The sequence below is a fragment of the Miniopterus natalensis genome, chromosome 6 (assembly GCF_054644295.1).
Source record: "Miniopterus natalensis isolate mMinNat1 chromosome 6, mMinNat1.hap1, whole genome shotgun sequence".
NCBI lineage: Eukaryota > Metazoa > Chordata > Mammalia > Chiroptera > Miniopteridae > Miniopterus > Miniopterus natalensis.
The window spans coordinates 80619660-80749172 of NC_142086.1; the positions used below are offsets into that span (position 1 = coordinate 80619660).

General features: G+C 40.7%; 1 protein-coding gene, 1 long non-coding RNA gene and 1 pseudogene across 2 annotated transcripts; 1 reads left to right on the plus strand and 2 right to left on the minus strand.

Annotated features, from left to right (window-relative positions):
• Positions 1-21134: 21134 nt before the first annotated feature.
• Positions 21135-27778, minus strand: LOC107525468 (uncharacterized). Its single transcript, XR_001602057.2, has 3 exons — positions 27737-27778; positions 22049-22157; positions 21135-21286 (listed from the first exon to the last, which is right to left on the minus strand). It is a non-coding gene; the product is annotated as an uncharacterized LOC107525468 (long non-coding RNA).
• Positions 27779-42518: 14740 nt separating this feature from the next.
• On the plus strand, positions 42519-59023 carry LOC107525476 (ADP/ATP translocase 2 pseudogene; annotated as a pseudogene).
• A 23989-nt stretch (positions 59024-83012) lies between these two features.
• On the minus strand, positions 83013-102416 carry MRPL39 (mitochondrial ribosomal protein L39). Its single transcript, XM_087818378.1, has 9 exons — positions 102346-102416; positions 101417-101623; positions 99357-99496; positions 97265-97364; positions 96274-96341; positions 94056-94168; positions 91919-91984; positions 90917-91070; positions 83013-87538 (listed from the first exon to the last, which is right to left on the minus strand). The coding sequence occupies exons 1-9, from the start codon at positions 102407-102409 to the stop codon at positions 87470-87472; spliced, it is 981 nt and encodes a 326-aa protein (XP_087674504.1). The 5' UTR covers positions 102410-102416; the 3' UTR covers positions 83013-87469.
• Between the last annotated feature and the right edge of the window lie 27097 nt (positions 102417-129513).

The window sequence follows — 129513 nt, forward strand, 5'->3', positions numbered from 1 at the left end:
ACTGGAATTTTGCCCAACCCTAACATCCCTCCCCTCTGGCAGCCACCAATCTGGTCTCTGTATCTATGAGTTTTATTTTTTCCTGGGTTTTTTGTTTGTTTGTTTTGTTTTTCATATTCCACATATAAGTAAAACATATGCCATTTGTCTTTCTCTGTCTGACTGATTTCCCTCCAAGTTCATCCATGTTGCCACAAATAGCAAGATTTCATTGTTTTTTGTGTCTATGTAGTATTCCATCATATATATATGTGTGTGTGTATATTCATATCTTCTTTATCCATTCATCCATTTGTTATTGGTGGGGAGCTCTCCTTGCCCCCATGTCCCCACCTGTTTCTGGTGGGAGTGGGCTTCTTACAATATCTTCAGGAAAAGAATTTTCTAAAACTCTCACAAGAGGATGAGATATTGTAGAAAGCTTTACTTCTGTGGAATCAAGCCCCTGAGTTTCCAAGATCCCATTTCCCTTCATCCTGACAAGGAAAAAGCCTCATTTCATTTTTAGCAGGGCTAAGGTCAAAGCCAGTGTCCAGAGTTTCCACTCCATATTTGCACATCCCAGTCCAGCATCAAGCTAGCTTAGTTTGTGATCCCAGTTGCAGCCCATCAGTCCATTGCATGTGGAGGGCCACATGGCTATGGAGGGAACACAGGCAGGAGCAAAGCCAGAGGAACAAAAGAGCCAAGAACCAAGAGTGGGAACTCCTTTGTCCAAGGATTTTAATCTTCTAAGATTTTGTGCATTTGCAGTGACTCTGTGCCCCTAGCCAATGATCTTTGTTTCCAGGTTAGACTGGCAGGCTCGTTCCCTATGTCACCCCAACTTCACTGCACATGCACCCATCTCCCCTTTGTTGGACCCCTTCCCCCAGTGATCTTCAGGGAATGGACTCGGTGGTTCCCTGGGGAATGTAAAGTTGCAGCTTCCTGGTGAAGTTGCCCAGATGGCCATGCTTATCCTGCCTGGCCTCCCTGTAGCTCCTTTCCTATCATTAATAATAAAGATTGTTTCTATATCTTGACTATTGTAAATAATTCTGCAATCTTAAATGGTTATAAACATGTGATAAAATCCAGCACTAAAAAGGGTGTGACAAGTTTATGGGGCAAGGAGTATGAAGGAATTTAGAATAAAAAGAAACAAAAAACTAACAATTAGCAATGGTTTACTTTGGTTGAGCAAAACTGTAAATCATTTTGTTTTCTTTTTACTTTTCCAACTTTCCCATAATGAGAAGTTATCCCCTTTATTACATGAGTGTGGCAGCAAGTCCTCCAAACCCATGTAATTTTCAAAATAATATTTAAAATATAAAATAAAGAAGCTGGGTGGGAGAGTAAACCTTGGGTAGCTAAGACACACACTTCTCTGAGCTGAAAGAAGGAAATAAACAGCTGGCCTGGCCTTAGGCCTCCCTGTGATTCAAGTTGCAGTAGGAGGCAGCACAGTTCTCCAAGACCAAGAGTAAACAACAATAATTGGGAGGAGGGGGAAGGCTCCAGTACAGTGACTAGTTAGATAGTCTTTCAGGGATCCTCAGGGTTTTTGAAAATGGAAGTGCCTTTCTATACAGGAGCACTTTTGAAAGAGACAACATTGACCTATCTTTCTTCCATGTGGGGGGCTTTCCAAGCCTTTCATATGAAAATTATAGCAAGTGGCATCTGATTGAGAGTCCTATTAACGCCCCCTCCCCCCGTGAGTCATTCAGGCATTCATCACCCACAGCCCTGCCTCACACCATCATCTCCCACCACAAGTGGTTTGCGAACGTGTGACTGGAGGTCTGCTGGATTCTCTCCTTGTCCACTGAGATGAGGTGTCTCAGAAACCACACTCTCAAATCCAAGCAGAGCCTGCACTGCAGCGTTTGGCCCCAAGGACTGGAAGCCTGTTCTTGATGATCACAGAATTAGTTAACAGGAACTTGACTGTGTTGGGGGAGTTTTCCAGGCCACATCTTATCTCTCAATTCCTGAGAGGTAAGATGAGAAATAAACTGAGCCTACACAAGTATTGCTGTAAAATTGAAAGGGAAATTATCAATGTTGTAGAAAGAACAAGCCCAGTGCCATTTCAAATGTCAAGAATATTAAACCTTTCCTGTCAATGCAATTACTTGGTTAAAGTCTATCTCATTCGAATCAAGTAGTCCCCCTAAAGAGATCATCTGGATATGAATACGTTCTACATTGTAATACACAAGTGACAGATTAAATGACTTCTTTTTAGAATTTTAGAAACCTGCAACTATACCTCTAGAATATGCACCTATTTCAGAAAATGATTATGCCAGAGACTCTCCAGTGGAAGAACTTCCCATCTGTATTGTTACTTATATTTGAAATTTCTGATTGTTCATGCAATGTAATCTTTTATTAGTCTTACTTAGAATGTGTTATATTTAAAAAAAAAAACACTTTCAGTTTCTGAATTTAAGCTTAATCATCTTATAATTATATAAAAAGTTCTAAAATGCATTTTAATGTAATATCTGATTTCGTAGAGTTAATTTTTTATTCTAAACCAATGGAGTCTTAACTAATTTCAGGAAGAATGCTCTATCACTCAGCCCTCAAATAAAATTCCACTAGCTATGATGCCATTAGATGCCTGTCTTGTAAGGAGATGGAATTTATTTATGAAGGAAGCTTACTGGTCAAGTGCTAGAGACCTATAATGAGGGCACAAGATTTCTAATAATTTAAAGAAAAAATTTATTAATTAACATGTTAATTGGACTAAGTCATACCGGAAAGGAAGTACTCTCTGATGAGATTTGGGAAGACTTGTTCTAGAATATATGATTTTCCAGAATAGATGTGTGTGTTCTGGTGGGGTTTTGAATGATAGATACTGTACCAGGGAAAAGAGTTCATTGGAGGAAGGATAACAAAAGCTTCCCCCCCAAAGAGAAGAGGGCAAGGGCGGTGTGGGTGGACTGTTTCAGAGCTTCCTGGAAGAGGGGAGATGGAGAGAAGAGCTTGACACGTGGTAAATACCACATGAGTTTTAGTAACAAGTCAAAATGTAGGAAGAAAGTATTAGGTAGTACATGGGTTTTACATCACTCTAAGTGATGCTATGTGTATAATAGATAACTATTCCAGCTATATTTACAGTCAGCCTGGGAGCAAAGGATTTTTTTTTAAGTTATTCATTTGGGTATGGTTCATGGCCTATCTAAACAAATAAACAAAAAACCCATTTAATTCTTAACAATCTTTTTTCCCCTAATTTAAATGGGTCCCTGTTAATTGGGTGAAGGCCATTCAGAGCATAAGTGAAAGAACATACGAATTAACACAAATTCTCACGTAAGGCATGGTTCAGTTGAAGTCGCACTTGTTTTATCTAATTCTGAGGTGTATTCTAAGGATGAGTGGTGCCAAACCCCAGACCCACAGACCCCTAGCTTGAAGGAAGAGGCTCCCTGGGAGCCTAGAATTTAGCAGTAAGAACAGAAGACAAGGGTCGTGGGGGTTGGAGACAGAGAGTTGGAAAGAACATGGAGGTTTGGCCAAGATTTTCTTTTAAAGGTCACCTCTGAGGAAATCTGATTACATGGGATGTAACCATAAAAGAGTGAAAATAGTACATGATTAGAATCAGGATGCATGAGTTTACTTTATGTTTGCACTTCTGTGCATGATAGTAACAATATTTCTTGTTCTTTCTCTCTAAAACAGAGCAAGGGGCCTCTTTTTTATGAACTTGCTTAAAATATATATAAACATCCAAACGCAGCTTTCTTAGGGTGGGAGTTGCTTTATGGCCATTGACTTGGTGAAAATTCTGCACATGGGCAAATGGGAAATGTCTATGGGGGACATACATGATCTTAAACAAATGTCCTCTTATATAGTATAGTCCTCAAAAATGTTGATAAATTTAAGAAAATTGAAATATTTGTTCTTTCTTAGGACTGAATTGATATTTTAATATTTTAATATCTATTAAATAGACACACCTTAGAAGGATTCTAAAGCAGGATGCTGGTCAATAACATTTAGGAGTACTTGGAATTTTAAGGAAAACTTAAAATAAATCCCAGAGCCATGAGGGAATGACAGGTTCTCCAAAGAGGAATTGTCAAGCTCCAGAAAATAAAAGTTCTAAAGACAAGTTTTAAGATTTGTCACTGAGTTCAGTGTTTTATTATCTCAACAATAAAAATGGTATGGTGGTCAGTTTTATGTCTCAACTTGATTGGGCCAGCAGGGTGCCCAGATATTTGGTCAAACATTATTCTGGGTGTGTCTGTGAGGGTGTGTCTCAATGATATTAACACTCAGTTCAGTAAACTAAGTAAAGAAAAGTGCCCTCCCTGATGTGGATGGGCCTCATCCAATCAGTTGAAGGTCTGAACGGAACAAAAAGGCTGGCAGTCCCATGAGTGAGAGAGAACTCCTGCCTGTCTGCCTTGAGCCAGGACATCCGTCTTTTCCTGCCTTCAGATTCCAACTGAAACATCAGCTCTTCTTGGATCTCGAGCCTGCCAACTGCAGATCTTGGGAGTTCTCAGCCTCTATAATTGCATGAGCCAATTCTTTATAATGAACAAGCAAGCAACATATTGGTTCTGTTTCTCTGGAGAAGCTTCATACAAATTAGGACTCCCACCATTTTGATGGGCATATTGAGTGTTTATTTGCCCAGGTGAATTGCCTAGACCAGGTGATCTAGCCCAGTGCCCTACCTGTGCCAGCATTTAACCTATTTCTTGAATGCCGGGAAATACAAGTGAGTGAGTAAATAAATATTTGAATGCATGAATAAATGAATGATTGAATGTTAAAATAATAAAGTAGTTTCTAAGAATAAAAATTTGTGAATCTTCAATCAAAACTAAGAGTTTTTCAAAAGCAAGTTCACAGATGGCTAGCTTCTTTTCTGCACAAAGTAGAGCAATGTCAAATGACCCAGAGAGGTTTCTGGAAACAGACGGCTGACTGTGCCCATATGGACTAAATATCCAGCTGAAAACTGACCAGTGCAAACTATCCTCCAGGTTGGCCATGTCAGGTGAGAGTGGCCGGTCTCTTCCCACAAATGAATGAGTTTGAAGAGCAACATTATTCAAAACCTGCTTCTCGGTAGGCAACTCACATTCTCTCTACTTAGCTGAGAGCAGGGCAGACTCATTAGTTTTCTTGCAGCCTCTCCTATAAAAGACATCTCTTAAAATCCAAGAGGCAGAGACAAGAAATGGAAAACACATGCACAAATCGGAGAGCTTTTCCTATCCATCATACTAGAAACCTGGAAAAAATGACATTCATTGTTTGAAAAATAAAATTAAAAATCAGGTAGAAAGGCATATCCTTTACTTTAAACTATCAGAGTCTATATAAGTTAAAGAGTATTAGAAATGGGGATTTTTAAGTAATTCACTTAAGAGTTACTAAGTCCTAAGTCTATGTCAGGTGATTTCATACTTCTGTCCTCAACTAATCTTTAAGAAAGTTATTATTATCTTCATAATGAAACTGATATTCAAGTAGATTTAGTAATTTGCCCCCATTCACACTTATTGGCTGTGAGGGTCCAAAACCATTCTGGTCTCTGAGTCCTGAAATGTCAACAGCATCCTTCTGGCTTTAAACGTAATAGTCTGGTAATACCTGTAGTCAGCCATTCTGTGAAGTCCTGACCCAAACGTAGTAGTCATTTTAGTCATTACAGATGCTACCGCAGAAATTTAATCAACCAACATCTGTTGACAGCCATTCTAGGTTACACAGTTTGGAAAGGCTGGGCCTCCTGGAATTTTCTGACACTGATGAAAGCCCTGGTGACACTCCTAGGTGAGTCCTAGTTGCAGGACTGATCGAGGACACACTCAGAAACAGAGTTGAAGAGGCCTCCCTCATTTTTATACAGCACGTGCCCAAGTCAGGAAGGAAACAAAACAAAAGCCTAACTTTTGAAAATACTTGCCTGCTTAAATTACTTGACTCAGTTCAAACAGTGGTGTGCTGGCAGCCCCACCGCTCCGTAGGTTAGCTGCCCCAGCAACAAAACCAAACCTTCACATGTCCCTGGGGCGGCTCCATGCGCCGTGTGCGAGCGCACACAAACACACACACATCCGTTGCCCAATTGTTTCATTATTTCTTTGTCCAAGGGTGGGCTCTGCAACTTGAGGACATTTTCAGGCATGGCAAACAGTCGCTGGCTTCTGAGTGTTTGTGAGCAAAGCAGTGAAATTAACCACAGTTTCCTGCCCTCGCCCTTCACCGGAGGGCGCTGGGGCAACCAAATGCCAGATGGCCCCAACACATCAAGTGTTCAAGAACGATATCGTGCACAGTTTGAGAAAAAGTATGTTTTGGCCACGTCACTGCTGCTACCATGGTGCCGAGAAGCCTTACAGCTGCCTTCACACCTGAGCTTTTATGGCCAGTATGGATCACAAGCTCCTTTTAGAAAGTCTCACAAAGGGTTGTGCTACTCTCAACTGTGAATTCCTATTCGTAGCACTACATGCTCATGGCCAAAGCTAGAACCAAATATTTATTTGGACATTTAGAAAAGCAATACTGAATACTCATGCCAGGAGTCACCACCTTCCAGTTCCCAATTATAGGGCGCTGTGTCACTGCAAATGTTGAGGCCCAAACATCAAATCCCACAGGTATCTCCTGGGGATGCTAAACTATCTGAACCTCGGGGTGGAGAGGATACCTAGCAGAGAGACTAACTAGGGAATAAAAGCAATCACAAAACCATATAACACTCCTTGGGTTAGAAAACCTGCTCTTAAGTGGAACTCATGCTGATATTTTGTCGATTTTGCATAGCACAGGTCAGGGATTTATCCCCAGAAGGCACGGACTAAAAGTGAAAATCTACCAACCTGTGCATTGATTTTTATATTAAATAAAAATTTAAGTGGAAATAGTATATGCTCTACTACTTACGACAAAACTGGGAAAAGTAATTTTATGCCCTTGGGAAGTGACCAAGAAAACTTGGACAAAAAAATCAGTATTGACTTTTCAGGACTCTCCCAAGAAAAGAAAGTCTGGAGTGTCATAAGCTCCTTTGTAAAATGAGGATGAGTCCCATACAACTGTCTTAAAATGTTGCCACTACAATCTCAGAATTGTGATTGCCAGACACTCACATTTATGCCAATTAATCTGAATTTTCATCAGTTGAGCTAAAGGAATTGGTACAGAATATTTTTTCCAAATAATGTGGATGAAGAATACAGATGGATAAAAATGTGCTGAAGGGCATGGCTAGAGGACACTGGCCAAGTTGAAATAACCAGTGTAGGGTCTTTATCAATTTCCAATTTGTGTAGCAAACTGTACGGTAATGCGATGAACTGTCATTATCACAGGATGCTGAAATATAAATGAATTTTTCCCTAAAGTTCCCACTTTCCCTTTCCCACCTGCTCACCCAATTTAGGCAAATAGTGTACTCTGAGTTATTTCCTGAGGATGTGGGTGCGACAGGGTGGGGTGGAAGACAGAAACTTCCTATAAGACACTGGTTTATATTTTCCAAAATCCTAAACCCATAAAAGGGCTGTTTTAAGGGCAAACATGAATCTGGGGGAAACCATCAAGATTTATACAGGGAGGGATTTCCCCTACAGACTAGGGAAATAATCTGCTAGGCTGGGGAAAAGCAAAAGAAAGGCAAGGCAGGGTGGTTTAGAGAAAAACAGCATGGGCTCTGCTTTCTGCATTAGAACTTCAATGAGGGGGCAAGGCCCAGGCATCGTTTAGAAAACCCGAGAACAAGTGTGGATATCTGCCCGTCTTCTTAGATCATAAACCAGTAGAAGTGATGAAGTCACAGGTTAGACATCAAGGCACATAAAGTCCTAGATGTGCACTAGGGGAAGTCCCTTGCCAGAGAATAGCATGGAAGCAATAGAATGATGCCTCAGTTCTCAAGCCTGGTGTGCAAGTAGCAGAGACCCACTGAGCCTGAAGCTTAGGTGGGCAAGAGTGAGAGTCGTCTGGCCGGTTTACTGCGTGGATCAGTGAGCAAGGACCACACAGAACCATGGACTGGTCAGCAAATATCTGTGTGGACAGATGACTGAAGGACAAGATGGGTCCTAGAGCACCTTGAAATTACATGAATCTCTCTGACACTTAGACACAAGCCATGGAAGAATGATACTCTTTTCATGTCTGATGTCCTGGGGGAATGAAAGATTTTTTAAAATTCAGTTGTGCTTCTTACACTTCTGGTTTATTTTGGACTAAGATTTGCACCTGTTGTGACACAGAATGTAATTAATGCTTATTTCATGAATTATAGTTTATGAGTTAGCTTCCAAATACCTGAACTCCTAGATGTTCCTAGTATCATGAACACGATGAAACGCTGCCGATCTCATCTGCCTTCACGGGTGTTCTTAGAGCTTCATATATTTGCTCGTAATGTGCATTTCACTTCCTTCTCCCCATATTTTAGGGAACACCTACTATGTGAAAAGCACGACAGAGTAATAGTTTCTCTTTCATTCAAGTCCCATGTTCTATTAAATTTTATATGAACTATCATTTATTGTACATTAACCATAGTAGGAGTTTTACAAGGGCTATCTCTTCTTTACAAACACACACACACAAAACATTGAGTTCAGCGTCATGATCCCCTTTTTCCAGACAGAAAACAGAGGTTTGGAAAGGCTACATAACCTGCCCAAAGTCAAAGTGCTTGAAAATAAAGGAGGCAAGCTTTAAAATCTTTTCAATTTCTAAACCTCCAGCCCAAGTTGGCATGCTACCACCTCTTGAACGTATTGTCACTTCAACAAATACTACATATCTTTTCTTTTGTTTCTTTCTCATCATACAACTAGATTGTTTATTACAGAATGTATTATCTTCATCATTACTTATGCGTAGAATTTGCCTTCCAAACCAAACTGGAAACAAAGGCCATAGAGGAGGCCTTTTGAGGAACCTATTTTTCCTGTATTTCCCATTTTCCCTAAAAGTAGTGCCCTTCCAGCAGCATTTAATCTTGCCATCGTCAAGACTGAAGGCAAATTGATACTCCTTTCCTCCTCCCTCCCTATGGACACTTACCCCATGGCTCTCCTTCCTCTGCAGCTAAGGCTCTTTAGAGCGTCTGCATGCTCTGTATTCACTGGCTCGCCTACTGTTTGCTCCCCAGCCCACTGCAATGTGGCTTCCTCTCCCACTAAGCCATGAAGGGCTCTTTGCAGTGCCACCAGTGAACAGCTCCTTTTGCAAAATTCATTAAACACTTTTTGTTCTTTATCTAATTGTCCACTGTGGCACAAGATTGTATATAAATAGGAAGAAAAGAGATTGCCTGCTTGAGTGTCTTCCAAAAGCAAAACCTTAAAAGCATTTATTTTCAAGGTAATATGTTCCCATAACCAGGGCAGTTATTAAAACTACAAAGTCAATGAGTAGAGGAAACAGTGTGAAAAGCTAGGTAGCAAGACACAGAAAGAAGAGAGTCAATAGTTTGCTCCTTTCTGAACTGCTGAGTTCCCCATTACCGATGGTGGCAGCCACTCAGGATCCCCTCCACTTGGAATCCTCTTCTGAAACATGCTCTTCCCTTGGACTTTGGGACACCTCTCCACCTCAAGTGCTCCCCATGTACCACTTCCACTGTCTGGACCTCTGTTATTGAGGCTAATTTCTATTCATGCTTCAGTCTTTGCTTAAACATCTCTTCATCTGGGAGGCCTTTCATGATTTTCCAGGATAAATTAAATTCCCCTTGCTCTAGACAACTTTATAGTGTCTTCTATAACACTCCTCACAGTTGTAATGACTCATTGGATGTCTGTCTCTCCAAACAGTGATATTCAGGAGGACAGATGGTCGCATTCACTGACATAGCCCCGGGGGGCTCCACAGTGTCCAGCACACTCTAAGTGCTTGATAACTCTTCCCTGAATTAAAATTTTCTCAAATCACATTTCCCATCACAATTTAGTAGTGTATTTGTAATATAGGGAGCATTAAAGAAGGGAGTAATTACGAAGATAAAGTGTCTAGAAGGGCTGCCAAAATGGATCTGGAAAGAACCTGGGAATATGTAACCTACAGAAGAAGAAAGCATCTGCCGCCCGTCATATGGCAGAGGTCTCGAACCCCTCCCTAGGAACAAACTAAAGGATGGAGGGAAAACGCGGCTCAGTGGGAGGAAAGGCTTGCCAGCAACTGAGCCTAGCAAAAAGAGTGGCATGTGCCACCGTGGGAGCAGTTCTGTGCCCCTGCTCTAGTTTACACAGATAGGACCTCGGAAAGGATGTCCTCACTCAACAGGATCTTTCCACACTCTCAGGTGTCCTTCCAAAGAGAAGAAAAACTGATATATCATCCCTCTTCCCCTTGGGCCATCCAAGTTTAAAGAGGAAAAGTTACATAAAGAAGAGAGAAGGTAAGCCTAAACTTTTAGAAAAGAACTGTGTTTCACACACACCATTGTTATGATTTTTTTCCCCCCCTCCATGCATATTGGACTTGTTCTAATGTTATTTTCATGCTCAATTTGTTTTTTGTTGAGGCTTGTTTGGGTGATTGGTTGGCTGGTTGATTTGTTTTTTAGTATCTACAAATGTGTTTTCCATGCAAACAACTTACTGCACTTTTGCTCTTTCTTCTGAATTTGTAGCCCAAGTTTGTGGTTCATCTGGGAGCAATTGCTCAACAAACATGAAAATAAGGATTGCTTATTGTTCGTGTTTAATCTAATTTTTCAAAAATTCAATAAACACTTTTATAGATGCTCAAAATTTCCAGTCAGTACACATCCCTGGAGACATAGCTGGTAGCAAGAAGTAGCCAGTCAGACGGTTTAGAGAAGGAAAATTATTTTTGAAAGAAAACCGGGAAGCCATAATATTAGTTTAATTGATATTAAGGTTCTGGGGTTAAACACACTTTCTTCATTAGTAACCATTCCATTTCACATTCTTTCTGTCTGGCCTTCCTTGACTCCTAATGCCAGGAAAGAAGCAGTAATGATGGTGAATATTGAGGCACTTGGAATTAAAAACAATTACACAAGCAGTTCTCTAACAAAACAGAGAGAGTTTTTATGATGATTTTTTTTTTTTTTCATTTATTCTACTGTTCCCAACACTTTTTAGTTTTTCTCTACTATTCAGCAATATAGCACATACACAATGTGGTGGTATATTTTTACAAAGAGAATCAAAACCTTTTCTTTTGAGAAAAGATTGTTTTATAAAATTCAAATAAACCCATTCATAAATGCAATCACCACTCGATAATTTTGACTTGAACAAATATTAGAGCATGCCAAATTAGAGCATAATTGAGATTGTTTTAATCCCTTTTGTAACCCATTCTCCAGACTACAGCAAATTTTTATTCAGTTTTTCAACAGAGTGCAGAGATAGACTAGATGCTGAGAAGGACCTAAAAGAAGGGCATGAAAAGATACACACACCGTGGCAAAAGGGGGGGGGGATGGGTTTAGAACGTGGTAGTAGCCTGAGCAGGAGGAGGCACAGCTCTTATGCAGCCAGACAGTCCTCTGAGTGGTTCAGTACTAAGGCTAAAGCAGGCAACCGGACCATGAGAGAGTCTGGTGAAAGCCCACTGAGCCTCTAGAGCCCCCAAGGTTGGCTGGATAGGGTGGTGTTGGGCAAGGCCTCAAAGCTGCTCTTTCTTAAAAGACATCGAAGAGATTTCTACTTTTGGAAAAATGGGGTAGACATACTTTTCCCTATTCCTCCGGCTAACAACACTGGAAAAAAACCTGGAGATACACACACACACACACACACACACACACACACACACACACACAAAGAAGACTCTGTGAGGAGAAGAGAAGCAAGAAGATGAATTGGAGACTTCTGGACCCAGGGAAAGACACAGCAGTGAGTTCTCTAGAATTTTGGTTCTGGAGTCATGGAAATTTGAGCTTTGGAGTTTTACCTCACATACTGCAGACTACTTTCTGGAGAAACCAGCAACCTAGAAACACCAACGCACACCCCCCACAACCACCACTGCCACCTAAAAAAAGCTCCAAGTAAAGCCTGCTCCCATTATCTAAAAGGAGCATCCCAGCAAGACAGAAAACTTTTAGAAAATATCCAGTCTACTCTAGCGAAATATCACAGGAAAAAAGTGCCCATGGGAACCCTACTTCTAGCAAAGGCCAATTGGGGTACCTAGACTTGCACCCTTGCCGGGCTGTAATGAGGAACCTCAACCCTGCCTCCAGAATGGTATCAGAGAAGGCCCAGACCGAAGGAAAGATTTTAATTATGCCAACAGAAGATGAGTCTGAACTTCCAGGGAATGTCCACCAAAGCCTTGACTGAAATCAGAGGCGGGCTAAGAGGAAGAGATGCAGGAGCAAAAAAGCATCTGCCACAACTCAGTGCCCAAAGCAGCTGCCCAGTTCATGTCATGTCCTTTTCAGTTCCCACAACAAACTTGTACTTGGCAGCCTAAGAGTAGAGTTCTGTCTTTCTGCTCTCCCCTGCAAGCATTTCCTCTCCAACATGCCTCCTCCCCCACATTCAATCTTCAGCAAATCAATTAACCTACTTATTGAAGTAAATTGTTCGTGATTGAGGTTGAAAGATGAATGATATCTGTCATTGCCCTCATGAAGAGCATGATTCACCGATAGAAACAGACATGATGACAATGAAAGAAGACAATGAAAGAAGAAACATGTACACAAAATGCTAGAAGAGGGCAGAGATGGGGCCCTTAGCCCAGACTGGGGAGTGGACCTCTGCTCAGTGATGTCCCCCTGAAGGGGGCATTCGAGGTACATGGAGGGCCTTTAAAATTACATAAGGAAAACCAGCAAGCTCTGTACTTATTTTCCTTATTGGTTCCTATCCAACATTTACAACCAATGATAGTACCTTAAGCTTTTCCTTCGTAACAATTTTTTATGTATAAGAACTTTTCACATCCCACGAAGACAGGCTATTTCTGTCTTTGTTACTTCTCTACCCTTAGTACAAACCTATTGAGACTCTCAATATCTGGTGAGTGATTTAAAGAATGAATGAATGAGTGATATTAAAGATCCCTTTAAATTCTATAATCACAAGATTTGGAGCATTACATAGTAGATAAGACAGAGACTCATCAATTAAGGGCAAATAAGGAACCCTAGAGGTCTAATACTGCATCTGTAAGACATTTGTTTATTTACCTTCCTTGAGACAGTAGGTAATTTATGTTCCTGGAAAAGTTTATTTTCATAATCTAGACAGTATAAATTTTAAATGGTTTGCTGAAATTATTTGGAAATTTATGAATACTAAGGCTTTTTTATCACAAACTTCATCCCTATATAGGGATAGTGAGGACCATGGGGGTCCAGTGCTCTTCTCCAAGTTATTAGCTTCTTCTCTAATACATGTCCGGGGCTCCTAGCACCTACAAGTGTTTAGTGGGGTGGGTGGTGGGTATGTCCATCCAATCAGCAAGCACTCTAGGAGCACTGCTCATGGAGTTGGCTGTTAATTGAACCTGTCCTTGGCAAGTAGGTCAACACCATAGAAGCTTGTCTATGTTCCCAATCCAACAACAATCATGTGTAATAAGATTAGGTGTTTTATTTTCATTTTTAATTTTGTATACTTTGATAAAGTTTCATTTTTATGTGTGAATTACTATTTAATTTGAAGACCAACTAATACATGATAAACTTATCCGAAGAAATAATCCTTGGACAATTTTTAAATCATTTTTGTAGAGCTGGTGATGGATGGGTTCAGGTATATCTATAATTGCTAGGCCTGAGTTTAGTTATGACTTATAGCAGAAAGTGGCAAAATAGCATACAAGTTTAAGAAAGAAGTCTATTTTCATGGAGCAAATTAAAGCTAACCAATCCATCTAGAATAGCCAATTTGAAAATTTCATTATTTCCACAAACATTTATGGAGTATTTACTATGGGCCAAACATTTGCTGAATGTTAATCCCAAATATCAAGGGATTTGCAATTAAACTTGCTATTTATATTAAATTACATTGGAAAAGATTTCAAAGCCTGAAAACACATGCTAGGTCTATAAATATGCTTGGATTGATAATCACTCAGTCAGTATGAAACAAATTTTTTATTCAAGAGTTGAACCAGGAAGGAAGAAAAGTTTATTAATATTATACATATCTGTGGTCATCAGAAATGAGGACAGTTTCATGCCCTTATAGCTAACATTTTAAAATTATAAAAAGATTCCTTTGGGGGAAAGTGATTTTTCCTGTATGAAAACAAAAGCATAAATAGATATTTCACTATGAAGAGAATAGTTTCAAATTTTAAATATATTTATCTTAGCACTTTCCCTTTGGTCACTCTATTTATCATTATTTTATGGCAAAATGTTTGACTATATTTAATTTACACTACTTTAAAATTTTTTAGAGGATTACTCTGGTCTAATTCATTAATCTAATATCATTACAAATAATTATATTAATATTACTGAATCATTTTTAGCTATGGTGTGATCATCTTGACAACTAGATGAAGGAAAACACCAGTCAAATCTAAGTAATAAATTGAGTTAAAAGTCATAAGTTGCTTATTCGTAACTCTTGAAAGTCTTTTTAAATTTTTTATAAGAAAAAGGAATACATCTTTGAAAGTACAGAACCTATTTATGTACCTTAGGAAATAAAAACATAGCCATAGAATTTTTCAATTAGTGGGAAATATCCTATCCCACCAATCCCTTTCTCCTTAGTATTTCCTTACACTTCACATTATTTCTACTTTGCATTATTTTAAGCAAAGCTTATGTTTTACGTATAGATATGCACTTTGTATTTACCAAACATTTTATTTCCCCTTCCCTCAGCCACCTCTCTTCTCCCCTTCTCCTGGCCTTTTTCCCTCCCTCCTCCCCTTTCATTCATTCTCACACACCCACATACTACACACAACCTTCTCGAGTCCTATAGTCACTGACCCATGAAACATTTGTTCTTTCTCACTTCCCTTTTTCACTTTTTAGAAAAGAAATATGATGGCATCTGTTTCTACGTAAGAGAGTCAATGGAAATTTGAAGTAAATTTTTGGATGACTGTCCATAGTATACATTTTTTTAAGTGTTAAGAAAATTGAAGGCCATGTCAATTTTATACTCTGACTCGACTTTTGCCTTCATTATACTCAAACAAAGGGACACACAAATAACAAGCAGCATGTGTAGCCTTTCTCCTCAGTAATACTGAACACACACTTTATTGTGGAGCTCTCAGAGAAGAAAAGGGGTATGCTCCAGTTGTTGACTCAAAATCAAATTCTTTTCTTTTTTTTCCCCAGAAATTTGTTTCATATTTGTTCCTAAAGCAATAGAGTTCCTTATGCCCAAATGATGTGTAGTGGGGGACATGTAATTGCCAGGAAGGACTAAAATTTTTTTCGAAATTTTGTGGGTTCTCCCATTTCTATTTAGAATGTCACTGAAGTGACAAGACTTCAAAAAAGGAAATTCCCTTCTGATCATAAGTTATATGGGGTCAGAGAAGCCTAGAAGATAGGCATGGCCTGAGGACATGCCCTAGGAGGTTACCAGTTACAGCAGCATTAAATTTCCTCCCTATGTAGAAAATATCGTTTAGGATGGATAAGTCCTTAGGGGAATAACTTGGACTGTATGTGTCATATGAAAACGCCATTCAAACGTAACACTAAAAGGGAGAGAGAAGGGAGACAGAATATAGAGAAAAGTACAACTGGAATTAAATTCTCTTCTGGAAAACAATGGACCTATCTATAAGCCCACTTCTTCTGTAATTATTTATCCCATGGATTAAAAGGGACAACCCCAGGCGATGCATTAAAGTTGGGAAAAATATTAAAACAGGGTTATGCCTATGTTCTTTTGTCTCCCACCTTCAAAATCTCAGCTACCACCGAAACATATACCACTGAAGCACTAAGCAGAGCCTTAGCAGTAGTCCCCGTACCCACACAACTGGAACTCACAGGGGTCATCTTGCCCTTATCCAGAGCTTGAGCTATTTACAAATAGGTTTCAGGCTTTCCAAGTTCTACCTCTTAGTCTTGAATTTCTTGCGGTTTCGAGTAGAAGCAACAAAAGAAATATGATGGGTTCAAGGGCCAGAAGTACATTTTCCCAATACTGCAATCTCCAGAGCATAAAACTCACATCTTGTAATTCTTGCGAATGGTTCGTGTTTTGGAATAGGGCTTGGGCAAGGATAAGTGAGAAGAACTTACCAAGAGTAAGGGCTGTAACTTCATCACATGCTTTACCTGTGTCGCCAGTCGGTAGAACTTTACCACGTAGATGTATTTAACACATAGCTGTTTGATAAAGAAGCCAAAGACCTTATATGCATATATGCGTTGCCCATGGACACAGACAATAGGGTGGTGAAGGCCTGGGGCAGGGCCAGAACCAAGCAGAGGGGAGCAATGTGGGGGGAAGGGGGACATCTATGATACTCTCAACAAGATAAAATTTATTAATTAATTTAAAAGAAGTGACTAAATGAAAGCACAGAAGCAAAACATCAAATAATGCTGATATCTAGGACCAGAAATATACCATCTTGGAGACATATTTCTTTGGGGTAAATAAAATAAAATCCTGATGCTGTCCGATGGTCTCAGTTGTAATTCACCCACATTTGGCCCTTGTCTTTCAACTGGCAAAATTACTGCAAGAATTTATTAGTTTGGGGTTTTTTCCCCTCTTTTTCTGAATTCAAATTTTTCACATTATTAAATAATGTCTTGTTTGTTCTGATCAAAATTCCCCTTTGAATTGTAATAGAAAAATTGAGGTGCTAAAATAAAAGTAATTTACAGGGGCACTGCAGTGACTCAGCTGCTGAAAAGAATTCAAATTGAGCTTTCAGTATTCCTACATACAGGCCCCAATAGTATCATAATTATGTGGCCACCACCCAGAGGCCTTCCAAGTGACCCTGTCCAGAATAGAATTTTAGTCATTTCTCAACCAGACAGTACATGAACGAGTCTACGTACTTTCTAAGAGTAACCCAGTATATAAGTAGGAATAAAGGAAATGGTATTTTTGTTCAACTCAGTGAAAATTTGCTTTTTTTATGGTGAGGCTTTGAATCAAAAAGGTTGTTTTCTTATTTTTTAATTGTATCTACAATTTATTTGAGATTTAGTTTATGTCTTTTCAAATAGAAAACATGAAAGTTTAGGAAAGCTTTGCTCAATACCACACAAATTATTTCTTCAACATAGAATTTTCCACTCATAGATTTTTTTTTTCTAATTAACTGCACAAATCAGATTGTTGTGGATTATAATGAAAGTAATTATAGTCAGAATTAATTGCATTCTTCAAACTGTGAGTCATAAAATGTTTGCTAAACATCCCATTTTAATGTTCCAGAAAAAAAAATTTCTACTCATTTCTTAACCAGGGTTATGGGGAAACATATTAATCAGATTAAGTTTCAGTGTCAAATAATTAACAGAACAAAAAAGGAGGAAAAAACATTTGTTTAGTATGTTTGTTTTATATGACCCTTAATCCTTAATACACTTAAATCTCATATTCTAATTGTCTCTCAATATTATTAAATAAACTTGACAATAAACACAAATCCCCAAATAAGTATTACATCACTTTAGGGTTTAAAACTATTTCCACTCTGATGTTTACCTATGTTTCATTTTTCATCTACAACACTGACATTTTCAAAAAGTGAGCATGGTAATGAATTATCAAGAATTTAAGTTTCACACAAGAAATAGCAATCTGAGTGCTATCCTCAAAGTGCACATAAGCTACTAGAGAAAAGATTTTTCACACAGTTGAAGACAGATACTAACCTGGATGGTATAATCTAAGAGAAACAGAGAAAGGGGAGAGGTCTTTATCGGTTAGAAAACTAAAACCTGAGGAAGGGATGAAAGTTGAGCTTACCTGCTGATGAATGAGAAGAGAGCAGGGTTCTCTGTAGAACTTAGAGCTGTTTCCCACCTTATCCCTTTTGGGAGTTCTCACCTCCCTTTGTTTACTTGACTATATAGTCAGCCCTGGATCACTTTCAACCTACTTGGGTTTTCCTTCTTTTTTACCTTTGACAGACTCCTCTTCATCTGCCCATCCTGCAAATGCTGGAGCTTCATCTGCCCATCCTGCAAATGCTGGAGCTTCATCTGCCCATCCTGAAAATGCTGGAGCTTCATCTGCCCATCCTGAAAATGCTGGAGCTTCATCTGCCCATCCTGAAAATGCTGGAGCTTCATCTGCCCATCCTGAAAATGCTGGAGCTTCATCTGCCCATCCTAAAAATGCTGGAGCTTCATCTGCCCATCCTGAAAATGCTGGAGCTTCATCTGCCCATCCTGAAAATGCTGGAGCTTCATCTACACATCCTTGCCTGACCTCACACTGTCACTAAAAGATTTCACCCTCTCCAATGAACTGAATTGCCACCTTTATGCCAGTGAGTTCCAGGAGCATGTCTTTAGTTTAGACCTCTCTGCTCATCTCCAAATCCATTTGTACAGCTCTAATTCTCCCCCCCCCGAGTGTCCTGTAGGGGGTACCCTATTATTTTCCCAGTGACCTGCTTCTCCTGTGGAGCCACTCCTTCGATGAAACAGTCATCCAAGACAAAAGACTAGCAATCATCTTCAAGATATTTTTCTTTTTTATTCATCTCCTATTTACATTCAATCCAATCACTAAATTTAGTAAATTCAACTCCCAAACATCCCTGAAATCTTCTCTTCACCTTCATCCACATTATCACTATCATACTTGGGGACTCACCTTCTCTTGCACAAATTACTTGTTAGCAAAATCTGGTTTCTCTGCCTCTAATCTTGAGCACTTCAAGCCCAACCTACATTCAGCCTCCAAAGTGATATTCTTAGCATTCAAATCCAGTCATGTTACCCTTATTCATGAAATCTTCAAGGTCTTCCTATTGATATGGATAAAGTCCAGTCCTTTAAGGGTGCTATACAATGGTTCCATATGAGGTCCCTACCCACTTCTGTACTCCTATCCAAGATGATGCCTCAATTTTCCACTCTTGTCCCAACTTCACAAAAATAATGTCATTTCTGGTATGCACACATGCCCTCCCCAATGCCCTAAATATGGTATTTTCCCATCACTATTGACTAACTCTTACTCATCCAGCACAATCACCTTCTCCAGGATGCCACGACTCATCCCATCAGTCAAGTTTAGGTGCTCCCCCATATTCTCTTAGTGTCTATACTTTCCTCCACCATAACCTGCTTGATTTCTTAGTGTCTATACTTTCCTCCACCATCACCTGCTTGATTGATTACTAATAAGTTTACCAATATGACTAGAATTTTCTGTCCCTCAAAGACAAAAAAAAAAAAAAAAAAAGGTACTTTGAAGCAGAAAACTATATTCTTTAAGAATACCAAATTGGGAATGAAATAAACTTAGATTTGAATCTTGAAACTTCCACTTACTTAATAATTTTGTGTGTGGAGGGGGGCTGTCAGGTTCACCTTTTCAAACTCCAAACTCTGTATTTGTAAAATATATTCAATAATATCTTCTTTTTAGGGTTTTTTAAAAATTAAAATAAAATAGTACATAGTGAGGCTTGGATATAGTGCCTGAAATATGATAAAATGACATCATTTTATTCATTTTGACCCAAATGGTAACTGGCACATAGTAGATATTTAAAGGGTATAGACATTCGTTACTAGTGCCCCTTATTGATAGCAGTGCTTAAGGAAGACTTGAAGAAATGGCGAGTAATCAGAGAACCAGTGGGGCCTTCGGGATATGAATAAACTTTATTGATTCTACAATGTCTGAGTGACTGCAGCCTTTGGTGAGAGGTTATGCAAAGTCTCAAGTTCGGCTTAGGGAATATACATTCATGAAGGTTTGTGCTTTTATCCCATAATAATCAGTTCCATCCTAGCTCAGTCTCTCTCTAATCAACAGAAAAAAACCTACATCCAGTAATGTGCGTTATATGCAGCACATTACTTGTCTGGGATAAGAAACATAATCCCTTAAAAACAATCTTTTCTCCAATTAAGAGATATTGTTCTTGAGGTTCCAAACCAGAGACACTGTCTTCTTATAGACTCTTGATATGATCTCTACACTCATCATTTACCCTCAGAAGAGTTCCAAAATGGCTCTGTACCCTATTGACATCTGGTACCAAGGATAACACATGAAAAAGATGGAGATACCTGCTGTGGAAGTGAACAAACATCACTATAGGAAATGTAGGTCTACCCCAAATTTCCTTATCCATAGGCGAGGAAAAGCAAGATATTACAGAGCTTTGAAAATTGCTGCTCAGAAACAAAGGAAGATGATCCTTCTGATTTCAGATCTTTACCCTTTAAGTTCAGCTCCATCTTTGCTTAATAATTCTCTCTGCAGGCCTATGAAAAGGTTTGCAAAGTAAACAAAATAAATGCACTTGTAGTATTCTCTAACATGATTTCTATGCCTTAGAAAAAATTCTAGAAAACACTTGTTCCGAGGGACAAAACCTTTTCATAACGAATGATACTTAACTAAGGCCTAGGCCAACTGATTTTATAGCTGTACAAGGAAGTTTTCAAGTGTGGCCAGAGGTGATCTCTTTGGTTGTCCATAAACAACAGGAGCTCAGACTAATCCCTTCTGAAAGGAAAAGGGAAAATCCAACTGAACAACTTACAAGAGACTCTGGGTTGCAAATGAATAATGTTTGTTTGTGCATTTGTGTTGACTAAGATAAAACCCATCCAAAAATATGCATTTCCTACTAGAGTGGTAGTTAGGGTCCAGAAATTAGAGCCTTGTCTTTGATTTTCTAAGACAATGATTTTTTAACTTTATCCAATGAACAGGGGAAACTATTGAATATTTTGAGAAGAGTAACAATACAATGAGATTTTAAATTAAAAAATCCAACCTGGCTACCATGTGGAAAGGAAATTAGAAAGCAGTCAAAAAGGACACAGATCCAATTCCATGATCTAGGTGAGAAATGATGGCAGCCTTGGGTTAACTAGAGTAGAACTGATAAATCTTGATAGTGGGATGGATGTGAAGAATAAAGGAGAGGGGTAAAGAATAACTCATATGCTTCTGGCTTTGTAAGAGACAAGTTTGAACTCTGTCATGGAGACTCAGTGAATGCTAGCTATAATTTAATAATTCCTACTCTCCTAACGAGAGGGCCTCCCTGAACATAGGTGTCCTCATAAATGAGGGATCAGAGTACCCACCTTGGAGAGTTGTTGTGAAGATCCATTGCAAAGCCCTCAACAGCGTGCCTGGTAAAGAAGAGAGACTCAGTAAACATCAGGCACTTTCCTTTCCTTCTTAGCCTTCATGTCTGTTTCCTTATGCTGCCTCTTTAAGAAAAAGGTCTGTATTTATTTCATCATTGCTTCTCCAGTCTGGTACATTGGTAGGTGCTCAATAAATGCTTGTGGAATCAGTGAGTGGTCTGATGTTACTGGGATGGGGTGTAACCACTTATTCATTTATATTTTCCTTTAATAAATTATTCTTAAAAGCACTCTGGCAGGACTTGCAAGTGGTAGAGCTGTTGACTTTGTAGTGGGTGGTTTAGTGGAGAGTCAGGTTTGAGTTTGGGGATTTGAGGGAAGAGCCTGTGAAGCTGAAGGAAATGTGGGAGCATCACAAATAAAACCAACCAGGCAAAATGTACCACAGACATTTCTGACATAAAAGTACACCATATTTTTAAGTTCATTACTGTGTATAATTTTCCATTACTGAGGATAAGTTTGACAAGTGTTCATGAGATGGGATATATCCTCATTAAAGAAAAAAATAGAAAACACATTCACACTGAGCCACAGAAAATCTAGTTTACATGAAAATATTTTACCCCTGCCAATGAATACACTAAAGACCTAATCTGTTTGCAAAAGTAAAACTGACTGGCAACATGCCATTTCTTGAAAATACCTGATGTATTAGTCAGGGTTCTCCAGAGAAATAAAACAAATAGGGTATATAAACATAGAGAAAGAGTTTTTGTTTTGTTTTTTAAGGAAATGGCTCACATGATTATGAAGGCTGGCAAGATTCAAGATCTTCAGTTGGCAAGCAAGAGACCCAGTCAGAATGCTGGCAGGCTTGAGACACAGGAAAAGCTGATGTTTCAGTTAGAGTCTGAAAGCAAGAAAAAATTGATGCCTCAGCTCAAAAGCAGTCAGGCAGAAGGAGTTCCCTCTTGTGCCAGTGGATCAGCCTATTGTTTTATCCAGGCCTTCAACTGATTGGATGAGGCCCATCCACCTAGGGGAGGGCAATCTGCTGTACTCTGCCTACCAATTCAAATGTTAATAGACACACCCAGAATAATGCTTGACCAAGTGTCTGGGCTCTCCATGGCCCAGTTAAGTTGGCACATAAAATTAACTACCACACCTGATAAGGTGCAATATGCCATCACAAGGGAGATTTCTGTCAGAAGTTAATATGTCAAGAAAGCATTTCTTCAGCCGACTTGCTCTCTCTTTCCTCTCTGCTCTGCTTCTTCTCAGTACATGAGTTCCTTTTCTCTTTATGCAAACTTGGGGGGAAACACTTTGGGATGGAAACTAACTTTTATGGTGTATCACTTTACACCATGCATTTAACCAGGTACTCTTTCGCACTGTCCCCACAAGGAGTAGGAAGGCCAGGAGGACTCATCAAAGTGGTAACAGCCCTGGGAGAGCCATTGCAGCACAAAATCTGTTGCTCTGCCTTGTCTCTATAAAAACTCAATCTTGACAGTGCCCCAACTTAGTCAAACTTGGGAATTATAGCTCACACAAACTAGATGGAGGAGATTTCTATACAAACCAGGGGGAAAATTCATTAATTGCAATGAGAGATACAACTGCCAAGGGATCCTCTAGCCAATTCCTTCCTTCCTTGTAAAGTTATATCAGAAGTGAAATTACAATCAAAATATCATTTAGTGAATATGAATTCAGAGTACGTAGGGGTTGATTCAAATAAGATGTTCCATGGCATCAAGCAAGGAATAACTAATGCTATAATTTCAACAATCAGCACCAAAGAGCCAACTCTCTTGGGAACAAATTTCTCTAGAATTCTCTGCCAAAGTGTACTTCATGGATTCTTTCTTTTCTTCTCTCATTTGCCAGGCTGACCAACTCCCTTTCTGTTTAACACATTATTTCTTTTAAAAATATTTAACAGGTTACAAGTCAAATCTTATAGGTTTATAAGCTATTCTGTTTCAGTAAGATTATTTCCATATTTCTGCTATTAACTGCCTTCATTTTTCAAAGAGAATCTCACTGTTTGACTTTATTTTCATTAATAACCATTTAATCTTTATAGCAATTCCTCTCTGGTAATCTATTGCTGATTCTCACAAAATGTAGTGGCTTAAAACAAGAACAATTTTATTAATATTCCCAGCACATTCCCAATGTCATTTTCAGCTCAAGTTTTTGGTATAACTGACATCGGATGTGGCTCCCCTGACAATTTTTGGAAGGAGTAACTTTTATATTTCCTATTAAATAGCTTTCACAAATGTACTGCCCTTTAGACATTTTTTACTCCTTACCACTTATACAATCATATCCCTCCTATGTTCCAACCTCTCAGAAATCCAAAGAGTGATTGACTAACTCATATGTTAGACTAACCCATCTGAAGGTATTAATGCAGGTTAAAACCAGAAGGTGATGTCTTCTCCTAGATAAGATCATTCTTCAATGCCTTAAGCTAAAGGAGTCAGTACCTTTGAAATTCAAGCCGCAAACAGTGTAGATAGAAAGAAAAGAAGAAAAAAAATCGAGCCTGGGAAGGGGACATTTGAAGGTAAAGAATTAATTTACTTATAGGAAAACACATACTGACCCACTAGACAATTCTTTGGTAGAAACTGCCATTTGGTGACAGCCCAGGAAAGTAAATATAAACTTAATAAAAAGATATTTTAAGTCACTTTCTAAAGGGTTTATAATCTCTGGCAAAATTCCCATTCTAACAAGTAATATTAATAAAGAATCACAAGGCATTGGACCTCATGCCTCGTGAGACTAAGCATGACTTACTATAAGGATCTCATAAGAAAAACTCATTAGATTCCTGATACTTCATGGTTACCAAAATGTTGAGACCTCAGAAGACATTTTACTCTTGTGGTTTTCCACAGAAAACCATGAGGTACAGAAATTGTTTTTGAGCTACTATGTTCATTTACTCAACAAATATTTGTTGAGCGTTGCTATGTGACAGAAACTGACAAAGGTATAAGCAACACAGCAAAGAAATCATGTGAGAACTTTCCACATTTCCCTCCCTCCTTCCCTCTCCTTCCCTCCTCCCTTCCTTCTATCCTTCCTTCCTTCCTTTATTTTCCTTCCAAATCTTTAGCTACCATCATCTTTCTACCATAGTTTATTTAAAGGAAGAAATTCTAGAGGCATAAGGCTGGACTTTACAAGGAAAAACAGTTTTTGGACAGACGTTGATTCCAGAAGAAATATTCCTATGTAAAGCACAATTCCAATAGTCACTGTTAATCCCCAGAGTAACTCTCTGAGAGCAATTTTTTTTTTTCTCACAACTACATTGTTTTTCCTTAAGAAACAGTTTTCACAATATTTTCAGAAATACCTTGAAATATTTGAAATACAATCCTGAAATATTTGAAATGAAATACAATCCTGAAATCATTTGTGAATCATCACACCCCACCTTACTTTTCCTCTCCCTTCTGAACTGCCGGCCAATGAAGCAGTTTCATTTTCACTTTTTCAAAATGATAGTATAAAAAAACAGAAGTGAAAGTATGAATCATAGTAAAATCAGGCATACATAGTGAGATATCCATTTATAACTCAGAAAACCACGGGGTATTTCCAAGCTGATGTCATTCATAGAAAGAATCCCATGTGTTGCAGAAGAATATGAAAAATTTCGTGGGCCAGCTGGGGGATTTGGAATACACGTGGGACATTCCCAGCTAATCATTTTTATTTAAAAAATTTTTATTACACAGATTGATCTATATTTCAAATGTTTAATTTGATACTGACCTCAGAAATTACACACTGGGTTCTGGGTTATACTCTTCTGTTCTGATAACTGAGATGATGTACACTGAGATTTTACATTAGAAAGTATAATACCGAACAGCCCAAGTGCCCATCAGTAGGTGAGTGGATAAAAAAGCTGTGGGACATTCACACCATGGAATACTACGCAGCTGTAAAGAAGAAGGACCGCGTACCCTTTGGGTCAGTATGGAAGGACCTGGAGAATATTATGCTAAGCAAAATAAGGCAGTCAGAGAAAGACAAACATCACATGATCTCACTCATATGTGGAATCTAAAGAACTGAATAAACTGATGAGCAGAAATGATTTAGTGACATGGAAGCATGGATCAGACTGACGAATCTCAGAGGGAAGGAGTGGGGTGGGTGGGTGGGTGGGTGGGTGGGGTAGAGGATAACGAAAGTATTTATACGCATATATGCACAAGCCAAGGACATGGACAATGGTGTGGTGAGGGGCTGAGGAGGGGGGTGGAAGGGGTGGGACGGGTCAGTGGGGAAAAAAGGGGACATTGGTAATATTTTGAATAATAAAAAAATAAATAAAATAAATAAAAATAAAAATTTTTAAAAAGTACAATACCTATACAAGTGGTTTATATAACTCAATGTTTTCTTATTTTTTTAAAAGCTATATAAATACAAAAATTACCATGAAATTCTGTGTAGTTGTTTTTCTTATGGAAAATAAATTTTAAAAGAAAAAATAATAATATCTGCTTAAATTATTGAAGTTGATTCTATTTTATTCTTATGGGGGGAGAGAAATAAATATAACCTTATTTTTTCCAACTAAACAACTAAAAGAGGATCTTTCTCTTCTCTTCACTAGGTTCAGCTTTTTTTAAAATTTATCTTGATTGTTGAAAGTTTTACAGATTTCCCCTTCACTCTCCGCCCCCCCCCCCCCCCAGGCTTTCACCTTGGGTCCATGGGTTATGAGGTTCAGTTTTTTCAAGAACTTAAAGAAGCTGATAGTATAGGTTCAATATACTATGTTTAACATATACTATATATGTTAAATATGTTGAATAAATTAATGATATTACACAGATTAAAGATTACCCAGTAAATACTTTCTTCTTGATTGTCTCCATTTGCTCGGAAAATGCTTTGGCTGTATTAGTTCTGCCGTCTTTGCTGCTACATTTGCTGGTTGGTATTGATCTGGGAGGCCAGGCCGGTTGTATCATTTTTCAATCAGTTAATTTCCCTAGTTCCCCATTAGCCCATGTCCTCAATATGGGTCACTCCTCAGTGGTCACCCCACTCACTGCTCCAGGTAACACCACTGGTTTTCTCTTTGGTTTCTGAGCCTTCTCATGAGCCCAGTGGCTTACGCACAATGTCTAATCCTGATGCCTGCTGTGAACTGCTTCGCTATCCTGAATCTTTCAGTGGGGCTGCAGGGGAATTCTGCCAATAGGGTGGTCTGACCCCATGTAATTGGGCAACAAACTTTTAAATGTATCGGAAAATTAAATTTCTCCTCACTCGATACACAAAAAGGATGCCCACATGGATTAAAGACATAAAGGCTCAAACCATCCCTTAAAAGTTTTAGAAAAAAATGTAAGAGATTATTTCATAACATTAAAGTAAGAAAAGATCTCTTAACATATACCTCTTAAAAAGGTTCATCAGTTGTAGTGATGAACCTTTCTGGGGGGGCTGATTATAATGGAAGAGGCTATGCCTGTGTGGAAGTAGAGGGTATGTGGGAAATCTGGGTACCTTCTGCTCAGTTTTTCTATGAACCTGAAACTGCTGCAAAAAAGTAAAGTCTATTAAGAAAAAAAACCATTGAGTACAAACTAAAAGCTGAATACATTTCATGACATTAACATTTTAGATTCTTATACATTGAACACCATAAAGTTAAAAGGTAAGCTAGAAACATAGGAAATATTTACAAGACATTTGAGAAATAACTGCAATCTAGAATATGTAAAAAGTTCCTGTAGGTAAGAAAAAGACAAATTCCAGTAAAGAAATAAATATAAAGCTTCAGTTCACAGAAGAGAAGCTCTGTGTAACCAATAAAAATATGGGGGGGGGGGGAGCTATAACTGGCTAGTAATAGAAACATGCAAATTAAAACAAGATACCCTTTTATGTCTGTCTGACTGGAAAAAATTCAAAAACCTGACAATGACAAGTGTGGTGAGGAAGTAGGGGAAATAGACACTTTCAGATTCTTAATGTTAATTACATGATGAACTTTAGTTGATGAACACTAAAGTTTTACTATAGGGAATGTAGTTTACATTTGAGAAGAAAAGTATAAGAGGTTGAAGGAGCAAATCAGTATAATTTGAGAGCATTTTGGCAATACCCAGCAAAATTTGAAGCTTAACTCCCACAGTAAGCCAACTTCTAAAGTATAAATCCCAGAAAAACTCTTGCACAGGGATACAAGAATTATTTTTTATATATAATTCCAAAATGCCTGTCATTGGGTAAATGGATCCTCTTAGTTTCAATCGTGTCTGTACCAAGCATGCATTTCCTCTCCCTTCTTTATGTAGTTAAAAATTGGGCAATGATCCTATCTTTTTGCTCCCACACACTCTTCCCTTCCTCCCTACACCCCCTTATTCCCATGGGAATCTCTCTTTAGCTTGGAAAAGTCGCCTCCTATCATGTCTCTGGCCAAGATACCTGGTCGATGCCCACGAATCTTCCTTCCTCCTGCCTTTTCTGGAAATCTTGCCTGACTTCTGCAGACTTGGGTTACTGGTCATTAACAGCGGGAAACATCCTACCACGCTTCCTCAGAGCCAACTGTCTGCTCGAGTGAGGAGGAACAGAGGGAGGAAAAAACACAGAGTAATAACTTCAAATATTATCCTGCGAGTTCTTCCCCTAGCAAGTCCTTGGGCAGTGTCACCCACCTGCAAACTGGTGCCTCGGTCTGGGGGTGGGCTGAGGAGGGGACCATGAATAGCTGGTGAATTTCTTGGCTCGTCTGCAAGTTCGGACTCGTCTCGATAGGAGCGACACCCTCCCCCATCAATCACCTCCTGCTGCCTTCATTCTTACCGCCCTAGGAAGGTGAGCTTGGCATAGGTGTGTAACCAATAAAAATATGGGGGGGGCTATAACTGGCTAGTACTAGAAACATGCAAATTAAAACAAGATACCCTTTTATGTCTGTCTGACTGGAAAAAATTCAAAAACCTGACAATGACAAGTGTGGGGACAAGAGCAGGCTACGACGGCACGTTGCATGTAACCGGGCCGAGAGTGGCCATGGGCACCCTGAAGGCCCCTGCAGAGGGGAGAGCGCCCGTCGGGGACCGCAGGCAACTGGGGTGGCCCAGCCCTTCTCTCCCTCCTCAATCGATATCTTTCTCCACATCTCTCAGAGGCAGCCCCCTGCTCACATTTAGGGGGTGATAGTGAGGCTGGCTGCCACACTGGTAGTCCAGCTTTTTCTCTCCCAGGATCCATCCTTATGGCTTCCCTTTTATGACATAACAAATGAATAAATGAATGAAAATTAAATACCCCCCCATACCTCCTTTGGGTAATTAATGTGAAGAATTGGGTGTGTATTTGTCCCATTTTCTCTTTGGTCAGTCACATAACCTGTTTTCTCTGAGGCGAGGGGGGTGGTGTTTTTGTATGGTTTTACATTTCAATTTGAAAGAAGCCGCTGTTCATTAACTGACCAGCTTACAAAAATAATTTCGGTAGACACTTTAGCTCATCTTTCCCATAAGCCTGTTGATCTCGGCTTTCCTATTGCCAGCATCTCTGCCTCCTGCAAAATGCATGGTCTCTTTTCCAGGCCACCTCGAGGAGATGATTGGAAGGGCCAGCTGAAGCCGTTTGCTTCTGTGAAGCAATTTCCCAGAGGACAGATCTCAGGAGTGAGCCCCCCATGCAGAGGACGCCATATTTACCAAGCCACCCAGCCATGACCCTGTTACCCGTCAGGGCACTTTGCTTCCAACTGATTTCGCCATAACCACGCCTGTGGCTCAATTACTAACTTCAGGTTCGGGTATCGCGGTGAAATAAATGGCTCCCCGGGCCGCAGCGTGTTAGCTGAGGCCCTGCTGAGCGTCACAAGGGCACCAGGAGAAATCTGGGATGCTGGAGAAGCTATAGCCCCTTTGGGAACTTGCGCTCACGCCGCCAATAGGGACCCTGATGACGAAGGCCAGCCTGGGTGGCGCGGGCACACAGAAGTCGCAGCTTTCTGCCACCCGGCCGTTCTCGCCGGGCTCTGCACAGCTGCCGGTATCCCTGGGGCGGCGCTTACCTTCCGCAGAGACACGCCTCTTCCTCGCCTTTCTAAACATCCTTTGAATAAACTTCTTTCTCAGGCCCTTGATCTTCAACTATGAAAAATTCCTTCATTTTTTCTTAAGAATTTCTGGCCCGGCAGGAACTGTCTTTTTGTCTCTTCTGTAACCTCCATGGTTCTGGCAGGAAAGAAGACCACATAACACGTTTTTAGGTTTGGTTTTGTTGGTTTTTTAACAGGATATGTTCATTCACTTTACTCTGAATTTGCTTCCACTTTTCTCACAGTATATTATGAACATCTCTCCCATTTGGAACATTTAAATAACCTGTATATCATTTTCCATTGTGAATGGCAGTGTGTGTGTGTGTGCGTGCGTGCGTGCACTTGCCAAAATGTATTCAATCCCCTGGTCTTGGGCATTCAGATTGTTTATAGTTTATTGACATGAAAAACAATGCTAGAAATAGCATTTATGTGTATACGTGTTCTCTACCAAATGTGATTTTTTAACGTAAGTTAGAATTCTAGAACTGGAATTCCCGTATGACATACAATTTTAACTCAAATAGTTGCTGCCACATTTATTTGCAAAAGTGGTTGAGGAATTCACACCCCTACCACCAAAGTCAGGGAATGTTTCTATCCCCGAGTGTTTGTCAGCAACGATTGTTATTGCTTGTTCAAAATATTTGGCAATCGAATGGGTGGGAGGAAAAAAATGGTGCCTCATTATTGATCTAACTCAGCATCTCAGGGTAGGAGCGAAAATATGAATCCCAAGCAAAAAGAAGTGTGCCCGAGAGCCTGGAGTTCTTAGTTGCACACACTGGAATCTCTCTCTCCACCTGACCCTGGTTTGAGACCCACACTCTTCCTCGCAGGGGTCTGAGAAAGCTGGAAATGGCCAGTGTTTCCTTAACAGTGTTTTCTTTCAGCTCAGCCAAATTATGTCAACTGTTATTACAAGGAAAGGCCATCAACATGCCAGTTTAAAAAGGAAAAGGTGTGTCCACCAGCTAAAATAAATAAAAGGGCAAAACACATAGAAATGGTTTTAGGACCTAACGGTTACAATAGCACTGAGGAAGCCGGTAGGACAAAGCCAGGCTCCGAGCTCAGAAACTCAGGGTGTCTCCTGGACTTGTTCAGCCTGATTTTGGAAATTAAACATACGGCTGCCTTGAAAAGGTATCATTCTGAGAGTGGAATGATATTCAAGGTGCTTTCGGAAGTATATTAATCGTGGTCCTTCTTTTGGTCCCACTTGATACTGATCATTTCAGAACCGCCCATGACTAACGAAAGTGTGGCCAAGCATGAATTACGTAACACACTAATATATAGACGCACCTAATTTCATTTTACATCGAAACAAAAATTGATGCAACTGTAAAACTTGAATGCAGTTTAGTTTTCAGTCAAAGTCTGTGGGAAAATAGTCTTCATTAGCGGCAAGCGATTCAACCAATTAAAAACAGTCCTATTAGGCCCGGCCGGCATGGCTCAGCGGCTGAACATCAACCTGGGGTCCAGGAGATCGAGGCTCGATTCCCAGTCAGGGCACAGCCCGACCCCAGTCGGGGCGTGCAGGAGGCAGCCGGTCAATGACTCTCTCACCATTGATGTTTCTCTCTCTCTCCCTCTCCCTTCCTCTCTCTGAAATCAATAAAGATATTTAAAAAAAACAACAACAACAAACAAACAAAAAAACAGTCCTATTAATTTATAGGAGCAATGCATTTACTCTTAGAGGATTTTAAAGTCATCAAGATGTTCCAAATCCTATCAATCGTGTATTGAGGGAGGGGAAAGACTGAAGAGAAATGATGCCACAAGGACAGCCTTTGCCACTGAAGACAACTCAGGAATAAAATGTGCTACCTACAACATAACACAGTTTTCGGTGGCTCACTAGACAGTACCTGCCGTCATAGATCAGAGCAGAAAATGATGGACTCCTACTATGCAAAACAGAAAAAAAAAATCACTAAGATATACTGGTGGGAAATACAGTGTAGAGAAATATTTTTTCTGGAATAGCATGTGCACATTTCTCTCTCTTTTTTTTTTTTTTCTTGTTATTACTTTTATGAACCAAAATATTGTGACAAAATTACTCATTTTAATAACATGTAAAAATAGCCTCTACCTAATGTAGACATTTGATAATAATTAGAAGATAAAATTGGAAGCAGGGAACATTAACACAAAATAAATGCTTAGTAAAAATAATTTTTAAAATTTGAAAGATAATGTTGCAAAAGTTTAATATTTATAATTATCTTTAAAGTGTAATTATATATGACACAAGCATGTATTTCATTGTTCAATAGTTTTTTGCTTCTCACGGGGTATTGTGATGTTTGTGGGTATATTCCTCAATCTCACCTGTTAAACTATATAAGATTACAGACAGGGGACTCTTTCAGTCATCTTCATAGTAATGTCCAAATCCAGCACAGGGTCAGGTGCCGAGTACAGGCTCCATAGATGTTGACGGTAAAAACTGAAACATTGTGTAGGATGCTAAACCACTGGAAATATTGATGTAGTTAAATCTGTTGTCCCCCAAATCATCTGCTGGAGTCTTAACTGCCCTGTGATTTTATTTGGAGATGGGGATTTTAGGAGGTAACTAAGGTTAAAGGAGGTCATGAAAGTGGAACCCTGATTCAATAGGATTGATGACCTTATAAGAGGAAGAGAGATTTCTCCACACAAACTCACCAAGGAAAGTTATAGGAGCGCCCGTGGAGAAGCAGCCATCTACGAGCCAGGAAAAGAGCCCTCTCACCCGGACAGAGTTGGTTGGCACTTTGATCTTGGTCTTCTAGTCTCCAAGCTGTGAGAAAATAAATTTCTGTTGCCTAAGCCACAGTCTATTGTATTTTGTTGTGAGAACCCAAACAAAGACAATCACTAACCCAGTACAATTTCTGATGCTTTTCACTAGTTTCATAACAATGAACAAAACCAAAGAAAAATGACTTTTCTTAAGTCATAATGATCATTCAAGAATGAATTTTAGTAAAATATTTGACATGTATGAATTTAAAAGTAACCAAAAGCTTGAGGATGGAAAATAATAAAGTAGAGAAGAGGGGAGGAAATGAAAATACAAGTTGTAAATTACTTTTAACACACAAAGAAATTGTTTTATTCAGCCTGCGCCTCCTTTGACAAAGGACTCTTTGATTAAGTTTTATTATCTTTGATAAAGCTTGAAACCATATCAACCCATTCTCTTCTTAGATGTCATCAAAAATTGAGAACAAATTGTATAAGTGTTACTTTTAAACAACAGCAGGTCCTAGAATTAGGTGGTTTAGTTCAACATCATTTTGCTTTAACATTATGAGATGCTATAGGAACCTACTGTTGTTTATATCAATTGGCTTGTGGTAAAACTGGTTTCTTTATACATCATTTCACTTAAAGTCAAAGAACTTATCAAGGACATTGAGGGCTTACTATATAGTAGTCCCCCCTTATCCACAGTTTTGCTTTCCTCAGTTTCAGCTGCCCACAGTCAACTGCTATCCGAAAATATTAAATAAAAAATTCCAGAAATAAACCATCCATAAAATTACATTTTGAACTTTTCTGAGTATCAAGGTGAAATTTCGAGCCATTCCGCTTTGTCCCACCCAGGATATGAATCATCCCTTTGTCCAGTGTATCCACTCTATCTAGGCTCCCCGCCCACGAGTCACTTAGCAGCTCACTGGGTTATCAGATCAGTTACCAGATATTGTGAGGGAGAGAGAGACAAACACATAACTTTTATTACATTATATTGTTATAACTGTCCTGTTGTACTATTAGTTATTGTTGTTAATCTCTTACTGTGCCTAATTTATAACTTAAACTTTATCATAGATATAAATGTATAGGAAGAAACAGTGTGTACAGGGTTTCAGTACTATCCACAGTTTCAGGCATCCACTGGGAGCCTTGGAATGTATCCCCTGAGGATAAGGGGGACTACTGGATAGCCCCAGTGCAATTTCTAAACTAGAGAACAGAACCCCTTCCAGTGTTTTTTATGAAGCACAGGAGCCAACAGAAAAAGAAATGTCATGTATTTCTCCTGTGTCTCATAATATGACATAGTTTTACATATAGTTGGTCATCAGAAATTTGCAAATCAAAATTAGCACGATAAGAGTCTGCAACTCAATCCTCACTACAGATTTCTTGAATGAAATTTGCCTTTATGAAGCTCAGAGGGATTAACTGACGTGACACATGTACCATTATGGTGCCCAAAATGAACACACTAGTGTAGATTTGGAAATCCGGATCTAAGTTCCTTTCTCACACTTACCAGCTTTTAAAGCAGGAAACAGAAGGAAGTTCCAAGCACAAGGATGCTTGACATTTTTATAACGTGAGCAACTTAAGGACAGTGGTTTTGTTCTTCTGAAGGTAATGACTTTTTTCCTTTTATATTTTTTTTCTTTTTTTTCCTTTAAAATTTGGATTTACCTCACTCAGTTGCTGGCCTGAAGATCCCAGTAATTTCTAGGGCATTCTGACATATCTGTCATCATCTCTCCAACAACCTTAAGAACTGTCACAGTAATACATGAACATTTAACACCTACAACTCTAAAATATATTCCCTTACACTTTCTGTGCCTTTTTATTGATAATTCTGAGCCTCCCACATTGAATGTGTTACTTTTTCCCATGGTAAAAATTTTGAAAGTAAAATCGTTTATTATATTATTTTACCCTAAAACATGTTTGAATAGATTTTCCATACTGTGTAGGACTGTGTCCTATAGAAAATGTTTGTAAGAAAATGTTTGTAAGCATGCACTGTCTCAAGCCACCACCAAGGAAACAATTGTGTTATACCCACATTAGAATATTACTGGAGTAACAGGACTGAATGATCATTCTTGGGTGCTAAGTTGAGGGCTCAGAAGACCGATGCAGTTATGAAAGCCTCTTTGAGAGGTCAGAAGTGACTCTCTTCCAAAACACAGAGCATCACGAAGGAGAATGTGTTTGACCAAGAGAAAAGAAAATATGGAAAGCACAGAGGAAAGAGTGAGGCCCTCCTGCTCTCTGAGAATGCACATGCAGGCTACGGTCACCCACGGGTCTTAGGAACAAAAGGAGGCTGGTCCACATGACAATACCTTGTCCTGCATGACCCGGCGGATAAAAGAATAACCAATGCTGCCCGACAGGATGGAGCCACCAGTGTGAGAATGACAGGAGCACATTTGAAAGAGACACCTGGATCTGAAAAGGAAGAACTTGTACATCTTCAGCCATCGTGTCTGAGAAAAAGGACTTTCCTAAAGATCAAGAATTTGGTGGCATGGAAAAGAGGGACTCCCCGTTTCACATACAAGCTCCCGATGCAGTGTCCTATATTGCTTTACTCAGTCAGTACCTGTTATTGCCTCTTGTGAGTGAGACACCAGAGCAGCACACAACACCAAACAAACACACGATTCTTGTCCTCGCACAGCCTACCTAATGACCAGACAGATGCCCCACTCACCTGCCTTCTCTCCCTTTCTGCCTTCCTTGCTGCCTCCTGGCCTCTGGATTCTGGGGTGCTCCAGAGCTCAGCCCCTGGGCTGCTTCTCTCTCTTATCTACACACTCTCTCCAGTTGACCTCATCGGGCCTCATGGCTGTAAGTACTATCCACACACTGGTGACTACTAAATTTACGTCTCCAATTGAAACCTCTCCTCCGAATTTCAAACGCCTGCCCAACAAATGCACTTGGAAGGCATTGCAAGCAAGATGACTGAAAGTGAACCCCTGATAACCACCGACCTGCCCCTCGCCAGTCTTCCCCAGCAAATAGGAAAACTCCCTTCTCTCAGGTATCGATCAAAACTTTGGGCACCCTCCTGCATGTGTTTCCTTCTCTCACACTCTACAAAAATTTGCCAGCAAATTCTATTTCTCTGTCTTCCGAATCTGTCCACAAAGTGGCTGTTTATCACACATCAGCCCAGGTGGAGAGAGGCAAAGGAAGTGATGCTTACAGGAGCGTGGTTCCAGAGGAGATGGGGGAGCTTGGAATTAAATGCACAGTGTTCAATCTTGTAGAAGAAAGTATCATTCTCTAAAACTGGGTGATAAGAGATAACACAGTGTGATAATAAATTATAAATTTGAGGATGATTCTGTAAACCAATTATTTTATATGGAATTTTAATTTTAAAATGTTTACATAGAGAAGAGCTCTTTCAACTGAAAGAGTTTAACAGGATTTTCCTACTAGTGGGAACATTGGAAAGAGGCACATTTTCACCAGTCTCCAAGCCAGAGGTGGGCAGACTAAAGCCAGATTTATGTGGTGTACTTTATTATTCTGTTCAGACTAAGTCCCCAGAACATCAGCACATGTTCAGTTAAATGCAAGATGAAAACCCGCCACAAATACAGAAATGTTACTTTTGGATTATCCATGGATTTTGGTCTATTTATACCTTTATACTGCCCAGTGACAGCAAGTGATCATATTATTATAGTAAAATATATTCTTTCTATTGATTGATTTTTAGAGATGGAGGAATGGAGAAAGAGAAAGAGAGAGAGAGAGAGAGAGAGATCAATTTGTTGTTCCACTTATTTATACATTCATTGGTTGACTCATGTATGTGCCCTGACCCAGGAACAAACCCTCAACCTTGACATATTGGGATGACACTCTAACCAAATGAGGTAGTTGGCCAGGGCTTAAAATATCTTAAGTAAGTTCTATTGTAACTTACCCTGCAAATAGCCAAGATTTGGCATCAAGAGAAAATGGGAAAATAAGCAGAAATATTGTGCAACTTGAGTTTCATTTCTGAACTTCTCTGAGAAAAGCTGACTGCTTCTCTCAATCCCTTTCATTCAGTTTTCCCTTATATATCAGCACAGACTGAAATAAGAGAATGTTATATTGTGAGGCAATTAATACAAAATGTCTATGAATCATAATGGCAATTATGAAAGTTGGGCAAGATTTTAATACCCCAAATGTTATTTTCCACCCAGTAGATGAGAGGAAAGCACTAGTAATCCTCTTGTTTTGTTAAATTATTGTCCTTTTGTTCTTTAATTTGTATTATATAAAATGATTACAATTCCCAATAAAATATGCTTAAATTGGTCTTCACAAATAAAGATATCTTCATCCATCTAAAGATAAATCAAAATGAAAAAGCATTGTGTGAACAAACAGATATCTTGAGACTGGCAAAATATTGACAATGGTTGAGCTTGGGTGATGTGTACATGGGCTTCTTTGTGCTGTTCACTCTACTTTTGAGTATATTTGAATATCCTCATTTATAAATAAATAAGTAAATAATTCTTATTATAGGTGTTTGTAAACATTTTCTCCCAATTCTGAAAGACAAAAACCTTGTATGGTATGGTAGCCAGAATGGTCCCCCAAAGTCAACCACATCCTAAACCTGGAACAAATACCTTGTGAGATAGTTATTAATTTTATATGTTACCTAGTTTTATCACATCAAAAATATATCTACCATCCCTCTACCATCATTATGTCCTTTCGTTCTGCTTAAATTAAGCACCAAATTTCATTGGTCTTCTGACTGACTCATTTGTCTGAACCTAAATAATGCATAACTTGAGCGCTTTCATTGAACTGAAAATAAAACAAGAAATGTTCCCATGTTCTACAACCCCATCTCTTCCTGCACGACCACAGAAACTATCTGAAAGTTCTGTGTCCAAACACTGGCTGGAGAACAAAACATGATTCTATTGATTCTGAATGTATCAAAGATTGTGGTAAAATCGAGCTTCAAGGGAGGAAGGAAGTGAAAAACTAGTTTTTGAAAATAAGTACCTATCTGAGACAAATCTGAAATACACATTTAAAGAATTTTTTCTCAATTTCAACCTTCAGTTCTTGTATTGAGTGGCATAGCATGGCATTTTAACTAAAATCAAAGATTATATTTGAACTGTGGTGTATTTAGTTGTTGCTAAGTCCCTGGTTGCTATTAAAGCATAGCAAGCAAAAACTGGGGTTGATTCTTAAAAAATATACATATATATATCATTTCCATTTAGCCCAGTACTATGCTGGAGGGTTGATTTTACACATTTTGAAGTTGATGGCCTAAAATCAGCAAATACTACAAATCAGGACTTTTTTCTTGGAGATCCTGGTTAAGGCACCTCACTGCTTCAACCCCTCCCAACCCATTAGGAAGACTTGAGGTCATTCTACAAGCATCACAGTTTATGGATCACATGGACCCTTGCTTTTGGTCTCTGTAGCAACCTCGGTCAGCTGAGAATCGTTGGATGGCAGCAGCAGCCATTGCATCCCATTGAATCTGTAGTGCCAAGAAGGCTGCCAAGCCAAGTACCCCTTGGCTAGTATTTCTTTCATCCTGTAGACACTGCTTAGGATGCAAAGATAAATCAGGTGGATGGAGTAGCACATAACCATAAAAACTAGTGGTGCAGAACACGTATACAGGAGTATACTTGACGACTTGTATAAAAAGATAAAAATGCTATTTGGATACACCAGGATCTATCTTTATAGCTAATGAGACCAACTTCTTAATATTACCTTATTAAATAACACTAGAAGCAGTGTATGAATGAACTGGAAAGTGGGCAAAAAGGAGGCAAATAAACAGTAATAGAGTGCTGGCTGGGTAGCTTAGGTAGGTGGAGCTTCATCCTGATACAGCCAGGGTGGTGGGTTTGGTCCCCAATCAGGGCACATCTACAGGAATCAACCAATGAATGCATGTATGGGTGGAACAAGGAATCGATGTTTCTCTCTCTCTCTGTCTTCCTCTATCTCTCTAAACTAACTAACTAAATAAATATTTTTAAAAGTAATAGCATTGGTGATGAATGCACAATACAATATACAGATGATGTATTATGGAAGTGTACACCTGAAACCTGTATAATTTTATTAACAAATGTCACCCCAATAAATCCAATAAAAATTAAATTAAATTGAAAAGCTGTCATGAGCATTAAAAAAAAAAAAAGTAATAGCATTGTCAGGGATATCTTTATTTAGTTGACTTTAAACTACTAAACATGTAGCCAATGCTCAATAATTCCAAAAATGATTACCTATTTCTTAGATTTCCTGATTGTCTTCTGTATCCCTCCCCTAACGGTTGGCATTTTAAACTGATATGTATTATTCTTCAATAAAATATCACATTTAGAAGTTATCTATGGATTTCATTGTAAATGAGATGCTCCTCTCCCTTGGGAGCTAGCAATAGTTCAAAATAAATATATACCAAAATGAAACGAGACAGAGGTGTTGGTTTCTTTTAATAATTAGAAATTAATCTGGAGTGGAATTTCAAGCATAAGGATACAAGTAAAGTTTTTCTGTAAATAGAAACCTACTCATGAATCCAACAAATGTTTATTGAGCAAATAATGTACATAAGACACTGCTGGTTGCTCTCATAGAAACTGTAATACTATTATAAAGCTTACTCTTTCCTTATTCATAAATACATGCTTATACCCTCTCCTCTAATGAGCAAAATCAGCCCCCGATCACAATCAGCAGAAATTGATTTCATGTGTTGAAATCAACCCACAGACAATATCCCATATGCTTCATTCTCTAAATGTCATAATTCCCTTTGTCCTTTGGAACAAATATGGTGGCTCCATTGTTTGTTTTGTTTTGTAAGTAAACCTGAATATCTTCTCACGAGTATATTTTGCATTATTTACAACAACTCCCTTTTCTTTATTTTTATTGATTTTTTTAAGAGAGAGAGAGGAAGGGAGAGGGGAAGAGAGAGCGAAACATTGACTTGGGTCTGTGCCCTGACCTGGAATTGAACCGGCGATCCTTCGGTGCATGGGACCATGCTCAGCCAACTGGTCTACACTCCCCTTGTCTTTAAAACGTAAATTTCAATCTCTTCATACGTATGTTTGACCCCCATTACACTTGCTCTACCCTTTTCTCTAAACACATACTTGAATCTCTTTTTAAATATATATGTTAAATTTATTTATTTGTGACTGGAAGGGTCTCCTTCACCTTTGGGTCCAAAAACAATGCCCAGAAAAATCAGGGGAATCTTGAGTTTAATTCACGTATAAAAAGAGAACTGGAACCCTGTGGCAATGATTGGTGGTGTTGCTCTTCATATCAGTCGGGGGCGAAGCCGACATACAGTCCTTCGTTCATCCCAGTTTGATGTCTGTGTTGGTGGCCAGAGCTGTTTCATGCCTGGGACCCATTAAAAAAGAGAGAGAAAGAGTGAACTAAAGCATAATAGCCCTTGGCTCTGGCTTGTGGTCAGGCCTCATTTCTCAGTGTGCCAGATTTTTAAGTAAATGTTGAGTTTGTGGGCTTATTTTCGCAACAATCCTGCGTAGCTGACAGGATCTGGAGCAAACAGGCCCTGATCTGCAGGGTGAGAAGCCAGTGCTCTCTCCTCCTGCTGCCCCGGTTCCATGGTCCCGTCCTCGGCTTCCCCCCCACTGCTGGGGATCGCAGCCAGAGCCCTATCCCCGAGCTGTCCTTAGCTCGGGATGGCTTTCCTCCTTGCCGGGCGGGGGGGGGGAGGGGGGGAGGATTCTAGACCAAGCCCATCTATTTGTCTAGGCTCTGTGGCACTCCCTTTCATCTCTTAAAAAAAAAGTGAAAGAAAACAGAAAGGAAAGAAAAACAAGGGAAGAGAGTAAAAAAATTAGGATTTTTTTTTTTTTTTAATATTTGCAAGTCTTGAGAAATTTATAAGTATATTAACAGAGAAGCTCCAACAGCAAGAGGGTATTTACAGAAACAGCCAAGAGAGGAAATTGGCCATGTGCACTTGGACAATCTGCAAAGCCAGGGAATTCAGAAACAACCCCCCCCCCTCTACCCCCACTTTCATATCTGCATATGACTGACTCCATAAGAGCAGGGGTTTGCTTGGTCTTGCTAATCATGCTACCAGTCCTTACGCAGTGGGAGCACATAGTAGACCACTCAAAGGAGAGAAGGGAGGGAGGAAGAGAGAACAAGGGGAGCAAGGACAGAGGGAGGAAGGGAATGAAGCACTATTTTGTCTTCATTCTATACTCAAGCACTATTTTCCTTTTGAGTAACAATCACAATCTACCCTACATCAAGAGATTGGTCTTAGAAAACCATTACAGAGGCGTATAAACTTATTTTCATATCATAAGTCCCATGTTTATATTGGCATTACCCATCCTCAGTACAGTTGCCCTTCCTTTTGATTTCCTATTTTCCCTCAGATAATCTTTACTTCTTACATTTTGATTCTCACTCAAGGATGTTTATTGATTTTAGAGAGAGATGAAAGAGAGATACAGAGAGAGAGAAAGAGAGAGAAACGTCAATCAATTGCCTCCCGTGTGCCCCGGACAGGGGGCCGAACATGCAACCTAGGTCTGTGTCCTGTCCGGGAATCGAGCCTGCAACCTTCTGGTGTACAGGACGACACTCCAACCAACAGAGCCACCCGCCCAAGGCAATCTTTACTTCTTTGAACCTTTCAACGTGCCTGGTTATATTTATTGATAGTATTTCTAGAGGCACTTCAATATATTACAGGGCTTTTCATATACTCTCTTAAAAGGTCTTCCCTTCTCACGGTAAATTAATGGGAAAAGGTAAAGAGTGTTCACAAATTCTGCCACTATGTGTAGACTCTCCTTTAGTAGTTCTCAGATTGAACAGAAAAACTTAGTTTTCTATATCTCTTGGGGGACACTTATGGCATGGGAACACATGTATTTAGAAAATACAACTTAAAAAGCTATTTATTGAAAAAATTCTTTGAGGCACAAAAATTACATCAATCATCTGGAATATAATTACTATTGCTACATTATTATCTTGAGGGCAAAATAATGTTGTCTTGAGGGGAAAAAAATGCTTCTTCCTTGCCTGTAATTTTAAATTTAGTAAATGCCAGAGATAAATATCTTTATGTGTCCAGTCTTCATGCAATGTAAAATTAACATTTTAAACCATTTAAAAAGAAAGAGGTGTGGAACTCAGCGAGGCAATTTATTTGAAACAATTTAAACTTTAATGTCAGTTTTTCGCAGCTCAACCATGTCAACTCATGAATTTGTTTTCAATGCGGTCTTAAGTCAGCACAGGAAGATTCTGAATAACAACGTGGACCGAGACTTATCCTGAAGCACATAAATCACTTTTGACATATATGTTCATAACAACAGGCTTCAGAAGAAAAGGGAACAGTGAAAGTTCTAAGAAAAGGGGCAGGAATATTTCCTAACGTTCAGTGGTTTAGATGAGTTGCTAAATTCTAAGGTGCAAACGTATATGTAGTTGGCATGAAAAAATAATTTTATTTACTATGCAAACAAAAAGTCCCTTTGAACTTGCTCTATTTGGGGGTAATTTTGTGACTCAAAGAATTCTTCATATTACCCCAGGGATGTTTTAATCAATTTTCCCTTTAGCCCTTCAGAGACCTCAAAAAATCCAGTTGTGTGTCATATGTATACCAGAGACATTCAGAACATATATTTCTTGCTAATTAGTTAGGGTACAAGGGCAGGTTTGTGAATAAATGATAGCTCTCCCATAGGCTTGAGGATAAGTCCCTTAAAACTCAATGACTCACAATAATTCCTTAATATTCATTAAGGGATCGATGTCCAAACCAAAGTATGGTGATTCTGAGAAATGTTCATTTCACAGTTCAGCCAAAGGGCAACGTTTAGAGCAATATTTGAGAACTAGGAGAACTTAATGGATACTATATACTTATGTATTTAAAAATAAACAAAGTCCAAATCTTCATAACTAAGCCAAGCCACGTGTGAGATGCGGGGAGCAGGCCGCGGGGATTAAGATGACCACAAACACTGCCACTGCTTCCTGGCATCCTCACTGCTTGCCCAAGAGTCTTCAGTCCCCTGGGATCCGGGACTTGCTTTGGCCCACGGAATGTGATCGAAGCGATGCTGTGTATCTTCCAAGGCTGAGCCTGAAGAGACCTGCAGAGGCCCCTCACACACTCCACTCTCAGCGCCCGGCTGCCACGCTGTGAGAAGCCCAAGCCTCACAGAGTGGCCGGAGGGACAGGCCGGAGACATTCTGACCGACAGTCTCAGCTGGGCCCTCGGTGGGCAGCCAGCACCACTGCCAAACGTGTGAATGAGCCATCTTGGGTGTCCCGCCCAAATGAGCTTCCAGGTGACTAGCACCAGCCAACGCAACTACCGCCCAGCTGATCTCACCAACTCGGTCATCGCTGTTAAGCCACCAGACTTGGAGATGGTATGCAATAATCGAGCAAAATACAGAGAAAGACAAGTTTTAAGACCTTTAACTGGACATCATGGATCTATTCCCTCTGTGTTCTCAAGAGACTGCATTAAAAAGAATTAATTTGCTTTTCAGTTATTCCCAGATGTCAACTTAGTGCAGAAATGCAGCCATAAGGATATATGCCTTAAACATACACCACCAACCAGGAGCTCTGAATAATCAGTACAAAAATCATGGTTTTCACACCCATGCAAAAAGTACTGGACATGCATGCTACCAGCTCGAAAAAATTAAAAATGCAACAAGATTTAAAAAAAAAAAAACTTGGAAAAAATTTCCAATGACCCTTAAAATTTGTGGTAAGTACAAATAGTCAAAATTCCATGGTTATCTCCATATCCCTCTCCAAAGAACAGTACCTGCCAACCATCTCACTGTAAAGGGTGTAGAAACTAAAAACCCAACTGGTCTGTCCTTAACAAAACACCCAGCCCTCAGCATCTAGACACATGCTGATATTATGGACTGTTAACAAAACCTGGAGTATCCAGCATAAGAGTCTCTATGTGCCACAGAGCCTCAGTGTCTCAAAGGACCACACGTCAGTATGAGAGGTTTAAAGCACCATACCATTTGGAATTAAGTGACCATCACAAACTGAGATTCCTGTCCCTCCATCCAACCCTTTTGGCTGCTTGGAAATGACCCCAGCTGCTAGGACTCAGTGCTATTTCGTAAGGGCATGCAACGCTGTCGAGTTCGGATCAGTGGAGTTATCTGCGTTTATTTGCACCCTGGACTGCCACACCCACATGTTTAAAGACATTTAACTTGAGTCATAGCAGAGCCACACAGGCACTTAGCCATGTCTGCTTTCAAGTAGGAATTATGAGCTCATGACTGACTCAATGCATTTGCCTCCCCAACAGATAACTACTTGGTGATGTCATTGAAAACACAGTCTCTCTTCTCGATGAGCAGAAGCCCAGTAGTTCTGTATCATGTAAACCAGAGCTGCAGCCTTCTGCTTCCTCAGCCAACCTCGGAGGCCCACAGGAATCAGCTGGAGTCCTGGAAGATCCAGAAACTGCCCATGTGCTGATTTCTGCAAAAATGAACCGAATCGCTGCCTTACTCAACTCCAGGAAAGCACCAGCAATAGCTGAATCATATGTCATCCAACCACAAGCCCAAACTGCCTCTTCAGATGTTAGAAACACCTCAGTCCATAAAGTAGGAATTAGCTAGAAACTTAGACCCAGTGTCAGAACAAGGGAGACCTGTAATTTGGTTCCCCTTCAAATCAATATTATTTAAATATTTGTTCAACATTTTCTGGCAGGGGCACAGAGATAGAATTTTCCCATTCTCAAACATCATGTCCAACTCTTTTATTTATAGCTTTTATTTGCATTATTCCAATGAGAAACTTTATTGAGAAACAGATGAAACCATTTATTATGTAAATATTAAGTAAATCATGGCAATCCAGTGTGTTCCTGGAAAACTGGTTCTTAAGCCTCATATCCACTTTCTTCACATGCCACAGCTACTCTCAGATCTCTTTTATACACAGTCCCTAAAAAAATGGAAAGAGGAAACTTGCTCCTGACCCACCTCCAAGACTATTGTCCTCTCTGTCATCATTTTGACCTTCTGATTCTGAACCATAATCGCCCAAAAGAATCTTTTTGTCCAAGCAGCCCCCCTCCATGGGTACAGACAGGGATGCATTGGACCTAAATAAACCAGAATCCTCTACACAGGAAGAGGGATGTTAAAGCCTAGAGACACTCATATGTGTACAATGTGTGTACCATCAGATTTCGCTTCAGAATTTGAGCTGCTGAGAACTGCCAGCTTCAGGTGACTATCAACTGGGTGGTCTTAGAGCTAGTGACCCTACCTGTAGGTACACTGTATAATTTTTACTTGCACAATTTTAACTTGCACAAACCAAAATTCTAAACGGAGCAACTGCATATATAATATTTTTCTCTCAAATTAAAAATGGCTACTTCTCTGAATTCTAGTGAGAATCATTCACTATACTCTTGGTTCCGCCACAGGATTGATGAGTGCATAAAAAACAGAGAAAAATAACAAATTCCTATTTCATAGACAAAGTGGCTGTGAAACTTACAGCACACATGCTAGCTGCCAAATACTCCCCAACCATGGCCAAGTCCTCAGCTGTGACATTCAGCATGACCAAAACAAAGAACAGCTGAGGATCATGCAAGACCAGTAGAAGTGAACATGCTAGGTTAGCTAGCACTTTCACAGCACTTCCTTTGCACCAGATATTATTATAAGTGATTTACATAAAATAACTCAGTCCCCACAATAACCCTGTATGGTAAGACCTATTATTGTCTCTATTTTAAAGATGAAGGAACCAGGTAAAAGGAAGTTAAGTAATTTTGCTCATGGTCAACTGCTGGAAATTAGCAGTCTGTCCCAAGATTCTGTGATCTTACCTATGATGCTGACCTAAAGGTATATATTCTACCATCAAGAAACTTGTAATCTTACTGGTAAAAAAAATTTTTTTTCAGATGAAAAAGATGTGAGAATACTCATAACGTAAGGGATTAGATTGTACAAAAAAGTAAAGGACTGGTAAGCGACAACTATGTTAATAAGAAAAGCATTTTGAAGGAGATCTAAGACGACAGTGGACTGAGTGGAAGCTACACCGACACTCTCCCAGGACCAATCTGGATTTACAACTAAAACAGAAAAAGCACCCTGAAAACCAGCTGCAGACGAGCTGGAGAGCACCCTCATAACGAAGGAGGAAAAGAGACGGCACAGAGACCTGTAGGAAGTGTGGACACGAGAGGGCTGGCTGGGCTCCCACAGGCAGCAGCTGAAGGTCCGAAGGGACATCTCAGCTGTGGGGGTCCCACCAAGGACTCTGGGGCCTAAACCCCAGGCTGGGCTCCCCAGCCCAGAGCACCAGAACTGAGAAAGGACGCATATAGCATCTGGCTGTGAAAAGCAGCCAGGTTTCTGTCTGCCAGGGAGAGGCGGCTGGAACTGCAGGCCCCTTACAGAGCCAACGCACAATGTTTTGTGTGCAGCCACTCACCTGGGCTCCGGCGGAGGGGGAGCGGAGTGGACTGGAGCTGTGTGGGGAGAGTCTGGGGTTGTGGGCTCTGGAGAGTGAGATCAGGGGACACCCGTCTAGATTCCTGTGCCAAGTCATTCCCCCAGACTCAGGGAGACATCTTTCTTAGGCGGTCAATTTTCAGCTTTTGCCTGAGCGGGGAAGCAATTGCCCCACCCTGCTGGAGAGCCTCTCCCCCTGCCCGGAGGAGATTCTACAGCCTGAGGTTTGTTAAGAGACTGATAACAACAACCAACCTACCCTGTGGAGCTTCTGCAGTCTGAGGCTCATTAAGAGAATCAGATTAATCAGTCTGCAGGCAGAGGCAGACCTTAGGGGGCTTTGAGTTTTTGCCTGATCTGCTTCCGGACCAGGGCCTTAGAAAAGCAGACTTTGGTGTGCATCTTGGTCCTGTCCAAACGCACCCAGCCCCAGCAGTGGAGACCTCAAGCCTAGGGTTATTGATAGCTCCAAACAGGGTACGCAGGGCCAGGCACTAACTGCATCTGACACTGGCCTGTACCAGAGACCCCCCAAAAAGACTGAGAGTCCTAGTAGATCTACCTAACACTTAAAAACAAACCCAAAAAAGTACCAAAATGAGGACCCCAAAAAACAAGCCCCAAATGAAAGAACAAGAGAAGTCTCCAGGAAAAGCGCTAAATGAAATGGAAATAAGCAATCTCTCAAATACAGAGTTCAGAATACTGATTGTAAGGATGCTCAACATCATGAAAAAAGATATGGAAACTATGAAAAATGACCAATCAGAAATGAAGAATGACATGGTAGAAATAAAGAATACATTGGAAGGAATAAACAGCAGATTAGAGGAAGCTGAGGATTGGATCCGTGAATTAGAAGACAGGGTAGAAAAATCACTCAATCAGAGACTCAAAAAAAAACACAATTAAAAAACAGGAGGACAGTCGAAGGGAACTGTGGGACAGCATGAAACGTTAACAATATTCATATTATAGGAGTGCCAGAGGAGGCCGAAAGTAAACAGGGGTTAGAGAACCTGTTTAATGTAATGATAACAGAAAACTTCCTTAACCTGGTCCAGGAAAAAGTCACACAAGTTCAGGAGGCACAGAGAGTCCCAAGCAAGAAGACTCCAAAGAGGCCCAAACCCAGATACACCATAATTAAAATGCTAAGAATTCAAGACAAAGAATCTTAAAGGAAGCTAGAGAAAAGCAATCTGTTACCTACAAAGGAGCCCCCATAAGGCTGTCATCTGACTTCTCATCAGAAACTCTACAGGCCAGAAGGGAATGGCATGAAGCATTCAAGGTAATGCAAAACTAGGATCTGAAACCAAGACTACTCTATCCAGCAAGATAGATGATGAAATAAAGAACTTCCCAGACAAAAAAGGCTAAAAGACTTTATCACTACCAAGCCAGCATTACAGGAAATGTTAAAGGGATTGCTATAATTAGAAGTAGAAATAAAGAGAATGAGAAACATAGGCATAAAGAAACAAAATGGCAATAGACAAGTATCTTTCAATAATAACCTTAAATGTAAATGGATTAAATGCTCCAATAAAAAGATATAGGGTGGCTGAATGGATAAGAAAACATGACCCAAATATATGCTGTCTACAAGAGACCCACCTCAGAACAAAAGACTCACACAGGATGAGAGTGAAAGGATGGGGAAAAAATTTCCGTGCAAATTTCCATTCCAAAACCAGATAAAGACACTACAAAGAAAGAGAATTACAGGCCAATATCCCTGATGAACATAGATGCTAAAATCCTCAACAAAATATTAGCAAATCGGATCCAGCAATATATTAAAAAGATCATACACCAATGACCAAGTGGGATTTATTCCAGGATGCAAGGCTGGTACAATATTCAAGAATCAATAAATGTGATACACCACATAAATAAATTGAAAGACAAAAATCACATGGTCATATCAATAGATGCATAAAAAGCATCTGATAAAATTCAACACCCATTTTTGATAAAAACTCTCAGCAAAGCGGGAATAGAGGGATCGTACCTCAACACGATAAAGGCCATATATGACAAACCTACAGCCAACATCATACTTAATGGGCAAAAACTAAAACAATTTCCTCTAAGAACAGGAACAAGACAGGGGTGTCCATTTTTAACACTCTTATTCAACATAGTACTGGAAGTCCTAGCCACAGCGATCAGATAAAAAGAAAACATAAACGGCATCCAAATTGGAAAGGAGGAAACAAAACTGTCATTATTTGCCCGGCTGGGCGTGCCTCAGTGGTTGAGCATCTACCTAGGATCCAGGCAATCGGGGTTCGATTCCTGGTCAGGGCACATGCCCGGGTTGCGGGCTCGATCGATGACTCTCTCATCATTGATGGTTCTATCTCTCCATCTCTCCCTCTCTCCTTTCCTCTCTCTGAAATCAATAAAGACATATTAAAATCAATCAATCAATCAATCAATCAATCAATATAAACCATCCTTGTTTAAAAAAAAAAAACTGTCATTACTTGCAGATGACATGATATTGTACATAGAGAATCCTAAAGACTCCATCAAAAAACTACTAGATTTAATAAATGAATTCAGCAAGGTATCAGGATACAAAATTAACACCCAGAAATGGATGGCATTTTTATACACCAATAATGAACTCTCAGAAAGAGAAACTAAAAAAACAATCCCATTTACCATTGCAACTAAAAAAATAAGATACCTAGGAATAAACTTAACTGAAGATGTAAAAGACCTTTACTCAGAAAACTACAGGACACTGAAAAAAGAAATAGAGGAAGATATAAACAAATGGAAAAATACACCATGTTCTTGGATTGGAAGAATGAACATCATTAAAATGTCCATACTACCCAAAGCAATTCATAGAGTCAGTGCAATCCCTATTAAAATACCAACAGCATATTTCACAGAGCTAGAACAAACACTTTGAAAATTTATATGGAACCAAAAAAACACCCTGAATAGCCACAGCAATCTTGAGAAAGAAAAACAAAGTTAGAGGGATCACAATACCAGCTATCAAGTTATACTACAAAGCCACTGTAATCAAAACAGCCTGGTACTGACACAAGAACAGACATATCGATCAGTGGAACAGAACAGAGAACCCAGAAACTGACCCACTTCATTATGGTCAATTAATATTTGACAAAGGAGGCAAGAACATATAATGGAGTAAAGACAGTCTCTTCAATAAATGGTGCTAGGGAAATTGGACAGATACATGCAAAAAAATGAAACCGGACCACCAACTTGCACCATACACAAAAGTAAATTCAAAATGGATAAAAGACTTAAATGTAAGACATGAAGCCATAAAAATCCTAGAGGAAAACATAAGCAGCAAAATCTCAGACATCTCTCATAGCAATATGTTTGCTGATACATCTCCTAGGGCAAGAGAAACTAAGGAGAAAATAAACAAATGGGACTGCATCAAAATAAAAAGCTTCTGCACAGCAAAAGAAACATCAACAAAACAAAAAGGGAGCCCACTGTATGGGAGGATATATTTGCCAAGGACACATTGGATAAAGGGTTAATATCCAAAATATATAAGGAACTCATACAACCTAACAAAAGGAAGACAAACAATCCAATTAAAAAATGGGCAAAGGACCTAAATAGACACTTCTCCAAAGAGGACATACAGGTGGCCAAGAGATATATGAAAAAATGTTCAACATCGCTAATCAGAGAGATGCAAATTAAAACCACAATGAGGTGTCACCTCACACCTGTCAGAATGGCTCCATCAACAAATCAATGAACTACATGTGCTGGCGAGGGTGTGGAGAAAGGGGAACCCTGGTACACTGCTGGCGGGAATGCAGACTGGTGCAACCACTATGGAAAACAGTGTGGAGGTTCCTCAAAAGATTAAAAATTGGCCTGCCATTTGACCCAGTGATCCCACTTCTAGGAATATATCCTAAGGAACCCAAAACACCAATTCCAAAGAACTTAAGCACCCCTATGTTCATAGCAGCACAATTTACAATAGCTGAGATCTGGAAACAGCCCGAGTGCCCATCAGTAGATGAGTGGATAAAAAGCTGTGGGACATTTACAGCATGGGATACTATGCAGCTGTAAAAAGAAGGATCTTTTGTCCTTTAGCACAGCACGGAGGGAACTAGACAGTATTATGCTAAGTGAAATAAGCCAGTCAGAGAAAGACAAGTACCACATGATCTCACTTATATGTGGAATGTAATAAACAAAATAAACTGATGAACAAAATGGATCCAGAGACACAGAAGCATGGAACAGACTGAGGGACCTCAGAGGGAAGGTGGGGAGGGGGGAGAGTGGGTGGGAAGAGATGAATCAAAGAACTTAAAAAAATAAAATAAATAAAATTAAGTACTTAAGAAGTTGTTTCAATGTAAAAAAAAATAAATTTTTTAAAAAATAAAGCATTTGAATCAGAAAACACCCTGATTCTGCATGCATTAGAGACAAAGGATGCAAGTCAATCTTTGATGAACATGCTCTTTAACTTTATAGAATCCTGGACTGTGATAAAATTTTTGAGTACTTTAAGAGTTATGAAGTTATGCTAAAGAATGGGACTGGTTGATTGAATTGCAGGCTCAAACCTCCCTGTGTGTCAAGAACTGGCCAACAGTTATCCAGCTATTCTAGAAAGCAGCTCTGTGAATTTTATCTTATTGGTCAGAGAAATGGCCCCACTGGTGTGATAATTTGGCAGGAATAGGAAGCTTCTAATCGAGCAGTGCGGCCCTGCTGACTATCCAGTAGCTGTAAGAGCACAACTGCAGATATTGTCCTACTCACCGGGGTTTGCCCAAGACTTTGTCAAGCTCAGCACTGAAAGTCCCACGTTCTAGGAATCCCTGTTTCCTGGAACAACCAGAACAGCTGGTCATCCTAGAGCCAGCACTGCCTTAGGCTTCGAGTGAGGCAGCTGAAGGTTGAGGCAAAGAACAGAGGTTCAGAAAAAGACAGCCTTGTATTCCAACCCTGTCTCTGCCACTTACAGTACAATCTGGGGCAAGTCGTTCAACCTCTGAGATCCCATCTTCTTTATCTGTAATATAGCGATAATGTCCCTGTGAATTTTTGAGAATTTAATGAAAAACCATGAAAAGTTCCTGGAAAAATGTCTGGCATAAAGTAGCTGCTCAGCAAATAGTAGGTGTTATTACCATATTCCAGGAATTCTAAAATCAAACAGTAACTATATAAGCAACTGTGTCTAAACAGGTTTTTTGGTTTTTTCAATTGGGGTGGGAGGAGGTGTATCTATGACCATGATTATTATAGGTTTTTAAATGTCAATACATTTGATGGGATTTCTTTGTCAAAAATCCATGCTGACTCATGCCCAGTTGTAAGATCAAGCACTTTCAAAACTCATTTAAAAGTAAAATTCAAATCATCTTTCCCAAAGTAAATATTTAAGTTAAGAATATAAGTGCCAATCATTACTCACAGAACTCTTTATTCAAAATGTTAAACTATAATGCTCTAATATTAACCTCAGTTTTTATTTAATAAAGCTCTGGTTTATACTAAGTACAGTATAAACTATTAATTAGATGAAAACCAATATCTAACCCTATGCTTTAAATTCTTTAAACTGACAAGAAATTATAGGTTTCCCAGAATAAATTCCATTAAATTCTATTATTTTAATTTTTTGTATTGATATTAAAAAATTCATGTTTCACTGATAACTTTCATATCCTTCATTGCTCTCTAAGTACCTACTAAAGTAAATCGAATTTGCTTTACTTGAATTTTTAGTTACATAAATAGGAGGCATTTTGATTAATTAATTTTAAAATTCAATCTCTAATTATCCATCTTCTATTATATAAGGGCTTTAATTCACAATCCCAAACAAGTATGGATGGTAGGGTGATACCCTGGAACCTACTTCCTCTACCTAGAAAGTCTTTTCTCATCTATTGGGTACTATATTGAACAAAAATTTTCCAATATTACAAAACATTTTTAACACTAAAATTAATTTTCTACTTTATTTTTAAGAATCATTTTCTATTTGAGCCCATATAAAAGTTTAAGTTTATGGCATGATACAATTCAGCCTCAGCCATTAAAAGATTCTGAGAAGGAAACTTACATGGCTCAGAGAAAGTGTGAAATCCCATGTGCTACTAAAATCAAAGGACTGTCTTGATCAACATTTTCTGAATGCGTTGCAAGTGGATAAACTCATTCTAAAAACTCCCCACCCACGTTGTTCTCTGAAGCCCCAACCCTCCTATTCCTTAGCATAAAATACATGGTGGGTATTTTTTTTCTCAACATGTGCTTTTTTAAAAGTCAAATACATAACATTTAATCTTGGGACATTACAGGAAATGTGATTTAGATTATTCTCATTACTGCAACATAACACATAGATAAAAATCCCCTCTCCACACTGCTTATGTTCCTTCTTAAATAGCAGCTCTTTAAGTAGATTCTGTCGATATTTTAAGAAATACAGGATTGCCTTTTCCATTCATAGATTTTTAATATTTCATATCATGGCTTCTTTGTTCTCTGTACCCAGATTTCTGATACCTCTAGGGCATATAAAATAAATCCAGATTATACAATAAATGACCATCTTAAACATTTTCAGCCCAGGGCTCAGAAAGTTTGAGCATGTTTCAAATTGGGTAGAGAAGGTTCTGAATAAGAGCCCTTCTTTTTCTAATATGTACAGTCATAAAGAAAAACATTAGAACTACCAGATAAGTAAGTGTTTCACTAATCAAATTTGTTGCCAGTGTTACAGCAAATTGCTTCACAAAGGACTGATTCGGAACTTCAGGAGCACTAAGAATATTTGACTTATTTGCTCACATGCTTTTAACTCTTATTGTATAACCACGTTGTAATTCTATCTACTAAAGTGAACCAGCCAAGCAAAACCAAATTCACCAGAATGCCTAAGAGAGGACCTCATAAGCCTGTAGTTCAATCTTAAACCTTAGAAGAAAAAACAAAATTAATCATACAGATTGCTCCAACTATTCTCTAGTGCCCTCAGGATCTCAAACTTTCAACATCAAACACTTACCACCAAACAGAATCCATTTATTAGAGGGACAAGGGTAAGTGGTTAAGTTTCTGAGAGGTCATGTTGAGATGTTTATTTTCATTCTCAAGGTATAACTTAACTCTTTTATGAATTGCTGTCTATTGGAAAAATGAACTGAAAGTCCATTAGAGACTCTCTATTCTTCCACTTCATCTGGCTATGAATTGGCCTTCACCTTAGAGGTAGATAATTCAGCCAGAGAGTAAGCAAAGAAACAAAACCAAGTCTACTTGTTTCATCTAGTACTTGTTATGGTATATCCATTGTTCCTGCTGATAGTCTGACGTGTTTTTTAAATGGCTTTCTTTTTTTTAACCACAAAAGTATATATTATTTTATCATTCTTTCTCATTTATCACTTTTCCTCTAAATACTATTGTATATTTTAGAGAACCTTGAAACTGGTTTATTGTAGTAAGAAAATTTAAACATTTCTAGGTTGGTTTCATTGTTTCCCACAACTAATTTAAGGTTTAATTCCTTAATTTATAGGAATGACTATTGCTTTGCCTGTTGAATAAAAACTAAAGGGAAATGAGAATTACCTGTCATTAAAATAGAATACAACCAAATTTTCAGAAAGTTACTATCATCACTGTGCCTTTAGATCATTTGCCCATTTACTGTAAGTCCAGATTTCTAATGGAATTAAATAAAATACTTAAATTGTATAACAAAATATTCCCATATCGCTGAAAACTTCTTCAGCCAGGAACACAATAGGTTTTTGTGATTTGTCATGAAATTTTCACCTAATTTTTCATGTATGTAAGTGTAATATGAAGCTTCTTTACTGTTTTCACATGATTAGTGGCTTGACTGGCATTTTCTCTTTTAAAAAAATGTTCTCTACTAACCTTCCCTCTAAGTGCAAATAGAAATAATCTTGATTTACTTTGCACACCTTATAAAAATTTTAAATGATAATGTGCACTGCCTCTCACACTTTCTGGCTCTACAATTCCTTCATAATCCATCTCTAACACTGTTCTGAACTGTGGTAAAGCTAATTGAAAAACAAAGCAATGAATGAATTGGCATTGAAAATTTAAGAACAGCGGCTGTTACTGCAGAACACCAAGCAGAAGGGCAGTACCTGTTCTTTTTCACTGATAGAAACTATAGGAGGGCTCATTACAATTGTTCACTATGATTAGCTCTCTCATTTTAACCACATAACTCTCAACATTACAAAGAAATTAATGGAATGGCTTGCTCAAAGACAAATGATAAGATGTACCTAGAGTTCAAAATTGTGGTTGATAATAGATGAAGGAGAAGGCAGGCCAAAAAATGTCAGGCCTGGGAGTCAGCTAGGTTGATGGGTATGGAAGTGCATTAAGTGAGGAAGGGATGGGAGGAGGGGTGCAGGGGTGACAGGCAAAAAATCAACTCTTCTAGAGAGAGGAGTGCCTAGAGGGAAGGAAATAAAACAAACAAACAAAAACCAAGAAATCCGAGTTTTATGTTACCTTATAAGAAAAGACAAGCATATTCTAAAGGATCATGTGGTAGACAGAATAATGTCCCCCACCCAAAAAATGTCCATGTTCTACTCCCTGGAACCTGTGCATATGTGATGTTAAATGGCAAACGGAATTAAGGTTGCTATTTAGCTAACCTTAAAATAGGTAGATTTCCTCTGGATTACCTGGGTGGGTCAAATGTCATCACAAGGGTCCTTAAAAATAGAAGAAAAAAATTGATAGATAGATGATAGATAGATGATAGATAGATAGATAGATAGATAGATAGATAGATAGATAGATAGATAGATAGATAGATAGATAGATAGATAGATAGATGATAGATAGAGATAGATAGATAGATAGATAGATAGATAGATAGATAGATAGATAGATAGATAGATAGATAGATAGATAGATGATATATAGATAGATAGATAGATAGATAGATAGATAGATAGATAGATAGATAGATAGATAGATAGATAGATAGATAGATGATAGATAGATAAATAGATAGATAAATAGATATCATAAGAAGTTGGCTCATATAATTATGGAGACTAAGAAGTCCCATCATCTGTAGTCTGCAAGCTGGAGACCAAAGAAAGCCAGTGGTATAGTTCCAGTCCAAGTCCAAAGTCCTGAGAAACAGGAACATCAGTGGTATAAGTCCCAGTCCAAAGGCAAAAGAATATCAATGTTCCAGCCCCTGCGGTCAGGCAGAGAGAGCAAATTATCCCTTACCTCACCTTTTGTTTCATTCGGGTCCTCAACAGATTAGATGATGCCCAAACAAATGGGGGAGGACAACCAGCTTCACTCACACTAAGAATTCAAATGCCAAGCTCTTCAGACAGCACAGACACACCCAGAAATAATGTTGAAGCAAATATCTAGGTACCCCATTGCCCTGGATATTGCTGTCCATCCTTGGACACTGGCCCAGGAGATACATGGTACCAGAATATTTAACTCCCTGAAAGGTTATATTAGCGTTTGCACACAATTTATTCTTCCCGCAGGAAGTAGTTTATAACTAATGTAGTCACACCTTTTATCCATATGATATTCATATTCCACAGGGGATGAGTAGTCCATTTATTTTGTTTAAAGTCCCCGGCAATAACTTTTCCTTGTTTGCTACTAACTTAGTACACAATTAAAGTCACTTGTTTAAATGGCTTTCAACTTTTAAGTGGTGCTTTTGTATTTTGAGTTGTTTTTGTTTTATGTGTTTTCTAAGTCATTTGCATGGTTTCAAACCCAAATATTCAAAACAAAGTATATCAGATGGATCTTCTGTTTTCTACAAATTGACCCACTTGGGGGTAGGACTTTTTGAATCCTTTTACATCATTTCTCAATTAGGTTCATTTGTGAATATAATTTCCAAGGATAGTAATAAAGACAGCATGTAAATGTAGCAAGAGTGATCATTTAGTGCAAAAGAGTGATCATCTGGAGAAACAACAAGAAAACAACATGAAGATTTAAGACTGTCAAGTTGAGATTACTAAGAACAGTGGCCAAAACTTAAAAAGTAGACAGGCAGACTTTCTCATCAGTCTCATTTATCCCATGTTAACAATTACTCTCCCAGAGGCCATAGGTTGGTAGTCTACTTCTAGAAGTCATCTGTTTGTTCTATTGACCTTTATCCGACGAAAGGGAACTTTAGTTCACTGCAAGGAGTGGGTCCCCCTGGCCGAATTTAAATGCTGACGAAATTTAAATGCTGTCTTTTAAAGGTTAAATACTCAGAAACCTAAGCATATACGTTCTTTTTTATAGGCAAAAGGAAAGAAACCATTATTTGTACAGTTGATCCTGGAAAATATATGGAGTTTGTATGATGCTGTCTTTTAAGTGCTGCCTTTTAAAGGTTGATCTTGGGTTGGTGGCCTACTTACTGTCAGGAAGGCATTTGTTTATGGACTGAAACATTCCTGTAAAGCTGAGACTCCGAATCTTGGTGCAGCCCTTTCCTCTATGGTTTTGAGGACACCTTTCTGGGATGTCCCTTTCAGAAGACACAGTCATTAGCCTGCAGCTGATGGCAGAGGCCTTCCAGCAGCAGAAGGGAATGTAGGAGCCACCTCACTGAAAGGCTTGGGTTGACTGATTACAGTGACCGAACAACACAGAACAGAGACGTACTATATATTCCCTATTGGGGTAATATATAAATCTGTGGGCCTACATTATTTTTTAAGGACTCAGATAATGATAAAGCATAATTATGTATTAGAATATATTTTAAAGACTGCAAACACACTGACAAATCTTTAGGACTTTTCAATCTCGCCCCTAACGTATGAGCCATAAAAGTCACTAATGGACAAGTATATTTTAATCTAGAAATGAAATTTCATATAACTATGATGAATCTTTGTGTCAGTTCTTATGCATCAATAGGAGTATATTTCTACCCATCTAAAAAAAAGAGAGAGATACATCACTGAAGCATATTTTCACGTGTACTTTCCATGTACCTCTATAAATTCACTGACTTTCAGTGTTTGTCTCTAAACTATAGACTAGCACTTATACTATTGTTGAGCTAATTTAAAAATATGGAGCCTACCAAATATATTTCAATATTTACAACATACTCCTTCTATCAGTGAGGAATTAAACCATTAGCAGTCCCTAGAAACCATCTGGGAAGCATCTAAGATGATGGGCATCAGAGACACCTAACACTGTCATTTCTCTGAATTTAGTATCTATCTTAGGAAGGCGCCATCAAACATTCTTGTTAGAGAAGACAGGTCCTACTAACAAACAATAACTACAACCTGAGCTATGTCATTAACAAAAGTGGCAATGTAGTATGTTTTTTAAAAGAAGAGCCAACAATAAGTTATAAGCATTAAGAATTTTAGTCCTTCCTGAAATAAGGAGTCCTTGTTGTTTAACTTAAAATAAGCCAAGAGCATGATAAGAGCCAGCACAAATGCACAAAGTCACCAGGCACTCAAGAATTGGAAAAATTCATCAGCTGAGGGTGAATGAAACTTTTGCTATCTGAGCAGAATATACAAAAGACAAAGGATAATTATTTTTTCACATGGAGAGCAGACTAAAATAATTTCACAGCTATTAGTTCTTTCTTTTCTATTACACTTAAGCTTCTTTTGTCTCTTATTAAAGTCGCATTTGTCTGTGTGTATGTATATTATTTATAAAGAGAGAAGAGTACAGTGTTAAATAGCAATTTTTAAAGTAGTAAACTTCTTCTTTAAAATAGGTAAATACGACCACAACATACTACTGATGGGAACGGGAGGAGGTGGACTTCTGTGGGCACCTCCAGGGAGAGTGCTCCCTGAGTCCTCAGAGGTGCCTGATGGGGATAGAGGTCTTACTATGAAACCGTCATCATAGGGTGACATCACCGCAGCATAGTGTGGCATCCCAGAAATGAGCAGCTTGTAGAAAGCAGTGGCTCTCTGGTTTGCCACTCTGCTGAGAGTTTACCTCTGTTTAGACTTTTTTGTGAGTGTTGTTGGTGTGTGGTGTGGGGAACATTGAAGACCTTTCCTACTAGAACCTGTAACCCTCCCTAGGAGCAGCACAAACACACAGGGATTTCCCACGACCACCTTGGGAACCAGCGTTTGAATTGGGAAGTGAGAAGGAATTTCTGTGGTTTAAATTCAAGCCACTTGTGATGACTAATTCTATGTGTCAGCTTGGCTAGGCCACGGTACCCAGATATTTGGTCAAAGATTATTCTAGATATTTCTGTGAAGGTAGTTTTTAGATGAAATGAGCATTTAAAGTCCGCAGACTTTGCTAGAGTCCCGGAGTCCAGCCGGTTACGCTCCCAGGCCCGCAGTCACCTACTTCTTCTTTCCTTTCAACGTGACAGATGCCTCTGTGTCCTTTACCAAGGACCTCCTGGCAGGTGGAGTGGCACAGCCATCTTCAAGACAGCGGTAGCACCCGTCGAGCGGGTCAAGCTGCTGCTGCCGGTGGAGCATGCAGCAAGCAAATCACTGCAGATAAGCAATACGAGGGCATTATAGACTGTGGGGTTCGTATCCCCAAGAAGCAGGGAGTCTGTCCTGGTGTGGTAACCTGGCCAGTGTCCTCAGATATTTCCCCACCCAGGCTCTCACCTTTGCCTTCAAAGATAAATACAAGCAGATCTTCCTGGGTGATGTGGACAAGAGAGCCCAGTTTGGGCGATACTCTGCAGGGAATCTGGCATCAGGTGGTGCCGCTGGGGCCACCTCCTTTGTTTTGTGTATCCTCTTGATTTTGACAGTACACATCTAGCAGCTGATGTGGGCAAAGCTGGAGCTGAAAGGGAATTCAGAGGCCTCGGCGACTGCCTGGTGAAGATCTACAAATGTGATGGGATTAAGGGCCTGTGCCGAGGCTTTAATGTCTGTTCAGGCTATCATCATCTACCGAGCTGCCTACTTCAGTGTCTGACACCGCCAAGGGGTCGCTTCCAGATCCCAAGAATGCTCACATCTTTATCAACTGGATGATCACAGAGTCCATCACAGCGGTGGCTGGCTTGACTTCCTACCCACTGGACACTGTTTGTCACTGCATGACGATGCAGTCGGGTGCAAAGGAACTGACATCATGTACACAGGCACATCGGCTGCTGGAGGAAGATCGCTCGGGATGAAGGAGGCAAAGCGGTTTTCAAGGGTGCGTGGTCCAATGTTCTCAGAGGCATGGGTGGTGCTTTTGTGCTTGTGTTGTATGACGAAATCAAGAAGTTCATATAAATTATTTCCTAGCCTTCCCTCCTCCCCCAACCCCCGTGAACAGGCATGTTGTATTATGTAACATATCTTTGAGCATTCTGGACAGACTGTTTTGGTTGTCTGTTTCTCAGTGGCAACTATCTACTGGTTGAAAATGGGAATCAATAATATTCATCTGACCAGTTTTCTCTTAAAGCCATTTCCATGATGAGGATGGGACTCAATTACATTTTTTATTTCAGTCACTCCTGATAAACAACAAATTTGAAGAAATAAAAAATATCTGAAATAAAAAATAAATCAATCAGTAGACTTTGAGTAAAGCAGATTGCTCTCCATAATATGTGGGCTTCATCTAATCAGTGGAAGGTCTTACCGACCTCACCCTGAGGAAATGTGAATTCAGCCACATTCTGCCTACAAACTCCAACTGTAACATCAGCTCTTCCCTGGGTCTCCAGCCTGCTGGTCTACCCAACGACCTTTGGGCTTGTCAACCTCTGCAATCACATGAGCCAATTCCTTAAAATAAATGCATCTCTGATACATATACACTTACTTATACATATACATACATACATGCAAATGTCCCGGTGGTTCTGATTCTCTTGAAGACCCTGACTAATACACTGTTTAAATTTGCCTTGAGAGAATGCTAGCACTAGATCTATTACCTTGCCAATACCTAGGGGATGGGTACTCAAGACACTGAACACTCTGGGCACCAAACTCCGAGGAAATGGTCACTTCATGAAAACTAGTTTAGCATGAGGGAAAGACAATTTACATCTCTGAACATCAAGGGTTTTTGTGGGGCTTCAGAAATACTCCGTGTAAAATATACTAATTCTTAGAGTGGAGGACCAGTGCTGGGCCAGCAACGACCTGGGCCCTAGGGACTGATGCTCCAGCTCCATGGATAATGCTCCCTCTGCTTTGAGGTAGTAGGCATATGTGGTAGAACAAGATTCTGACCTTTATCGAGCTATATTCCTCAGAGCTCTCTCATTACTCATCCTGACCTCCTTTGGCTCACCATTCCTCACAAAGAACCCAAAGTATTTGTAAAGATACACTGGAGTGTTTACATTACCCTTCAAGAGAAGTCATGTGGATTTCTTGCCTGGCTTCATCACTGGGGAACACTTCCATTTTACTGGCAACAGTGAAGTTGGTTCCCCTAAAACACCAGGGTTAGCAAGTATCTAACAGTTTTGTTTGCTTATCTTCGTAGAAACTTCCCTCTTACTGTTTAGAGAACATAAACAGGAGGAGCACAGTGGTCACGGTAGTACAAACTCTTAAGATACAGGCAGGATCAATGAATTCCAGGGGTAAAAATAAGGCCATTGTGGCTGAAATATAGTAAGAATGGGAAATCCATTCTTATGAGATGAGGTCCAAGGGGGCAGTGGGACCCAGATGCTACGGGACATGGTAGGCCAAGTTGGAAGTTTGGAATGTCTTCTGAGTGCAATGGCAAGTTATTGAAGAGTATTGAGTAAGGATATAACATTTCAATTAGGTTTTTAAAAGGTCACCCTGGCCATGTATGCATTACAGGAGGCAAAGGGGAAAGCAAGACAGTTGACTAACCAAAAGAGGATGGTGGCTTGGACTAGGGTGGTAGCAGTAGAAATGGACAGAAGTAGGTGTAGTCAGGCTATGGTGTACAGTCTAGAGAATTTTCAGTGAATTGAATATGTGGGGTGAGAGAAAGCAAGAAATCAGGGGTGCCTGAGCAATAATGTGGATGGCGGCACCAATTACTGAGATGGGCAATACCAGAGAGGAATACATTTGGCCACATAAATCAAAAGCTCTGAACTTGAAAATTAATTTCTGCTATTCTTCAAGCAAGGGCATTCATGAGTCAATGCATTTTATCGATACACATATATAGAGATCTACAAAATACTTTCGTATATTCTAAATGCTTCATTAGCATCCACAGATCCTCAATTGGAGGTTGACTCAAAATTATACCCGTCTTGCCTGGCCAGCGTGGCTCAGGGGTGGAGCACTGACCTAGGATCCAGGAGATCCCCGGTTGATTCCCAGTCAGGGCACATGCCCGGGTTGCAGGCTAAATCCCCAGTGGGGGACATGCAGGAGGGGTCAATCAATGACTCTCTCATCATTGATGTTTCTCTCTCTCTCTCTGTCTCCCTCTCTCCGAAATCAATAAAGATCTTTTTTTTAAAAAAATTATATCCATCTTTAGGTTACCTTCAAGTATATACACTTGCTACCCTTCTCCTAGAAGGCCCGGTCTCCTAGAAAATTTAATTCAGGACTTATTGTTTGTGCTTAAGACTAAGTACTACACTAAGTATTATGAGGAAGAGTAATGCACTAACTAAAACATGAATTGAATTCTTGAAGATGTTACATTTTCATTAGCAAGACAAAAACAAACACTGATTATACAGCTAAATAATGAAATCAAGTGATAAGTATTAAATATGAAAGCTACTAATAGAGTTGAGCCAAAAATTTGGGACTGTGAAGGCTGGAAAAATCAGGGAAGATTTTGTGGAAGAATAAATATGGAACCCCAACAAAAAGCTGTGTTCAAAAGATAAGGTAGAAATCAGCATGCCTAAAGCTCTGTTCACTAATAACAAAGATATTGGACATTTTTACAATAGAATTTTAGTCACAGTCCTTTGAAGCTTCAGTGAATACAGCAGGTTGAAAAATTAGGTCTTCCAATTACATTTATCTAGTAACGGATTTTGTTGCTATTTCAGAGATAATTGAGCCTGGAACATATTGAGTCCCATGTGTTTCCTGTTAAGTATATTAATGCTAAGTCGCCTTTTTGCTGTTTCTACCATATTTCTATTACTCATTTGTGGAACTCAAGACTGGCTCTGGTTTCTACAATTTACTGTCAATATTCAAGCTACTCCTTTAGATCCACTTTTTCCCATTTCCTAAACCCAGGACTAGGCTCATTCTTAAATTATCCCAACAGAATGGACATTAGTACTGTTCTTAAAACAGGCCTGGAGATGCTGAAAAGCCTGCAAAAGAGCCACCAGAAATATTTAACTAATTTAAAAGTAAGTCTCTGTGAAGAGAAAACTGGGAATCTTTTCTTTACATATAAGAATACAAGGAGAAAACAAAACACCACTGCCATAGTTAATGAATGCTATGGGCTGAATTCTGTCCCCCCAAAATTCATATGTTGAAATCTTAGCCCCCAAGGAGATTGTACTTGGAGATGGGGCTCTTAGGAGGTAATTAAGATTAAATGAGGTCATAAGGCTGGGATCCTAATCCAATAGGATTAGTGGCCTTGTAATAACAGAAAGAGGGAGAGAGTGCTCTCTCCATGTGCATGCTCTGAGGAATGGCCATGTAAGAACATGGCAAGAAGGTGGCCTTTTATGAGCTAGGAAGAGAGTTCTTCCCAAGAACCCAATTGGATGGTACCTTGGTCTTGGACTTTCAAGTCCCCAGAACTATGAGAAATAAAGGCCCATTGTTTAAGGTCCCCAGTCTATGGCACTTTGTTATAGCAGCTCAAGCTAAGACAGTGAACAACAGAGTAGCATGGAGTTTGCAAGGTGGTTCCATCCCAGGTACCTGGTTCATACGCATTGGCCTTCAGCAGAAACAGAACACAAGAGCTGGTGCTTATAGAAGTCTTCCTGGTCATTTCAGGGGGAAAACAAAAAAGACGGTGGAGAGTGATTTACTATGAGTGACCCATCAATTCACCAGCTGAGTCTGAGAACAGTTGGCCAGGCGAGTAGAGGTTAGAACAGGCTGAGGTCAGGTACTGAGTGGAGTGAGTGCCAGGGGTCGTGGGCAGAAGGGTTTTCTCTGGGATGATAGTAGACAGGGAAGTAGAATGGTTCCCTATCAACATTGCTCATGAACCAAAATATTTTCAGAATCTCAGTTCAGTCCTAAGACCCCAATTCTTCCTCCGTTACATGAAATTTTCCAACAGGCTGTGACCAACAGGCTTCCCAAAACATTAAAAAAGGAAGAAATGAGCCTAGAGCAGAAAATAAGCATTACCGAAAAGTTTAACCGTTATGGTTATAAAAGAAATTGTCTACAGAAGGCAGCTTCTCATGAGACAATTGATGAGTACGAATAATTAGAATCAGGACATGGCCAATCAGAGCCTGTAACTCTTCACAATCAACACTACTCTCCCATTCAGAGGTTTCACTTCATTCTCTCGTGATTTGGGGGCAGGGGGGATGAATGGGAAAGATACAGTGACAAGGTTAATTCTCTGTAATTTGTAAACTGCATCTCTTTGATGGAGATTTTTTTAAAAGAAGAAAACCAGCCCCTCCTTTAGCCTCTGAAGAGAAAGGCATCCCAACATTTAAGAGTGTCACACAACACCCTAAACCATTAACCCATTTCCAGAAGAAATGTGGGTGAGAAAAACATAGACTTCAGATTTGAGCTACCAAGATGTTAGACAGTGAAAGGAATAAAATTAAATTATGATTGGAAAAAACACACAACTTCTGATGCTTTGTGATTGAAAAATAAAATACTCTTCCTTAAGTCTGAACATCTATGAGGCAACATTTTTAGCCTCAGGTATTAATTGTGGCTGTGCCACTGGTGGGGTCTAGAGGAAGCCGACTCAACCCACTTCATCCCCAGGGACAGAGGGTGTCCACAAGTTCACAGAGTAATGAATTATCTCCATTTTACTGTCCAACAGAGGGCAGAGTGAACTGAAACCTTGTGCTACATTCATTAAGCTGGTCCATCCTGAAATGTTGGTCTGTTTCTTCAACCACCATCTAAAAAGTTTTATTCACTCTGAGAAATGTGTCTCTCTTACATTTTTACAAAGGCCTGAGCTCCAAGATGAGTTTAGTACTTAGCCCTTGGGAATTTTTTCTATTTTCCATGATTAATTTTTTTAAGGAAAGAGATGGTAGGCTGGTTCCTTAACCATTCCCTGTGATTATTGTGGTTTCTGCAGAATTTCATGAACTTATGGTGATTTTAGTAAGACTTCTTCATTGATATGTAGTTGTGCCAGCCGCCACAATCTATTCATCATTATCTACAATAACTAATATCAACAAGTACCACTCTTATCTGGGAGATCCTTGACCTGATCTGCTCAGTCTCATGAGGAGTCATGAGGAGGGATATGGACACCAGCTACATGAGCTCTGGACACACATCTGGATTAGTTTGCTAGGTCTGCCGTAACAAACCGAGTGTCTTAAACAACAGAAATTTATTGCCTCACAGTTCTGGAGGCTAGAAGTCCAAAATCGAGGAATTTGTAGGGTTGGTTCCTTCTGAAGGTTATGAGGGAAGGATCTGGTCCAGCCTTCTGCTCTTGGCTTGTAGAGGGCCATCTCTTCTCTGCGTCTCTTCATATCATCTTCCCTCTATGTGTGTCTCTTTCTCTACATGTGGCACTTCTTTTTATAAGGACACCAGTCCTATTGGATTAGAGTCCCACCCTAAGACTTCATCATAATTAATTACATCTGCAATGACCCCATTCCCAAATGGGGTCACAATCTAAAGTACTGGGAGAGACACAATTCAAGCCATAAAAACAATAATGGGACAACACTGTGCCAGTAAGTGGCCCCTACTTTCTCAAGCTCCTATTTGGAGCAGGCACTCTCGGCTATCATCTTACTTAACTGTTATCTCCCTGTCTTGGCCTGCTTAGGATGCCATAACAAAATGCCATAGGTGGGTAACTTAAACACCAAACATGTATTTTCTCAGTTCTGTTGGCTAGAAAACCCAAGATGAAAGTCAAGCAGGATTCAGTATTTGGCGAGAACTCTCTCCTGGCTTGGAGGCAGGCACCAGCCCATTGTGTACTCACAGGATCTCTTCTTTGTGCAAATGTTTAGAGAGAGGGAGCACTGGGCTCTCTCTCTTCTTTTTTTCTTTAACCTTTGCCCAAGGACATGCTTATTGATTTTAGAGAGAGGGGAAGGGGGAAGGAGAGAGAGAAAAACATCAACGTGAGAGAGGAAAACCGATTAGTTGCCTTCCAGGATGCCCTGACTGGGGTATCGAACCCGATACCTAGGTATGTGCCCTGGCCAGGAATCAAACCCAAAACCTTTCAGGACAGGACAACACTCTTCTTATAAGTACACCAGCCCTATCAGGTTAGGGCCCCACCCCTCCAACCTCATTCACCTCATAGGCCCTATGTCCTACCACAGTGATATGGGGGGGGGGGGGGGCTTCAATATACACATTGGCAGTCGGGCCATAACTTTACTCCAGAGCAATCCCCAGTGGAAGCCATTGTTATCCTCCTTCTACAGAGGGGGAAACTGAGGCACGGGAAGGTGAAGCCCCAAGTCCCAAAGCTAGAACTGGTATAAAATGCAAGTTGGTCGGACTCCAGAAAACCATTTATCTGTCCACCATTACTAGGTGTCCCAAGCTAGGACCTAATATGAGAAAAGGGAAATTTGGGAAGGTTTTGCAGGCGTCTTTAACCGGCAGAGGTATGACTCGCCCTGGGGGGGATCAGGATTCCTGTCCCCACAGCCCACCGCCCCTTCTCCAGCTCCTGGACACACCACCTATGGGCAGGCGGTGAGACTGTGCTATGGAGCCATCTGCCTGGGGCCAAGGTGGGTCTGACTCTCAGCTCCCCTACTAACTGTGACCTAAAGCAAAGTGTTTAATTTCTCTGTGCCTCAGTGCCCCCCTTCCCCACCCCATGATCACAGTGCGGAATGAGAGAGCTAACACACCTCAGGCCTTTCAGAACAGGGCCTGGCACGCCGTACCTGCTTTATATATAAATGTATTTGTTATTATGGCCATTCTTTTTTGAATTACAGCGAAGAGGAGAACTATAAGCCTTAAGAATAGAGGGTTTTAAAAGGCTCCCAAGTTCCTTAAGCAACCTGGGCCCTCTTTAAGTAAAGGCCCGTGTGTTCTGCCCTGCCTTTGGGGGTTCTAGAAACTACTTTTCTGACGTCAGCTTAATGCACGCCAGTCTAAAATGTTCGTTCCCTTTGGGATAGAGACCCCAGGAGCCCAGCGGCGGCCCTCCCTCGTCTACAAAAAGGCAGGAGTCACCTGGCGCCGCGCGAAGCCCGCTCCAGGCCCCCCTCCTGGTCACCCCCACCCCACAGCTCTTTCTTTTCCTCGGGTCTGACACTCTGGAGCCGAGCGAGGCTCCGCAGGAGACGGCAGCCAGGCTCGCGGCCTGAACGAGTCGTGGGTCGGCTCTGCCTCACCCGCGTCTCTCCCGCCGGCGAGCGCCCCGCGGCAGGAGGGCGCCCCCCGCCCGGGGGGATGGGCGGAGGGCCGCGCGGGATGAGCCCCGGGCGGGGGGAGGACGCACGCCGGGGAGGCCAAGCTTGCGGGGGCCCGCGCCCCGCATTCCCGCATCCCCGAGTACCAGTGCGCGTGGCGCGCGGCGCCCGCTCCCCAGCCCAGCCCCGGCTGCGGGCGGCCGAGGCGGGAGGGCCCCGGAGGAGCCCCGGGCCTTGCCTTCCCGCGAGCGACGCTGCGCTGCCCGCGGCTCCCGCGTCCCCTCCGAGGGCCCGGGAAAGACGCCCCGCGCCCGGCTGCACGCGGTAGCAGCTTCCCCCACCCGCCTGAAGGTGCGACTTAACGCGTTTCCTCTCCGTGAAGAACAAAGCTTGGAGCCCGAGCCCGGAGCTCGGCGGCAGGAAAGTGCGGGTGTCGAGAGAGGGAGCGCAGAGGGTGACCCGCGAGGAGGAGAAAGGGGAAAACACCCGTCCTCCGGGCACCGGGCTTTTTCGACTTTTCCTTTAAAAAGAAAAAAGTTTTTCAAGCTGTAGGTTCCAAGAACAGGCAGCAGGGGGGCGAGGCGGGGGGTTTTACAGGGAAGGCGCCGGGTCGGTTATGAGTCACGAGCGGGTTATAAAAGGGTCGCGCGTCGGCCGGCGCGGGCTTCCTGTGCGCCGCGGGCGCAGCGCGGCCGCCACGTCGGGCGCCGCCGGGACGCGGGACGCGGGCGCGGGCGCGGGCGGAGCCGGGCCGGCCGGCGCGGGGAGGACGGCGGCCGAGCGGCCGGCAGGTACGCGGGTCCCCGGGGCCGGGCGCGCGGCCGCGGGCTGGGGCCGGGGCTGGGGCTGGGGCCGGGCGGGGCGGCGCGCACGTGGCTGCCCGGCGCCCGGCCCGCGCGCCCGCGAGCGCGGGTCCGAGGGGCGCTGTCCGCTCCCCGGGACCGGAGGTGGCCGAGGGTTCCGGGGGCAGGGGGCGCGGAGGGCCTCACCCCGCTTCCCGCAGCTCCCTTAGCGGGGACGGAGGTGCCTCCGCCCTGGCGCGGGACCACCTCGCCGCTCGGGCCACACGGCGCGCGGGGCAGCCAGGGGCTGGGGCCACATGGGGCTGCCTTCAAAGCCCGTGTCCTCTGTCTTCTTTTGAAAAGCAGCTAATAATATACTCTCATTTTATAAAAGTTAGAATCATAACGTATTAGATCGCGTGCTCAGTTAACAGACGTGCGGACTGCGCGAAGCTCGGGGAGCGCCTGTGCCGATTTGCCCGCGTTCTGCCGGGCGGGCTGCGTGGTCAGAGCGCTTTGATTCTCTCCCCGCCTCGCCTCGGGGGTCTGTACAGCTCCCAAGGGTGCGCCGGGTCTTTCGAATTTTATATCACCTAAAGCAGGCGTATTGGGATGGTTATGAATCAAATTTAACCTGGAATTAAACTGACAAGGATGTCCCCGAGAATCCAATCTTTAGCAATGAGGGAAGGAGGCCCGGAGAGGCAGTTATCCAGGATCCCTCGTGATTTGAAGAGGCCAAGGGTGTCTAATAATGCTCACAATTTAGTTTGTATCTTGTGTCAAATAGATGAGGTTAAGTATACTTTTTACAAGATACTACGCAGCTAATTCATGATAAAGTTACTCCTTAGTATCTCCGTTACTCTGAAGTAGTGCTTCTTATATGCCTTTAACATAATGTGTGATCTAGGGCAGCTGAACTTACAAGACTGATCTTTTAAAATGGGTATGTATAAAGTATTTAACTGCTTATCTATGAGAACAGTAATATAAGCTAAAAAGTTGACAGGACAGTTTCCTGCCTATTGTCTAATTTGACAGCCACAATAATAGGAAACTGGCAGGGTAGGTGGTGTTATCCCCATTTTGCCCATGAGGACTTGTGGCTCAGAGAATTTGTTTTCTAGTAGGGTCACTGCCCTTCGTGTAAAGTCTGCTTTTAGGTAGGATGTGGGGTGTGGGATGGGGAGGTGGGGGGAGTGCAGACCACAGGCCTTTTGTCTCTCGGTGCAGGCTTATTTCAATTACTTGGCTGCGTCCCTGATTTCTTTCAGAGGACCAAGCACATTTAGTAATTACTTCTGCTGCACGGACTACTCCGTAAAGGCCAGTAATTACCAAGTTCCCTCACAGGGTGGGGTCAGCTCCCCTGGACACAGGACGGGGCTTCCTAACCACATTTATTAAGAAAGAAAAACATGAGCACTGGCTGAGACCTACACTGTTTCAAGGCAGAGCACTAACACTAGCATAAACTTCTACTCTTGATTTTACCTAATCATATGCAAAAAGTATAATTTATTGGTCTTTAAAAAAACAAAATCCCGCAAAATGCCACATTCCCTTTATGGGAAGGCCATCATCATGTCTGCCTGTGCCAGACACTATTCCAGATGCCGGAGAGGAGACAGATGTGAGTGAGCCCTACCCCCACAGATCTAAAAGTGAGAGGAAAGACTAATAGGATGTGGCTATGCAATTTTATATCGTTTCAAATGCAGTAACATAAATACTGCAACTAGTCAGAATGTGCTGTGAACGTGCCATTCTGTACTTTCCAATGGCAAACATGGAAAAGAACCTTAATCTTTCTTCACAGCTCATCAAATCAGTCTTCTGTGAATCAAAAATTCTACCCAAAAAAGCCCTAGGTTTTAACTCTTGAAAAGTTTTTTCATCAGCTATTTTATGTCATGACTAAGATCTACCAATTTAAAGAGGTTTTTGTCTTAGAGTAACAATTCTTAACTCCTTTTTCCTACCTCATATCTAATGGCGATTACCTATGCTTTTCCCATATATATATATATATTTTTTTTTTGGTGCATCCTCACAATTTTGCATTCATGTCAGTGAGCTCCAGGCTTCCTTAAGTCTCAGCCATGACCCTCCTGGGTGTGGAGTTTCACGATCCCTTTGTGAACCTAAGAGCACTAAATAGCTTGAATGGTGGAGCAGTGTGTGGACTCCTTACCTTGCACCTAGACTGAGCACCTCTGTCCTTGACTTGCTGGGGTCTGTACATTTTTGTGAGTCATTGCCTATAGCTTTGCTGAAACTACTGATTTTAATAACTTTGATGTTAGGCTTCCAGCCAACAGTGCAGAAGCCTGGTACTGTGGAAAGAGCACCAGCCTGAGAACCATAGCAGGTTTCTAGTCCCAACTCTGTGCAAATTCCTGTGCCTCATTTTTCACATCTCTGAAATGTGTGGCTGAGGGGTTGAGTCATTTCTAAAGTCCCTTAAACGGATGAAATTCTGTGATTCCAGTATGACTGCCACTTCACTTTCATGTATCTCCTATGACATAGCTGGACTCAGTGAACTCACATCCTCTGTTAAAAGCAGTCAGAGTAAGTACATACCAGCAAAACTGACTAAAGAATGTATGTTTGTCTTCCACTAATCTTACTGGCTTCAGAACTGTCACGTTTGCTGAAATTGGATGGAATAAGAAAACTGAAACATTTTTTCTCTAAGAAAAATATTGAATTTTAAAAGCCTCTCTTTTTCACTGACTATAGCTTTCTTATATATATTCCCTTTATCTCAGACTCCTAAGGTAATGCAACACTCTTAATTTGATCACAACTGTGTAAAACTCACCTGCCATGAAACACTTAAGCTTTTTCCACCCATCTTGTCTTTGGGCTTAAAATATTCAGGGTATCCAGCAAAATCACCCCAAAGCAAATTTACCTTCAAATCAACACATCACATGTCTGAGCAGTTCAGCATTCTCATTCTCGACTCAGAGACTCTCAGCAATGTGGAAGATCTGTCTGAACCAAAAGGCACAGTTCCCACCTTACACGCAATGCCACACTCACCAGATAATGAGGCTTACCACTGGCCAAGTGGCAGGTTTTTGAAAGACTGTGACTGACTGTGCCAAGTCTGAAAAACAATATCCACATGAGGGTACATGGGGTTAAGGCAGTGGCAGAAGGAAAAAACACTAGTAAAGAAGATCAAACAGCTGATTTAATGAAACAGTGGCACTATTGGATAAGGTCAAACAACCCAGCACAGCGAGTGGCATCTGTGCCGTTTCTCCAGTGAGCACGGTCTGCACACAGGATAGGTTCCTGGCTGCGTTAACAAAGGGCTTTGCTCCTTCATGTTGCTTGTCCACCATCAGGCCAGCACATTGGTTGCTCAGGTGTCTATCCCAGCAGTGGTCCTCCCTGCCAACGTTCAACCTGTTAATTCAAGTGTCTGAGCCGCGTTGCCCCCGGGTGTAAGCAGGGGATGGTAACACTCATTCCTAAGACTGTAGGAGGAATAAACAAGTTCATGTACATCAAGTAATCAAACTCGTACCCGGTGCTCATGTTTGCAATTATTAGGTGCACATTTATGATCCTGTATATTTCACAAAACCAATTTGGAAACAGATACACAAAAACAGTCTGGGAAAGTCAAGTGAATGTGTACAAAGTAGTCTCTAAAAATTCTTGACAAGGTAAAAAATGGTTTGGTTTTAAAGAGTTAACAGTTTCAGAATGGATTTTTCTCCTTAACCCAAAGAAAAACAATTTCCAAAGAAATGTTTTGGTCTACCTTTTAGCAGTTACCTATTCCTGTTAGAGATTAGGAAACCAAAGAATTACTTTGATTTGGCATGTGTTTTTCGATAACCTCTGATTTATATCATGATTCAGTTTTACAGTAGCAAACGTATCTTGACTTGTACTTTTAAAGCACCATGTGATGGCTGTCCAGGTACTCGGCAGGTATTCATGACCGATGGCACTAGTGCTGTGGCTAACATCCGCTGAGCCCTGACAGTGAGCCCAGCACCCGACTAAATGCTTTATTCGGTGTCACGTCATCTTCATAACAACCTTTTGAGTAGGTTCTATCATTATCTCCATTTTTAGAGAAGCAGCTTAGACTTAAAGATGTTAAAAAGAGACTTAAATGATCAACCATCACACAGCCAGTAGCACCACTGGGCTCAAGGGAACCCAGGCAAGTTGAAAACGGAGTAACCCCGCCAACCCCTTCACTTCTGTCCACTACCTGGTAACAGCTGCGCGTGTTTCATTCTCTGTCCCTACCCGCCTATCCCTGCGTGCCTGTCTATAGGCAGACCTGGCGCTCTCCTGAGAATAAGGACATGCCCCTCCGCAGTGCACACACCTGATCAGGGCACCCATGTGTGGTTTAAAGGAACCAGGACTGGAAGCTCATCTTTACCTACAACTTCAGGTGGTTATTTCTGGTAGCAGGCCCCACTTCTGCCCTAAACCCACTGTACTTGGTGGACTGAGATCCACGCCTGGAGTCCTCTAAATGTAAATAGCCCATTACTAATCTTTATTAGACCAATAAACCTCATTAGTATATTCCCACGTTTATAAGCTTGTACTACACTAATCCTCCAAGAATCTGAATATCAGTTAAAGTCTTACTCAAATCCTCCAGCACAGTGATGAGCGCTCTGAGGACAGGACTAACCCCCTTGGGGGCAGAGAGGGAGGCCACACCGGGAGCTGGAGGGAACCCAGCCTCCAGGAGTTCGCTGCCTTCGAGAGAGAGAGAAACAGGCTAGGTGGGCAGGTCCATGTGTGAGGAGCAATTTGAAGCGGGTATACCAGGGGCTCATGTATGAGATTACGTCCAGAGAGGGCATGGGGGGAGCCCAAGCTTAACCCTCGTTTGGTGTGTGAAGGCCCTGAGTGAAATGCTGTGGGGCTGTAAAAAGTGACAGTATGGTTTTTGCCTATAACACAGGGCATCCACACATGTAGCATCATAAGGAAACTAATTTTTAAACAGGCAAAACCAAACCTTTTGTTCCCAGAATTTACTCAGTTTGTCTCCCATCATTCTCAATTCACAAATCTTTCCTTGTTTGTGTAAAAACAGAAAAATATGATCTGTGGCTTGTAGAAATAGGATTTTTTTCCTATGGTGCTGGACATATGGGACCCTGTACATATGGCTAACAAACAGGTTACACATAAAAGTTCCAGAGGAGGAATTTTATTGAAATTCAGTATTGAGAGTAAACAGTGGGCAGTCATGTGCACAGAGGAGGTGTCCTAGAGAGGGGGCTGGTAAAGGATGGCAAACACTCCAGAGGTAAACTGCCATCAGGTTTCTTTTTTCCAAGGGGGGGGGGGGGTGGGTAGGGGAGAAAGGATATTGAAAATAAATTGTGAGTGAAAAAGAGAAAACTATTTATTAAAATTCTCTTATGGAAGTGTCATCTTAAAAAGTTTAAGTTGTTAGACATACGGAAAACCTTTTGTGTAAATAGTAAATATGAAATACGAATGAATAGCCATGATTTAAAGCAACAGGTTTCATCTCCCCCCTCACCCCCTCCCAGCTCTCTCCTTCCCTCCCCTTGCTTTCACCCATGTTTGATAACATTTTCCCAAAGCCTCAGGCCTGAAGCCGAGCCAGTGTGAGGTCAGGGTGTTGAGGAAGTGTCCACCCCACCCCCACCCCCTACACTGGTCCAGGACGTGGAGCTGGGCTCTCGGCCTACTCCTCCTGCTCACTCCACAGAATGACTCTGGGGGAAAATATTTCTAACCTGTGTTTTTCCACAGCCTTATCGGAAAAGTGAAGGAATTAATCACTGTCCTTAATAAAGCTATGGCCAGGTTATTTAGTTTGTAAGTAAGTTCCACAAGTTGTTTCAGTAAAAACTTCCTGGTTTTTAAAATTGAAAAAAGCAGAATAGTTCTCTAAGGGCAATATTTTTTCTCACTTATGCATTCACAATGAAACGGTCACTCAATATAATGTTTCCATAGTGATCCTATGGTACCCCCATTAGCTTTCTCCTGGGACAGCCCAAAAGTATGTTACCCTTAGTTTCATGTATTAATATATTACTGACACATATCTTTAAAAACTCTCATTTTCTGAATTTTAGAATATAGAAGGGTATGTTATATAACAAGCTATTTCATGTACAAACCAGTCTTTTCAATAAAGAGCTCTTATTTTGGAATAGGGTATTTTTGTTAAAGAATTCTTAATTAGAACTATCAAGAGAAGGGTTGTTAAATTTTTGTGGGAAGAAAATATGCCATAGTGCGTTTGTCATTTTTTTCCCAGCAATGGCTTCTACAGGGAATTTTTCTTAAGTGTAAAGTAGTCTTATCATTTCCCAAGAGGTCAGGATACAGGTTATTCCTACAGAACAATGCATTTTAACTTTGTTTTAAGATGATGAACACGGCCCAGTTAGTTACCATCTCAGCCAGTAGCAGGACATACCATCAATCCCTTTTTACTGATGGAACTTGTATGAATTGAAGAGGAAACATACTACTCTGCCCCACTTTCTGAAAGTGCAGAAGCTATTGAGATGGAACACAGAATGATCATATTCTACACAAAACATGTAATTTAAATTTTAAAAAAATAACAACTTCACAGGAATGAACACACTTCCAAACACCAGTCACCTGAATATTTCCTTTGGTCAGAGTATACTGAAGGCCTTTATAAAGAATTACTGGGGCCCTGGCCGGTGCGACTCAGTTGGCTGGGCATTGTCCTGTGCACCGAAAGGCTGCTGGTTTGATCCCGGTCAGGGCACAGGTGTGCGGGAGGCAGTGGTTGATGTTTCTCACTCTCTCTCCCTCTCCTTTCCTCTCTCTCTAAAAATCAATAAAAAATATTGTACAAACAGTACTGGGAAATTAAACAATGAGGTTTTAACAGCATGTGGAGAGGTTGAAACACAAATAACTGAACAAACTTAGGTCACACTGTTTTACCGCTCACCTGTGATAATTCTATGGCGGCATGAAAGGGTGAGCTCTCAGACTACCTGGGTCTGCCCTCATCTTTTCTCTAAGTCATTTCATCCCCATTAAAACTTACCCACCCTGGGTCTACAGGCCTCAGTCCCTGACCTCTGCTTTCAGAGATGACCAGCTAACTAATCCAATAAACAAGTCTAAGTCGATGTGTCAGTGGTAGGGCCTTCAGTGCCACCCTTTTCCCCTTCTCTAGATAAGTTCGTTGCATTTCAAGAGCAGCTTACTGAAACCTGACCTGCCACCTAGGTTCTCCCACCCAGAGGAGATGGTTCTAGTGGTAAGAAATTCAGACTTAGCAGAAGGGGAGGGAAGGGAAGCAGTGAAAGATGTAGAATTTTCCAAGGAACAAGTCCTCGGAGCATCATGTTTGCCCTCACCTTCATCTTTTGACCCTAAGTGAAAAGGTAATCAAGAAATCATCATTCCAAAGACTAGCTATGACAAGTCCAAATTTTCTCAGGATCTTAATTTTTAGATAGGCGCATTAACCTTCACTGCTTACTTTCATGACCTAATCCAAACAGCAACTTGAGAATACAGGGAATCAGGATAAGTTCTGGTGGGAAAGCCAGAACTTATAGAGCTTTCTTATGCAATTAATTATAAGCTAAGTTGCTTTTAGCAATCAACATTAAATTCCATTTTAATGATTACATTTCTACTGATACAAAAGAAAACTAAATAACAAGGGGAAAATACTTAAAAACAATTATCTAAACAATCATTTTAATTTTCAAAAGCATAATTATATTACTTTACAGCCAGAATGGCTCTGGAGCTAGAATTTGTATGACTACATAAATAAAGGATCATGTTTTTTCAGTAGAAACAAGTGTACATTCACTTTGCACAAATTAATAGTTCCCAAGTATTTGTACATTTCAGGGTAAATAAAATCAGGGGAGTCACACAATGGCTTCGTTATGAGTCAAGCATCATGACTGTTGGCATGCAGTTCTGATAGACGAATATTAAGTGGTTGGTGCTGAGGGTAAGCAGCAAAGTAAGAAAATAGAGAAATTTATAAAATTGTGGATGGATATAACTTACGATTCATATATGAAAAGAGATCTTTAGGGACAAACTTTGGACTTATTCTGCTATGACTGTACTGCTGATAACATCTGTCCTGACTAACCATTCAGATAAGAATAAAAGGATAGTTGGAGCTTGGCTGGGTGGCTCGGTTGGTTGGAGCACCAACCCCTACACCAAAAAGGTTTTGGGTTTGATCTCCGGTTGGGGCATGTACGGGAGGCAGCCAATAATGTTTCTCTGATTGATGTTTTCTTCTCTTTCTTCCTCTCTCTTAAAACAAACAAACAAACACAAAAAAACAATGTCATATGACCCCCTCCAAAAAAGTCATCCTTTAGAAAATGAGGAGCATTTTCCCCGAGCGCTGCCTTCAGTTTAGTTCTCAGCACAGAGAAAGAGTAGACCTGCCATATCATGAAGATACCTGGTATTATTACTGATCTAGTGCTTCATCTTGGTAGATTTTTATTCAAGGTAAGAAGGAATAGTTTGGACAATTACAGAGTAATGGATTCTTCCAAATACTACATTTAACTTGATACCTGTCCTCAACTTCTGTTGTGCTCTAGTGAAGTGCATACTGACAATGGATACGTCACGTTCTAGGCCTGAAGGTACCGTGCAGTCAGGGGGTTTGATGTCTTTAGAATTAGCCTCGTCAAGACCCCCACTCTGTATGGTAGAATCCATACAAATTTCTCCTGTATTGCTATACATTGCAATTTACGCGAGTCACGTTCTTATCAAATGGTTAGCAGCGGTCACTGTTGATTGCCAGGTCTCAATTGTGTATAATTCTTCTGCCACTCTACCGGCTGTGCAGCTATACTGATTCCAGAGGAGCCACTTCATTTCTTATTACCTCGTGACCTCATTCTCTGCCCAGTGCTTGGCTAATAGATTAGCCTTTGTTGTCTGTGATCACTAATTCCCACTTAGAAACAGCAATTCTGTTGCTGGTTAGCTTGAGTCCTCCTTGCAACTCAGTCACACACTGGAAGTGATCACAGCTTCAACAGGGACTGGCCTTCTGGCCATTCTCATGTCTAAAAGTCTACTGAATATACTTTTTAAAAAAACTATTGTGGGATATTTCCTCTTTTATTCTATTTATTGGGACTAATGTTTGTTATCTATTAGTATGTTTTAAATGAGATTTAAGATTGTGTTGTATAGTTAGACAAACTGCTCACTTCTCCGCAGTTTTGGGAATTCATCATGCCTGAGCAGTCTAGATAACACAGTGTCAGTTTCTGTTTGAGCATTGAGAACAAAAGAGGGCCTGTGTGATGCTTTTTATTTCAGCAAACCTTTAGTTTCAACCAATAAAAAAATAAAAGCTGTTAGAATTTTTAACACAGTATATAGCACACTGTGAAAAACACTTGTCACTTTTCTGAGCACTCTAATCAGGCAATTCATATGTAAGGTGAAAAAAGATGAAAGAGGGAAAAAAAACAATTATCATACTAAATGTATTTCTTTTAATACCTGTGTTCAGATGTCACCTTCAAAGAACAGGAGAAAAAATTATGGGTAGAACAGTATGCAAGCAATTTGCTTTATTTTTTTTTAACTTAATTTTATTTTATTGTTGACAAATCTCTTTAAGAGAAGGTTGAATTATATTAGTTTGGGAGAAACTAACATTAGCATATTAATATATTTATTGAATATTTATATTGGCCTACATACTGTGTGGAAGGAAGGAAAAAAAAGCCCTTATTTTTAAAATATTGACTGACTGAAAATCAGTAAAATGAATTAAAATTCTGATTTGACATGATTTAAGTCAAAGCTCTTCATCATTAAACTAATTCATTTCAGATAACAGTAAGTTAAAAAAAAAAACATTACTATCAGTAAGAATGATATATTTCCTTGGTCTGGAAATTTCCAAACCACGATATTCTGCCCTATCAAAATATATTCATTGGGGAATTTTTAACTTGATACATTTCTTTTGAACTTAATCACTATTTCACAACTAGCTGGTTTCATGATTAAATAAAAGAGAAGGTGATTCCCCTCTTGCACTGAAAGAGACCACATACTTGAACGATACTCTAGGTATCATTCTAGGTTCTGCAACAGGAGCTCCGAAACCAGAAGCTGTGGGAGAAATGTCACTTTATCTGACAGTAAACTCTTACTCTTAACAGGAAGTAGCAAATTCATCTTTTTCTCTTTTTAATCCACTCTTTGCTGAACACAAGTATTTTGAGAAACGGCACTCTGTAAGTCACACTTCCTTTACGTAGATCAAGACCAAAGCCACTGGGTAGTGCTTTCCCCAGAGGAATTGCTCTATAGCAGATGGGGACGTTTTATGATGGATTCATTTGTAGGCAAGGCCTTCATTGCCTGTATTCTGTTTCTTAAAAAAATAATAAAGATAAAACCTCAACTGTTTGTTACAGAATGAAAATCCAGCCCAAAGTCTACTTTTGTACAACAGGTTAATTCAACTTTTATTTTCATAAATCATAAAGTATTGTTTTGAATATTTTGGCCTTTTACTTAAATTGTCTAGTTCCCAGGTGAGATATAAGTCAGAAGATAGTATGACAGAACTCAAGACCCCCACTCCTTTGCATTTTAGCATTTGGGGACTTTGTAATGTGGTTTTGTTTTTATTTTAAAGATTATACATATGTGTAAATAATTCAGAACTACAGAACAAAATTTAAAATATAAATTTAAAAACAGCCTTCAAATACGCTGAAAGATAAAGAGTGTCATCTTTTAATTGCCAACTTCTCTACCCTTTTCAACAAATTACTTCCTAGGATTTAATGAGCTCTGTCCTTTAAATAGAAAATAAAGACTATTTTTGCTTTCAGATTTGTATCTGTCCAACATAACTGCAAGTGCGTACACAACCATCTCTCTCTCTCTCTTGCAGGTGGTGCACGCCAGGAAGGGGAAATCCGTGGTTTGAGTTCTCTCTGTCTCATACTCTGAATGCTGGAGGCTTGCTGGAGGCTGTATGCTGTTAATGCTAATCGTGATAGGGGTTTTTACCTCGACTGACTCCTACATGTTAGCATTAACAGGGTATGATGCCTGTTACTAGCATTCACGTGGAACAAACTGGTGCTGTGGGAGGATGACAAAGAAGCATGAGTCACTTGCTGGAGAGACTGAGGTCCGGGCTTTATTGTAATTTGTTAATCATAATCTGGTCCCTGGGCTGTTCCACCTTAACTTAGGTTTTAAGAGCCAGGTCATTTAAAAGTATCAGCAGTATTCTGAATGCGAGCATTTTTACTGTAATCTTCAAACACACATCTTTGTTTTTAACATTTAAAGGAAAATGTATTCATGTAATTTTTAGTTCTAAGTTGGGTTTGTTCATTATAACTGTACATAAGCACTTTTAATGCTTCCACTATGACATATGAACTAAAGACATTCTGAAACAAGTTTCTAGTATATCTCTGTTGTTAGAAATTAGGACTGCTATCCTTAAGTTACATCCTGGTTTGCCTAACAACATTTTTAAAAAGATTTAGAAAATGGTATTTCCCCCATGTAATCACTTTCTATTTTGACAGCTTTGGTTTAAAATTAACACCTTTATACAAACTGCAAGCTATAAAAATAGTCACAGGGATATAAAGTAGCATAGGGAATATAGTCAATAATGTTATAATAACTATGTAAGGTGCCAGATGGGTACTAGACTTATTGTGGTGATCACTTCATAAGGTACATAAATGTCTAATCAGTATGTGTGTACTTGAAGCTAACAGAATAGTGTATGTCAGCTATAATTGAAAATAAATTTTAAAAAATACTTTCAATTGAATCTTAAGAGATATCGAAGGCTATTACACTGAGTTTGTATTTAAAAAATGAAACATTTTTTTAACCAATCAGCATGGTAAAGGATGTCTAAGAGCTAACTCCCTGTCTTTTTCCTACAAAATACAGACTTAATTGAAAAATTTCTATCTGAAATTAAGTCCCAAACCCAGGTTCAGTAGCTTAGCCTCATAATAATGCCATGGAGTCAGAGAATCCACTTTTCCTCTCTCAGCCTGTTTCTTCATCCATAGCATGGGGCTAACACTTTACAAGGTTGGTGTGAGGCTTCCATTAGAGAACTATTTTGTAAAATATAAGGTGCCACATTGTTACAGTAAAAATAATCCAAGAACTAGTTTTCCCACTTTGACAAAGAAAGGCTAATGATTTGATTGACAGAATTTTTAAGGTTTGGATCTCTATGCAATTTTTCTCCATAATTAACTATATCACAAATAAAGAGCTAATTTTAATTGTTAGCATATTTAATGTATACCTGTATTGGCAACTCTTCTCAGCATTTTGTCAAAGTTATTCACTATAACCAAATAAAAATCTTGAGTCTTTAGTTATTAATTTTATGGCCTTTTGCAAGGTACAATCTGTAATTTCAGAAGTTATTCTCACACACACACACACACACACACACACACACACACAATGGGAAAAAATATGACTCCTAAGGGGAACATTCCTGACTCCTAGGACATAGTCTTTTTCACTGAGGGCACCCCCTTGGCCTAGTCTCCATTTCTGTTCAAGCTGTATGCTGCCAAGATAAATTCTCCTCTTAACCCTTGGAATGAACATTTGGCTCCATGGAGCCCCCATGTAGGTGTGCCCCATTCAAGGGTGTTTCTTCGAACTATTCTGTTTTAGATATTTGAATTGATTTTTAGAGATAGGAAAGGGAGAGAGAGAGAAACATTGAGCAGCTGCCTTCTGCACTCCCCCAACTGGGGATCGAACCCACAACCTGGGCATGTGCCCTGACCAGGCATGGAACCGGAAACCTTTCAGAGCACTGGACGATGCCCACCTAACTAAGCCCACCGGCCAGGGCCAGACTATTCATTTTATCTGCACTGTCCTCGTTTCAAGTCCCGGTTTTTCAAAACCCTGCTTGCTACATAAAACCACAAAGTCCCAGAATGTTAGGCCTGGAATAAGACTAATCCAGCATTGCCTTTCCTGTTATAATGGAAAGCTATGGCCATCAAAAAGCTATGACTAAGAACACTGAAATGCCTCCTGTGACGAGCACTAGAATACACTACATGAAACTTAAGCAAATTAATCTCCCTCGGCCTCAGTTTCCTCATCAGTAAAATGATGACTGTACTTCATAAGGAAGGTAGGTTTAAATGAAATAGTGCTCATGAAGAGCACAATTTCTGTAATAACTATGTATGGTCCCAGGCAGGGACTAGAATTATCAAGGGGATCACTTCAGAAATTATATATTATCTAACCACTATGCTGTACACCTGAAACTAATGAATGTCAACTGTAATTAAAAAATAAGAGAGAGCACAATATCTATTATACATTAAATGTTAAACACTGGCTTTAAAACTTTGTTCATTATAACTGTTTCAATCATCTACACCAAATATCTACCAGAGCAGACCTCCTCAAGGACACTTTAGCTCCAATCCATCCTTAATTCCATGATGTCAACCCAGGGAACCTAGATAATGCCAGGGTCACTGGGTTTTCAGTGATGCCCAACTCTCCTAGGCTTCTAGTTCCCGACCTCCTGGTCTTAGATGGAGTCCTCCTGACCAGTATACTCAGCCACTCTAGAATTCTTGGAGCATGAGTAAGACTGGGTGTATGTCTGGGTTGGAGGAAGGGTTAACTAGCAATGCAGTGTGTGAGTTTGTGTGTGTGTGTGTGTGTGTATGTGTATTTTGCAGTGACAAACTAAGGGTGGCTGAAGAAAAAGTGGGTTCTGTGGTAGAGAAGGTAAAAAGGCCCCAATTTTGTACAGAGAATACTAAACTGAATGAGGCATTAAAGTGCAGGACATGGTTTCTTTTTTAAAAATTGAAGAACATCAAGGGGGTTGTCTAGGATCTGACCCACTTCCTCAAAACTTGCTGAATTCGAGATCAGGCCTTTCCTATTCACTGCCAGCAGCTACATGAACCTAGCAGCTAAAAAAATAAGGGGAAAAACTAGAATCAGGAGGAAAAAAGTGAAGCTGGAGCATTAGAATGTCTCTGAAAATAGATGACCAATACGTCAAAGAAAATGGAAGAAATAGAGAGAGCTTGAGGAGAATAAAAAGTCCGGAAATGGGAAGCAGTTGGAAAAAAGCTTATGTGGTTCTTGACCAGTAATGACTAGAAACCAACAGATGAAACTTACCCTAAGAGCAGTTTCCCATTTTGGAGTCCAACTCTCTCAGCAATAAGGACACGGAAACAACATTCACACAAGGGGACTCTGCTCCCTGGCACCACTGCTTTGACCTGGCTACACGCGCTCATTCCCAGCCACCTAAGCACTAGATGTTTTTGAGATGGATTTCTCAGACCTCATCCCAGCGATGTCTCTGTCTCCAGGCACCCCTCCTGGCAGGGCTCAGCAGCTCCCAGTCCACTAGCACTAAGGCACTGAGCCGCGCTCTCTTGGTGTGTGAATGACTGTACTGGAGGAGGCGATACCCTTGAGGCCAATCCCCCACCTGCACTCTTATCCCACTCAAATGGTTACTGGCTCAATACATCATTATTATTCCAAGTCCAACTGTAAAAGCAGAAATGAGTTTAAATACTGTGAATATTTCACTTTATACCCATAGGCTCAAAGAGGTGATTTTTGGTAAGTAAAAGTTCATTATAGCAAATAAAGACTAAAAAGTTCTACATATTATAACTGGAGAGTTAGGACAGTGATTTGCACCTCGGGGACTTGCCAAGGTGCAGATTCCCAGGCTCCCTGCCCCACTCAGAGATTCTGATTCTCTAAAGGAGCTCAGAAACTACCTTTCACCAGGCTAACTAGGTGATCCAGATGCAAGTGGTTCATAAACCAACTCTGAGAAATTGGTTGACACCAGTAATGCCGCTGAAATGGCAACTAGGAATGGTGTTCAGCAGAATCCATAGATTTAATTTCAGTTTGCACACCATTCACTGTACAATGAGAGGTTTTGTAACATGGGATGTGCAATGAGGTGCCCTGTCACTGACCTCTTTGGGGGATGACAGCAATTAAATTTCAGGTCCCGTTATCCCTCCCCACCAAAAACATCCTAACCATCTCAGTAAAACCCACCTGACTTGCAAGTCCCCACTGAAACTGTCTTGCATTTTACCACCAGCTGCAGCCAATCAATGGCCATGTACTATGGAGACCCAAATGACAAGCTCCTGTTAAGAGCAGTGGCTAGGGGAGGTCAATGCGAAGGTCAATGAGAAGCCAGTTCCTGCCTTGCAAAGAGTTCACAGACTAATGAAACAATTACAAAATATCACTGCCATGCTATATCACTGCCCCCCCAACTCCTGGGCTGCAAAGCTGCAAAGCTTTACCATCATTATACTCAGTCTCCATTTAGGAAAATCCCACCCTTTCCCAAATGCTGTCAGCTCAGCAATTTCTAATCCCTCAGCCCATGCCAACCACAAAGAAAATGAACTTTGAAAAGGGTCGCACACAGAAATGATCTTTCTCCTCCGTTCTCAAAAGTACAGCATGTAGCTCTCCTACAAAAGTGCTTCACATTGTGCCCCACACATGTTATTTGTGTATGTGTTGTCCTTGATTCTAGATCATGAGCTCCTGTAAGGAAGAAATATCAGTTTAAACTTCTTCGTATTTCACTCAGCTCAGGGCCTTGCTCACAGCTGCCTGAGTGGAACAGGAAAATATATCCAAGTCTCCATTGACTTTGGAAACACAGCCTGTTCTGATGCCGAGACTATCTGTACCTGGCATACGTGTATATTCCAACCTCAGGGATTATTTTTCCAAGCTGACTTGTATGCACTCATTACAGACAGCTCAAGCATCAGTTTGGTCTTTCCTAAATTCTGCAGATCAAGAAAGCAGTCTCCATATTTAAGAAATTCCATAATTGAAAATATAGAGATATAAATGGAATACTACAGAGACCCATATGTATCAAGCACCTCTGCATGTATATTACATGCAACATACTAAATGTGAAAACAACTCTTGAGCAATACAAGCAAACTGAAAAGAACATGAATCATAAAACCAATTATGTTTCGTTTTAAAACAGAATATTATACTTTGTAAATCATGAAAGGTAAGGAAATGCACTGATAGGACAGTGTTTCTTCTTGTAAGGAAATGACATGAGGAAGCCTTTCAACGAATAGGCAGACACTGTATCTGTTAAACATGAACAAGGTTTTATGAACAAGCAGAGGAGCTTTCAGAAAGGAGAATATGCTTGACGTGACAAGAAGCTCAAGTAAAAAGATTAGAATATAAATGCAAGAAAAATTCAGAGGACCAATACGGAAGATCCAAAATCCAACTAAATGGTATTAAAGAAACAGAGAAAAGAAAAAGGTATCATTTTTTTTAAAGAAAATTCCCTAGAGCTCAAGACAGATGTCAACATTGGACAGATGTCAACAAGGAGAATTAAGTGATGAACTGATTATCCAGTTATAGATTAAATTTTAGCATTTTATACACCAAGAATTAAACTGGTATCAGACTTCTCATTAACAACATCAGGTGCCAGAAGGTAACAGTTAATTTCAAAGACTTGAGAGAAAATTATTTTTCAATCTAGAATTCTATACCTAGCCAAAAAGCTGATAAATGTAAGCTGCAAAATGTAAGCTGTAAAGCCACATTAGACATGCAACGGCTCACCCGTTGAACACTTTTTCTCAGAACACAGGAAAGTTAATCAGGGAACAGGAAGACATGGACTCTAGAAAAAGTAGATCCCACCCAGGACTGAAGAAATAAATCTTGAGATGAAACCTGTGCATGAAGCCCAGAAAGCAAGCGCTTGGAAAGGAATGGGAAGAAATTCTTTGGCAAAATATTTTTAGAAGGCTGAAAGTCAAGACTTGCCCAAGGCACAGGGAAACAGGTACTCTCAGAACTGCCATTGGGACTGTCGTCTGACAAAACCTTTGAGAGGCTAGGATCAGGTAACATCTTTCACTAATTCCACTACCAGAAACCTCTTCCTACAAAACTTCCGGCGCGTGAGCAGCATAGAGCAGTGCATAAGAGGCTAAGTGAAATTACCTGGGTCCAAATTCCAGCTTTGCTAATTTGCCAGTTCTGTGCTCTTTCAGTTTCCTTGTTTACCAAATGGAAACACCTCTGAACAGCACGTTGTTGTGAGGATTAAACAAAAGGTTCCATGTGAAATGACCAGTATATAAGAAACAGTTAACTTAGTAAACAGTCAGTTATCTGCCTATCTATCCACAAAGCACTTGCCATTTTGCCCAAGGATGTTGACTGAACCACTTTAAAATAAGGAAAAATGGAAACTAGCATGATCCTGTTGACGTCTTCAAGAGATTCCATTTGTACTCGTGCACATTAAGTTCATGCATGCAGGAAAGAAGAAAACAAGCCCAGTGCTACATCTGGGGAATGAAGGGACGGGGTTAAGTCTGTGTGAAATTTTTATAGTCAACAACATGAGTTGTTCTATCCTTTAGGGAAAGAAAAACCTAAACACAGTATAAATCTTAGAAAAAGACGTGGATCTTTATAAGCACACAAATGGTACACAGAAAACTTTTATTTTAATTTACTACACATGTTTAAATTTTAGGTGTTACTAGGTAGATGTACTTTCATCTGTAGGTTTACTTTGATCTTCGGTTACCTGTGAAAACATGAACAGCTTTACTTTCTAAAGAGCACTTAGTTTTACCCCCCACCCGCCACTTGAAACCATCCCACAGTCCTTCCCTTACATGACCTTTGTCTTTCTCCAATGGTAATTATTACAGAAAGTTAAGTAGAAAGAGAAAAAAACTTACAAGGCCAAGTTCCCAATATAAACTATCAAGTAGAGCACAATTCCATTAACAATATAACCGGAGGAGGCCGCAGCTAGGCTCCTCCAGGCTGTCATTTTATTTCTCATCTATAAAATGAATCGTCAGTGTAACAAAAACACCAGCAGTGCTGCAACAACATATTTTAAATCACTATTTTGTTGGGAGGTATAATACTATTTTTAACATAGTATATTACAGGCTTAGTACTAATAGGTATCTGTATGTCCATACAGTAAGTCCTTACTTAATGTCATCAATAGGTTCTGCAACTTTAAGCCAAACACCATATAAAGAAACCAATTATACTATAGGCTAACTGAGAGAAGCCACAGTGAGGTTCCCATGGCATCTTTATAACAAAACATTAAATGAATGAAAGAGCTTGCTGTCTGTCTATTGTGTCATTCGCACACATCAAGCAAACGGGGCTAATCTGTATTCCTCATCACCCCAAACCCTGCTCCACCTCCTGCATACCTATTTCAGTGAAGGGCTCTACCCAGTTGCCCACACAGGGTATTAGAGAATCCACAGTTCTCTTACCTGCATAGTCAATAAACAGTCCTACTAACTCTGCCTGAGTAACTTTCACAGCCATTCTTACTGCCATGCCTAAACTTTAGAATCTCATCATCTTCTATGCCCTTAGTAAGAGTACTTGCTGACTTAAGTGGCAGCTATCTCCCATACCCTCCCCCCAATGAGCTTTTAAACAGGAACAGCTGCCAAAGAGCTCACTTCCTTGTTAAAATTCTCCAGTTAGGCCAATCACCCTCAGGAGGGGAATGAAAATTCTACATCATGGGAGATGAGCCCTTCATACACTGTTTGAAGCAAATTTCTTTGGACTCATAACTCACTCTACACAGGACTGTACGTTCAGATTCATCTCACGTTCATGCTCTCCTCCCATCTGAGATAACCCCCAACCTATGCCCCAGCAAATTACCTGCCTGCCCCACTTTCGTTCATCCTTTAAAACAAGCTTCAAAGACACCAATTGCTGGGAACCTTCCTTAACCGCCCTCCGGGCTTGGTTTGAGTCCCACTCCTCTGTATCCCCCACCTGACTGGCTGCTTATGTCTAGTTACCCCATGAAAGTAACTTCCTTGAAGACAGTGAGAGGTTCTGTTCATTTTTATACCTACAGGTCCTGGCAGAAACCCTAATAAGTCCATGCTGGCTGCATCAATGAATCATGTTTAACCTACTCTTCACAGACAAGCAAAATGAACAGTGGAAGGAGAAACCTAAACCAGAATAAATGTTTCAAAAACAGCTACTCGCTGATTTCTACTAGTCTAGGTTACTGTATCTGCTATTTTTCTGCATTTTTCCTTGCTTTAAAGTATTCAGTTATTATTGCTTCCTGAGTTTCCCCTAAATTACACTCATTTCTTCTCTTTCCTTCATCTAAAATAATTATTGTAATCAACCAAAGAGACAAAGTTATTCCATCTATTCAAATATACTTTCTCATCAAAGGAAGTTACATAAGCTTTACACAAGACCATTATGGCTAAGTAGTACCTAAAAAACAAATTCTACCTATAAATTCATTCATGTAGACGAAGTTTAAACATCATCACAAAAATAATAAATATTTATTGGGTAAGCCCCCCACCCTGTGTACCAAATGCTGGGTTCAAAATTTGGGATGACACATACATATAAACCCTGAATAGGTTAAGAGATTGAATGTAAAGGCACTAGCAAAAAGCAGCAGAAAACAGCAAGAGGAGGTATGTAATCATGCAGAAGCTGTTCGAATGGGTATTTGGTAAGCAACGACACTAAGAGTGTTCTGTGGAGAAGGTGCTGAAGGATGAGCAGGATGCAAGCAGACAGAAGGATGGAACATGAGCCCCCGATGGAAGAACTGAGATGGAGAAATAAACGAGCCTGAAGACAAGTCTGACGTGTGCTGATCAGTATGTTTGCAGCCTGACTAGAGTACAACACTAGGGAAACTAGTAAAGGGCTCATGCAATGCAGCCGGATTACACAGAACAGCTATCAGATAATTTAAACAAAAGATGAACACAGCCTATGACAGTGACTAGGGATAGTTAAGGTCAAAAAACATTATCATTCCTACTTATGAAATCTAAATGCTAATGACAAACAAACCACAAAACACAAGCATTTAAATTTGTTTTTCAGGACACTTGCACATTTAATGCCAACGGTCAAGGCAGTTTTAAAATAGATCTGACTAATCTTAATCTTTTAAACGCTCATTAGGAATACAAAATAATTATCATAAAACCCAATTAACACCATTACAACCTTTAAGAACTATTACTACTATATAGAATATTCTTATTTCTCTTCAAGTTCTACAGTATCATTTCCATAATATTAACAAACAAAATCAAAACAATTCAAGCTACAGTTTTTCTCTTGCCAAAATACTGTGTAAACAACCACCACAAAGCTGCTTTAACTACTGAGACAACTAATAATTACTTTTTTCCTTCTTTTCTTTTCGTTGTTGTTGCTTGCTTAATTTCAATGAATATTTCTTTGTAGAAGAGTATTCATTAGCTGTCAAAAACACTTACCAATTTCCGAGACCTTTCCAATAGCTTATCCCATATCGTAAAATGTGCCTTGGGGAAAAAAAAGATTTACTATGAAAAAATAAATCAGTAAAGTTAAAATAAAAGGGACTGAGTCTTTATACAGGTTTAAAACAAAACAAATACATAGTACTAATGGGACTAAATGGTTATAAACATGGATTAGAGTAGAACAATGTACCATAAAGAACAGCTGCATTTAAGAAAAGTCTTGAGCCCTGAATACGCCACTCTTCCTCTTTTGTTCTGAATCACTACCATCACAGAGAGCATTCCTTATCATGGGAAGAAAAATCTGCCCCACTTTCCCGTAGATTACAGTCCTTTCCTTAAGTAGCCAATTTCAGCGTGCTTAGAGGCCATTCTTCGCATCTTAATCACACACAAGGATAGGTTCATTGCGAACCGTGAGATCTCCCACCTCACACTGAAATGGCAGACCTACAGGATTTAGCAAATTACCCTTGAGAGCAAGTAAAAACTAACAAAAACAACAAACAAATTATAGAGCTAATTTCCTTAATCCTTAACAGTTCTATGTGGTAGAGGATTATCAGAATGTATTAATGATTGTCAAAGTGCATAATGACCACATCAATTTGATTACGTCAATTGAAGGGGTTAATGAGGCACGAGGGTGGGCCAGGGACTATTTCACAGTGAATGAGCAGGTAAAACGTACAATAAAAGGTAAAATTACTAACTATGTACATGCCAACCCTTCGGAGAAAAGAGCAGCATTGGTATGTTTAAAGGGAAAACCACACCTGACTTGGGGAGAATGAAGAGCTGGTGCAGAGACCTTACGGTGTGGACGGACTATGACGGACTATGGCGGGCGATGCAGGAAGAGGTACGAGATGAAGTCAGAGCGGCAGACAGGAGCGGGATAATGCAGGACTTTATCAGACAGGGAAGGGTTAGAATTTGTTCACAAAAAGCCATTGGAAAGTTTGGGGCGGAGGAATTACATGATTTGATTTGCGTGTTAAAAAGGTCACATGGCTACTTAGTGGAGAATGCGCTGTGGGGACAAGAATGAAAACAGAAGGGGAGTGGAGAGTAAGAGGGCCTGGGGTGGGGGCAGCCGCAGATGAGAAGCTATGCAGCAGATGGGCTCAGGGTATGTTTGAGAATTAAGAGCTGAAAGGACTTGTTGATGGAAGGGATGGGGCATGGCTATCAGGGAAATAGGGAATCAAGGATTACCTCCAACAGGTAAATGACAATGCTGTTTTCTGAGACGGGGAAAGCTAGGAAAGGAAGCAAGCATGTAGAGAAACATCGAACACGTAAAGGACATGTATGCTAAAAATTATGAAGTGTTGATGAAAGAGGTGAAGAAAGATTTAAATAAAAGAAAAGATATACTATTTATAGATTGAAGACTCAGTAAAGATGTCGACTCTCCCCAAATTGATATACAGGGTTAATATAATTCCTATCAAAATCTCAGCAAGGCTTGTCGATATAGAAAAAATTACCCTAAAGTTAGAGGAAAAGCAAAAGACCTAGAATAGATAAAACAATTTTTATAAAGAATAATACCATAGGAGAAATTATTCTACCTGATTTCAAGACCTATTTATAGCTAAAGACTGTGTGATATGGGAGAGGGATAGACACATAGATCAACGGAACAGAAGAGAGAACCCAGAAACAGAACCATACAAACACGTCCAACTGATTTTTAAGAAGGGTACAAAAGCGATGCAATGGAGAAAGGACAGCCTCTTCAACAAATGGTGCTGGAGCAATTTGACATCTATAGGCAAGAAAGATGAACCTTCTCCTAAATCTCACCTTATACAAAATGGACCACAAACTTAAATATAAAACTATAAAACTTTTAGGAGAAAGAACCAGATATAGGGCTAGGCAAAGAATTCTTAAAATTGACACCCAAAGCGTGAAAAACAAAGAGAAAAACTGATGAGATGGATTCATCAAAATTAAAAACTTCTGATCTGCAAAAAGCTGTTCAGAGGACGAAAGGACAAAATACAGAGAGAAAACACTTGCAAACCCTTATCTAACAAAGGGCTGATATCTACAGTGCATTTTTTAAAACCCTCAAAATTCAACAAAAAAAGCAAACAATCAAATTAGAACATGGGCAAAAGACATAAACAGACACTTCACCAGAAAAGATATACAAATGGCAAAGAAGCACATGAAAAATGTTCAACACAATTAGCCAACAGGGAAATGCAAATTCAAAGTACAAGGAGAAATCACTATGAACCAATCAGAATGGCTAAAATAGAAAAGAGTGACAAATAAATGCTAGCAAGGAGTTGAAAACATTTCATTCCTACCCATTGCTGGTAGGAATGAAATGATGCAGCCACTCTGGAACTCAGTTTGGTAGCTTCTTAAAAACTAAACATGTGCCTTCTGGGTATTTATCCCAGAGCAATGAAAAAAAATTCCAAAACCTGTACACAAATGTTCACAGCAGCTTTATTCACAATAGCCAAAAAACTAGGAACCCAAATGTCCTTTAACAGGTGAATGCTTAAACAAAGTGTGGTACATCCATACCAAGGAAAATTACTCAGCAGCAAAAAAGAATGAATTACTGACATACAGATAGAGTAACTTGGATGAATCTCCAGAGGATTATTCTAAGTGAAAAAATAAGCCAATCCCAAGAGATTGCATAATACATGATCCCATTCATATGACATTCTTGAAATGACAAAATTACAGAAATAGAAAAGAGAATAGCAGTTGCCAGGGGTAAGGAGGTGAGAGCGGGGCACAGGGGAGTGAGTGAATGTGGCTATCTATAAAAGGCCAACATGAGGGACCCTTGTGAAGGAACTGTTCTGTATCTTCACTGTATCAGTGTCCATACTCTAGCTGTGATATTGTACTGTAGTTTGGGAAGATGTTACCATTGAGGAAAATGGTTAAACGTACTTGAGATCTCTCTATATTATTTCTTATAACTGCATAGGAATCTACAATTATCTCAAAATCAAAAGTTTAATTAAAAAATAAAAGAATTACCAAAGGTGATAGCAATATGGAACATAAAAGGCTTTGGTCATGAATGGTCCATCAAAATTAGGGAGAAGAGCATGCTAAAATAAGGCCAAAAGGCATTCCAGACGGTCTTTTCAATCAGCACTCCAATATTCTTCATACACCCTCTCCCATACTGCTTTGAAAAATTAAAAATGCTATCTCAACTTGACTTAACTTTTTCAACTAATGTTTCTTCTGCAAATTATCTGTTTACATTTTAGGAAAAACTGTTTTTAAGTTGTAAACCCAAGTTTCTAAAATATTAGTGTCACACAACTTAATGAAAATTAAAATGTTATGGCTTTCAAACTGGTATAAAATCAAGACTAGACTCACACCCACACCCAAATTGGATGACCTGAAACTTTAACTTACTCTTAAATGAACAGGTAAGGAGAGACCCTGGAATCTTCGTACAAGACTTGATCCGGTGGCCTGAAGATTGTGAACCGCTGACACTTCAAACTGGAAACAAATACTTGTTCTTGGAATAAGAGGGCCCTCAGTCACATCAATGAAGTCACCAAATCTGATTTGATTTTTAAAATAAACAAAACCTCAAAATCAAATGGTTTACAATACATTGCAGGGGGAAATATATTCATTCTCTTTGCTGCTACATCCCTAATCAAGAACATTCTACGTGACTCCATTCAGCCTCTAATGGCCATGGCATAAAAATCTCAAGTGAAGAGCCTCAAGATTTTTAAGATCACTGAACACATCATGCTATCAAGTGGATCCATTGTCTAAAACTGACAACCTACAATCTTACAACTCAACTCATTGCAACAGAGGTTAGAATTCAATATGTAGGACAGATTATGTCCAGCAACAAAGAACAGTTTTCTAGAGGAAAAAGTTAAGTCCAAATCAAGAAAACATGGGGTTGGGTAAACAGTCACAGACCATGAAGTCAGTTTTGCACAATGAGTTGTCTTACCTCTCTCATCCCCACATCAGAAAGCACATTCCAATTTAACTTACTTGTATGTATTATAAGGAGTAACTAGTCAGAATTCATATTTCCATATACACACAAATTATCATGTGCAATTCATAACTGTGACTATTTTGCTCAACTTCAAAATTATCTCTTAAAAATTACATTTCTGAACAATGGTTTTCACCCTTGAAATGCAGAAATAAAAATAACAATAAAATGAGGAACAGAAACCACGACTTCCTGAAGATAATTTAAAGCTTCCAATTACTACTTTATGAAAACAGCAAACAAAGCAATAGAGAACAAGGCAATGAGAATAACGGCCTACGACACGAGTCCGTCTTTTCTAGTTGCACACTACATTCAGGTACCTACTAAGCAAACCCTTACTCTAAATTAGCATAGCAGCCAATTATTTAATTTTTACTTACCTGTGCAGCTTGACTATTCTCTCAGGGTTCTGAGATGCTTTCTCCTCTATGAGATCGATTTTATACCTAAAATGGAGCAAAGGAAAACATTTTAATTATGAACATACAAAAAGGAGTTTAAAGAAATCTTTTCTCTTCCTCTTCAGCCAGTTTTTGAAAGAAAGGTTTACATTTGGAGCCCCCTCTTCCTCACTCCCCTTCAGGACCCCCCTTCACTCATGACTCCACCAAACTGTCTCACCAAAGCCACAGAAGCCTCCTTGATGACAACCTAACGGACACTTTGGGTCCTCACTTTCTTACCACCACTGCTCACCTCCACCTTTCAAAATGCTTATTATTTTAACTCTCTGGCCACCCTTCTCTCTCTCTGCCTTCAAGGATTTTTCTAGATCTTCTTTTCACTCTGAGCATCCTTGCTGGGCTAGCTCCTTGGTTTACACAGCTTTAATTACCATTTATGCATTTATATCTTCCACAGCTCTACTTCTAATCCACATACCTCTCCTGGGCCCTAAAATGTATATCCAAGACCCTCATGGACATCCACTAGGGTGTTCCCCAGTCCCTTAAACTCCCAAATCCTCAAAGTGAACAAAATATTACCCCCGCTTTTCCCACCAAACTTGTTCTTATTCCCAGCTTAGGAATAAGAGAGCTTAGTTGTTATTTTCCTAGCTTAGTAAATGACACTGCCAACCACCACATGTACAAGTGAAAAACTTGGGAGATTTCCTTAATTCCTGCTTCTCCCACCACACCCGCTATATCCAGTTCATTACCAAGTCATGTCAATTCAGCCTGTCTCCCAAATCTACCCCATTTTGTCCGTAGAGCTAATAGCAGAGATGAGCCACACAGCCCAGGTTCAAATCATGATTTTACCACTTACTATCAAGAGCCTTGTCTATTCACCACAGAGTGCTAAACAAATATTATGTGAGCGTGTGGGAAGGTTGGGAAAATTAGCCTACACAAGAACATTCACTTACTGTCAGGGCCCGCCCCCTACCCCCGCATTTATATCTCCCGACCCACCTCTAAGAGACGCTCCTGTCCCCTGAGAGCCAAGGCCTGATCACTGATACACCATGAATCATCCAAAACTCTTCTGTCCCCTCAAACTTACCCCCAAACCATACCCTCCCTCCCCCACACATTCAACTAAGCTACAAAAGTCCTACACACCTCTGCTAGACTCTAACAGCTGAGCATGGGAAAGGAAAATCCTAGCATACGTGGCATGAAAGTCTAGTATGCCGTCCACTATGGTAGCTATGGAACACTCACATTTAATTAGTCCTAACTGAAATGTGCCTAAGTGTAAAATACACACCAGATTCTGAAGACTTAGTATGAGAAGGGTAATAAAAAATATCATTACCATTTTTAATGTGGCAATAACATTTTAGATATATTGTTCAAATTTATGATTAAAATTAACCTCACTTTTTTTTTTTTTTTTTATGTAGCCTCTAGAAAATTTAAAGATAGCTCACATTGTATTTCTGCTGGGCAGCATGACCCGAGAATTTTGGCATGGTGACCTGATATGTTCTGATAATCCAAGGAATTTTCTTACAGAATCAATGGTGGTTTGGTTCTATAGTACTATTTTTACTCTGGTTCAGTTAAAATAGTATATTCTTACTAGTTTCTAAGTACATTGGTTCCAGAATATGCTAAAAATTGCGTTAAAAAAGAGTTGCACAAGCTACTACGTTTGAAAATCATTGTCTTCTATGTCTACTTTGGGAGGGTTTAGAGCGCACATGAATAAACTGTTTTATGGCACTGTTCTCCAAATTCAGCTGAACACAGTACATGCTTTTCAGCAAATTAATTAATGCCTTATGGAAGAATATTCCTGAGGCACAACACTTTGAAAAATGCCAACCCAGGGAGGGTATTGATAAAGGAGGCCTTCATGAGCTAACCAGGGAATATATCTATCATAAAATATATCTATTACAAGCTCAATTTTTATTTTTTCCCAACAAAATTTGCTTTTATTTAGAATTTTTTCCTAAATTTTTACATTCAGCTTTAAGAATATAAGAATTCTTAAGACCTGAATTTTCTTCATTACATGTAACTTAGGGAGTTCTAATCTTATTTAAAGCAAGCCTGCACTTACCTATTGTGTTGAAATATTTCTAAGGCCACTTTCGCATCAACTTCCAGAGTTTCAAATGGAAGGTCTTTATAAATTAAAGCATGAGCATCTTTTGTGAAAGAACGTAAGTTCTCCTTAAAAAAGAAAAGTATTAACATCTGTAACAATTTACTTAAAAGTATTTCAACATAAAGCAAATAAGCTAAGTTATATGCTTAATATTGTAAATCAAACTAAAAAGGAAAGCAAATTTGTCAGGAAAGTTGTTAATTTGCAATAATTAAATATTTGGACCATGGAACATACGGTTAGCAATTTCTCCCAACTCTACAAACTATAAAACTTGCAATTTATTTGTAATTAAAATATCAGCCTGTATTAATAACTGTTAAAGATAATACTATGAAGAAATTTTAATAACTATTTCACTCAAATTATATAACCTTATAAATGTTTACTAAAATGATATAACAAATAGAAATGATAATAAATAAATAGTATGATACAAAAATCTGTTTACACTATGAGCAAAATTAAGCTATTTAAATGCATGTGGAAAGAACTGTTTATGTGATTCAGAAAATTTCATGTAATACCATCATTGGCCCTGTACAAAATATACCTTATTTCCAATATTTTAAATTTCTGTTTAATGCAAATATCAATTTTACATAATTAAAATGATTAATAATATATTTATCAACTTTTATATGACTTTTAATAAAAACTGTAATTAGGTTTTCATACTATAAATCATTACTAACACAGAAAAGATCACTATTAGTCAAATAACTTTTGTAATAAAATTCTTTCCATAAACTTCCTATTTTTAGACTTTTTTTTGCATGAAATCACTCTTCTCCATTCTTGAAGGGGTCATTTACTGTATAAGGAATCTACATTCATGGTTTAACAGAGATGTTCTTTGAATTTAACTCTTCCCTATTTTCTCTCAGCCATCCACCCAATCCCATGGAGCCAGCAATTATCTAGTACATTTCTTTGTTAAAGTTTTATCTTTAAAAAAAGGGAAAGGAGGCAGCAAGTTCCACAGGTAATGAGAGTTGAATCTTGATCTTACTGGTTTTCACTTAATTGCTCCAATAAAGAATCTCTTCTTAAGTTTGGAGTCATACTTGGAAGGGAAGAAGTTACAATGACACAAATCCAGAGCCTGTGAAGAAACATTCCAGTTCCTTCCTTGGCCTTCCTTCTCCCTTCACTCCACCTCTCTTCCCTTCCTCTCTTTCCCTCTTGATAAAAAATTATATGGGTAGGATTATAAAAGAAATAACTTCCAAAGCCAGAATTTAACCTGCATCTGTTTTAAATTCTTGCTTTTAGGAATTAAGCATTTCACTAAATCTAAGATGTACCACTAAGGAAAAAACACTATCAATTAAAATAAGACGCCAACTACTCTAAGACATGTTTGTTTTCGGAGATATTAAAATGTGAACAAATGTACAGAGTGGAACTGATAAAATGGGATGCTACACCATGTCCCCTTTTCTGATCTCCAGATTTCCAATCTGTGGGACATAGAGTTTTGCTTAATTAACAACTGGGCATTTGCCTGCTCTCCTCAATCATAACTAAGCCTCTAGGCTTGAGTTTTGAAGGCCATGAGCACTCTCCCCCTACAGAACACCTGACTAGATCATCCCTGTTAGCCAGGCCCTGTTGCTACCCAAGTCCTAGACCAACAAGGAGCACCTGCATTATGAAGGCAGACCATCTGCACAGTCTAGTTTTTTGCTGTTTAGTCTGTTGCCCCCACTCAATGTGACGCTTGCATCTAGGGGGATCTCACGGTATGCAACAGGCTAAAGGGTTTAGAGCAATGGTTTTCAAACTGCACTGTGGGGATCCAAGTTTAAGGCTCCAGGCCCCCTACCACCACATGAACCAAGATAGTTAAGCTTCTGCATTTTATATTCTGGTCATCTGGAAAACCACTATCTTAAGGAACAGCAGGAACAGTACAAGGAAGAAAGCATTACAAGCAAAGGTCAAGTAGGACATACAGCTTCCATACTGTTGAGACTGCCTTCATTCATATGTCTCTATCTTAAATACACTAAGAAAGCAACAAGATAGATAGAGGGATGCTAGATGGACAGATTCATTCCTTTAAACATCCTCAACACGCCATACCATTCAACAATACTAACACAGGAATCATTCCACCAAAGAAAAGCACACACTCTAAAATTAATACTCCAAAGAGTATACTTACTTTTGTTGGCATCCACTCATCAAGTCTCTTATCCAAAACTACATCATAGCAGAAGGCTCCAGCAATTACTGTAAACCCAACCAAAATTAAAAGCAAAGTCAAATCTATTAGGGTAGAAAGCTACCAATTTGCAACAATTGAATATTTTAACCACAAAATGGTTAGCAATCTTTCCCAACTCTACAAAATATAAAAATGTTACCAGTTTTCCAGGTGCTTGTCAGAGCTCTACCAACATTCCCTCATCCAAAAAAATTAACTCTCCCATTATTAGCCCAAGATCACCAGTACTTTTGAAATGTTCAAGTTTTCCTCAGAAATAATGTTGCCACAGAGATTTTAAATAGCCCCTAGATATAAAAATTCCAAAAGGAACAAGATATCTAATAAGCAGGTAAATGACTAAGTGGACATGAAATGGTGAATTTCTTTTTTGGTATCTCCTACATATCTTTATTTTTGTTGTTTTGCTCTTATAACTCTTTATTGAGCTTTCCAAATACTTTTGGTTGTATATACTTCTACATTTTAAAAAAATACAAATGTAATCCTATTACACATACTGTTACAAAATCCTAGTTTTAGCAAAATTGCAAAAAGTAACTCTTTCATGAACTTCTCCAGAGTGTCAGCCATTTCTGGTGACATAGTATAACCTAAGTGTAGCTCTCTCCAGAAGTCTATTTATACTCCCATCTCCTTGTCCTCCACACATTCGATGTGGAAATAAACGCTTAACATGATAAGAAAAAAACACTGAAACAATGAAATTCACATTCAAGAGAAACATTCTCCTCTAATCCTATTACATTAATTATTGACCTCCATAATTAAATATGGATTTTGTTACCCACAATAAGTGGAATGTAAGTATGATGTTAATTTATACTAGATAAAATTAGAAATGAAATCTATACCTCAAAGACAGGTACCAAAATATTCAAAGATTACAAAAAGTATATTTGTATTTATATTTATATTTGTACATTACCAGGCACTTCTGGAGCTCTGACCAAACTGACCACATATTCATCTTTGAATGCCCTCTCTATTGTACAGCCCATCATCATGGCACAAGACCGCCAATAAGCCTGGAAAAATGAAATTGACATACACACTAAGATTCACTGAGATCTATTCAACATTAACATTTAGGTTGACTTTTGACTTAGGAACTACTTCTAAATTTCTGTACATTGTCAGCACGTAGCAGTAACGACCATCAGGCCATGACACTATCTGTACTAAACTAAAACCACGAAATAATAAAACAACTTCATGTTGTTAGCAATGTTTCTGTGCAAGATATCAGACACCATGATGTTTATCAACCAATAGTTTTATTATCTGGTAGTAACTTCACTTTTAAGCCAGGATAAAGTTAACTTGTTAACCTACATGTGCTAAAGTAAAATAAATATATTAATATATACATCTATAACATATATAAATACGGAGGGAAAACTCAACTTTCAAGAATTATTTATGACTCCTATACCTAACATCATGTCCATCACTCAAATTAAACATATTTATAGCAAAGCAACCGCCCTATTAACCAGGCTCTCATTTTCCTAGCACATTTTGATCCACAGACATGCCTGAGATGGTACCACCCAATGACTGTCAGAGTCATGAAGAGAAACACGAGTCCTGCACACACCTGCTCATCTTATGTCCCATACTAGCACTACTATAACTGGTTACTTGACTTTTATCAGCTCTTCCCCACACCTGAGGACAAGAGTGGGCTCACCTGGCTGTGCAGGGCAGACTGCTCCAGAATGTATTCTACACAATCACATCACATACACTAAGAATAAGTATAAACACAGGCCTTGAAGGCAAGTAGGAAAATGTACTTCTTCGTCTATCCTACATAAATGTTTATAATGTCTGTTGAACTCCAGACACAGAATGCCTAGGTTCAAATCCAGGCTCCACCACTTCCTAAACTGGTAACCTTGGTTAAGCTAGTGAAACTCTCACTAGCCTCAGTTTATTTATCTGGAAGATGGAGATAATAGCACCGATTTTATGGCATTTATGAGGATTAAATGAGTTAATACCTATGAATCACCTAAGACAGTGCCTGATACATCATAAATACTCAGTGTTGGCTATTACTATTATCTTGTCTATCATTTTCTTATTTAAGTATTTTATTTCTAAAATATTATTAAATACCTACTGTATGTCAGTTACGGACAGGGTCCCATAAGGGCCATGATCCCTGTCTTCAAAGATCCAAATTAAAATTAAAATATTAAAAATTAAAAATTTAATATTGTATCTAGAATTTAAGTTAAAATATTGTCTCTAGAGACATTAGCCAAGTGTTGTGAGGTCCTAGAGAAAAGAGAGATTAATTCCAACAAGAAGGTTGTACAGAGCAGATAGCATTTTAATCAGGAGGAAAGAAAATACTCAAGAGTTGAAGGAAGAGCATCAACAAAAGCAAGTAGGATAGATAACACAGGATAAACCATTTATGACAAAGTCATCTAGTGTGGCAAGAGCAAAGATGAAGTGGAAAGATGCAGTGGGAGGTAAGGCAGGCTGAGGTCAGATCACACAGGTCCTGGAAAGCTACATGAACAGTTATCATGTAGGCAAGTTCTTTAGGGGTAAGTGACATGATCCTTAGTCATATCTCTTAATAAAACTCTTACAGAACCATTAAGGGAGACTTTAGTATTAAAAAAGGGGGGTGGGGGTAGAGAGTTAAAAAGTTCCTGAAAAAATGCAGAAAAGATGGTCAAAGGCTGAATTCCAGCAGTAGTAGTTGGAATAAAATCACTCACAACATAGAGGGTGATCAATAAGTGTCAGCTGAACAGAGATATAAATGCCAAACGCATGCCATACTGTTTCCTCAAATCAAAATACAGAGAAATGGTTACTACTGGTATTATCTAAACCATGAAAATGCCTAATCTAACAAGTAAAACACAACCTAGTACAGTACATTTGACCTTGGCTGTCTTTGAACATTTCATACGCCAAAGAAAATAGACTTTAATAAAAACAAGAAGAAAAAAACTGGGGGTGAGGGAGGGGAAAGAGTATGGAGACAGAAATACCTTATTAACTTCTCCTGGATCACGGTCTTTGAAAGTAAGAAACTGAATCTCACAGGACTTGGTCAAAGGCTTATACATGTCCCACGGCTGTCCGTCGACAAGAGCCAGAATGGACTTCTTGCAGTACCACTCACTTAAATCTAGGAATTTAAAATAGATTAAAGATAAAATCTAAAAGTGAAAAGCGGCATGTTTAAGGGCTACATTAAGAAATAAAACAATAGAAAGCAAGATTCTGCAAGATTCTTTTTTCTGGAAATAAAAGTATATTACCTCTGTAATTAATAAAAACTAATATCCAACACACGCAATGTATTGTTATTAAGAAAATTACCCAAACCATTTACAAAACTCATTAAGGCTAAGTCCAGTTTGAAATTAATTTGTCAATCATTAATTAATAAAACAATTTTCCAAGAGCTACACTTATGTATTCAGAGAGCAGCAGCATGGATACATTTGGATATATGCACACACGACTTAGAAGGAAAAATATTTAACTATACTTCCACAGTAAATCTGTTGTAGGTGGATTTGGGGTCTTGCTCCCAAACTATCTCTCACTTCCCTAATTAGATGGTTTTCAAGTACACAGCTACTCAAAGTGGTGGTCAAACTACAGGGTCTAAATTATCAGCCACTACATCAGTTCCATAAAGGCAGGAATCATGTCTACTCTTGTTCACTCATCAGCACATCCCAAGCCTAGTACTAGGACTGAAATATACTAGGTACTCAACATAACTTCACTGACTGACTGAAGGTATGAATGACAAGCAAGTCTCAGGGCAGGGGTCATGTTGAGTGTGGTTGAGAAGCTTCATTCATCTCTCTAGTGATGTGAATAAAGCTCCTTAAGGCCTGAGCTTTGAGCTTCTCTTATCTTCATCTGAAATCCTAACACCTACCATGTAGAAGAGGGTCAATAAATGCTCAAAAAACAAATAACAGTTATCATAAACACTAATTCAAATGCCAGAGTAAACAAACAATGAGAGTGTATAGGCCAACTAAAGCTGATAACTAAAGTTGTCACTTAAATGGAATCATTACTGAGTTTATCCAAGTTTGAACAATGCAGCTAGTCATATACATGAGTGAGCATGTGTGTGTACAGCTACTTGGGGCGAGGGCTAATTTTAAATACTACCAGTTCTATCAAAGGTACTATACAAGCATTTTGATCAAAAATAAAAATACTGAGACCCTGTTCCCTTCATGTGCACACCAAATCACACACAATGCAGTTTCTCCCTTAAAGTATGAACACAACAGCCTAGCTGGCGTGGCTCAGTGGTTGAGCATCAACCTATGATCCAAGCAATCGTGGTTCGATTCCGGGTCAAGGCACATGTACAGGGTTCCCCAGTAGGGGGCGTGCAGGAGGCAGCTGATCAATGATTCTCATCATTGATGTTTCTATCTCTATCTCTCCCTCTCTCTGAAATCAATATTTTTTTTTTTAAAAAAAGTATGAACACAACACACATTTTTACCCCAATCACACTCACCCCATGCACATTTCGACTCTCACATTTACCACACATACATGTAAATGTAAACAAAAACACAACACAGAAGGAGGCATGTGGTAAGCAGATAAATGATTTAAGTTAGGCTGTAAGGACTAGAAAGGAAAAGAAGCCAAAATAGCTGGTCATCTGGAGCCAGGGTAGTGCCTTTACCCCCAAATCCTTTAATGAGATCCTTATGGGGACTGTTCTCATAACATCAGAGTGCTATCTAAAAGAGACAAGCTACTAGTAACAATGTTTTCACGTCTGCCTTCTTCTACCAGAAACAACTGGATAGCACCTGATATTTAGCCAGCTTCAAACAAATACCAGCACAATCTGTGCATTACAGTACCAACCCTGCAAGACCCACAGCACCCTGTACAGCTACAGTGACAGTGGACAGAGAGTAAGATGCCCCGAAAAGGTAGAACTTCTGGGACACTCAAGAGAGCAATAACAGCCTCTTCTCTCCTCTGCACCTGTCCTCCCACACAGCTTAGGTAAAAACAGTCAAAACTGCACCCTGACTGACTCATTACTTACGCATGGCACAACTGTAAGGAGTCGAAATGTTTTTATTCATCACAAACACAGTGCCAGGGTCAGTTTTCCCAACGTGTTTAACTTCAATCTTCTCGGTTCGGGGAGTCAGCGACAACTGCCTGTTTTTCTCTTTATTAAAGACATCATTCTGCATTTCTATCAGTTCGGCTGGTGACGGCTGAGAAGCTGGTGATGTTGCTATAAATCCTGCGCAGAAATGACAATAAATTAGAAAGCTGAAGAAGTGAATCACGTAGTGCCAACCCCACCTCGTATGCTCCCAAATCACCATCTTCCTACACCGAAAGGAGGCAGGACGCGACAGAAATTTGGTCAAAATGCCTTCAGGGGCAAAGTCCGACCACTTGCCAATATTACCCCTTAAAACGCCAGCCGGCCCCGACCCGCGCCTTGGCTTCACCGTCGGATCTCCAGGTCCCACTACTTTCCTCCGCCGTATTCCCATCTGTGATTTACAGCTAGGGGCAAAAGGGTAACCAGGCAATGGAACCCAGAGCGGTCGCTGGGCAGGCGGCCAAGCTGTCCCCTGCCCAGGCCTTGGGGACTCAGCTCCGGGAGGCCGGCGGTGCCCGGCCAGCGCTGCCGCCATCTCGGCGAGAAGTGCCGGGCGCATCCACCCAACGCCAAGCAACAGGGTTTGGCGAGGCAAGCACGAGTATGCCAAAGGCGAATGCGGCCATGCTGCGCCGGGACGTGGGCTCCTTCCCACAGGCGCCCCGGCCCCCGACCTTCCCGACCCCGAGGCCCGGGGGCCTGGGCCCCACCCCCCACCCCCCACCCCCCACCCCCGACCCCCTCCGCCAGGGCCCCGCGGGACCTCCCAGGACCCGCCTCCGGCCCACTCCAGGCAGACTCCAGCCCCTAAGCGTCGCCGCCGGCCCCGCGTCCCCACGGCCGCCGACACTCACTCCAGCCGGCGCCGCCACCGCGGGCGGCCCGCCAGAGCCGCAGCCGGCGCACCCCCGCGGCCATGGCCCCGGTCCCGCCGCAGGAGCCGCCGCGCGCCCGTCCGCTCCGTCCGCCTCCCCCCGGAAACGCGGAGCGCGCACTCGGGTTCCGGCGGACGGCTCCGTTCCGGCTCAGTCCCTCGGAGGGCGGGTCCGCGGCTCGCGCACGCGCCCCGGCGGGAGGTCCGGCGCCTGGAGCCCGGGGGTGCTGACGCCCAGGGAGCCGGGATCCCCACCTCGAGCCGGCGTCCCTCTTGGAGCCTCCGCGCCGGGCGTGCATCCTCACCCTCCGCCGTCCGCGGGTTCGAGCCCGGCCGACTGGGCGAAGCCCTAGCTTCCCGCCAAGAATACTCCTGGGGAGAAAAACTGGGGGAAGATACGTTCCCTTTGCTCTTGCCTCGGGGTCGTCCCGGCCGGCCACGCCAGGACAGCTCGCTCGTGGCTCAGCGCTCGTCCTGCAGGGGAGCTTGCAGGTCGGGCCTCCATTCATTGAGCCCCCTGGCCCTCGCTCGCTCAGCGGGGGCGTGGTGCGCGAGTGCGGGAGCGAGCGCCCTCGCAGGAAGCCGCGGGGCAGCCACGGCCTTTGTGGTGCCGGAGCTCCGGCTCCCGAAGGAGGCGTCCCCTGGGCGCGGCGTGGAAATGCCCCCCGCGGCGTCGAGCGCGGCGGCTTCTCTCCGGGCGCCCGGCTTTCGGGCTCTGCCCTGGGCCTTCCCGCTCCTCTCCGAGCTGCAGTGCGAGCGCGCCGCCGCCAGGGGGAAGCACCGGCTAAGGAACCGAGGCTGCGACCCCCGGGCTGGGCGAGAGGGTCCTGGGCTGGACCTCCAGGGATGCGATGAAGCCCAAGGGATGGATGCGTGAATAACATGCTGACAGCGTTAGCAATGCCCTGTTGTGTGCGTGAAGCTGCTAGGGGAGTAAAATCTCCACCCTGAAGCCCTTAGGGCAGAGGACCTGGTGAGTTCCCCCCTGGAAGCCCGGGGCCTTTCCCTCCCCTTCCCTCTGTCCATCCCCTCCCGCTGGCCCCCTGACCTTGCTCACTTCTCAGCTCCAAGGGCCCTTCCTTTACCTCTGTAACTTGTTTCCTAATCCCAATTCTTCTACGCATTAGTTCTCCTACTTCTGTGATTTTCCAAATAAATGTTCTCTTATTAAAAAAATTCTGAAATTTTTCAAAATAAAAAGTTGAGGGAATAACCACAGTCCTTAAACCACAGAAGTGTGTGCAGCTCACATTGCAGGGCAGTGGCCATGGCCGTGGCCGTGGCCACAGGCCAGCTGTGGCTCCATGGTTTTACTCCAGAATCCAAGCTGTGGCAGCAGCCCCCTCCTTGGGCTGGTGCTCCGGTGGCAGAGGGAAAGAAGACCAAGGAGGACTCTGAGCCTGGGGCCTGCTCAGGCCCACTTAGTGCTCAGCCTCACTGTCCCGTCCCCAGCGACTCCCACAGCCAAGCCTGTTGGCAGTCCGGTCGGCAGGTGCATGCCTTCTGCAGGAGGCCAGTGTTTGAAAGCAAACCACTGAAATCAGGAATCCATTAGGCCATAGTAAAGGATGGGACCTTACCATTTGCAACAGCATGGATCGACCTGGAAGGTTTCATGCTCAGTGAAATATGTCACACAGAGAAAGACAAGTACCGTATGATTCCACTTATATGTGGAATCTAGAAAGCAAGCAAGCTAACAAAACAAACTCATAAATACAGAGAACAAACTGATTGCCAGATTGCGGGGGGGGGGGGGTGGAAAAGGTGAAGGGACTGAGAAGTACGGATTGGTAGTTACAAAATAGTCCGGGGGATGTAAAGTACAGCATAGGAAATATAGTCAGTAATATTGTAATAACTATGTATGGTGTCCTATGAGTCCTAGACTTATTGGGGGGGTGTCGATTCATAAGCTATATAAATATCTGGCCACTATGCTGTACACCTGAAACTAATATAATAATGAGCGTCAAGTGTGATTTTTAAAAAAAGAAACTTTAAAAAGTAAAGATAAAAATATCTGTTTAGATACAAAAAAAAAATCCAATAGCACTGAGTAATTTTCCTAAGATCACAAAGATAAGCTAGGACTCACACTCAGATCAGTCTCCAAAGCCTACACTTCCTTCTTTCTCAAATTCATGTGTTTTTATCTAAATATTTGATTTTACATTTTCAAATTATTATTCATGCACTTGCTTGGAAAAATCAAAAATGTAAGTTCCCCAGGGAAAAGTCTCTCCCCTAGCTCTTTCCCCCATTCACAAGTTCTTACCAAAACCTCCCACAGGGTAGCAGTTCTTGATGCCTCTCTCTGCTAACTCAAATAAATATACAGAGTTAAATGTGTAAGGATTTTATTAGGGGAAATATCTGTAACACAAAAGGGCAAGGAGCCAGGTAAGGTTGGCCCCACATGAGATGGAGAAGGAAGATAAAGTGGAGGGATTATTGACGACCTGTGCCGCCTAAAGAAGATTCATTGGGGGGGGGGGTCCTCGAGCCGGAGTCCGTCATGTGAGGGCCCCAGTGTCCCAGGAGCAGGCGTGCCTCAGTATCCCCCTCGGTCTCCAGCTTGAAGCGGTTGGGGGAGGGGGGCTGAGTGTCTGAGCAAAAAACATTGGATTTCAGCTCAGCAACTGGGGCCCTTGGTCAGTCATGGTCCCTGTAATTTGAGGCCAGTGAAGCACATGAAATAAGCTGCATTTCAGAAATCAAATAATGAAAGAAGCACTAGCTATGATTTACATTAAACACACACACAGCACTCGTATCGGTTATATCAGGGCTCGACATCGCCCACTCCCACCTGGCCTGACGGGTGAGGGTGAACATGCTGCTCCTGAGAACGGGAGGAGAGAGCAGGTGTGCCCACGGCTTTGCCTCCTTTGGTATGTGATGCCCTGGGCTGAGTGGCACCTTCACCCACACCCTTCCTTACCAGCTCCCTAGTGGGCCGAGGCGGCGTGGAGAGTGTGCGCACTGGGTTTCAGGAGGAATGAAACAGTGGGATACAAAGACCTACACAGAGTTCACTCCTGCTACCTCTCCTTAAGCCACCCCTGTCCTCCTTACACCTCAATAAACCTTCCAGGCCCGACCTGCGTGGCTCGGTGGCTGAGCATCGACTTATGAACCAGGAGGTGAGGGTTCGATTCCCGGTCAGGGCACGTGCCCAGGTTGCAGGCTCGGTCCCCAGCAGGGGGCGTGCAGGAGGCAGCTGATAAGGACTCTCGTTATTGATGTTTCTCTCTCTCCCTCCCTCTCCCTTCCTCTCTCTGAAATCAGTAAAAACATATTTAAGAGAAAAAGGGAGGGAAGGAGGGGGGGGGAGGGAGGGAAGGAAGGAAGGAAGGAAGGAAGGAAGGAAGGAAGGAAGGAAGGAAGGAAGGAAGGAAGGAAGGAAGGAAGGAAGGAAGGAAGGAAGGAAATCTTACCAGTTCTTTCCCTGGGTAGTATTTTCTGTTTCATTTTACCAAAAAAAAAAAAAAAGTCTACAAATTGTGTTAAGAAAGTCAATTTTTGTGTTTCTTACCCTTGTTAATAAATGCCAAATAATGTTTGTTAAAGTGTGAATAATTCTGTAAGTCTGAAACAGGATAAATGAAATCACAAGTTGAAGGGATTATGGATAGCAAGGATCGTTTGTCCCAGCCCCTCATTTACCACACAGAGAAGACGGGTGACAGAAAGGCTAGTGTTCGTCTCAAGGCGTACGGAATGCTAATATAGCATCTGAAATAACTGGAAACACCGGGGTATGCGGAAAATGCCAGGACTCCTGAAACTGGCATGTGCTCTCTCAAACGCTCTGGACCGTCCCACGCGCCAGCAGCCACACCAAATCCTTCATTTCATAGTTTTGCAAGCGCCGCAGGAATTCCCCTCCCGTTTGCCTAGGGTTTCAAAGATGTACTAATCCCTCAGACATATGTTAGTATGGATGCTCTTTGAAGAAAAGGGACAGATATATTCTTCAGCTTCTCCTTCAGCCCCCATCCTGCTTCCGTGAGGGAAGCCGGGTACACCACCTACAAGCTCACTGAGGGTCTCTTAGGATGGGGCTCGTGGCTCCTGGGGGTGGGACGAGCATTGGCCGATTAATGCTCTTTTGGAGAAACAAAATGCTTTCCTCCAGAACCCGTCTCCTTTAACTATACAGAGCTTTTTTCCCACTTTAAACTCCTGACTTCCCCAGGCCTATTTTTTACCCTTTGGCTAGGACACTTGCTTGTTCTCACTCCTTTCCCACCACCTAATCCTGAGATATCCTGGAGACCGTGCAAGCTGAGTGCTGATCACCCAAAGCCACCTACACCCACTAACTCCTGAAATGCAGTTTGGTGAGGGAATCAGGCCTAGGTGAGTTCCCATATCTCTGTTTTTGTTTTTTAAATATGTCTATTGATTTCAAAGAGAGGGAGAGATAGAAACATCAATGATGAGAGAGTCATTGATCGGCTGGCTGCCCCCTACACGCCCCCAACTGGGGATCGAGCCCACAACCCAGGCATGGGCCCTGACCGGGAATCGAACTGTGATCTATCTCCTGGGCCTCGCATCTCTACTTCTTAACCTATGACCTTGTGTTATAGGACAATAAGAAGCTAGGAAAATTCCAGGACACGGGGAATAGGGAAACTGAGACAGTTAAACAGCAGTTTATAGTCACCTAGTAAATCCTATCTTCCCTAAACCAAGGACACTTAACACCTCTCTGACTAGCTCTTTCAAGCCAGAACTCACCCGTCCACCTGGCTACTTTGGTCAGCAAGGTGTTTAAAATACATTAATATAAGTGCAGACACGAGTTATCTTGCGACCGGTCAGCAACATTCGGACACAGAAACACCTGTATACTCGTGACCTGTCGGCAAGTTATTAAGAGTAAATGGTTTGCACTTCTCCCCAACCAGAGGATGAATAGCTCAAATCACCCTACGCAGGGAGACAGGTAAGAGAAATCCAATTAGTGCCCTTTGCCAACCACACCCGAGGACAGATGAAGTTAAGAGAATAAATCTCACTTTGGTACATCAGCATAAAGCTGATGGATATTCCACTGATCCTCGCCTGAGACCTCCTCTAAACACCCAGCCTTTAAAACCCCTGAAAATGAAGGTCCCAGCGGCTCTCCCTTCAGGGAGCACACCCATGCCATTCGCTTCCCCCTTTCTTTCCCCCAAGGCATGTATCTCCTAAACTCCAAGGGATCCCACAAGACTTGCAGCCAGGGGAGCAATGGACAGGGGCAGCTCATCCCAGGCCAACCCCCGGAGCCTGTCTCCGAGCCCCCTCCTCTCTCTGACTTCCCAGTGAGCCAAAGCAGCCCGGCCTGGGCTCTCCTGTGGCTGCTTCTATGTCCTTCCTTGTCTCACTGTCCCAAGTGTGCTCTTGCTGCAGTAAATAAATCCTTTCTTGCTTTTCTACACTTTGTCTCTTGGTGGAAATCTTTCCTTTAAGAAAACAAAAACCGCCTGGCCGCTATGGCTCAGCAGTTAAGCATCGACCTATGATCTAGGAGGTCACTGGGATAAGTTGAACCATGTTTACTTAACCATACTTTCTTTCAGTATTTCTTCAGAAGAGGTTCCTAGCAGTTCCAATGTGGAATTGTTTGGTCAAGGTTATATGCATTTTAAATGTTGGTAGGTGCTGCCAACGTGCCCATCAAAGTCATTAACATACATGACCAAAGCAGATATATGTTCATGCTAGGTGATGGTTGCAAATATTATCATGGTAGTAAAGGCTACGCTTTTCATGCACCATTGAATTTGTGACTGAGGTCCATCTTTCTTCCTTCTTTCAAAAGAAATACCTTTCTTTATATACAGAAGTTTTTCTAACCTGGCCTGGCATTTACCTGTTGGAGTCTGATATTTACCTGTTGGAGTCATTGCAGAAAATGCAAATTCAAATTTTTTGGTTTTTTACATCACGCAAGTAATATAATCTCTCTATAAAAATCCAGACATTAGCTACTTAAAGTGTGAAAGTCACATTTTCCATTCCCGCTGCATTCTATATCTATAGCTCTATCTCAGATATTCTTACTTTTCAATCCATTATTTAATATCTAACTGCTCCAATCTGACATTAGTCAGGTTATTCAAATAAAACTCCACGTAGAAGTGGCCAGGCAGTGAAATATAGGGACAATAAGAATAAAGCAATAAAACTCCCTGAACAATTCTCTCTGTGACAACTGTGGGAGTATTTTGATAACTGTTGGCAGCAGGACATTGCATGTGATGTGGGGAAGGAAACCTTGGCATTCAAACAAGCAAATGGTTTGGCGGCAGTTTATTAAATTTCTGCCATGCTTGCAAATGCCAGTAACAATTTCTCAGACTACAGAATTACTAGACATGACAGGTTTGAGAATGTTTCACAATTGTCATCAAATAAATCATCCTTCGAAATTAAAAATTACTTGAACTCTTTGAATAATTGTCATTATTAAAATAAAAGCTTTACTGGAGTTTATGGATTTAATTTGTTCATACTGAATGTTGCCAGGCCATAGTATCAGAGGCTAAGTAAAGGCATCCAAGTAAAATTATAATGCAGCCTTACTGGTGGATTTCTATCAGATTATTAAATCTTCTTCAGGCTAAAGATAACCTTGGTTTCTTCCAAATTTATAGCTGTAAATGCCTACATTAAAAAAATTTCAAATAAATAGCTAACTTTACACATTAAGGAACTAGAATAAAAAACAAAATAAACCCAAAGCTAGCATAAGAAGGAAAATAATAAAAATTAGAGCAGAACCCAGCCGGTGTGCTTAAGTGGTTGAACACCGATCTAGGATCCAGGAGATCAAGGTTCAATTCCGGGTCAGGGCACATGCCTGGGTTTCGGGCTCCATCCCCATCAGGGGGCGTGCAGGAGGCAGCAGATCAATGACTCTCTTTCATCATTGATGTTTCTCTCTTTCTCTCTCCCTCTCTCTGAAATCAATAAAGATATATTTTAAAAAATTAGAGCAAGATCAATGAAATAGAGAACAGAAAACAATAGAAAAAAACAATGAAACCAAAAGTTGTTTCTTTGAAAAGATAAACAAAATTGACAAATCTTTAGGTAGACTGACCCCCCCCGAGGACTCAAGGGTTAGGATCGCTAAACCCAGGTCCAGTCTGACCCCATTGGTCTAATACCTGGTGCCGTTCCCACAACCCCCAACAAAATCAGGAATAAGAAAAAGCACATTACTACCAACCTTATAGAAATGAAATGGATTATAAGGAAAACTATGAACAACTGTATACCAACAAATTAGATAACTTAGATGAAATGGGAAAATTCCCAGAAAGACACAAACTTCCAAAACTGACTCAAGAAGAAATAGAAAATCTGAATAAAGCTATAACAATTAAACAGATGAAATTGGTCATTTAAAAACTTCCCACATATAAAAGGTCAGGTTCAGATGACTCTACAGGTGAAGTCTGCCAAACATTTGAAGGAGAACGAATACTAATTCTTTACAAACTCTTATAAAAGCTAGATGGGGCAGGAGTACTTTTATCTCTTATGAGGCCAAAAATACCTTGATACCAAAACCAGACAAAGACAAGAAGATAGATGGAAAAAATAAAAAAATACCTGCAAACTGAGTCCAACAATATGTAGAAAGATTATATATTATGACCAAATGGGATTTATCCCAGGAATGCAACAGCACTTTAATATGAAAATCGATCAATGTGATGTGCTGTATAATAAAGAACAAAAAAACACAGGACACTCTCAATAGACAGGAAAACCATTTGACAAAATCCAACGCCCTTTCTTGATTCAAACACACACACACACAAACTAGAATAGAAGGGAACTTCCTCAGCCTGAGAAAGGGCACGTATGAAAATCCACAGCCAACATACATGATGGTGAAAGACTGAATACTTCAGCTAAAATCAGGAAGAAGAAAGAAAAGAATGTTCACTCTTTCCACTAATATTTAACATTGTGCTGGAGGTTACATCCAGAGCAATTAGACAATTAAAAGAAATAAAAGCATGTACATTGGAAAGAAAGAAGTAAAACTATTTCTATTTGCAAATGACATGGTCCTGTATATAGAAAATCCAAAGTATTGGAACTAATAAAAGAGTACAGAAAGGTTGCAAGATTTAACATTGGTATACAAAAATCAATTGGATTTCTATAGGCTAAAATAAAAATTCAGAAAATAAAATTAAGTAAACAATTTCCTTTGTTATACTATCAAAATGAATAAATTTAGATATAAATTTAGCAAAAGAAGTGTAAGAATTGTAGACTAAAAACTACAAAACATTGTTGAAAGAAACTAAAGACCTAAATAAATGGAAAGACATCCCATGTTCATAGATCAGAAGACTTAATATTGCTAAGATGGCAATACTACCCAAATTTATTCAGAGATGCAATGTCATCTCTATCAAAATCCCAGCTGGCTTTTGAAAAAATTGACAAGCTGATCCTAAAATTCTTACTTTTCTCCAAAGAAAACATACAAATACCCATTTTATTTATTTACTTTTTTGGAATTGGAAGGAACTCAGAATAACAAAACAATACTGAAAAAAGAAGAATGAAGTTGGAGGACTCATGCTTCATGATTTCAAATTTTTTTACAAAACTACAGTAATCAAGACAATGAGGCAATGGCATGAGAATAGACACAGAGAATAATGGAATAAATTGAGAGTCCAGGAATAAATCCTTACATTCACGGCCAATTGGTTTTTGACAAATGTGCCAAGCCACAGTGAGGGAAGAATAATTTTTTCAGTAAATGGTGCTAGGACAAGTGGAGAGACACATGCAAAGAATGGAGTTATTTATTTAAATATAATTCCCAGACATCATACACAAAAAGTATACTTCTATCTCACAACAAATGTAAAAATTAACTCGAAATGGATTATACACCTAAATGTAAGAGCCAAAACTATAAAAACTCTTAGAAGAAAATATAGGAGTAAATCTTTTTGACCTTGAGTTAGGCAGTAGTTCCTTAAATAAGACACCAAAAACACAAGTAACAAAAGAAAAAATAGATAAATTGGGCTACATCAAAATAAAAACTTTGTGCTGTAAGTCATTAAGAAAGTCAAAAGACACCCACAGAATGGGAAAAAAAAATTGTCAATCATATCTGTAACAAAGCACTTGTATCCAGAATACATTAAAAACACAACTTAATAACAAAAAAAGACAACATCCACTTTTAAAATAGGCAAAGGATTTGAATAGACTTTTCTCCAAAGAAGACATACAAATACCCATTTTATTTATTTACTTTTTTATTTATTTCCCATTTTATTTATTTACTTTTCAATAAGTTTAAGCAAGCATGAAAAGCAATGAAAAGATCCTCAACATCATTAACCATTGGTGAAATGCACATCTAAGCCAAATGAGGTATTACCTCATACCCACTAGGTTGGCTTTAAGTTAAAAAGCAGACGTTAGCAAGTGTTGGTGAAGATGTGGAAATATTGAAACATTTATACGCTGCTGGTGGACAGTGAATGGGGACAGCTGCTTTGGAAAACAGGTTAGCAGTGCCTCAGAATATTGAACATAGAATTATTATGTAACCTAGCCATTCACTTCCTAGGCATATACCAAGAGAAATAAAAACATACAGCCACACAAAATTGTACCTGAATGTTCATAGCAGCATTATTCATATTGCCAAAAAGCGGAAACAACCCAAATGTCCATCAACTACTAGATGGGAAACAAAATGTGGTTTATTCATACAATGAAATATTATTCATCAATTAAAGGAATAAAATACTTACACATGCTACAACATGAATGAGTCTAGAGAACTAAATGAAAAAAGACCATCGCAAAAGATCACATACTGCATCGTTGAATTTATATTAAATGTTTAGAATAGAAAACTCCATAGAGATAGAAGGTAGATCAGTGATTACTTAGGACTGGGGAAGAGGGTTGGGAAGTTAGGGGAGTGACTGCTACTGGGTACTAGGTTTCTTTTAGGAGGGACTAAGTTAGTTCTAAAATTCGATGTGCTGGTTGCTCATCCCTGCAAATGTATTAAATAGCATTGAATTTATACCTTAAATGGCTGAATTGTACAGCATGTGAATTATATCCTTTTTCCCATTTTATTTATTTACTTTTCGATAACTTTAAATCCTTAAGGGTACAGCATTACAGGGATTTTTCTGTCCAATGGTCTTAGCAGGAGGGTTGCTTCAGAATTTAGCACAAACCACACCAGTTTCCGTGAGCACAAGTTACCTTTCCCCAGATGACTCTCGTTTTGTTTGGTTTGCCACCAGGAGTCACTGTGTTCTTCTTTGCTTTGTACACATAAGCACACCTCTTGCCTAGACAGAATTCAAGTTCATCTGGAGCATAAACACCTTCAATTTTAAGAAGAACTGTGTGCTCCCCCTGGTACTGGAGACCCAGCTTATATTCAGCAAAAATGGCCTTGGACCACAGCCTCCCAGCCATGCTTGTCCTTACCGAAGTCCTGTTCCAAGCGGGCCTCCAAGGGGTCCAAGGAGGCAGAAAGAGGTTGAATTGTATCTTAATAAATCTATTTCTAAAAGTTCCTGGCAAGCCTGGCTGGCCTCTTGGGAAATGCCTTATTCCTAGTCCCTTGGTCATGACACATACCTGTCTCTTTGAGGATGTCCTGGGGAGAAGACACGAGCTGGATCCTGACAACCCCAAACCGCCCCAGTTGGGTGCAATCGGCATGAACTGCCCAGAAGAGAACGTGAGTCAGCACAGGCTCCAGGTCCAGCTGCCTACGTTCAAATCCCTCCTCTCCTCTTCCTAGCCCTTGACTTATTAAAGTTTTTTCGTACCTCACGCTTCCAATTAATCATTTGAAAAATCTGAGTAATTATAATACCTGCCTCATAGCACTTGGGGGTGATTAAAGCAGTTAATACATGGAAGGCTACAGGCACATTCAATAAGGTCAGTTTGTCGCTGGGAGTGGCATCTTCAAACCCGGCACCTCCTGGGACTGGTTTTAGCCCCGACTTGGGTGACTTCTCACTCTGCGTCACATGGAGGTGACAGCAGTGCCTTTGCTGGGCTCCCTAACCTAGCAGGAGGCGCGGGGCCTCTTTGCTCTGCCATCAGTTGTCAGCCCAGCCATTGGGGAAGGGAGGTGGTTTAGCGCACATCCGTAGTTAAGCGAAACTACGTGTTATTTCGTTTTAAAATTTTCTCCATCAAGTGTGTAACAATAAAAGGGACTCACATTATCCCATTCTTAGAAAAGGAATTATACATAAAATATATGAGGAATACAAAGAAACGCACTTAGAGGGCAGTGAACATTTAATAAAACATTGAAAAGGGGGAGTGCGTTTGTTTATCCCAGTTTTAAATGTTTCAGTTATTTATAATCTGATTGTTTCGTGTTCGACTTAAGTTAATTTTCCTGTTGGTATAAATCACCTGTTAGTCACTGTGTATTTTCCTTTGCGATCTATAATCTTTAGGCGCTTGAAAGGCTAGAGAATTAAACCCAGTATGCTGTCATGTTTGTCAATGAGAATTTGAGAAGCTAGGTAGTAAAATATCCAAAATGTTGGTAGCTGAATATTTAGTTTATAAACAAGCTGGCTGGCTGGTTTTTACTTGCACCGGTCTCACAAGATTTTATAACAGTTTAGAACAGTGGTTCCCAAACTTCATATGATTGTACCTTCCCCAAGTAGCTTTTTTAGACAAAAGCCCCCATGACATTTCAGCGCCACTGACATACTCTATATCTGTTTAAGCTTTTTTAGCCTCAACAAATAATTTTTCCCCCTTGGGAACAATATTGCACCCATTGAGAATTCATGTAGTGGAATATTCAGATTTATATGATAAGAGAATGTAAGATGAACAATCTTCCTAAACGCCGCTCTCCCTGCAGCTTGTTATTTATTGTCAGTGGCAGGAAAGGATGCAGCTACTCAATTACATTGGCTATTGCTGTATTCTTTTCTTTTATTTTTATGCCCACTCAAGGATATTTTTTCCATTCCTTTTCAGAGAGAGTGGAAGGGGGAGAGAGAGAGAGAAACATCGATGTGAGAGAGATACATGAACTGGTTGCCCCCCACACACAGGATCAAGCCTGCAACCGAGGCACGTGCCCTTGGCTGGAACTGAACTCGGGACCCTTCAGTCCGAGGGCGAACGCTCTAACCACTTAGCAAACCGGCCAGGGCTCGCCTTGCTCTTTCCTGTGGGCCTCTGATCAGCGGTAGCAGCAGCATCTGGGAGCTCGTTAGACGCACAGACGCTCAGCCTCGCCTCAGGCCCCCTGGATCAGCAGCTGCCTTTTAGGAAGCTCCTCTGTAGATTCAGGTGCCCGTTAGAGTCTCAGAAGCACTGGCTCACAGGACAGTGTACAGCCCTCCCTCGGTGGGAAAACATGAAACTAATGTGTGAGTGCAAAAAATATTCATAGACCCTAAAAGCAGGTAAGTCCTCCCACCCCTTTCCCTCAAGTCCTGACTACGCAAGCTTCTTTCTTAAAAGCCATCAGTATTATTTTTTGAACCCGGAACTGGGTGTCATTCGTCTGTCTATTTATCTGTTTGTTGAGAAAGGTTAATTTTATTTACTTTCCCTAAGCAAGTGAAATCCCCATGAAGTCATGTCTCGCTGCCTTGCCTCCCAATCTTTTTCTTTCCTTTGCTCTTTTTGCCCCCAAAGCAGGGGTGTTAGAATTCATTGGAAAGAGCAAGGTAAAAACAATGGAGAGAAATTTCTGTTTCCGTCCTCCGCCGCAGTGGCCTTCAAGTCTCAGCCAGGGCCTCTGTACAATTACATTTGTTTTGATGGTGATCGTTTCTCTTGGAGCCAGTGATGTACAGAGTTTTTATCTAGTTTGCTATTTTGAACAGCCAGCAAGTTAGCATGGGGGAGAAACAGCAAATTCACTTAATATGCTTTGGTTCTTTATTTATGAAAATGAGGTTATTTTTTTTTTATTGTTTTGGTTACATTTACGAAATTTTGAAATGTGTGTGAAACATGTCAGCCACACAGAAAAGAAGAAAAAATAGCATTACAAATGCCATCTACCCACCTCCTAGATTAACCCTTTGCCGCATTTTGCTCCTATATTTTTCTAAAGTATTTTAATGTTACAGATATTATGACATTTTTATAACCCCTATTTTGTCTGTGTATCTTTTTTAAAATTATTTTCTTACACAAAAGATGAATTATACTTGACTAAAACTTTTGAGGCTAAAACTGGAGAGTCTCAGTACCACAAAGCTTCCATTATTATTCCCATCACTTTTTCCCCTACTAGCAGGAGACAAGGGAAGAAACTTGGGCCTGTTGAATTGGTCCCAGGACCAGCTGAGACATTAGTTTTTGGTGTTTCCAGAGGGGCTCTGACAACAGAAAGCAAAGTTCTCTTTCATTCTAAACTATTAACAAAGACTGCGGTCAAGTTAGGCCAAAAGTCAGAGCTCTCCTCGTTGAAAACTGCTGTGGAGAGACTTGGCTATGTCCCAGCGGCTTTTTCTTAATTAAGAATCTCAGTCAACCTATCACAGTTTTAGAAGGGAGAGTAGAAAAGAGAAAAGCGGTGATAAGAGGAAAATCAGAAGAGAAAATAAATAGATGGTCTTATAAACTCCAACTCCAATGCCGTAATCAAGGCACCTCTTCCCTCTAGCCTCCTGTTTCCTTTCTATTCTAATATATTTGACTTACTAAGATAAAATTAAGTATACCTTACTCATGAGAGAGAGGTGGTGGGGGGGTGTTTCAGTGGCTGGGGGGCAAGAGGAGAAAGGAAAAAATCTGAGCTCAGGTTGCTTATTACAGCGACAGTTTTCCGGCACCAGGGCGACACGGTATTGTCACGGGAAGACTTGTTTCTCTTTCCTTTCTGAATCTGAAGACTCGGTCGTAATAGCAGTCGAGTTTTATAGTTGAAAATGCCTTTAAAATCCCATCCTGCGTCCCATTTTCTGCATGGGAGGAACGGAAGTCCCACAGGTGGCTATCTCAGAGCGTTTCTAGGGGAAAAGCTGTTGCTGGACTGAGCAGCATGTCTCCACTTTTGATTTTTACTACTTCGGGATGTTTAGTCCCTAGTCCAGGAAGGAATGACAAGGATGGCCATTTCTGCCGTGCCCTCTAAATGCCATATCCTGCTTGTTAAACAGCCCCACCTCCCTGCGCATTTCCCAAGCCCCCACGGTTCCCCACCGCTGTGCTCACTGGCTCCCAGCCAGCAGACAGGCGCTTGAACCCCCGTGACGATCCCCAACACCTCAGGGAACCGCAGCGTGCATATTTTTTTGACAACTGTTCCATTCCTAGGAGCACTCACATCTAGAAGGCACTAAGCGAGCCTGAAGACTCAGCAAAGCATTGAGAGGATTTTGAGGGCTATCGTATGAAAAAAAATATATGACTTCTCCAGAGAAACATAAATCTTGGCCTGTGTGGTGCACAGAATGTTGTGACAGTGCTAACAGTTGTGAAACTAACTGTTACTTTTCTGCTGCCCTTCCAGTCAGCTTTCATCAGGGCCAAAAAGAACATTCTAGAAAGACTAAAACTATCCACCTGGTTTAGAGGGGACAGATCCAAGAACACAGCGGGATTCCTAAATCTTTGGGAGTGAAAAAGCATCATTCTATTACCTTTGCTGTAGCAAGGTAAACCAAGTTCATTATGTTCTCTAACCCTTCCCAAAGATCTTAAAGATGAAAGAACGCAGTTGACATGCTGGCAAGAAAAGTTACTCTAGGTATAGAATTTCATCAGCATTAAGACTTTGGTTATGCAAAAAAATTGAAAGTTTATGCAGACACATCAGAGAAAAATGTGCTCAGGATCGGCAGTAAAATACCAAGTGAATTACAAGCAGCCTGCTTTTGCTACACGTCCCCCCATTTATCTGCCTTACGTGAGAGTGCATGCTAAATTCTGCACTTCAGAAGGATGCCTGAGGACTAGGCCCCAGTAAAAAGGGCTACCACGGATTCAATCTTTTTTTCTGTACTCCAAGACAAATTAACCAGAATGCAAAAACTATTTTAAGTCATGTTTTTCTTTGTTTCTGCAAACTCTCTTGGCAAATAGGTAGGCGATAGAATTCACTACTAAAAACTCAAATATCCCTGTTGCCAATTTGGCCATATGAATCACAAACTTCAAAAACTGCCTGACTTTTTTACTTACCAGTCACCCTGAGGAATTAATCAGACAAGAGTACAAATATATAAAGGTGTGCATCACAGCTTTCTCGTGTTTTAATTGAACTTAACAGGGATAACATTCGTTAACAACATTATATAAATTTCAGGTGTACAAGTCTGTAATCACATAAGATCGTTATACTCTATTGTGTGCTCACAGCCTGAAGTCTAGCCTCCTTTCACCGCCCTTCACCCTCTTCATGGCTCTCCCACTCCCCCTTCCCCTCCGGTAACCACCATGCTGTTGTATCTATGAGTTTGCTTTTTGTTTGTCTGTTTGTTTGTTGCTTTCTGTTTTCTATCTCCCATTTGAGTGAAATCATATGATTCTTCTTTTCCATCTGACTTATTTCACTATAATACTCTCAAGATTCACCCATGTGGTTGCAAATGACAATATCTCATCTTTTTAATGGCTGAGTAGTATTCCACTGCATATATATACCACATCCTCTTTATCCAGTCACTCATCAAAGTACACTTACATTGTTTCCATGACTTGGCTATTGTGAATAATGCTACAGTGAACACAGAGGTACATATATCTCCACGAATAAATGTTTTTACATTTTTTGGTTAGATACCCAGAAGAGAGATTGCTGGGTCATATGGTATCTCTATTCTTATTTTTTGAGGAACCTCCATACTATTTTCCATAGTGGCTGCACCAATTTACACTCACACCAGCACTGTGCAAGGGTTCCCTTTACTCCATATTTTCTCCAACACTTGTTATTTCTTGTTTTATTGATAATAGTCATTCTAATAGGTGTGAGGTGGTATCTCAATGTGTTTTTTATTTGCCTTTCCCTTACAACTAAAGATGTTAACCGTCTATTCATATATCTGTTGGCCATCTGAATGTCTTCCTCGGAAAAGTGTCTACTCAGGTCCTCTCCCCATTTTTTAAATTGGATTGTTTGTTTTTATTGTTGAGTTGTATGTGTTCTCTCTCTCCCTCTCTCTCTGTCTCTCTCGATTGATTGCCTTGGAAAGATGGTTAGAAGAGTGGCGGTAACATGGTAGTGTTGTAGAGTAGCGCTTTAGATATAAACAGACTTGGAATTCTGTCTTATTCTGCAATTGACCAGCTGGGTGTCCTAGGGGAATTTATTGTACCTCAGTCCAACTTTTTTCCTTCCTATGGAGAATCAAAGGAGGTAATGAAAATAGAGTATTTAGCAATGAGATTGCCATAAAGAGATACTGAAGCTTAAAAGTACTATTGACTTTAAAAAGACATTGTTGAGTGTTATAGACTGAATGTGTTCTCTCAAAATTCATAAGAAATCCTAATCTTAGTGTGATTATATTTGGAGGTGGGGGGCCTTTGGGAGATGATTAGATCATGAGGGTTGAGCCCTCATGAATGGGATTGAAACCAGCCCAAATGACCCTCAGGTTTTCTTGCCTGCCACCGTGAAACCAAACACATGACACAGGTGCTAATGGAAGGAAAGTGATTTATTCATGTGCCAACAACTTAAGAAGATGTCAGGCTCTTAACATCTCTGGGTAGGCAAAGGGCTTTTACAGGGGGATCCTGGGAAGAGGGGAACTAAGGAATTGTGCAGTTTCACATTCCTGCTCTCTTGTGGTTTTGATGTTTTTTTTGTGAGTCAGCATCTGGCATTTTTTTCTCTCTGAGGGCTTTATTGCTGATGTCTGAGGACAGGATGTTGCAAGCCTGGCCAGCCATTGGCATCTGCTATACTTCTGGGACCGAGGCTGGCAAAAAGGGGAACTGGAACTGCTGCTGCCTAAAACATGCTTTTGAGGAAATGTCAGTATGTGAGTTTCTTTTATCAGTTTGTTAGTACATTTAATTCTAATTCCATTTCATGGTTAGTCAGAACAGTATAAAGTTTTTATTCCCTGTTTTGGGATTAGAGCCCTTATAAGAAGAGGTCAGAGAAGTAGCTACCCTCTGCCTGCTGTGTGAGGATGCAAGAGAAGTTGGTTCTCTGCAAACAGAAGAGGAAACTCACTGGAACTCAATTATGCTCTCAACCTGCTTTTAGGCTTCTAGCCTCCAGACTATGAGAAACAAATTTCCGTTGTTTATATATCACCTAATCTATGGTACTTTGCTATAGCACCTGAACTGACTAAGACATTAAGTTAGAAAAACGTACAGAACAATCACACTCTTGTCAAAAATATACAGATCTACATATTCATCAGTAGCCAAATATTTATTGAGCATTTACTAACTAATAAGCACTTCATTAGGCAAATAGAATACAATAATGAGCCAAAAATTAGATGGACTCTGCCTTCATGGAATCCATAGTCTATTGCTGGTTACTGATTGTGATCAGCTGAGTGTAAAGTCCAGAGAGGAAGGAGGTAGCAAAAGCTGATAATAGCAGGATTTGATCCAGTCAAGAAGAGCAGGGACATTTCCTAAAGAAATGGAAGTTGAGCAGACAGAAGGATGAGTTGGTCTTGACCAGATGAGATGGGTGGGGGTGAAAGAGGTTGGTGCACATAAGTTAGAATATTGAGTCTGAAGTCAGCCAGGTGCGCTTCCAAACCACATTCTGCCACTCACAAGCTCCTGTGGTTCTGGGCCTGTCGCTAAATCCCTCTGTCCCAATGACTTCACCTGTAAAATGGAAATAATAGATTTCCTTATTTAATATGATTGTTATGAGAACTGAATTAGATAATATGAAAGGGGCTTAGCATAGAAACTAATACATAGGAAATATTCAATAAATGCTAGATAATACTAAAGGGGAAAAGAAGAAATGACGCCCTGATATAGAGTAGTTCCCCCTTACCCATGAGGGATACATTCCAAGATCCCCAGTGGACGCTTGATACCTCGGATGGTACTAAACCATATGTATATTTATAATGTTTTTTTCTATACATATTTACCTTTTCACTTAAAGGAAGCACTTTATGGCTTCTCTTTGGCATATCTGAATTGCCAGCTTCCCTACTCTTGCATTTTAAGGCCAGTGTTAAGTAAAATAAGGGTGACTTGAACACAAGCACCGTGATACTGAGACAGTTGACCTGATAACCCAGATGGTTATTAAGTGACTAACATGTGGGGTGCGTATATACTTTGGATACTCTGCACAAGGGGTTGATTCACATCCTGTGTGGAATGGAGGGAGATTTCATCACACTGCTCAGAACAGCACACAATATAAAACTTACAAATTGTTTATTTCTGGAATTTTCCATTTAATATTTTCGGACCACAGTGGACTGGGGGTAACTGGAACCGTGGAAAACAGCCCAGCCTGCGTGGCTCAGTGGTTGAGCATGGACCAATGATCCGGGGGATTGAGGTTCGATTCCCGGTCAGGGCACAAGTCCCGGTTGCGGGCTTGATCCCCAGTAGGGGGCATGCAGGAGGCAGCCATCAATGACTCTCTCATCATTGATGTTTCTATCTCTCTCTTCTCTCCCTCTCCTTCCCTCTCTCTGAAGTCAATAAAGATATATTTAAAATTTAAAAAAAAAAAAAGATAAGAAACTGTGGAAAACAGAATTGTGGATAAGGGGGAATTACTGTATATTCTGATTTTATTCTAAAAGCTGCTGGAAGCCACTGAAGGTTTTAAGCAGTGGCAAAGTCTCCGTCTTCTCCCGCCCCACCTTGGTGCTACAGCCCCACCTGCCTACTCCCATTCTCTCCTACTTGTCATCAGGTCTTTCACATAATGTCCCCTTTTCATAGACCATTCTCTCCACCTGCCTTCTCCTAGTTCCGTCATATTTCAGCTTAAGCGTCACTCCAGAGAGAAGCCTTCCCTGACCTCAACTAGGTAAGCACGTTGTGAAAACCTCCCTTGGAACACGTTTGCTTTGCCTGATTGATGTCTGTCTCCCCCACCTGCATCTCTGCGAGATGAGACATTGTCTGTGATTGCACATAACTGTGTCTCCCACAGTTAGCACAGCGGCGGGTCGATAGTAGGTGCTTATCTCATGTTGGACAATGGAAGGCAGAAAGGACGGAAGAGAAGGAGGGAGGGGGAAAAAGTGGAGAAATGAGGGGGAACGAGACGTAATGAGATCAGTTCAATTTAGACTTGATTTTAATTTTAAAATTTTAAAATCAATTTTCATTGATTCTGAGTGGTACATCTGGAGAGAGATGTTCTAAAAACAAGGAAAGCTGATTTGGAGTAGAGAAGACAGATCTAAGCTTGAGAGACGTAGACTAAAGAGTCCTTAGGACATGGGAGACAACTGAAGCAAGGGAATGGGTGACAGCAGGGCCTCGGGAACAGGTGCTTAGGGGGCACTAACTGTGTGAACGTGTGCAGGTTACCATCTCTGAGCCTCTTTAAAGCCAGACAGAGAGACGTAGGACATTATTGCAGCCAGCCAGACTCCCAAAACATGCTTCCCACGTCCCCGGGCTGCTCTCTCCCCAGCCGGCCCCTCAGAACAGCTGAGTATTGATCATGCAGAAATGAGAGTCCGCCACCGGTTTGTCATCTGTCAGTTAAAAATAAAGGGTTATTAAAACACACATAATCATACCTTTCCCCGGCTTCCTCACTGGGTTGCTGCAGAGATTCAGAGAGAAAACGCATATGAAGAAAATTCCAAAACATCAAGTGTCAAACAAATGGACATGACATTGCCACTCGAGAGGTCAAATAGCAATACTCAGGATGGCTATTCCTTCTTCCTAGAAGGGACAAACCCATTTCTCGGGAGTCCGTCTTTTCAGATACCTTAGCGGTTAAGAACATGGGTCTTGGAAATCAGACAAACCTGGGTCTAAATCTGGCTCAGTTGTTTTATTGCTGCCTGGTCCTGCGTGAGGGACTTAACTTTCGAAGCGTTTATTCCCATCTATAAGATAGTCAATAGTACGTCCTCACAAAGCTGTTTATTAGGTGATGCCTGTGAGTGCTTTGCACGGTGCCAAGCGTGTTAGTACTTAATAGCTGTTGATGTTTAATACCATCATTATCTTTAGGAGTGTTCCGAGGACCAGCGACCCAATGGGAGAATCACTGAATCTTTCCCAAATCCCTTCAGCATCCTCTCATCCAGGCTGTATCACCCCAGCTCCAAGACGTTGAGTTAGACTGCAGAGCTCTTACCCTCCCACTCCCTCCAGAATTAAAGACATATATTAAGTGTAGTTGTCCTTGGCAAGGGATCTCCAGGGGAAAATCAATTATAACTTGGGTCAAGTTATATATAAAATGGCAACTCCATTCCCAGATGGTGCAGAGGGACCTATGCTGATTGGGGGAATGCACAGGGAAGACATAGCTGGTGTTCGTTCCAGGCCTGGCTCTTTCCTCATCTTGCTGTGTGGTCTTGAGTAAGTCATTTCACCACTTTGAGCCTCAACATCTTAACTCTGCAAAGGGTTATGTAGGAAGGGAATGGAGTTAGGAATTATCTCTAAGTTCTCTCCACATCTCAGTTGCTATGATTCCCTGCTGGTAGACTAATTGGTGCCTTTCCATGCTTTGTCTGCCCCAGGCAAATGCTGGTGTAACGCTAGCTCCTCCGAGTAAATTCCATTTAAAAAATCATTCTCATATTATCTAATTCCCTATGAAATTTCTAATTGTCACTCAATTAAAAAAACCCCACCACAACTATTAAGTTAATCGTAAATGTGCCTTAAAATAAAGAAAGAAAGCTTTAACAACTAATTTACTGATCACTGGTGAACCTCACTTAATTGGCAGTGACGATAGTAATCATAACTTAGTGATGAGTAATCTAGAAGAAAACGTGAAGGAAGGAATGTTCCTGCCTGTAGTAATTAGAACTAGGTGAGGCTAATTTTTTTTTTGTCTCCTTGGAAGAAAGTTTTTTTGTTTTGTTTTGTTTTATTTTTTTAATGTTCTCCTGAGGATATTTTTTCCATGCTTTTCAGAGAGTGGAAGGGAGAAAGAGAGAGAGAGAGAAAAACATCGATGTGAGAGAGACACATCACACACACCCGGCCAGGGCGGGGGATGGAGCCTGAAGCTGCGGAATCAGACCTGGGACCCTTCAGTCTGCAGGCGGACACTCTGACCACCAAGCCAAGCAGGCTAGGCATGGAAGAAAGTTTTGAGCTCTGAGTTGTTATAATGTACCTGAAAAAAGATGTCACTTTGGGAGAGTCATGGAGGCTACAAACTGGGGACGCTGTGAGCTTCTCTGAATAGGTTTACTTGTCTGGACAGAACTGTGGTTTGAGCACAAGCAGGAGGAGTGTGCTTGTGGGAACATCAGAATGGAATGTGAAATCAGGCTTATTCCAAAAAACGATCTGGGAAAATAATGATGAGGGTCCAGTTAGTTAAAAACCTTACATTCTATCCATAGGGGTTTAGTTACATTTACACCGTGAAATACTACACAGCTGTAAAAAAAAAAAAAAAAAGAATCTCTTACCCTTTGAGACAGTTAGGAGGGAACTGGAGAGTATTATGCTAAGTGAAATAAGCCAGTCAGAGAAAGACAAGTACCACATGATCTCACTCATATGTGGAATCTAATGAACAAAATAAACTGATGAACAAAATAGATACAGAGACATAAAAGCATGGAACAGACTGAGGGATCTCAGAGGGAAGGTGGGGGTGGGTGGGATTAACTAAAGAATTTATATGCATATATGCATAAGCCAGGGACACAGACAATAGTGTGGTGAAGGCCTGGGGAGTGGGCAGGGGTGGGATAGAAGGGGGTCAATAGGGAAAAAAGGGCACATCTGTAATACTTTCAACAATAAAGATAAATTTTTTAAAATTTATATGAGAGACATTGGAAATTGTGTGGTTTTGAAAATGGAAGATTTTTTTTTCTCTCTTTTCTCTAAATTGCAGTGTGTGGGCACACTTTCCAGCACCTTCTCCACACCCATGGGAAAAAATAACCCATCCAACGCAGAAATACCAAGTCTGAGATGTTGTGAGGAGTCACTCAATTTAAACCCATCCTTTCTCTACGTTGCTTCTTTGAGGCAATGTGCCTGGACGCCCCCTCAACGTTACTTCAAATTCAGAATTAGAATGGGTGGGAAGAATAAAAAATGGTAAGATGTCCTAAAACACCAAGTCCCCATTTATGTTCACCTGACAAAACTGCTTTTGGTGTCAGAGTGAAAGTGATTATGTCACTTGGCAGCTGGGAGAGGGAGAGTATGGTCATGGAGACTAGGACAGAGTTTAGAGCGACTCCCTGCAGCTTGTCCCTTGCTGCTGGCCTAGGGATTCTTGCAAGCGGAGCAGTAGTGAAGCCAACGTCCGGCCACTCCTTCATGAAGCTGTATTAACTATTGCTATTCCTTTCACCATCCTGCTGCTGCTATTTGTAACCATCTCATTATGGTTTTACCTTATGCACTAGTTTTATGCTTTATTAACCATGGAACAGAAGTGTGTAAATTTTTTCTGCCAGTTGATTTAAGGCTTGCTTTCTCTGTTGTCTAAGTGGTTGGCGCCCTCACAATTATTAAATGCAGGAGACAATTCTCAGTCTTTGTTGTTGTAGCTGGTGTTGGTTTTGATTTTTAGCACTTGAGGCTATAGACACCTGCGCATTTGCCTTTTGGTTTTAGTCTCTCCTGGTTCCTCTCACACTTTTCTTGTGTTCTTTCTGTAGGTCTTCTTTGGTTTGTTTGTTTGTCTCAATTTTGTTAGTAGACTTTAATCTTTGGAGCCGTTTTAGGGTCACAGCAAAATAAGCAGAAGGTACAAAGATTCCCCACGTTCTCCCTGCCCCTACACATGCATAGCCTCCCCTATTGTCAACATCTCTCACCACAGTGGTACATTTGTCACAGCTGATGAACCTACACAGACGTATCATTACTCAGAGTCCACAGTTCACTGCAGAGTTTGCTCTTGGTTTTGTGCCTTCTCTGGGTTTGGACAAATGTATAAGGACATTCATCCACCCCTGTAGGATCTGCCAGACAGAATAGTTCCACTGTCCTAACAATCGTCTGTGCTTTGCCTCCTCACCCCGTTTCTCCCCTGGCAACCGCTGGCCTTTGTACGGCCTCCGTAGTTTTGAGCTTTCCATAATGCCCTACGCTTGGAATCATACCATGTGTGTCCTTTGCAGGTTGGTTTCTTTCACTTAGTAATATGCATTTAAGCTCCCTTCATGTCTTTTCTTGGCTTGATAGCTCATTTCTTTTTAGCTCTGAATATTACTATTCCATTGTCCAGATGTACCACAGTTTATCCACTCATCTGCTGGAGGATATCTTGGTGCCAAGTTTGGGCAATTAAGCATAAAACTACTACGAACATTTGTGTGTAGGTTTTTGTAAGAGACATAAGTTTCCAACACCTTTGGGTAAATACCAAGGTGTATGACTGCTGGATTGTGTGGTAAGAGCATGTTTAGTTTTCTAAGAAACTACCAAGCTGCCTTCCAAGGTGGCTGTATCATTTTGCATCACCACCAGCAAGGAGTGAGAACTCCTTTCGCTCCACATCCTCGTCAGCATTTGGTGTTCTATATTTTGGCCATTCTCATAGGTATTTAGTGGTATCTCAGTGCTGTTTTAATTTTCATTTCCCTGCGGACATATGATATGGAGCGTTTTCTCACATGCTTATTTGCCATCTTCTTTGGTGAGGTGTCTGTTAAGGTCTTTGGCCCATTTTGTAATCTGGTTGTTTGTTTTCTTATTGTTGAGTTTTAAGAGTTCTCTGTATGTTTTGGATAACAGTCCTTTATCAGATATATTTTTGCAAATACTTTTTCCCAGTCTATGCCTTGTCTTCTAATTCCCTTCAAACTGTCCTTTACAGAGCAAGTTTTTTAAAATCCTCATCAGAGGATATGTTTATTGGTTTTAGAGAGAGAGGAAGGGAGGGGGGAGAAACATCAATGTGAGGGAGAAACATCCGTCAAGGTTGCCTCCCCCAGACCAGGGAAAGAAACCCGCAGCCTTTCTGTGTACAGATGCCACTCCAACCATCTGAGCCACCAGGCCAGGGCTGCAGAACAGTTTTTAATTTCAGTGAAGTTCAGCGGGATGGGTGGAAAGGGTGGAGGGGATTAAGAAGCACAAACTGCCAATTTTTTAAAAGTTATGTTTTTATTGATTTTAGAAGGGAAGGAGAGGGATAGAGAGATAGAAACATCAATGAGAGAGAAACATCGATCAGTCAATTGGCACGTCCCTCCTGCACACCCCCTACATCGAGCCTGCAACCTGGGCGTGTGCCCTGACTCGGAATCAAACCCGTGACCTCTTGGTTCCTGGGTCAACGCTCAACCTCTGAGCCACCCGGCCCAGCACAAACTGCCAATTTTAAAAATAGTCATGAGGATGTAAAGTACAGCAAAGGGTATGTAGCCAATAATATTGCAATAACTATGCATGGTGCTAGGTGAGTACTAGGCTTAAAGTGGTGATCATTTTGTAAAATATGATCATTTTGTAAACGTCTAATCACTATGTTGTATACCTGAAACCAATATAATATTACGTCAGCAATAATTAAAAAATAAATTTTAAAGAGTAAATTTTAAATCCTGGCCGGGTGGCCCAGTTGGTTGGAGCATCATCTCATACACCAAAAGGTGGCGGGTTCGATTTTCAGTCAGGGCACATACCTAGGTTGCAGGTTCGATCCCTGGTTGGGGCGCCTACAGGAGGCAACTGATTGATGTCCCTCTTTCTCTCCCTTTCTCTCTCTCTAAAAATCAATAAAAACATATCTTCAGGTAAGAATTTAAAAACAAATTTTTTTAAATAACTAAAAATTAAAGGTGATCACAAAATCCAAGGTCAACCAGATTTTCTCTGTAATCTAGGATTAAAAAATATATATATGTTTTTACTGATTTTAGAGAGAGGAAGGGAGAGAGAGAGAGACAGAAGCATCCCTGAGAGATAAACATTGCTGGGCTGCTCCCTGCACACCCCCTACGGGGGAGCAAGCCCCGGTGCTCTGACCAGGTGTTGAACCGGCAATCTCAGTGCATGGGACAAAGCTCAATCAACCAAGACCCACTGGCCAGGGCTCTTCTAGGATTTTTATAGTTCTGGCTCTGTGATCCATTTGAGTTGATTTTTTGTGAAGAGTATAAGGGCTATGTCTAGATTTTTTTTTTTTTTTTTTTTGGCATGGGTCTTTTTCCTACCTTTTACTGCATTTATTTTCTTAGGTTTATCTCTAGATAAATATTCACCTTTTTCCCTGATTGCTGTCATTTATTCCCTCTCATGGCTTCTCCTGTCTTCTAGAAAGGTCCTCAAATACCAGCCCATGGCCTAGTGGCATCAGAATCAGCCAGGGTGCTTATTAGGAATACAGCTTCACAGATGCTCCTGAGATTGTAACGTCTGAGAATCAGAATTTTAGCATAATTTTAAGCCGAGAATCCTATTTAAGGATTTTAGGGGATTCTGAGGAGCAGGAAACTGTTCTAGGAGGTGCTGATGATATTTGTACTTATTTCTTGTTGCTTTTCTGGGCCTGGAGCTGAAATATGACTGAGGCCTAGATGTTACCTGTAAGGAGGAAAGGTCAGGGGGTCCTACCTGCATGATCATAGATATGCTGGGGAGGAAAGGTCGCCCTGGGAACAACTGTCCTTTGCTAGTTGCCCAGGGCTTTCCACCCTGGTGACCTTCTGTATCTGGCCCATCTTCCTTGCTCTGCTCTTGTCTGTCTACCTGCCACATTTCTTGATATTGCCCCAGAAAAACTGGAGTAATTCTGTTGTTAAATCTGCTTCTCCTTACTTGACTGCAGTATGAACTTGAACATTTTTGCCATTAAAAAAAAAAAAATTATCGATAGGTGTTTTCTTTTTGTTTTTTTATATTAGAGAGGAAGGGAGGGGAGAGAGAGCGAACACCTGCACACTCCCTGGCCCGAGGCTGGACCCAGAAGCCTAGGTCTGTGCCCCGACAGGAGCTGAGCTGGCCACCGGCCAGGGCCATTTTCCCGTTTTGACTTTCCTCTCTGGGTGCTAAGCTTCCTTCGCTGTCACCAAGGAAACAGCCGAGATGCCCCATCCTCACAGCTCTGCATATCTAAACTCGCGCCTTTGTCCAGCGAGCTGGCGAAATTCTTTGTGTGCACACCACTAAATCCATTATTCTACCTTTAAAAAAATAAGATGTCTAACAATGTCTCCTGGTGATGGCCTTTGTCCAGACCTGTCAATACCCTTAAATGCACCAGACATTTCTGGTCCCGAGGAGCAAATCCAAAAACTGCCCGTTTAGCCTGGCGGAGTGGCAGCCTGCGTGGGGGCCCATTTTAAAGCACGCAACAGAACACGCGTGATGGGTTTCCGCTTTAAAAGCCCCGTGGGCCGAAAATAAACCCGAGAAAGGGCAGCTGTGGAGTTTTAACATGTGGAAAGCTCCACAGGCGGCAGTTATGTAACGAGAAAGAAACACGATGAATATTTCACATGGTTAGATGAACTTCCAGCTCTGACACGTGCCAAGCGAAGGACACGAAACACACCTTAGCTCTCCGAAGCAAAATGCTCCCAGAGAGAAGGGGCCAAGGCGATGGCTAAAATCTGAGACCTGCCTGCCAGCTCGAGTCCCGGCGGCTTGTTGAACCTCGCGTCCGAGGCGGGGCGGGCGAGCCCCAGCTCCCCGGGGCGCCTCTCCGCCAGAAATCTTACAAGCATCTCCGCCTCCAGGCTGCAGACCCAAAAAGTTGTGTGCCAAGGAGGGCCAGAGGGGGCTTGGAGCGAGGCAGGCGGCCCCTCCCCGCCCCGCGGCGCGCCCCCCGCCCCCCGCCCCCCGCGCCGGCTCCGCGCCCCGGGGACAGCTGGCAGCCCCGCGCGCAGGGCCAGACACAAAGCCGCTCAGCCCCGCGCGGGGCGGGGGACCCGCCGGCTGCCCTGCGCTCCCGCCTCCTCCTGCCCGCGCGCCGGGACCGGCACCGCTCCCCCCGCCCCCGCCCCAGCCCCTCCCAGAGGAAGGCCCAGACGCC

Bases quoted from the DNA above. Each gene is read 5' to 3' on its own strand.
- MRPL39 (XM_087818378.1), bottom strand. From the start codon at position 102,409: ATGGCCGCGGGGGTGCGCCGGCTGCGGCTCTGGCGGGCCGCCCGCGGT. The intron at 101,624-102,345 runs GTGAGTGTCGGC...ATTTCTGCGCAG, and splicing joins CGGTGGCGGCGCCGGCTGGA to GATTTATAGCAACATCACCA. The intron at 94,169-96,273 runs GTAAGTATACTC...TTCTTTTTTAAG, and splicing joins ATGAGTGGATGCCAACAAAA to GAGAACTTACGTTCTTTCAC.